Below are 112,958 nucleotides of genomic sequence, written 5' to 3'. Positions count from 1 at the left end.
GACGATTTATGGTCCTTTGCGCATTGGCAACGGCATTTGACGGAACGATGAGCTGTACGAGTTATATCACGACATTGACATAGTTCAGTGAATTAAGGGACAGTGGTTACGCTCCAGCTCTGAGAGTATTCAACGGAGTACACGCCGGGAGAATCAGAGAAAGAGGAAGATCTCCACTCCATTGGAAAGACCTGGTGGGGAAGGACCTGGCTACATTTGTAATCTTCAATTGGCGCCAAACAGAGAAAAGGAAGAATTACGGGCGCGCTGTTATAAACTCGACTATATCCGGTGCCTACGCTAATAAAGGAGAAAAAGAACGTACAATAACTACATACATTGTTCCTTAGGGCTCATGGGTTTAGTATTAGGTGCGCAACTAAGTTCCCTGTTTGTTCTTTTTTTTTAGTGAAAACGCAATTTTATGGTAAGGGAATGGTTACAAATGAATTATTCGAAGTATTGCTCATGGCTGGTCATAACTTGTTCCCACCTTCCTGAAAAACTCGAATACCATTACGGCACAATTGTTCATCTTGTGATGCTATCCAAGAATCCAGCCGTTTTTCGATGTCGTCTTGTGAGTGGAACTGTTTCTGAGCCAGACTATGTGCCATCGAAAGAAAAATATATAACATAAAGTATGCAATATCTGAGGAATACGGCAGCTGGGGTAGGGCCTCCCATTTAAGCGTTTCTAGGTAGATAAACGGGTTTGCCAATGTGAGACCGAGCATACTTATGCAGCAGAATCACTTTTTGGAGTATCTTCTTGTATTTAGTCCGCTTTACGCGCAGTGTTCGCTCAACGTCTCTTGATATCGAATCATAAGGAGCCTACGTTCCTTGTTTCTGAATAATTCCCAGCGCATGTAGTTGCTTTGAAATGGCTTATCCTGTGATTCCCAAAGCTAAAACTCTTCTTGCGTTTGATACATATCCTCATCCAGCCAAGGATCCTATACACCGTCTTCGAAGATTTTTAATCTTCATTTACGCGGACTGTCGTTAATATTGAAATCGTTGTCTTTGAAGCCACGAAACTAATCACGGTATGTTGTTGGAGCAATAGCTATGTGAAATTTTTGTAGTTTCCGGTGCACTTCAGCCGCCGATTTCTTTGACTGAAAGAAGAAAATCTACACTTTCCGTAAATAAGGATTATTTGGCAAAAATCGGACATATTGGCACAACTTTGTTATGTGTTTGGAAAAGGTGATCGGGAGGCCTATAAGCAACTGTCTGGTTGTGGTCGTCTGTCTGATATTTTTTTGATACAAACTTTACCTTCACTGTAAAAATTTCATTTAGCACACAGTCCTTGAGGTGTTCTACGTTTGTACCTGTCATTCGGGCGGATAGCCCAGCTCCGGTCCTTTAATATTTAGTTACTTTCTGGACTTGTACTTCGGCGTATACTTTCGTTTTTCTATAACATGCTTCCTTTTCCATTTCACCGATGATTCCAATTAGTGGATCCGCTGAAGACTAAAATGCAGTGAAAAGTTTTTGTTCTTGTTAAATATGTCAAGTTTGAAGTGATGAATGCACAGAGGAAAGCCGTGCTTGTTCGGAGATATCACTGACTAAAGAACTGTGTTTTTTGATATGGAGTGTTTAGATCTTAAAATTCAAGCTGAAGTGCTTTTGCTCATGAGAAACTAGGAGTATAGGTTAATGGTGCTCAATTACTTCAAGTCTGAGGGACCACGGACACTTGACATACTCTCTAAAAGCAAAATGATCTACATCTCTCCTCAGACACACTTTTATGTAAATTTTGCGAAATCTTTCTGCGTACTAATCAATAAGAGGTATTAAGGGGGTATTCTAGTCTAGAAGCATGAATTTCAGGTAATTTTTAAAGTGTCGTAAAAAAAGGCAATTAATATTTTTACTATCCATTTTTTATTAGTTATTTGTTAATTTTAGAAAAGTACAGATAAAAATTAAGAAGTAAATAAAGTAAAAAATTTCAAAAACTATGAGCTGACGAAGTGGGGGGTCTCTAAAAATTTCCACGTGACCAAACCCATGATTTCAACCCTCCTAGTTATCTGAAACCAAAAAAAAAAAGATTATTAATCTAGAATAATGTGGGAACAATTTTTTTTACAAAATGGCGACTGCCTGAAAAAAAAGTTTTTTTTTATCACTTTTTCTGACTATTTCGAATTTTTTAAAAATAATAAAAATAAAAATTTAGGGATGGGGCTAGTTCCAACCATAGACAAGCCTATAAAGAAGACTCTATAAAAATTTCAAGTAAATCGGTCCAGTAGAACCTGAGAAATCGTGGGTATCGTTCTGAAAAAGTCAGTTTTGAGAAAAACGCGTTTAAAGTTTAGGAGACAATTCTAGTGAACACGAACGCCACGTCACAAAATCGGCTGTATCTCCGAAAATAAGTCGAATTTTGAAAAATTGATCAATATAAATTTTATCAATTGAGAATATTGTAGCTTTGTATAATATATACATATGTATATTATATATTCATATATGTATCATATAAAAGTTTGTGTGAAGGTCTTGTTTTTTATTATAAAATAAATATTTATATTCCACAAACGTGCATAGAGAGACAAATCGTGAGGAGAATACGCAATAGCTGTGAGAATGTGATTTTGAGGAATGATGGTATCGGAAAATTGTGATTATATTTACACTTTGCTTAACAGTACATAATGATATCGTAACGTAATGTAATGATATCGTAACAATTCTGAGTGAATAACGGTATGGATAGCAGCTCAAGTGTAGACCAAGGTTATTTTACCCAGATACTTCATATCTATTTGATGATTCATTTTATACCCATTCGCCGATTAGATTAGGATTCTTCTAGGATTTTCAAAATACATGATTAAATTTGTAAAAAAAAGCAAATCTTCCTAATATGCTATTATAGCGTTAAATTCAGCCACGCTCAGGACGTAAAACAACTTTCAGTTCAGAACGCGATGGTGCGCGGTGACTATCGCAAGTATCCGTTTGAAATTTTAACTTTAATTCAGCGTTATATCTTATTTTTGGATTTTTTTTGTTATTGCAATTTGCTTTTTCTATAACTTTTACTAAAACATGTTTTATAGTGAAAACATTTGAAGAAAAATTGATATTCTGTCAATTACGCCAGCATATACTTTACTAAAAAATTCATTGTGAATTAAGGTTTCGTTTGCTTTTGTGCCAGATAACGCGAGTCCCTAGAAACATCTTCGCTCCACCAGGCACTTTTGAAAAAAAAAATATTTTAGGAATGGCCTCATAGCCGCTACGAAATCTCAGCAAATTTTTTTATGGAATACATGTTTAATCAAGCCTATAGGACCAAAAATCTAATTTTTCTTTTTTCCAAGAATAAACCACTAGAGTTGAGCCTTTTTGAAGGTTCTAGGCTGTCTAAACCTTAAAAATAAATTATCATTCTATAAGGTTTTTATTACAGCAATTAAAGAAATATATGTATTTATAAATAATTATCATAAATAAGTATATTTGAAAGTAATTACACCAATTGCACACTCATTAATTGGCGTGTGATTACTTCACGAATAGAAACAAGTGATTGATTTTGAATGGTATCTACAAACGTGTATATGTAGATTTTATAAATACTTTTGTATTCCTGAATATAGTACTTCAACAGATTATTGTTTGCTAAATAAGGCTGATTATGCAATTATCGCCTAGTTAGAATGATAATTATTGTAGTAATTGAAGACAATACAGAACGTACACTCAAGAAATGTCGAACAAAAAGCGTAAAAAATATAAAAATCATAAAAAAGAAATTTCAATAACAAAATACAATTTATAAATAGATATAGTTTTAAGAAAATACATGATTACACATATTATATGCGTTAAGAAGCTTAAATTGATCATTTCATTTCCAGACCAACACATTTCTTTATATGCTTATTCACTGGGCAGTATTCTCCATTGGTTAAGTTAATCCGTTAGTGTAAAAATCCATTCATAGACCAGTTTTATCCTTTGGAATACCAGATAGAGTCATTGCGTGCTCCATGAGGAGGTTGTTGCTGTTGTAACGGGTACCCAATCCGCGTTAGGATGGGTTTATGAGAAGGCTCTTTAGTTTGCACGCACTCGACTTGAATTTCAACAAGCTCGGTGGCCTCACTAACGACACCTCCTCCAGTGTTTCAGCAGGTTAAATTGTTATTGCCAATTGGGACACACATTTAAGTGAATTATATTAAATTGATGATGCACAGCTTTGACACGAATTGATATCTGTTCCAAATAAATATTGGTAATATAGTAACATGTATAAAATGTGTTCAATTCTATCTACTTTCAGATGTAACTCTAAGAACGCTATTCAGTGGGAGGAAGTCGATGAAGGTATAAATGGCTTCACTATGGAGCCATGCCGGTCAATGCGTGACTGAAGTTAGTAATCTGGTTGAGTACATCAAGAGATGACCTCTTAGTGCTCCTGGGAGGCGGCTTAAAGCTGACAACTGCAACACTATGTTTACGAACTACAGTGCTAAATAGTTGATGACCGGCCACCCGATTACCTAGCATATTGCCAACAATGCTTGTCCATCTGAGCTGCCGGCTAACGACTTGAGGATTTTGCTGCTGTTCTGTACTTTAGTCCGTCCCAATCATTTACGGGGTGAAGGAGCGCAGGCTATCAAGTTGACACTTTCCTTAGGAAGATTACATAGGTAAATAAATTTCAAAAGCTTTGTTGGCGTTTTTAATCTGAAATGACTTTCAGTAATTTCAATCTTGAAAATCTATCCAACTATGCTTGATACTTACTTGCTGAGGTGTAAGGAATTTAGCACCATTTGAATAATAATTAACGTCTGAGAACATATTTTATTCATTAAAATTTAGACTCTTCTTTGTATGTTAATAATATTTATCCACCGCTATAAACTAATATAACTATAAATTGAAACACAACAATTACATCTTTAAAACAAAAACTATTTTACAGTGAATCCGCTGTTTCTTATTTGTGTTTTTTCTCATAGCAGCTGTTGTTGTTTATGTATTTCATTACTGTTTCATTCCAATCAGCTGTCTGAAAATCCTGCAACTGCAAAATTCCTCAAAATATTACCACAGTTGCTTATTGCAAGCACCAATTACGTTTACTTTGCGAAAGTTATGTTAATACGAGGTAATTATAATTTTTATTATACTAGAATTTATAACTTAAATGTATTTTTGCTTTATATATACGCAGAATTAAAATTCTCATCCCTTTTTCCAACATTTTTTTATAGCTTCTAATGTTTATCAGCAAATTCTCGTCACATGGCATCACCACGAACCACCGGATCAAAGCGAAAGTTGTTTAAAAATACGAAAAGGTGTGCAACAATTATCAGATTACTCACTTAATATTTCTGTGTAATTTTGTGTAAATTTGCAAAATAATTTATCTAAAGCGTAGAGAAATGCCAACCAACTAGTTACTAAACGTTTAAACTTGCAGCTTTTGTTCGTATTAATAGCAAAATATTAATATGGACAAATCTATTTTGAATCAGTTCACATCCTATGTTGAGCAGCTACGCAATACGGAATGCAGGTGAGTTTCATGCAATAAAATGCACTTGCCAACAATTTAACCAGTTTAACATCATTTTAGTCAAAAAGAGAAGATTACGTACTTCCAACATATTTCCGAGTGCATTATGTCGCCGGGGTTGGCGGGCCACATAAACTATGCCACCCACATTAATACGGCGACTACCGTGTTGCTGCTGTTTTGTGAGGATCTGGATCCTGTGGTGCGCATGAATGCGGAGGAAAATCTGAATCGCATATTTCGTGCACTGGAAAAAACACGTGTCAGTCGCATACTAATGGATTTATACGGCGAAATAAAGCGCAATGGCAACCAACGGTTTGTGCATTTCTTATCACCATAAAATTAAATAAGCTTATTGGCGGTTTTGCTTCTTTACATTTCAGCTCGTTGCGCATCTGTTTGAACTTATTTGCTTACTATGCCCCGCAAATAAGAGAACGTAATATTAAATGGTATGCTGTACGTTTATTGCCCTGCTTACAAACCATCGCTCAACGTAAGGAGACGCAGCTTTGCGAGACGTTATGTGAATTTGTGAAAAATTTTGGAAAATATTTGCAAATGGGTTTGACGGACAGTGAATCCTGTAAACTGTTTGAGGTATGCCTAACTAAAACTTAAGTGGTGTATAGTAAAATTTCTATAGATTTGGATTTGTACTAAACTCTTCGCTGTCACATGCTAACATTGATCAAATTTGCAATTGTGGGATATCTAAAAATGCTTGATAGTTCAAAGTACTTTTGGAAAATTGGGAAATGCTGTCGAGTTGTTATTCTATTACCCGATAAAAATATGGTTTCACTCGGGTTACGTTGAATTTTTAAAAATAGGGTTACGTTAACTCAAATATCTTGAGCAGTCAGGCGTCAAGAGTCAAATACCATCTCCACGATAATAAAGAAAAAAACTGCTCTGTTGTGATCTGGCTGATGACTTGCAACGTTATTTTCACAAAATGTATACTCATACTCCGCTGCCTTTCACGATAGTACTTCAGACAGCAAATAAAACGCAAACAATTAGAAAAAAACTGAAAAATAAATCTCGCTATGTACATTTCCCTTAGTTACTATGGATGAGCGCGGCTGCTTTGGCGACATATTTTTTACCCTTTACACACGCGGTGCATCTTTTATAATTGCATTTGACTCCTCGCATTTTTTCCCACAGCTCTTTTCGAGTATTTCACTGTTTTATTTTTTTTTAAATGTTGTTTGTTTTTTGGTTGTTTTGTAGGCTTTCATGGCAAATATTGGCGTCGAGTGCGCGGTGAAACGTCGCTGCTCTGCGCAAAACTGCATCAGTCTAATTGAAAATTCGCGCAATAAGAGTTTGATGGCCAAACATGGACTAAGCAAGGCATTTGGTAAGTGTTAGTAGTACTCACACATACCCATACACACATACCCACACACACCCTGAGGTTTAAATAAAATGGGGAGGTGCTTGTTTTTAATGAAAACGTTCTAAGTGAAATAAATTATATTTGGGTGTTGGTGTTTCACTAATAGAGGTGAAACTAAAAAAAATATTTATACTTTCGAGTGTTCGAGTTGCCCAATTAAATAAAAGTCCGGCTCCGTTCCGGTTACACCGATCTAGCAAAGGGATGGTGCAACACGGTAGGGCTAAATATTAACCCGGCAAAAACTACCGTGATCGCTTTTACTAAGCGTATATCTCTTCCGGGTTTGAGGCCCCTAACAGTTGGAGGCAGGTAGGTGGATATGTCGAAAGAGGTCAAATTCTTTGGCCTCACTTTAGTCTCATCCTTACGGTGGAGTAGGTATTTGGACTTAGCGCTGAACAAAGCAACAAAAGCACTCATGATATGATGACGCATGGCCGGCAGATCCTGGGGATCCCAAGTATCATTAGATGGCTGTATACCATGATTGTAAAGCCAATTGTCACCTATGGAACGGTTGCCTAGGCCGCCAAGGCAGGGCACTCTTCGGTGGGCCGGAGACTATCAAAACTGTAAAGGCTTGCCTGTGCTTCAGGGGCAATGCGCACATGCCCCACGGTGGCACTGGAAGTTATATTGAAGCTCACACTGCTGAATCTGGTGATCAAACAGGTAGCAAAACATACCATGCTGCTAATGTCAGCTGAGGGTTGCGGAAGAGGGAAGCTAATGTCGTCTCAACAAATGAAAGCAATAGCGGAAAGCACACCGCTAGCCCTTCTCCCAAGGGACGGCGCTACGAAGAGGATCAATTTCATAAAGAACTTTAGAGTTGGTTTAGGCAACAAGACGGAGTGGAATGATTCCATGCTTGAAATGCTGCTGGAAGACAGTACCATCCAGTAGTACACTGATGGTTCAAAAACACCGGTACCGCGTACCAAGCTGTCCACACCGATGGGACGCTTCCCAAGTATCTTTCAGGCTGGTGTTTTTGCCATAAGTCAGTGTGTAGAAATTAACCTCCACCGCAACTATCGCAACCAGCGCATCGCCATTCTCAGCGATAGTCAAGCGGCACATGAGATCAAATCGCTTTTAGTAGAGGAATGCATAGAAAGGCTGAACCGCCTATCTTTGTGCAACCGGGTGCATCTAATCCGGGAAACGAGAGGGCCGACGAACTAGCCCACTCTGCGGCAGCTTCCAAAATGATGTGACCAGAACCATGCTTCTCGGTGGGATCCCGCACTCTTAAGGAGCTGCTCCGCACAAAAGAGAAAACGGAGAGAACAGCACTCTCAGCAGGCATGCGCCTTGCCAAGCTGCTTCTAGGGGGGTACAACCTCTCCTGTTTCAAAGAACTAATTAACCTCCCCCGTGACAAATTCCGCCTCCTCGTCGCGCTCTACACAGGGCACTGCAAGCTCAGAAAGTACTTGTACAACATGGGCATACTCCTGCGCTAACTGCCGGTTCTGCGACCTGGAACAGGAAACACCAGCACACCTAATTCTGGATTGTACAGCAATTTGCATCAAAAGGCTTAAGGCCCTGGGTTCCATATACCATATACAGCAAGCTCCTGGAACTATTCAGGCTGCTGGAACTTGGTGAATACATGTGATATAACAGAGGGCACAATAGACCCTAGGTCGCGGTGCAATACCTCACTAATAATATCTATCTACACCGACTCGACTGTAGTAGGAACGAAGTACTGATTCCGTTGTTGTTGTTTTAGCGGCAAAAAGCATGCCTGAAGTAAGTTGTAGAAATGCTGTGGAGCCGACTGTCATGAGAACGAATTATTGATTCTGAATTGACTGTCTGTCTTTTCGTCGTATTTCTCATTCTTATTCTTTCAAGCACGGGTCCAAGGCTTCTTTTTATCTATGACAGATATGCAGATGTGAAACTGCAGGTTTGTTAAAATGCCACCTAGTGGACAATGACGAACATGTGGATGCTCAAGCACCTAGGCTCGACGGGAGTAAAGTACTTCACCAAGGACTCAACTTGTTTGACACTGTCAATCAATGCTATTAGTAGATTTTGAAGAATCCACGCTTCCTCCAGGGCCGAAGGCATATACCATGAATTAACTGAGCGTTCGTCAATCATCCATTTTTCGAGGTCAAAGATTCTAAACTAATAATAACTAAACAGACGGGTAGCAGGGTGGGGTCCTCTTCGCACTACTGTTTACTTCTTAAATCTTGAAAGTCTCTGACCAAAAGGACCTGTTATACAGATAATTAATTGCATGCTATTGACGTCGGGTATTTCAATCGATTTTATTCTTCCACTTCACGTACGACAGCTATCATTACCAAAGTACAGAGCCTCAATAAGATCCCTTAGTAGTTAGCCGACAGCACCTGGGGCAAGGACAAAGAAACGTTGCTGGCCACGTTCAAGGCAATCAAAAGACACCACAGCTAGCTCAATTATGGTCGTCTGCTTGAAGTAGGACGCAGCTGAAGAAGATGCAGACATGTCAGCACACCGCATTCCGAATTGTTACGGGAAGTCTTTTGATGTCCCTTTAAACATCTATATAGCGAAGTCCGCATGTTTTCGGTAAGGGAACTTAACGAGCTCCAAAACAGTTTCTGTTGGGATATTTCCTAGGAATCGTCCTTGTAGCCATCTACTTGAAGCGGAATCGCCTCCTATGAACTTCAAGAGAACTTTCCTACAGTACGTCGACAAACTGCAGAACTGTCGTAATTACGAACGTAATTAACTACAGACGTGTACTGTATGCCATTCACAGAGTAAAACGGAGTCACTTTCATTGACTCTCACCTAGAGAATGTCGACCTTGAAGTCGTAACACCACCCATCGCAGATCGTAGAACTTTCCTACAGTACGTCGACGAACTGCAGAACTGTCGTAATTACGGACGTAATTAACTGCAGACTGTATGCATTTCACAGAGTAAAAAAGAGTCACTTTCATTGACCCTCACCTAGAGAATGTCGACCTTGAAGTCGTAACACCACCCATCGCAGATCGTAAACTCAAGTTGCCGTATGCAACCAAGATGACTCTTTCGTAACTTCGTTCTGAACAGTGTAGTAGATTAAACACTAACTTATCCAGAATGGACCCTTATATTTCAAACATATGTCGTGCTTAATAAAGAGTCAACTCATGGCACTAACTACCTCTTTGGTCCATCCTTAACATTTCTTTGGTCCGACCGATCCCATCAAAACAGCCGCTTTCCTGGACCTACTGCTAAGTGGCTGCTTGGGCACTTTTCTTCCGACAACTACAACAATATCAGACGAATAGCTCAAGTTTCTTGGTGAGAATTTATACTTTTCTAGATTAGATGTAAGAAACGAGTCTTTTTTGAACAATTCAGCTGCTATAACTGTTGCCTCCATTCCGTTTCTTTCTGCCATCGTTAGATGACGTCGATTTCAACATCTAAGCTCGATCATAAATAGTGTTTCAAAAATAGCTAAAAAGTTTCTAACAAATAAAAAATCATCTAAAAAGCTTTTATATTTGTTATTTGAATGAAAATCATAAATTGTGCGGAAATACATTACCTCCTCTTTCCGTTTACACCCTCAAATCGCGGCGCCACAAGTATCGTAATAGTGCCTTTAGAAGCAATGGTTTAATGGATAAATATTTATGCGCACACAATTTACTAATTACACAACAACACACCGTTAATAATACTAATTTTTCAATAAAAAAAATTTTTTTTTTAGTATTTTTTCAAAATGATTTTGATACAGTTTTTGCGATTTTAGGAAAAAAGGTCTTTATGAAAATATTTTGCGCATATTTTTGCATTTATTTATTTTTATTTCGAGTGACAAACGAATTTTTGAGCTACAAATATAATCCATTACTTAATGAAAATATGCGTTAAGCGCTGGCGCGCTCAAACACAAATGGAATTTTCGTTAATAAAAATAGCATTTAACACTTTGGGAAATCCGAAAAAATACCGTTAAATAATTTTGCTTAATTTTTTATCCACACAAGTATGTGTGATTGTCTGTGGACACTTCATGTGATTTTTTCTAACTTCCGCCGCATTAGTGTGAAAAGCACATGCATAATACAGTAGCGTGAAAAAATAAAAAACGCTTGCATTAAAATGCATAAATTAAGTGATTCTTATACGGTCAAACATATGTATGAAGTTATGTACAGCAATTATGATATTAAAAACCTATTAAGCGTTTCTTTATGCTTTCGCTTTTACATTTTTCTAACAAGCGCCAACAAAAACAGAGTGTCGATTTCGAAAAAGTAGTTTAAAAACAAATAAAACAAAAAACAAGAAAAAAACGTTAACTTCGGCTGCACCGAAACTATAATGCCCTTCACAGGTGCACTTCGTACAGCATGAAAGGGTTGTTTTGATTTTCATCGGTCGATTTGTATGACAGTTATGTACTTGTATATGCTATAATTGTCCGATCTGAATAATTTAATGAAATGGTTTGGATTTTGATCGTACAGTTTGTATGACATGGCATGTTGAAGAAGGAAGCGAGACGCATTTGCTAACAAAAAAAAAAAAAACAAAGAGAGACCGAAATGCGTTAGTATGAAGAGCTTGACAAGCTGGCCGACAGGAGTTTTACGAAAAGATGCACGGACTAACAGTGGCAGATCACCCCAGAGGTTATATAGTGATTGATGCCCAGAGCATACTGAAATTATAGAGGGAGCACTTTTTCAGCCTGCTGAATGGCACAGAAAGCATGACAAGAGGAGTTGGTGAACCCAATTCCTCAATCGATGACGATGAAGCATACGCGCCCTTGTTTGAAGAAACACAAAGCGGTGGTGGTCTATTGATTGCCGGCCGAGCTATTCAAATACGGCGGCGAAGAACTGATAAGAAACATGCAAGATCTTCTTTGTAGAATATGGTTGGACGAAAGTATGCCGGACGATTGAAATTTTAGTGCGCTCTGCCCAATCCACAAAGAGGGAAACCCCACAATCTGCGCCAACTACCGTGGGATAAGTCTCTTAAACATCGTATATAAGGTTCTATCGAGCGTAATGTGTGAAATATTTAAGTCCATTGTCAACAAACTGATTGGACCTTATCAGTGTGGGCTTTAGGCCTAGAAAATCAACAACAGAATAGATATTCACAATGCGCCAAATCTTGGAAAACACCCGAGAAAAGAAAATCGACACGCACCACCTCTTCGTCGATTTCAAAGCTGCACGACAGCACCAAAGGAAGCTGCGATGTCTGGATGCGATGTCTGAATGCGATGTCTGAATTTGGTATCCCCGAAAAACTAATACGGATGTGTAAATTGACGTTGCACAATACCAAAAGCTTCGTCAGGATCGGGAAAGACTTCTTCGAGCCGTTCGATACCAAACGAGGGTTCAGACAAGGCGACTCCCTATCGTGCGACTGCTGCTGGCATACGCTTTCTCCAGACTGGATAAGGAAAAGAAGAAAATGGGTCTGGTAGTGAACGAGGGCAAGACAACATATCTCCTGTCATCAAACGAACAGTCGTCCCGCGCCGCTGCTGACAGTCATAACTTCGAAGTCGTAGATAACTTCGTCCATCCTGGAACCAGCATTAACACTAACAGCAATGTTAGCCTTGAAATCCAACGCAGGATAACTTTTGCCAATAGATGCTACTTCGGACTGAGTAGGAAATTGAGAAGTACAGTCCTCTCTCGACGAACAAAAACCAAACTCTACAAGTCTTGCATCTTTATTCACAAAATAGCAGCATGTTCTGCAATAAAAATAAAAGAATTGGATGGTCGGAATCAGCAGAACTATGGACATAGTGATATCCTTAACCAACTCAATGTTAATAAATCAGACTACATTATCCCAATGCTGGATTTCCATAAACACTTCCAGGTGAGGATACACTCTAGACGAGAATGAAGAAGAGGCTCAATAGGGGAGGAAGAGACCATCTCATTCTATACCGACGGGTCCAAAATGAACTGGGGAGTAGGCAAGGGAATATTTTCCGATGATCTCTACATTTCTCTCTCAATCCGTCTACCGAATTCGGCTAGCATCTTCCAAACGGAAGTACTGGGCATAGAAAAGGCCTGCGAAGCTCTAAAGCAGCAATATTTATAGATAGCCAGGCGACGATTCTGGCTTTGTATTCGCCCATGACAAATTCCAGTTTAGTCCACAATTGCAAGAAAGCACTGAGCTCAATAAAAGACAAGCTCCACCTAGACTTGATCTGGGTTATCGGCTACAGGAACATTTTTGGCAACGAAAAAACAGACGAGTTGGTAACGGCAGGAGCTTTCCTTAACGAAGCCGAGGCAGAGCTAATACCAAGTCCGCTAGGATCTATCAAAAGAGAGATCAATAGACAATTTCAACAAGTTGCAAATAATAGATGGAAAAACATAACTAAATGTAATATAATTAAACAATTATGGCAAACATATGACAAGAAAAGAACTAACGACTTACTAAATTGGTCTAGGAAAATGTTTATATTATATTATAATATCTACAGAGTAACAGCTACCATAGCAGGACACAGGCCATTTGGAGAACATGAGTTCAAAATGGGTACGCCCTGCAAGAACATCTGTCGAGACTGCGAAATAACAGGGAACAAGGAAACAATTTTCTATTTTCTTTGTGAATGCCCAGCCCTATCACAGATCCGACACAGAACACTTGGAATCCATCAAGCACCAAACCTTGTATGGATGTCTACAAAAAGCATATCAGACATAAGTAGCTTCATCGAAACCTCAAAATGGTTTAAAGGAGAAGGTGAAACGTAATAGCAAATATAAAAGGTCTACGAATAGTGCATCAAAATGCCACAGCCAGCGCGAATTGAGTCCGAAAGACAACAGGGCTGCACTCCTACCTACAAGTCACTCATTATCCCCGTCCCGCTATGTGGTACATGGGCATGAACGATGACAAAATCTGATAAGACGACCACTCAAACTCTGAGAGTATTCGAAGCAGTCCCCGCCAGGGGAAGCAGAGAAAAAGGAAGAGCTTAACTCTGTTGGAAAGGATCTGACTACACTTGGAATCGCCAATTGGCGCCGATTCCTGCACATGAGCAGCTTCTTGGAGAGAAAAGGATCTTCGTAAAATTTCATATCTCAAAATTAATTTTCATTTCATAGGGTTTGCGGAATTTCCTTCGCTACACCGTGCAGGGCATAAAAATACAAATAAAAGCGAATATCTATTACTTGCTTCACACAAAAAAATCGTCGAAAAAAAGTTCCACGAAAAAAATTGCCAAAATTGTGCGCATTAAAAAAATCTGTGGGAAAAATCGCTGAAAATCTCTTTGGCGTCGCAACCACAAACTGAACATCGAAATCGCGCTTAATTTGCATTAATAATGCATAACGGGATTTAAGTAAATATGCGTGTGCACGCATGTGTGTTTAGTGCATAGCTTTGCAATTAACACAGTGATATTTGATATGTTACAACAACAAAACGAACAGCAGCAGCGTGAAGCTTGCAGCTATGCCTTGTTTGAATGTATGCATGCGTGCGTGTGTGTGTCGGCATAAAAAATTGAGTTAGGGTATTAAGGTTGCTAAAATACTGCACGGATATGCGATTTTTTCAACAAACACTGCGGCTTATTGCCCCTCAGTGCTTCCCACGCAACGCAGCACAACCCTTACCTGCGACGGCTCGCCTGGGGCATGCGCTGGCGCTGAGTTGGTGTGGCCAGCCTACGGAAAATCGCTATTAAAAATCAATCGCATTGCATTTCGGATGCACAACGGCCATTTGCGCTGGCAAACAATTGCAATTTAGCATGAAAAATGCATGCATTACACGGATTGTTGTTGGGTCGGTGTTGCCGCCGTTGTTGCATAGTTAACGGTGGTTACACATTTGTTGCAACATTAACAGGCGTAAAAATTTCAATAGACAACCGTTAGACAGACATTCGGCAAACCGATAACCACAAAACACACACACGCACACATACATTTAGACATGCAAATTCATTTGCCCCGGAAGCGCAGTGTAATTCTGCAACCTTTGGTCCAGGTGTGCTGGCATGCGGCCGCTTGCAAACAAATTTCCGTCTCTTCAATAATTAATTATTTTCACTCTTAGTTGCATTGTGTTGAGTTATTGATGGCCAGTATGTATGCATTCATTCTGAGTACAGTGTTACTTCGATAATTAATTCGGCCGACAAAAGTTGGGCTTGTGGTGCAAAAATCAAGTGTTTTGGCGGCCATAATTCGGGCCTCTTTGTACGAATAACTGCAACCAAATGACGCATAACACTCAAATAGTATCCTTGTTGACAGTTTGGCCGGTCGGTTCGGAGTGCACCACACGATAATCGAAGAAAAGTAACAATATAACCTTGATTTTTGACCTTTGATGTGGTGTTTTCGGCTTCGGCTCACCTTTGCCACGATATTCGGTCGAGCTTTTCACTTTTCTCAAGTCCAAATGATCTTTTAAAATGGACAGATGTCACTGACAGTCATACCAACCGAAAAAAAGTTGTTTGACGAATGGGTTATCGGCGACATTTAAATTAAAAAGTCTTACTATTTTTTGCCCACAGTAGTATTCTATAGTGTTCCAATGTCGGCGGTTCCGACAAATGCTCGGATACTTGAGGAGGAAATCACGTTTGCAAAATTTCAGATCAATATCATTAAAACGAAGGACTAGACAGACGGACATTGCCCAATCAACTCAGCTTCTCAATATAATGTATGTAAATACAAAACACAGCGTGAGCTATTTCGGGGTTCCCTACTTTTTCAAAAAAAAAAATGACAGAAACTTCAAAGTCTATGGTGAATATTTATTATCAATCGAAAGAACATTCTTTGGCACTTATTTTTTGAGAATTATCTCTTTCAAATGTTGGCCGTGGCTACGAGTAAGATGGCCTATCCGTCGAGTCCAATTTTCGTAAGTCTTTCCAAGTCGAAATGCCAAGCAATACTAAACAAATGTAACATGACAGCTGGACATGACATGACAAGGCTATTGAAAAAGTACCTCTCCTTCGATGACCTTTTACAAATAGTTTTTTGCAATATTTGTGTCTTTGATATCCAAGTACCATCTCGTATGAATGTTTATGCACTTCAAAGAGCATCAGTTTAAGCAACTAAAAACTTTGCCACTTTTTAAGTTCCTTTAAAAGGTGGTTTACTGTGTCTATGTATCTCAGTACTAATCGGATAGAGGCTGCTTACATTTTGCAAACAATTCTATAGAATTCAGTTCTCTGCACATTGATTTTTACATAAAACTCCAGTGAAATGTATCATCATTTCAATTTAAGTCATTTTCATTTTTGAAGATTCGGGTTTCTCTAAACATATACTTTTCTGAAAAAACTACGGCAACTCTGTCCATGAAATACCTGAACACAGTTGTTATTCTTTTTGTAACCTGTAATACGACATTTTTTTGCGCAGTCTGGTTAATCACTGCGAACTTGTTGGCGTCCGAGGGTTCTGTGCGAGTGTTATTGCCGTAACAGAAGACGCCAAGTGGGTTTCAGTTCTAACCAGTAAGTCCATAAACCTTCTAGTGGACAGCAAAGCGTCAATTAAGGCTATCAGTAGCGCCAATACTAAGTCTCAATGCAAACGGGCAATAACTATACTCTCAGCTGGTAACTCGGTTAAAATCATCTGGGTACCAAGTCATATAAGGATAAAAGGAAACTAAAAGCCAGACTAGGGAGTTGGCCTCATTGTGGCCATAACTGGGCGGTAGGGCGGCGGCGGATGCGTTGGGATGCCTGCCTTGGTTAGGTAGCTGTTGAAAGAAAGGCGGTGCGAGCTGGGGCATTACGTGTTGCAACTTTCAATCGTTTGAGACTTTTGAAGACTTCTACGTAAAACTTGGCGTTGACGGTTTGTCCAGGAGGAACAAATTCATGGTGGACGATGCCTTTGAGGTCAAAGAAGATAATGAGTAACCGTTTTCTCTTTGGATTTGGTCATTCATCAGCGACCTTTTCCCGGCCCTCCAAAAAGGGCTGGTGCCAACAAAACACACCACGCGTCTCGCTAAAGCAATATCTGGGTAAGCCTGTTTGATCATATCAAACGTCATTGTCGCAGATTTACCGAGTTTGACACAGAATTCAATCGCGTACCTCTGCTCTAAACACGTCGCGAGAAAATGTTTGTCCTAACTCCCCAGGTACTCGGAGATAACTGACCAGCCGCTCGTTCGTTAGCTAGGAACGCTCTCTACCGAATCCAGTCGGTGGGCGCACGCTCCGAAGTACAATCGCGAGGGGAGAAAATCAGTCTTATTACTTTTCGGACGAACCCTGTACTCGTTATAAGCCTCGACTTGAATGATGGCCTTCAGTGCCTTCAGCGAATTATGGTACTTGCGGTTTCAGTTAATTTTTGGAGTACCAGTCGCTAGATTGTCGGACAGTTTTGACGTCATATTCCTAAATCCACGTCTTGTCAGCAGTGGTGATGCCTTGCTGAATGTTGGGTCTCAGCTACGCAACTCTTTTGCGTCATCTTGTCGACGTTATTTTTGAAAAAGAATCAGTTTTGGTTTGAGTCTATAATTAATAAGCTTCATATCTAAAACATTAACTAAAATGTGTTGAATCGATTCGTAAGAGACGTTGAGATTCTCTGTTATCTCTCTGATGTCAACACGCTGATTTTCGAGCACTGTTTCTTTTATCTTTTTCAATTTTTATTTAACAGACGACTCACATAAGACAAGCTATCTATGCCTTTACGACCTGCAGTGAAGATATATATATGAAGTCGATAGACTGTCCAAAATTTTAACTAATCTCCCTCACTAGAAATACTACTGTGCCCAAAAAATAATGTGACATTGTATTTATTTTGAAAATTTTTTATTTATTCTTCCAATCAATTTCATCCCCTTCAAAGTAATCCCCTCCCGATGCGATGCACTTATGCCAACAGATTTTCCAATCTTCGAAACACTGGTTGTAGTCACTTTCCGGGATGGCCTTCAGTTCCGTCTTCGCTGCGGCTTGAATCTCCTCTATCGTATAAAAACGGTGTCCCCGGAGCGGTCTTTTGCGCTTGGTGAACAGCCAGAAGTCGCACGGTGCCAGATCAGGTGAATACGGTGATTGCGTAACGATATGGGTTGAGTTTTTGGCGAAATGATCACGAATTACGAGGGCAGTATGGGGTGGTGCATTGTCGTGGTGTAAAAACCAAGAATTGTGTTTCCACAATTCCGGCCTTTTTAGGCGGATAGCGTTACGCAAACGACGCACAACACCACGATAGTCGAAGAAAACAGTCAACATGACCTTGATTTTTGAGCGACTTTGGCGCGATTTTTTTGGTCTCGGCTCGTGGTTAGACGACTCGATATTCGCTCGATTGATCGGTTGTTTCGGGGTCGTAAGCATAGATCCAGGGCTCATCGTCAGTTATAATGCGTTTTATGACACCCTGGTAGTCGGAAAGCATCGTTTCATACGCTTCAACGCGACGCCTTTTTTCCAAAAAATTCAATGTTTTCGGTACCAGTCGAGGTTTGACACGCTTGAGGCCCAAAACATCCTTCAAAATGGTATTGGCTGAGCCTTTCGATATGCCAACTTCACCAGTAAGGTCTCTAATTGTTAATCGACGGTTTTTCAACACCAAATCTTTGATTTGTTGAACGTGAGCTTCGTCGGTTGAGGTTGAGGGTCGCCCTGGACGCTCTTCGTCTTCGACTCGTTCACGGCCGGCTTGGAACTCACTATAACACTTGTAAACATTTTTTTTAGACATAACCTCATCACCTAAGGCTTTCTGCACCATCCTCAATGTATCCGCAGCAGAAAATTGATTCCGTAAACAAAATTTAATGCAAATTCTTTGCTTAACAAATTTCGACATCGCAAAAAACGAAAAACTCACTTTTAGCAGCTCACAAAACGACACGTACGAGTATCTCAAACACTAATGAATATTTTGACATGAAATTTGACATAAATGTGAGTGACAGTACTACCAACCTAAAAAAAAAATAATTCTCCAAATCCTTCGACGCGCGCAGTTTAAATTGCAGTATATACTTATACGTTTTGCGTATGAATATCGGAAGTCTTTAACATTTTTTTCTCGCCTTGAAGAATGAAACATCATAGATCGCATTGGTGAGATTTTATAGCTAAAATTATATTTCCAGCAGTATTATGCTTTAAATTTCGCTGTCTGATGATCTGTCTGTCTCTGAGAATTTTTCTCTTTCCCTCGACGATTTAATGCCGGTTTTCTCATTTGCAAAAAAATATAAGAGCATTGCTTGAAAAAATAGCCACCGAGTTAGCAACAGGCGTCTTCAAAGTATTAACGTTCAAATCCGTTTTCGAGTCAATTTTTAAGTGAATAAAAGCTTTCACTGTCAGAATTACTTATTAGTAAATAAGTCATTGTATCAAACAGCCATATCGAAAGGTTCCTTGAACTTCAACAAAGAAAAAAGCTTTGATTGACCTTCATATAAAGCCAACACTAACTTTAAGAAGACACCACATTTTATTGTTGCTTGTGAACTCAGCCAACAACACACTCTCTAGCAACGAAAGCAACTGTAAAAGGGGAACTAATTGAGTAATGAAGTTACATGCGTACCGAGATATATCTTTCACATCTATATATACTATATACTTGCAATCATATGCCTATGCACTCTATGCAAAGACGGTGTCGATGTCAACCTCGTTTAAATTTCAAGGGAGAGTTTCCCAAGAAGGGAATGTGTGTTGCCAAACCCGCTACCCTCTAAGTTCCACGCGTTTGTTAGTGATACAAAGCATGAAAATAATACCATCGCCTTGGCACTCGAAGGCCTTCACAGCCAGTCTTTCATCGCCACTCACCACTCTCTGCAGCCTACACTGTGCTCGGCTGCATTGCCTCACCCGCATCGAGCTCATGTGCTGCGTATAAATATTACATTAAAACTTTTCTCAACAAGATAAATTTAATTGGCGGCAATTTGTTGCAAACATTTTCCGCTAACAACAAAAACAAGCACAGAAAAGCATGAACCTACTTTGCAAGCCTTACTCTCACTTATGCACATAACCCTCCGTGTCTCACTTTCGCCACTTCGCAATCTTGTCTATGAAATGCTATCTAGTTGCTTGCTTGCTTTTGTTGTTGTCAAAGCTTCAAATATGAAATACATATTTCTGCTCGCTTGCATAAAATACCGAAATATTCTTAACACTGTAAGTTGTTCAGCGCCTTGTAAGCGAGAGTGAACTCGACATGGCAAATGACAGAAACAACAACAAGAGCGTTGACATGCAGCGTTGCAAAATCAAAGCTTGACATAGCAACAATGGCAGTCTTGGCATTGCAACAGATTTTCTATCCAAATAAAAGGAAAGTTTGAAAGTCATCAACTCTCTTTCAAGAATTAGTTTATTTATACCGATGTACAAGAGAGAAATAAGGAAGGGCACATTTACATACATACGAGTTCATAACATAAAAGGTGATCCATTTCGAGGTTTCCTACTCTTTTAAAGAAAAAAACAGAAACTTTAAATTCAATGGGGAATGTTTATTATCATTCGAAAGAACATTCTTTGGCATTTATTTATTTTTTTAATTATCTCTTTGAAATGTTGGCATATGATCCTTCCGTTGAGTCCGTGTTTCGATGATTTGTTTGAACATTTCGACTGGTAACTGACGAATGACAAGCGTGATGTTTTGCTACAAGGCCTTTACATATTCCCACAGAAAAAAGTCTAACGGTGTGATATCACAAGACCTTGGTGGCCAATCGACCGGCCCAACACGTGAAATTATCTGCTCACCGAAGTGTTCTCTCAATAAATCGATTGATTGATGCGATGTGTTGGAAGGCGCATCGTTTTGTTGAAACCAAATGTCGCCAAGATCACGAGCTTCAACTTCAGTTGGTTATCATGGCATGATAACGCCATTGACGGATACGTTCTCACCGGTGGACCGATGATCACACCGACCCAAAAATCACACCAAACCGTGTTCTTTTCTGGATGAAATGATAGGTTTCTCTTCGTCCCAAATGAGCCAATTTTGCTTGTTTACAAAACTATTGAGCCAGAAATAGGCCTCATCGCTGAACAAAACATAATTCGACATCGTCGAATTTTCTTAGAACGTTTCAAGAGTCCATAAAGCGAAGCGATGTCGCTTGGGAAGGTCGAACGTCTTTAGTTCTTACACTTTTGTACGTTTTCAATTTAAGATCTCGACGTAAAATCGCCAAGTTGTTCCATACGTCAGTCCAAAGTGCTGCGAACGGCGCCAAATCGACTCTCCGCAATCTTCCTGTACAGTCTCAGCTACGGCCGCTCCGGCTTCTTTACTGCATGCTCAACATGCTTTATTCGATCGAATATTATTAAACCATTTCACATGCGTGCGAAATAAATTCTTTACAGAATGTGAATTTTCGTAAGAAAGTTGTACGATTTGTAAACGTTGTTCAGGCGTAAGCTTTCTATGATGAAATACATAACAAGATAGCTTGACACTCACGCATAATCTTTCAAAAAAAGACTATTGAATAAAGTACCTCTACTTGGATCATACATTAGCATATAGTATAAGGATGATGGGAAAAAGATGTAAATATTTGACATAACTCTCTTTTTTCCACAATATCCGTTTTATATTCCAATACATCTGTGTTAGATGCTATGCTGAGATTTTCCTCTGACCTTCCTCTGTACTACTTAAAGTTACCCAACAAATTTAGGGATCTGCTTGTATAAGCGTTAAAGTCGTCTCGAAATGAATAATTGAAGCTTTATAAGCAGATTCTTCCAGTAAGAAATAAGCTTGAAGTTTTGCCCCTAACCGCCTAGTTGTGACACTATTAGAAAAGGCTTTTTTTGGTATTGTTCTGAACAAAGATCGAACCCAGGTCCTACGTAATTATAATATTTTTAAGATTATGTTCCTAAATTCGTTTGCTTCAGTGGTGTTAATTTTTGTAGGCATGATCTCAAAATCCGAAGCTTTGCTACTCATTTGGCTTGTGGCTTCAAATTTTATGATTTTGTACACATATTCTTCAGGAACTCAGCAGTTTCTAATCCTTCTTATTGTAATTCATATTTTGTGCTATAGTCTGGACTTGCTGACTAATTAAAACAGCATCTGGCTCTTCGCGGAAATACACTTATACTCGTTTGGGAAGTAAAACTCTTACTGGCAATATTCTTTGGCGATCGTAACGCCGGAAATACTTCAATGATCAAAAATCTTTGCGGGATAAATTTAACTGCTTCTTCGAATGTTAGCAACAACAGATTTAAAAAAAGATCGAGTCTTCAGATATTCGTCTGAAAACTAGATTGAAATTGAACTAATCGTAGAGGTATTTGCAAAATTACGAAATATGTCTCCGTACCTTTGCTTCGAGACAAAATTTTAACCTAATTAATACATTAAAGCAAGCGAAAACGATGCTTATCGTCTTTTTTGACATCAAAGACATCGTGCACCATAAATTTTTTTCTTCTGCACATACCGTCAACCCCATGTTTTACGTGGAAGTCCTCAAGAAACACAAACGAAGTGTCAATCGGGTCCGGCAAGACATCGCAACCGATTGGAAGTTGCACCACGACAACGCCCCGGCTCACACCGCCTTTTTTGTGAACAGCTACCTAAGTAAGGCCGGCATCCCAACGCTTCCGCAGCCGCCCTTTGTTTTAGAGCGGACCACTATAGCATATAACTGCCATACAAACTAACCGATTAAAATCAAGGTTAAGATCTTTCTATACCCTTTTGTGTTACAAGAAATACTGTACATTCCTTAAAGGCATACGTAGGTTGCTATATATATTTCTGGCCTAATAATGTAAATAGGCATATTTATCAACGAAAATGTTTTTTTTTTTTTGGTTTTTTGTCGATTGCTGTTTTGTTTCGGGCTCATACGCATAGGTCCATGATTCGTCACCTGTGATGATCTTATAAACGTCTTTTGAAGCACCGCGATCGTATTTTTTCAGCATTTCTTTACACCAATCCACACGAGCCTTTTTTGAGCGATTGTCAAATTGTGCGGGATCCAACGAGAACAAACCTTTTTTACGGCCAGGTGTTCATGCAATATCGAATGTATGCTGGTGGGAGAAATGCATAGGCATGCCTCTATCTGAAGGCATGTTACATGACGGTCTTGAATTATCAGTTCACGTACGGCATCGATGTTTTCTGGCATAACGGCTGTTTTTGGACGACCTTCACGGAATTCGTCTTTGAGCGAGCGTCGGCCACGATTGAATTCGTTGTACCAGTTTTTCACAGTGCTATAGGATGGTGCTTCATAGACATACAAAGAGTTTAGTTCATCGATGCACTCTTGTCGTGATAATCCATGTCGAAAGTTGTGAAAAATGATCACACGAAAATGTTCCCGAGCTAATTCCATTTTTTGGCCGAGATGAATTTTTTAATTCCCTGTAAATAAAATAATTCACGATTAAATGACAAAACGTTCTGAGTGATGTTATGCTAAAAAATGTCAAACTTTCCAATGTAAATGTCAGATTGCACCTGGCAACACTTAGTTGCCCTAGGCCAGAATATATATAGCAGCCCTCGTAATAGCTTCAATGCAGCCGAAGTTAACGCCTCTTCCCGTTTTGACTTGATGTTTTTAATAAAATCATTTTCGTTTACACCTTATATGTACCGCTATCACATAAACCCCCTTTCCGATTTCAAGCATTCTTCATGCGAATTTTTAACCTTAAATGATAAATATTTGCACATGAAAATATCTTAATTTCCAACTCGTTTCCACTTTTCTCTTCTCCAACAGAATTTCTACTTGCCGACCAGCAACAACACAACGTGGTCGGTGTGCTCGGCTTCCTGCGCTTGCTGTTGCCATTAATCATACATGGATTCAGCTCTGATTGTCCGGACGATTGCGATGATGGCCACAGCACACAAGCACACGCCGGAGTCAATAAAGGCAGGGCAAACACAAGACCGACACCGACGAAGACAGGCGCAGGTGCAGGTGCAGGCGGTGCGCACACAACACAAGCCACTGCAACGACAACAACAACAACAACAACTGCAATGCCAATCAACACTGAGTGCAGGCAAATTATTGAAATTTTCGATTATTGTTTGCATTTGTTGAACATCAGCAGTGCTTCTCAGCATTCCATCATAAATGCCGCACTTGAGGTCATCAATGCTGTGCTGCAGGCACTCGAAGCTGCTGCTGCTGCTGGCAACAACAACGGCCACCAAGGCAACGGCAACAGCAACGGCAACAACAATGATATTTTAAAATGGTTGCAAGCAGCATTGTGTAATCAACAATTGCAACATGCCGAGTATCTGCGGCGAAGGAAATCATTAAAGAATCAAATATTCCAATTGAGAAATTACGAGGCGGCAGCCGCAGCAACGGTGGTGGTGTCGACACCTGCATGGCAGCAGCGGCGTGGCGTTGCAAGCGATTTTCATGAATTGACTGGAAAAGACGTTGAGTGCGAAGATGAAGGTGAAGGTAAGTCAAGTCAAGTCAAGTGCTGATGATGTTGATGCATTTGCTTTGCGCTGCTTTGATTGGTGGGTGGGTTGTTGCCCGGTTGGTGAGAGTGGTTGGTCTATTGGTGCTGGTTATATTGGTGTTGGGTGCTGGTGTGTTGTCACATGCAGCATATAAATTAGGAATGCAAAATATCGCAAATATACAATTGAGAGCAGCCACAATAATAACGGTAAAAACGCATATAAAAGCAATCATATGCAATGGTTTCTGTCGCGCGCCAGTTGATCAGCAGCAATTACTTCGACTTCGCCTCTGGCAGCAGCGTCCGTGGTGACACGTACTCGCAAATATCATTGCTGTTGTTGGCTTGATAGCCTTGCACCGCAATGAATTTGTGCCCTCGCGTCGCTGCTGTTGATTTGATGATGTTGACTCGCTGGTACTGCTGCTGCTGCTGCTAATAATGCAAATAACGGCAAATCTACTGTATTCTAATTCGTCTTTATTTACCTCTTCGCTTCTATCATCCACTTCAATCATCGCTTGCTTGCTCGTGTGCGCTCGCTTGCCAAGGACGAGTGGCTTGGTTCATGTTTGCTTTCGATGTGTGTTGCTATTGTTAACTGTAATTTTCATGCGTTTTCAAGCGTTTCTGGTTTTTTTTTGTGGGAAATCTTCCTCTTCTTTGTTTTTGTTGTTTATTTTCTATTTTTTGTTGTTGTTTGTTTATCATTTACTTGCTATTAATGAAATTATAAATAACGTGACATTAAAATGCAACCGTGCATACGACATGTGACATCTTCGTGTAGCTATCAGAACGAGAAAGAAGGAGCAAAGTAAGTAGCTATCAAGTGCTCTTATATACTAAGAGTAAAAATGAAGAGCTGCGACGGACAGCGTTCTATCTTTGAGGAAATTTAAGTGATCCCGAATTTTTGTAGAAGGAAAGTGAACTACGAGATCAGAAATCCCTCAAAAAGGAACGCAAAATAACAATAACAAAGGACTTGAGAGCACCACGTGCTCAGGTGATCGTGTGAGAAACCAGCCATTATATGAAAAGATAAAGATAGAGACCGTTGAGTCAAATGGTGCCATGTTAGGTATAAACTGCCAACCTTTAAATACATCGCCAGGCCTTATGCAAAATAAAGTACCTCTGCTTTGAGGAAAAACTTTAACGTATAATAAATCTAATAAAATCATACCTCGGTAATTAATTAATGAGTTACCAATTAATGAGAGTCTTAAGGTTCAAAGCAAGGAGAGTCTACGCGACGTCGAGCCAACTTCGTTATAAAAGTAATACTATAAATAATTCTTCCATGAAGAAAAAATAAAAAAAGATTCGACCAACACAGTATTTCCCATGTAGGTATGGCAAGGAGAAGGGATCTGTGCAACAGGCCGAAAATATGAACTTGCAACCATGTTTGTCGGTTACTAAAAATAATTATTTTTGAAGTCGGGTTTCATAGCAAAACATCTCAAATACAAGGTTAGGTATTCTTATATCGAAAAGTCCATCTCAATTTGCCCATGACAGTCTGATTTACTACTGTCGGCATAGTAGTGTGCAATAGTAAGACTCCTCACTTTAAATTTCGCGCGAAAACCCATTCGAAATATTTTTTTCTAGGTTGCTATGACTGTCAGTGACATCTGTGCCAAAAGTCACAACAAAATATTCATTAGTGTTTAGTAAACGCTTGTCTTTCTGAAGTGCCGAAAGTGCATTCGGCGATCTTTACTATGAGTGAAAATACTCAAGAAAGAAGTTCCATTAAATTTTGTGTGCGGAATCAAATTTCTGGTGCCGAAACGTTCAGAATTTTGGAAAAGGCCTACGGTGATAATTTATTGTCGCGAGCAAGTGTTTTTGATTTTTTGGTTGGAGCAGATTGTGGATCCAGAACGCGTTGACGACGAACCATGTCTAGAGCGGCAGAAAGAAATTGGTGCTTGAGAATCGAAGATTAACAGTCAGCGATCTTACTAGCATCGTTGGAATATCGGAAGGATCAGTGACATTTTGAAAGATCATTTGGGCCAAAGAAAAGTGAAAGCACGATGGCTTCGAACAAAGAGGCAACATTAAATTTTGTTTTCAAATTGGTAAAACTTTTACCCAAATATTTCAATTGATGAAACAAGTCTACGGCGATGATTGCCTATCCCGAAGCAGAGTGCACGAGTGGTTTCAACGTTTTCAAAGTGGTCGGGAGGACATAAATGACGGTGAACATGTGGGCCAATCAAAATCCGTGATCACCGGAAATTCTATCGAAACTGTGCGTGAGTTCATCAAAAATCAGCCGAAATCATCATTGAAATTCATGAAAATGGAGTTAAACATCGATTTATCGCATTTTGAGCGAACATTTGGGCTTACGAAAGGTGTGTGCACGGTTTATTCCGCACAAATTGACTGACGACCAAAAATTGCTCAGAATCCAACATTCGAAGGACGATTATTTGACCAAAAATCACATTTTAACCATTAGCAACTCCCCGTATTCACCTGATATGGCACCGTGCGACTTCTTCCATTTCGGAAAAATGCATTTGCCCATGAAAGGAAAGCGTTATGCAGACGTAGAGGCCATTCAGAAGGCCTGCACCGGCATACTGGCGGCCATACCGGCCAACGAGCTAAAACACTCATTCGACATGCTTTTGGACCATGCAAACAGCTGTATTGAAGCAGCAGGAGACTATTTTGAATAAAATAAATTGATTTTACCGAAAAAAATATTTGTTCTTTTTTTTAAAGTCCTGTTAATTTTGGAACGCATCTTGTACATAGATGATATTTTTGGAATTACTCCAAAATAATAGTAATTCGAAGGGTTTAAAAACAAAACCGAAAAACAACATCGGAATCCTGAAAGTGGATTGTTATCTCAGGATTTGTTTTCTTAGCAGCCATACAAGCTTATGTCGAGTGTGTCCATGAAAGAATTTAAAACTAAAAACTAAGAAAGAACTGAGCAATATCACCTTGTGATTAGTACAGAGCTTCGCTTCACGCAGTTTTCTTTTTTTCCGAAGCCGTATGAATATGTTACGACTCTTCCAACGATTGATAACATAAGCTTTATTGTAGCGCTCTTGAAAATAGACGACGAAGTGTTCAAATAGATTTTTAGCTCCTTGGTGTACAGGTTACAAAACCTGTTGTATAGATTGTTTGTGAAATATATTTTCGCGAAATATTTGCCATGCCAGTCTTGCTATTAACTATTCGGACCTCGTGAATTTCCACTAGATTTTTTATGAATGAATTATTTCCTGAAATGTCTTTTTTAGTTTTATTTTTGTTTTTCACTTGGTACTATTTTAAAATCGATAATCGTACTATAATACAGTGTCTTATATAAGATCTAGTAAAACGAAATCCATTATTTTTCGATTAGATGGCTTTAGCAATCTGTTTCTCGCGTTGCCTAAGTGCGATGGGGTTTTTATGATCCTGATACAGTCAATCATGCGCGTCGTTTCGTCGATTCCGTTCCGTTAATATTGAGGTCAATATCTTTGACTGCGCTCTGGAATACCAAGTGTCAAAAATATCCACAAAATAATGAAAATCGTCGAGCCCAATCGTTATGCATATCCACAAAATAATGAAAATCGTCGAGTCCAATCGTTATGCAAGCACTATTCCCATTGCCCAGGAGCTAAACGAAAACCCGTTTGAATACAAAACTATGCTCGATTTGTGGCTGCCTCAAAAACCTCTCATAAATCGAATCATCATCTTCGATTTACAACGAAATCGATCCAGTTTCCAGGTTACCAGTTTTGAGAAGTGGGTGACTTATGTATATACGGCAACGGTGAGCGGAGACGGCCATCATCGAATTGCGGCGAGTCGGCGTAAATGGTGCGCAAGCAAGAATCGGCAATTTATCGAACAAATCGGTTTCGCTAAATACAAACCTTCAACGTAATGCAAAAATAATGGATTTCCTTGTTCTGTAACTTATGTATATAAGACAGTCCTTTTTGACCCCGATTTATATCCGACATTCCAGTTGAAAGAGGTATAGTATTGCCTGTCATTTTGATGCTATTTTCCTCAACCCGCTGTTTGTGGAATTTCTGTATTGAAGTAAAGAGACCAATCTCATCTCCAAATTGCCAGTGCCATTAAAAATATTTACAGAACCCCCCCTCACTAATCGGAGCGTGATTTAGGTAGCAAGTTTTTTCCCCACTCAACTCGCATATTTACATATTCCCTCATGTGTGTGTCTGTTCTTTTCATCCTTTCAGTTGTATTGCGTCGAGCACCGAATATGCGCTTTACCGGGCGCAGCGTCAGTGAATGTGTTATTGACGAAGATGATGATGAGACGCATAGAACCGCATTGTCAACAGATTTAGTTGCCGTTGTGCATACTGATGTCGATGCTGATGCCGATGCCGATGCCGATGCCATTGGAAGAGCTATCTATGCCGATGGCGTTGTCGGTGTGCTTGTCGATGTGGATGACGATGACTTTACAACACTTTCGGAAATAAATGAACCACAACAGCTTAGGGCGTCGACGGCAGTTGCGATGGCGCCGCCATCCTATGCACTCACAACAACAATTGACGTTGATAATCTGATTGATGCAATTGACGCGACAACAACAACGGCAACGGAGGCCGCCACAAGCAGCAGCACCAGCACCAGCACCAGATGCGGCACCAGCAATCGCAATCGCACTGATATTGGCGCTGTGCAAACAAAAATGCAAGGCATGCAACCGCAAAACGAACATCAACAGCAGCAACAACAAGGGCACAATGAGCAGCAATCTCTTGAACGACAGGTAGAGCCGCAAAATTTGCTTACTGCTCCCTCGCAAATTGGTGCTGTCGGCTTCGCAGGTGTTGGCGTCGATGCGGGTGGTAGCGGCAGCGGCAGCGGTGATGACAAATCACAACATTTGAGTGACATCGACAATGAATCCTTCAATAGCATTGATTTTGAGGCGGAAATCACCATAGCGGGCATGACGACGGGCGGCGCGGCGGGCACCAGTGCGTTTGGTTCGCCCACAAAAAGCAATGCTGAGCTAACGACAACAACAACAAGCGGTATAAGCGGTGATACGGCGCCTGCTGGTGCGGCTGCAGCCGGCGACAACGCTGCCGGCAACAAATTGAGCAGCAGCGGTGACACAATTGGCTCGTTCTTCAACAATTTGATTTCGAATGCAGGTGAGCTATTTTTCTGTTGTTGTGATTGCGATTGCGATTTTTGTCTCCGTGGCGCAGCCAAAAGTAATGATGCTGCGGGCGTAAGTTGAAATGGCATAGTTGTAATTGTTGTTGTAGTTGTGCAGAATTTTCCATTTTGTATAATTTTTTTTTGGTTTCATGTTTATTTTTTCAAAGCCTTTTCAGTTCAATTCCGTTCGCAGCGCATGCCTTAATGTTTTTGTTGGCGTTGAAGGTTGTGTTGAAAATTTCTATTTATTTTTCTGTTAAAATTCAACTTTTGTATCTATTTGCTTTCATTCGTTGGGAGCTGTTTCTTAATTTTTTCTCCGCTTAGAAATGAAATGACGGGTTCCACGTGTGATATGTACGTACTCGTTGTATACAGCTCTTCTTTATTGGCGTAGACACCGCTTACACGGTTATAGCCGAGGATGGAGCCATGTGTAGAAGTTCACTCAAGTAAGGAAAGTTCTCTGAGCGCCATTCACTTCAGAGGGGCCAGCACGACTTTTTTACATATGATTCAAAGAGTCCACGACTTTCGGTGTTAGACCAAGTATCCTTTGGGTAGCCAAAAAACATCAGTTTGAAGGCGAGCTAAAGAGAGAAGGCGATGATTCCCTCTGCTTGGTCGTGCGCTGGGTTTGGGACCCGAAACGTAAAAAACACCTCAAATGAAAAGTTGTTTACCGCTAATTCTAGAAAGTTATTGAATACCCTTGCGAGATTCCCATTATGCTGGACCAGTTTCACTTTGATGATAAGAGGTTGAACTTCTTCAGAGTTTACAGCTAATCTTTTGTGAGTGAAGATTCCCGATATGATCCCAAGCTCATAAAATTCATCTGGTAGCCCTCTTTTATGCAATATATAACTCATAACTCAATCCGAATACGAATATTAAATAACACCCGATAAGGAAGCTTAAACCAATAAGTTTAACCAAAATAGTTTGTAATATGTTAAACTACGGCACTGTTTGCCGAGAATTGAACCAAATAAGCGAATCGCAGAAAATTCTCGAAATAAAAAAACGGAAATTTGTTGAGTTTCATCCATTGGATGTAATCTACAATCTTCTCACAATACCTCTCACTAGAAATGCCTTGGTGCTTAGCTAGTACACGATCATGCCCTTTAATATTTTTCATCTCTACGACGTAAATGCAAAAGGTTGTCCGTATGTCGAGATATAATGCGCTTATTTTTGAGCGGATCGTTGTGAGTAAACAATCACTCAAGTCTGCAGCGTAAATATATTTCAACAAGTATATTTGTATCAAGGATTTTGGGTTTACAATGGGTAAGCTTAACACAGAACCCAGACCGACTCTTTGTACAGTCTTTGCAGCTCATTCGAACTGATAAGTTTTATTATCTTCTTGGGTTTTTGTGTTTCTGAGTGCCTCAGCTTCAAAACCCATACCGTTTGTAGTGAGCAATGATGGTTGTGAAGAAAAATGATCATTTAACTTCTCGGTCAAAAGGTCAAACTTCAAAAAGGTCCAATAAAGGGTTAATAATTGATAAAGTCTCTCTAATATTAGGAATCATGCTAAAGTACCGACTGTTTTCAGTTTGTTCCAGTAGACTCGAACACTTATTTTGACTTTATATTCTCAAAGGATTGGCTATGTTTTGTTGCTGGTCACGTCATACCTACAGCTCCTTTGAAATGCCAGTTTTAGGTTGAGGTTAATACGTGCTGAATTTTACATCGTATAGGACGTAGTTCCGAGTTTCAAGAGCGACTTCATAACTAATTCTTATACTTCAGCTACTTTCTCGAACTGCGAAACTCCTAGATATCTAAACCGAGTTCTAGATTAGGTCGGACAACGGCAAAGGAGGTGCTCCGGCATCTTTCTCATGCCTACTTCCCAGCACTTTCTATATGTATCATCGTTAATAATTCTCATAAGGCTTGCAGGTGCTGCCAGTAAGATGTGACCTATGTGACCGTCGTGCAGACTTTTCAAGACTGTGAGTAAAAAGCTGGTTGTTTTTCTTCTTCCTATTTTCTGTACGGGCTCGCTGGCCTAGCGGGTGGCACTCATCGGCTATTTCGAGTCCAGGTATGCCCTTGTGGCCTGGTACGCACTATAGATATGCAGCCGTTTTCTGACAACCGCCAAATCCACTGCCTCTTTGATTGCAAGATCATTCTCTAATCAAAGATTTTCATCTGGTAGTTACTGTAGTATTCCGGCAGCTTGAAGGGTGGCCTGAGATCTTGATTCGCGCTGTAGATCTCGGCGCCCACTTCATCAGCCATTTTTGATTCTACCGTGTATATGTTGAATGTTCCGCTAGTAGCAGTAGTCCACCACCATTTAGTGTGACTTGAAAGCTTCCTTCCAGATAAAGCGTAAGGGTACGATGAGGATGTAGTCTCCAAATGAAAATGGAAAATAATTAGAATGCTCTCAATAATAATGTGAAAGAAGTTCACCTCAATCATGTTTTTAAACGTCCATGCCGATTTTATGGTTTTTGAAGACTTTCCGGTATCTTAGACTTACTCATCTGAGGTCTGACCACCCTTAGTTTTTAAAACTAGATCAGTAGAGACATGCCAATTACTTCTTTCCTGCAGATTAATACTAGCGATAATTGAATTTGAGACCTTGAAATTTACACTAGTTTCATTTACTTCGAATGTTAATGATTTTAAAGCGCAACGAACACCGTGCCACAAAACGCACAGCTGCCTCAAAAGTTTAACGCGCTTGCGGTGTATTTATGTACGCTTCCTGACAGATTAAGAGTCTGCACTTTGAGGCGTGTTGTGGCTTAACCAGCAAACACATAATAGACAAACAGTATTCCCAAAAATCTAAGCAAGCATTAAGCATCTTACAGACACCGCGAAGGATTAGAGAGCGCACGGGCGTGGCGCAAAAGCTCTAATTAAGCGCATGACGACGACGCGACGTGACAGCGCAGAGTGCAGCATGACTAAAGTGGCGCGATTCGTGTGTTGAGGTCTGACGGTATTTTGTCTTTTTACTTTTTTTGTTGTGGTAAAAGGAAAATCGGCGAATCCGCAGACCCACGCACCGCACATACATGTATTCGCACGCGCTTGCAAGGGATTTGTTTGGTGGCTTGAGCTAAGCTGCGTTTTGTAGGCGTGCGCTTACATTTGCCACAACCGCAATGTAACTTTAATACCGCCGATTGTTGGCTCTGCAGACAGATACGAGTGTACAGAGTCTCGCAGCAAAGGCGTGTATGCCTTCTAACGGTATAAAGCCTGGCAAAAAATACACTTGCCACTAACAAGCGGCATCACTTAGAGAACGCGTCGTTGCTTCGTCGCTGTTGCTCCGCAGCTGCATTACTTTAAAATACATTTTTTTCTTATTGCACCTTGTTTGTAAGTTGTTGCTGCTTGTTGTTAGTTTGTTTTTGTGTTGCAGCAGCACAAAGTAGTTGTAAGTAAGCAGCAAAATGGATAAGACAAATGGGTTACGTGATAAAATGTGGTTACTCAAATCGTATCAGTGCCTGGAAATAGTGTGTGTCTTGTGGTTTGTTGTTGTACAACAATTGTTTGCATGCTGCGTGGTTACGCCGACGCTTATTTGTTGTTGCATTTGTGTTTTTGTTGTATGTTGTATTTTTACATGTATGTATGTGCGCCTTTTTTGACTCGTCCTTAATTTTCATTCTGTTTGTGCAACAAAGTGATGCATGTGCTTTATATGGCCATACATGCAAGAATATTTATATGTGCATATGTATGTGTTTGTTTAAATTTATGTGTAACTATGTTTTTACTTTATTTACTTCACTCTTTTTATTACCGCTTTTATTTAGTCTGTGTGCTGCTTTATTGTTGTTGCCACTACTAGTGTTGCTTCCTTTGTGTGCGTGTTTTTGTTATTGTTTACATAAGTTGCAACTTCATTCCTCTCATATTAGTTTATTGGTATCTTTATCATTGTTTACCTTGCAACTGCCTTGACTCATACATCACTCGTGAAAAGTTTTGTTTCCGTTTCCCATACGTGTTGCCTCTTTCATACATATTGGGTAGTCGAAAAAATCTTTTTGTATTTTGTCAATAGATGTCGTTGCAGTCGTATATCTTCAGTGCTACCAATCACATTGTGTCATACCATATGATGTTGGAAAGGTAAGATTTTAAGCTTCATTTAGGCAAAATATTAAATTCGGGAAAGTTGAAAAAAGTTACAGCTGTACAAAAATGAGTGAAAATTATGAAGAAATTCGCTATATTTTGAAGATTTTGTAATAAAAAAGGAAGATTGCCACGCAAGCCACCAAAGAATCTTTTGAAATTTACGTAGACGATGCTGTATCAGTTCGTGTAGCAGAACAATGGTTCGCTCGTTTCGGTTGTGGAAATTTTGATGTGAAAGATGCACCTCGCTCTGTTCGACCTATCCTTGAAAAAGGCGATGAAATTATGGAAAAGGTTGACAAGGACCGTCATATAAGCAGCCAAGAGATCGCTAAAGAATTTAACATTCATCACCAAACATTTTTGAACCATTTAAAAAAGGCTGGCTACAAAAAGAAGCTCGATGTTTGGGTACCACATGAATTGTCTGTGAAAATTTAATGGGCCGAATTAACATCTGCGTTTCTTTGCGGAAAAGAAATGAAATCGAACCATTTCTGAAGCGAATGGTAACAGGAGATGAAAACTAGATCAAATACGACAATAATGTGCGAAAAGCACATGGTCCAAGCGTGGTGAAGCTCAACAAATGGTACCAAAGCCAGGATTGACGCTTCGAGAGGTTATGCTGAATGTTTGGTGCGATTGGAAAGGATACATCCACTATAAGCTTTTCCAGCCTAGCCGAACGATTGATTCTACATTTTACTGTCAACAGCTGATGAGATTGAAGCAAGCAATCGAAAAAAAAAAACGGCCAGAACTGATCAATAGAAACGGCTTCGTCTTCTATCAGGACAAGGCTAGACCACACACATATTTGATGACTCCGCAAAAACTGGGAGAGCTTGGCTGGGCAGTTTTGATGTATCCACCATATAGCACTGACCTTGCACCATCAGACTACTATTTGTTTCGGTCAATGCAGAACTCCCTTAATGGAGTAAAGTTGGCTTCAAGAGAAGCCTGTGAAAATTACTTGTCACAGTTTTTTTGCCGAGAAACCAGAAAAGTTTTACACTGATGAAGTTTTACACCAGCGGCAAAAAGTGGTGGACCAAAATGGTACATATTTGGTTCATTAAAGTTCACTATAAACTTAAAAAAAAAATAAGTTAAAGTTTGATTAGAAATACGAAAAGACTTTTTCGAATACCCAACAATAGGTTAGGTTTATGATTAGGTAAGGAATCAAAATTTAGGTGTTTGTTAGCACAAAATATATATGTATCAACGAAAATGAAAAATTGTTCTATCGTCAGTAAATATTTTTCCAAAAATATTGAGGCACTTAGTCGAGTTGAGCGTACTTGGCGCGGAGCCTGTTTCGTGGCCGGAGACCCCACAGTCGTGGGGACTCATAGTGATGGCTAAGACACTGTTAATAAATGTCTTTTATGTTTAGGCCAATTCGGCCTCACCTTACGAAAATTAATCTTTTTTCAAAATCATAAGTCGTCTTTAATAATGCAATATATGGCAATGCGCACAAGAAAGCTTTGTCGATTCGTCTAACTTGAAAATTTTTAAAGCAAGCCTTAAGTTGAAGGATCTATTTAGAATAATTCTTTTTTCGACAAATGGTCATTGTCGTCTTGTTCGATAACTTGTTGCCATTTTGAATGTAGTTTCACTCATATAAAATCTCGCCCTCATAGCGACTGGTACAGTGTGGGTCAATTAGGAGTTTCATAAGCTGCTTTTGAAGCAAATTTTTCACTTGAAAAATCATTCGACATGGACAGAAACGGACAGTAACCGTCTGGTGTCAAGTCCGGTTTATTAGCTCGGTGCATAAGAACCTCCTAATCAAGCTCTCGGGCCCTCTTCATCAACGCTGGTCGCTTCTGGTTTAGTGTTTCCTTCCAACGTCGCAATTGTTGAAAATACAGGTTCGAATTAGGAGTTTGGTGTAAACATTTTAGACCGCCAATCATGGCTTGGACACCATTTACACCACTCTTTATCAGCAGTAAGCATCCCCTTTAGAAAAGGATCCATTACGTTCTGATCCAGCAGGAACTTCAAGATGGAAATACGGTTCATGAGGTTCTTTTGAGTTAACTCGTACATCCAGCTTTTTTTTGTATCTAGCCTTACTAATTGGTTCCAAGTAGTTTTTCATACAATGCTAAGCTCCTGGGAAATCGGAATATTGCTTATGTTTTGGTCGACCTGGACGATTTATTTATTATATTTTATCGAGATTTTCGTCAACGGTCCTCCAGAGACTGCTGCATCCTTGAAAACAAAATTACCGGGAATCGACGGTGTCAAAGTTGCACGTGATTGGCTATTACAGTATCCGGACCAGAAACATTAGTCACATCTTCAGCCGACTGGCCGCGTTTCCGCTTTTATCGCAGAAAATAGAAACTGCAACATTTTGTGTATTTCTTCTTTGCTAGTGTCCATCTTCGACGCATGATCGAACAATATTAAGTCAAGCAATCACAAAGATGTCTTAGAAGAGTTTTTGGTATGAAATATTATCTTTCTAACGCCATTTGACGTAATCCGATGGCATTTGTACGAGGCGAGTTACAGAATACCAGAGCCACCTAATAGAAAAATAATGAATTCTTTTTCACTAGATCTTAAACATATCTTCGAAGATAATGATTTTGAACCATCACATAAGTACGAGACATGACGCTAAAATAGCGACAGCGAATTTAAAAAATTAACACTCAATTGAATTAATTCAGAAAACAGACTTTTACAACTTATAATCACCATATGGCTCTCTCTGTCGGTGTATTGGGGCAAATAAGTCATACAAGATCTATGAAATGCTATTCCACGCTTAAAAAGCGTTAATCGCGGGGTAAGTTCGCTTCAGAGAAAGTGAAACAGTCGATGTAATTCGATATTGATGCTTTCTGGTTCACTTTTGTCTGTCGAAAAATGTGAAAATTTTATTCTAAAAATATCTCCAGAGATGATGTCTCGTTATATTTTGGCCATTGAATGCAGTGTAGAGTTTGGAAAAAAATTTGAAAATATGTAGCGAATGATGTTTACTTTTAAAAATATCTCCAGACATTTTTCCTCGACGTTTCTTTCGGCTTCTCTAAGCAGAGGAACGGTTGCGCTTTATCACGTAATCCTCTACGCTTACGTCTTTTTTGATTTTAAAGAAGTATTGGCTTCATAAATGGCATTCCATTATAATGACATAGCAACTTTGATTAAGAATCTTTCATTGCAACTATTAACTGTCTTAACTTCAAAAAATCATTACACAATAATTTTAAAATATTGTAGAAAACTTTTATTTACCATTTCCTGTGTTCCTTCAAACTCTCAACTCAATGCATTGACACAGCTGTCATCTGGCCTTGTCATGTCCTTCCGTTAGCATCTCGCTAATTGCCAAATAACGACGTTCGTCGTTCGTAACTCTGCACTTGATGGGAAATAGATCTCAGCGCCGTTGGTTTGCTTTTAAAAGTTAGTTAAAAGTCAGCGAATTTGTCAATGCATAAGTGTGTCCAAAGTTATTCTAGTTAGATGTGTTAGCTGTGCATTTCCGCTCTTAACTACGCGCTTAACTTGCAACTTTTGCTGCCCATCAAAGTAACTGTTCTATTGTGCTGTTGTGCTGTTGTGCTTATTTTTTATTTTTTGCTTCTAACAAGTTTTCGAAAATCTTTTCGCCAGAAAAATAGTTTGAACTAACGAAATATCAAGTAAAAAAGTTGTGTGGAAGCATGTCTTCCGCCACTCTCCCTGTGTACTCTCTGCGGCGTGGTGAGAGAAGGGGTATAACCAATGTGGTACAGCGAGATTTTTAACACAACAACCAATGTGGCAAATACTTTTGAGTGTGTCGGTGGAGATACCCAATAGACAATATTTTTGGGCTTCTTTCAGTTTTATTTCTAGCGTCATCATACTTGTAGTACGTACTGTATCATGCTGTTTGGCTCCTCCATAGACCTGAAAACAACATTAATTGCTATTATTTCATTTTGTATTCCTTCCATACTGAAACTTTGGTTTGTTTCACTTTTCATTATGTTCCACTACTGCCATTCCAGTCTTATTTTGCATTAATTTGCTATCTTTAATCTCACATAGCTAAATTTTGTTATGTTCAGCTAAATCAGCTTGAAGCGTTATGTTCTATTCCATTTCGTTCCTTTGTGTTCTATTCCAATTCGTTCCTTTATATAAAAAAACCTAATATTTCTTTCCATATCTTTTCGATCAGTAATTATATCTACTTTTTGGTTCAAGTCCATTAACTCATTCCAATTGGTTCAATTCCATTTTGTTTCTTTAAAAAATTAACTATTATATGATCCTTTCAATTATTAACTACATACATACTTATGTTTTTTAATCAAATCTACTATTCTAATTTGTTCCTTTATGTTCTGTTCCATTTCGTACCTTTCGAAATAAACGAACTAATATATCTTTTATTTTTTATTCGACCATCATTTAAATGTTTTTTGATTCAAATTCATTCTACCATTCCATTTTGTTTCTATGTGTTCTATTCCGTTGCGTTCCTATACATATGTAAAAACGAAGCAATAAATCTTTTCTTATTTTTGCGATCACTCTTTGATCTATTTTTCATTCAAATCCATTCTCTAATTTCAACTTATTCCATTATCTTCTATTCCATTTCGTTCCTTTATATAAAAACGAATCAATAAATATTTTCATTTCATTTCGCTCACTATTTATATCTTTTTTTAATTCAAATCCATTCTCTAATTTAAACTTATCCCATTATGTTCTATTCCATTTCGTTCCTTTATATAAAAACTAACTAATAGATCTTTTCTTGTTTTTGCGATCACTGTTTGATCAATTTTTCATTCAAATTCATTCTCACTACAAATTGTTCGGACATGTTCTATTCCATTTCGTTCCTATATATAAAAGCTAACACATAAATCGTTTGTTTTCTTCTCGATTACTATTTGTCTATTTTCCTTTCAAATCAATTTAAATCCATTCATTCCAGTTTGTTCTATTCCATTCGTTCCTTCATATCAAAACGATCTAACTTGTTTCCCCCTCTTTTTTCGAATACTACACTCTATTTGCTTCCCATTTCCCCATTGCCATTTTTTCAAGTATCATTTATTATCGCTTACTGGGTACAATCACTAACATTCGCATCCGATATTTATCACATCTCGCTAGACCTTTAAGTGCATCCATCAGCATCCGCAATGTTGCAATATGTTTAGTGGTTGCATGCAACTTGGCCATTGGTCAAACCGCATAAACTTCGAAGCATGCAGCAACTCATTTATCGTGCCACAAATAACATGTATCTGGGCAATACACTACGGCCATGAATGTACCACACACATAACCTCACTTTTGGGTTGCAAGTATTTCACAGGATGCGCGAAATTACAAGTTTTAGTTAAGTGTGTACTCACTCGTTAATTTTCAACGCAAAACCACATTAAAACTTTTTCAAATTGGTTTTCCGAAAAATTCACGACTTTTGCCACATTCTCATCCTCTTTTTACTTTTATATCTACTATGTGTGCTTTTGGTCTGCTGCATCTTCCATTATTTGCTGCAAACACAAATCAAATAATTTGCTTCCCTCTCTATGATCTCATCCTTTTAGCTTCTGAATCGATGAGCAAACTGTTTCGGCCGTCTTCAGTCGTACGTGCCACACCCACAAAAAGCGTGCCGCCCACTGCAAGCGATAAAAGTGATGTCGTCTCCACCGCGTCGGCGGCGACCAGTACGGCACCAGCGGATAGCATTTCATTGATATCAACGGCAAGCAGTGGCAATAAAGCGCTGGATTCGGGTAACTCTGTGGCAGCTGATCCGCAATCCGACTCCGTGCACACATACACACACTCGATTGCCAGCTCCTCTTTGGGCATGCATGACGACACGGTGTCCACGGCATTGTTGGTGGATACAAGTTTGCAAAGCGTGAGCGAATATGACACGGAGCGGGCGCCTGCACAGGCTGAACCGATGGGCAGGGAGCGACGCGTGCCAAATGGTAAGTTTACTCTTTGTCTGGTTTCCCATTAAACAAAATCGCATATTTTTTTTTGTTTACTTACGCTGCTGTTTCCGCTTATTACTACATCTCTTCCAGCAAACCCTTTCTTGAGTGACAAAACTTCGATGGAACAGTCGGCTTTGGGTCAACAATCGCAGCTCACTTTAAAAATAGGGACACCCTTCGAGCAATCCATCGTACGCTACACGGCGCGCTTGATAGCCGCACGTTTCCTGCTTGCAGGACAAGCAGGCGTTCTGTTGCATGACACGCAAATACGTATCTCCATCAAGAGTCTTTCGCTGTCGGTGCTGGCGCATTGCGTACGCTTCGATCCAGAGGTGTTGCAACTACCCTTGGAGATAACCGCGCGTGAGTTGCTGGATATTAGCAAGCAGTCGCCCGCGCTTGGCGCATCGGCGGTTATACCATCCTCTTCCAAAAGCTCGAGCGCCAGCGGCAGTCCGCAAAGCGACGACAATGTCAGCGGCAGCAGCTCAAATTTGGGCAAAGACTATGAGCACTTGGATGCAGTGGACTTCATTAAAAGCAGCAGCACGCAACCCACAGTGGCAACAGCCGCTGCGACACTTAATGATTTGCCCGCTGAATTGCAGCTGCTCGAAATTAAGGACGATCATTTTGGCAAAAGCACCTGTGATTACTTACTGCATTCCACAACTGAGCTCAGTAAGAGTGCCGATCCGGTGCTGATGTCACAACAAATGCGCGGCACACCCGGCAAACCTGCCACGAAGCACATTCAACAGCCTTTATCGAAGTCGGAAATTATTGCAACGAAAACGTCGCAGAAGCAGCCACCGCAACGCTCTCCAAATCAGTCGCAGTCATCGCCTTATCGCGTCACCGAATCCATGGAGGATGCGCCACCACAAATGCTTCCGCCGCGTCCGCCTAAGCGCACGAAATCGCAGCGCAAATCGATTGCAGCCGCTACAACCACGGTCACAGCTCTGATGCAAATTGATGAGCATTTCAGTAGACGACCTGCACCGGACGCACCTTCACAACAACCGCAACAAGTGACCGATGCGCTGCTCTACTATAATCACAGCGATCCCATGTTGCGCGGTGGCGTACAGCAAATTATTGGTGGATTTTTCCAAGCGATGGGCGTGAAAGATTTAGGCGCTAGCTTACAGTTGAATGTGCAACATCTATTGGCGATGCTTGTGAAGGTGAGTGGACAATGAGAGAGTTTAAGCTTATCCTGTTAAAACAAGAAAGTCTCGTTTTTATTTACTAAATGATCCGATATAATGTGATCGCTCTGTAGACAGCTAACAGGTAGACCTTTCTCTGGTGCTCTGAAAACAGTATACGATGCCATGATATACCACCTTATCAAATTGGACCCAAACTAACAAAAAAAAAAAAACAATATTTTCACGTAATTTATTATAAATATTTATTATCGCCTTTAAAAGAGATTCTTTTTTGAGTCAATTTCAACGCTTTTCCAATTTTTCATACCCTTTTTATAAGCCTTGGCTGGGATAACCTTACAGTGGACTTTGGAGCTCCATTCGCCAGATTGTTGGAGAGTTTTTACGTCATATTCACAAAGCCACGTCACCAGTAACGGTGCGCATGATGAATGTAGAATGTCCTCAGCTACGTTGGCAAGTAGCATATCCGTCCGATATTGACTGTTCCGATAAATGAGCCGAGTCTTGTTGAAAAAAGGATGGTTATCGTTTGAATTAGAATGATTTCTGAATACTGGTTTCAAGAAGAAGGCACGACATTTCCAAAGTGAAGTAAACTATTAACTTAAAAAAGCAGCCCTGCCGAACATCAAACGGCCCCAGAGATCTCCGGCTTTGATCCGCTGTCTGACTTGTTTTTATCGGGCTTTTTAAAATTAAAGTTTCACGATAGCAGTTCTCATTCCTCTAATCTCGACGAAGTAATACTTCGTAGCCGACCTACAGTTAGATGCTGTCGAAGCTAAAACTTGTTACATAAACCAAAGTAAGGTTTACATAATGGCAATTTTACTTTTTCAATTTTACTCATCAGATGTTGTCATCGTACATGCCTATATACCACATAGCAGGACGGGAATAATAAGTGACTTATAGAGTTTGGTTTTTCTTCGACGAGAGAGGACTTTACTTCTCAATTGCCTACTTAGTTGTTGTTGGTGTTGATGCTGGTTCCAAGATAGACGAAGTTATCTGCGACTTCAAAGTAATGACTGTCAACAGTGACGTGGGAGCCTAATCGCGAATATGACTGTTTGTTTGATGACAGGAGATATTTCGTCTTGCCCTTGTTCACCATTAGACCCATTTGCTTCGCTGCCTTATACATTCTGGAGAAAGCAGAACTAACGGTGCGGGTGTTGAGGCCAAAGATATCAATATCATCGACGTACGTCAGCAGCTGTACACTCTTATAGAAAATCGTACATTCTCTGTTTTGTTCCGTAGCTCGTATTATTTTCTCCAGCAACAGATTGAAGAAGTCGCAAGATAGGGAGTCTCCTTGTCTTAAACCTCGTTTGGTATCGAACGGCTCGGGCCTTCCCGATCCTGATGGAGCTTTTAGTGTTGCTCAATGTTAGTTTACCCAGCCATATTAGTTTTGCGGGGATACCAAATTCAGACATCGCGGCATAAAGGCAGCTCCTTTTCGTGCTGTCAAAAGCAGCTTTGAAATCGACGAAGAGGTGGTGCGTGTCGATTCTCTTTTCACGGGTCTTTTCCAAGACTTGGCGCATGATGAATATCTGGTCAGATGCTGATTTGCCAGGCCTAAAGCCACACTGATAAGGTCCAATCAGTTTGTTGACGGTGGGCTTCAATCATCCACACAATACGCTCGATAGAACCTTATATGCGTTGTTGAGGAGACTTATCCCACGGTAGTTGGCGCAGATTGTGCGGTCTGCCTTTTTGTGGATTGGGCATAGCACACTTAAATTCCAATCGTTGGGCATGCTGTCGTCCCACCATATTTTACAAAGAAGCTGATGCATGTTCCTTATCAGTTCTACACCGTGTTTCGCGTTTGAATAGTTTGGCCGGTAGTCCATCGGCCCCCGCTTGTTGTTCTGCAGACGGGTAATTGCTATTCGAACTTCTTCATGGTCGGGCAATGGAACGTCTGCCCAATCGTCATCGATTGGAGAATCGGATTCGCCTTCTGGTGTTATATTTTCACTGCCATTCAGTAGGCGGGTGAAGTGTTCCCTCCACAATTTTAGAATACTCTGGGCATCAGTCGTTAGATCACCCTTGGGGGTTCTAGAAAAGTATGTTCCGTTCTTGAAACCTATCACGAAATTTAAGATAGATTATTATTCCAGGCGATGCTATAAAATCTGAAACATGTTCAGATCGGACCACTACAATATATAGCTGCCATACAAAACGACCGAACAAAATTGATTTCTTGGTGCAGTCGTAGGTAACTTTTTTTTGAAATATTCTGTAATAATGCTATTCAATGTTTTTAAGAATATAATTTCTGCTAATGTCCTTCAGAAGATGAATTCTACGAAAAAAACTCAATTTCCTTTGCTATCTCTGTGAGCTCTTCAATTATCTACAACTTATTGCGTACTCAGTATAGTAAAATGCAGGAAAAAAAACTAAACTGCCAGCTAAGTTGCTGAAAGTATTTCGTATTTGTTTGGATTTGCAAACATTTGAAAATGCTTATCCGCTTGAAGTTTTCGCTCGCCTGCCGGCAGCTGGCCTTTTCAATTTCCTTCGGGCTTGGCCCATTAGGAGCGCAGAGCGGCCGCATGCATGCATTGTGTGCTCTGCGCTAACAAGCCGAACAATAAAATATAGAAAAAAAAAAACGCAAATTCTTTTAATATCAGCCAAACAGCTTGTAGGCGCTAGCGGGCGGGCGGAAGCGTGGAACAATTTTTCGCAAACATTTTTTTTTTATTAATTTTTGTGCGCATTGGTTCTACACACACACACACACACATCTTTTAAAATATATAATTGCTGTTTATAACTCTATAACTGTATATATGTATGTTTGTATGCATGTGTTTTGGTTTGTTCGTTGCAGGGCCTGCAGGACGACATACACACGGTGGTCATACAGGCGTTGAATGCATTCGAGAAGATATTTCCGTATGTGGTGTCCAAATATTTGATATTGCCGGCAGCGCATCATCAGCACAAGCAACAAAAACTGCAACAACAACAAACACATACCGGCAGCGCTGAAAGTACGGCAGCTGAGGCAGCTGAAGCGGTTGATAAGAGTGGCCGGAAATGCCATGCTAATGCCGCTGGCCAAGTGCCACAACAGCAAGAACAACAACGCACTAACGATGCAACAAAATCTGGCTTCTACACACACGTTGACAGCAGCAGCAAATCGCCAGCAAATGCCACTGCTGCTAAGACATGTCCTCGAACGCTTTTCAACGATAATGATGCGCTTATAGCTGCACTTTTGAATGATTTTCAATTGCAATCGAAATCGAATCGTAACGGCAACAACAGCAACAACGACAACACCAACGACCAGCATACAAATGATACTGCCACTCAGCCGCAGACGGCAGCCGTGGCAGGCAGTAGCAGCAGCAGCAGCAATACAACTGATCCACTTGCACAGCCACTTCCGCTTCCGTTGGCCGCTTTGCGCATTTCACCGAAATTGCTGTTGAGCAAACTTCGTCTATGTCATTACAACAAATATTGGTTAGTTCAAAATAAATACGCCGAAGTTATTTCGAATTTAAATTATGCTGCCTTACATGCGGCATGCAACGATTGCCATGGCCACTGTTGTGGCACGGCGATTGGCTGTGCATGTGACATTGGCGGCGACGGCGGCGCTGAAGTGCTGGAAGACGTCGGCGCCTTTGCTGTCAGTGGCTGCTGTGACGTCTTCGTTGCTGATAACAATACCGTTAATGCCACATTGCCTGGCGGCGGTGGCGCTGCCACTGCGTATGCGTGTGGCGAGGATATGTCATACAAGGATTTGGACGATAGTGTCTGCATTTACGAGGTAAGCCAAATACGTCCCCTTTAGTCACTTAGCGTTGCAGTGTTGCGCATTTATTTCGAATTTAGTTTTATTGCGTTCTTAGTTGGCCACACACATACATATGTAAGCTATTATTTTTATTGTAGTTTTGCGTCCTTTGATTTTTTTGCTATGCTTTCCTTCTTATGTAAGCAGTTTCCTCGCCGCGAGCGACTCATACGGAGCCTTATAAAGCGTGGCAGGAAATAATGTTTGTATAAAATAGTTTTCGGATTCGAAAATGGATTCCTTAATCCACAATTTACATATGTAGTTACTACCAATTTCTCGAAAATCGAGTATAAGTCATCTAAGTAGGACAGAGTGTCATTTACCTGCGACCAATTAAGTTACAATTTTTATATTTCGTACAAGTGTCTATAATGAGGTGATAGCACCTCACGTTACGATCTGAAGCCGACCAAAATCCGGTAATAACGAGTTGGCTTTCAGTATAACGGTATTGGTTCGATGATAATTGGCTGAAACACAGTGTGGCCCAATAAAAACTACATTCATATTTGGTCGGGAAATATCTCCCTTCCGCCATTTTGTCTTTTGAATTTCGGGGCTATGTATAAAGCGCAACAGTGCTGGTATCTGGCAATACTATACATCTCTGAGAGGTCTTGACATAAACTACAAAACGCCGCTATACATGATCAGTTTGGATATTGCGTTTAACAGTTATTGACGTGTAAACATGTAGTTCACTAACACCGAAATTCGCGCTATTTTAGAGTTTTCCCTCGTTGAAGACAAATCCGCTAACGAAACGTTCCGTGAGATTAATGGTGTTTTAATGGATGATACAAACCATTTCAAACCATCTGCAGAAGGCTGGATACACAAAAAGGTGGATGATGGTCGCATGATTTGACGCAAAAAATCCTTCTGGACCGAATCAACGCCTGCGATATGCTGCTGAAACGAAACGAACTCGACCCATTTTTGAAGCGGATGGTGACTGGCGACGACAAATGTATCAAATACGACAAAATCAAGCGACAACGGTCGTGGTGGAAGGCCGGTGAATCGTCCCAAACAGTGGCAAAGCCGCAATTGACAGCCAGGAAGCTTTTGCTGTCTGTTTGGTGGGATTGAAAGGGGATCATCCACTAAGAGCTGTTCCCGCATGGCCAGACGCTTAATTCTACTATCTACTGCGAACAACTGGACCGCTTGCAGCAGGCGATCGACCAGAAGCGTCCAGAATTGGCAAACAGGAAGAGTGTAGTGTTCCAACGCCAGACCCCCTACTTCATTGATGACTTGTCAGAAGCTATGGGAGCTCGGAGGGGAGGTTTTATCGCATCCACCATATAGCCCGGACAAAGCGCCAAGTGTTTACCACCTGTTCCTATACATGGCGAACGCTCTTGTTGGTGTAGAGTTGAACTCAAAAGAGGCTTGTGAAAAGTGGCTGTCCGAGTTCTTCGCAAATAAGGAGGGGGGCGCTTCTACGAGGGGGGTATCATGAAGTTGCCGTCTAGATGGAAACAAATTATCGAACGAAACGGCTGCCGATCATTGTAACACTTTTTATAAAGCATTGAATAAAGACCAAAAAAGCGGAAGGGAGATATTTTCCAACCTATTTGAAGTGATGCTGCGCTTTCCTACACATCGAAGGTGTTTTTGACTATACGTCCCATGAAAGTGTGGCAAAAACACTAAAGCAAAGGAATGTGGCAGCACCAGTACGTAGATGGGTGGAGGTTGTCCTTTCCACTAGGATGGCACGACAAGGAGATGCACACACGGTAGAGTTCTATTCCCCTTATTATGGAGTCTAGTCGTAGATAATCAAAAGAGGGGTCTCTCATCCGAGGCTGTTTTCTTCTATTCATTGGTAGTGGTTTTTTACGTGGCGGGTCCCAAATCCAGCGCACAACACTGGGGAGGGGACGTTTCGCCTTCTTACCTTAGCTATGGCTACCCAGTGGATACTTGGTCTAAAATCGGAAGTCGTGAGCTGCTTGAGACCTATGTAAAATTCTGGCCACTTCCAAGTGAATGGCGCTCCTCACTTGCAAGAACTTCTACACATGACTCCATCCTCCACACTTGGAATCTCTAATTGGCGCCAAACAGCGAAAAGGGCTACGTTGCTGTAAACTCGGCTATAACCGCGTAAGTGGTGTCTACGCCAATAAAGAAGAAGAAGAAGTCAAAGATGATCTTCTTGAGCTGCTTACTAACAATGGAATCCGTTCTTAAGGATAAGCGGATAGCATTTTTGTGTTAGTATTTTTGAATTGTATTAGCAAATTCGAGAACACTATGTGATATCGCGCAAAGGGGACTCGGCCTGGCAAAGAGATGGTGCCAGGGTTGGGCTGAACGTCAACCCGACAAAAACAACCATTGTTCACGAAAAGAAGGTCCCTGCCGGCTTTTAGGAACTTATTCCTTAGCGGCAGAGAGCTAGAGATGACACATAATATCTGGGTCTTACTCTGGATTCAAATCTTCGGTGGACCTATACGTGGCCAAAGCTACAAAAACACTCATGGTGTGTAACCAACTTGCCGAGAAATTCTGGCGCTGCAAGCCAAGGATTATGAGATGAATGTACACTATGATGGTGATTGTTACATTTGGAGCGGTGGCTTGGGCTTCGAAAGAACTTCAACTATAGAAACTGCACGAACTTGTCTGTATGTGCGCATCGGGTACAATATGTATGTGCCCTACTACAACACTGAACTTCATTCTCAAACTCACACGACTTCACCTAGTAATCGATCTAACCGCTAAACATACAATGTTTCAAATGACGGTAGAAGAGTTTGGCAGAGAAAATGTAATCTCGTCCCAATAAATGAAGGCGCTAAGTAACTATTAACCAACAAGGTAAATTTCGCAAAGAAGTTTAAAGTTACCCTTGGCAGTGAGGGCAAAAAGACCGATTTCACGCTTTACCGACAGCTAAGAGGTATCACTATTAAGTGGTACACCTACGGCTCACGAACGTCAGAGGGAATTGGTATAGGAGTCGCAGCACCGCGCACCAAACTCTATACCTTTGAAACGTTTTCCGAGTATTTTTCAAGCACAGGCCATTGCAATAAGGAAGTCGGTATATAAAGCAACTAGCGCAGCGGGAGTATCACCATACTCAGCAATTGCCAAGCGACACTTAAAGCGATCTCCTCTGTCACAACGACTAACATATGCCCAGCACATTGCTAAATTCCAGTATACTACTGGGTGCTATTGAGGCGATGTGATCCCTATTCAGATACATGGATCCAAAGGCATTGATCCTGCATCCGCAGACTGATACTGATTTGATGAACTTTGAAATCTAGTGAGGCTGTAACCACCCATTGGTAACATTACCTGGCGCTTGCTTTGGATTTGCTGGCAATACTTCTCCGTGCCCCCACTTTCCTCCTTGCGGAGCAGCTCCTTTATGGTATTTATGTATCTAATGTTCGCTTTGGCCTGTACTAAATTGCTAAAGTTTATTCTTTAATATCTGGAAATATTACAGTTTGATTACAGTTTTCTCTAGTTTGATTGGCCTTCTATATTTATTAATGATAACACAAATATCGCAAAATCCCAAAAATCCCAAATCAATCTGGTTTGCTAACATTCATTATTTTTTAGGCTCGTGCTGGATTTCGATACAACAATCGATATTATTATATAAAGCGGCGTAGAGAAAGCACTATTGATTATAATTGAAATTTTTAATGGTAAATAGAGGAAATTTGAAATTTGATCAAATATCGAAAAGTAAATATCGAAAACCGCTGGCCTGATTATTAAAAATAATTGACGATAACTTTTGATATTTCATAAAGAAGCAATACTAATCCAATTAGCAATATGTTTAAATAAAATAAGTATTTTTTCCAAAATCGATTAAAAGTTATCGATTAAATATATCGATAAAACATATCGGTGAAATAAAAAAATTATAGTGTCCTTTTTATCATCTCCCTAATGTCCATCATTTGCGAAATAAATAGCATATCGATACATATTACCGATATAAAAATCGACTAACTGGCAGCTATTATATAATTCTTTGAAAGAAGCATCATAAACATCAATCATAAATTCTAAACATAATTCTTAGAGTTATTTGTACCGTTAAGCTTGTAAAACCTTGAATGAAACGTGGTAGACCCTATAAAGTATACACACATGTAAACGATTAACGTGACGAGCTAAGTCGATTTAGACTTGTCCGAGCATATGAGTCACTCAGTTTTCGAGATATTGATCTGAAATTTTGTACACGTCTATTATTTTATAAGAAACTGCTCATTTGTCGAAACCGCCAATATCGGATCACTATAACTTAGAGTTATCATACAAACTGGTGGATCGGAATTAAGTTCCTGTATGGAAAACTTTTAAATTTGTGAAGCAGCAACCGAAGTTAGCGCTTTTTTCTTGCTTAATTTCTTTTTATAAACCCATTGGGCACTCTTTTTCTATCTTCATGAAATATGTTCCGAAGTGTGTTGTTATTCAAAAAATGAGTTATGGTTTTCGAAAGAATTATGTAAATTAAAAAATAGAAAATCTCGTGCTTTTAAACTTAAAAAAAAACTGGTTTAGTTGCTGACTATTCAAAATATTCTAAATTGCGTCGACAATTTGCTGAACTTAACAAAATATGTTATAATAATTATATAAACAAAGTAAAAAATATTATTATACGTGTAATCCAAAATTGTTCTATAGTTTCATCAACTCCAAACGCAGGATTTCTAATTTTCCGTCCGCTAGTATGTCCAGTGACAATCACACCATTTCTAATATGTTCGCTGAATTCTTTAGGATCAATTATTCTCCAAAATCTCCAAAAAATGTTCCGTATCAGCACAAGTTATGTCCGATTTCTGTCATTAATGCACCCACCATTTCCGAAGCAGACGTCTTATATCAGTTAATTATGTTAGAACAATCATACAATTATGACCTATATATGATTCCCTCATGCTTACTTAAAGAATGTGCCAATTATATATACCAACCACTAACAAAACTATTTAATTCATCTCTTATGCAAGGCTTCTTTCCATCTATATGGAAAAAGTTTTTTATAATTCCTTTACATAAGAGTGGATTTAGGTCATCTATTGAAAACTATAGGGGAATAGCAAATTTGTCTGCAATGCCTAAACTTTTTGAAGCAATTATAACAGACGACATAACCTTCTGGATCTATCCACTAATTTCTTGTTCTCAGCACGGTTTTCGTAAAGGGAAATCTACAATAACTAATTTGCTTGAATTTGTATCACATGTATCAACGGGCTTTAGGGAGAATAAGAATACTGATGTTATACTCGTATAAGCAGATTTTAGTAAAGCTTTTGATGAAGTAAACCAAGAAAGAATTGAATTTAAATAAACTTGATCTTCTTGATTTTCAACCACTATTTCTAAAATGGTTTGCTTCTTATCTTAGTAATAGAATTCAACAAGTCATATTTAACGATACTTTTTCTGACATAATCAATGTTCCTTCAGGCGTTAATCAAGATAGCCACCTTGGCCCATTTCTATTCTTGTTATTTATTGACATATCATCTGTTGTTAAGTATTCAAGAGTTTTATTATATGCTGACGATGTAAAACTTTTTAAAACATATACTTCAAACAGTGAAAGATGCCAGTTGCAAACAGACTTAAACAACCTAGTTTCTTGGTGTTATAGAAATGCCATGCCATTGAACCTTAAAAAATGTAAAACGATGTACTTTTTACGTAGATCTGTAGACCCTACTTCATACTCAATTTTAACCTTCACGCATCTTCAACGGTTTTTAAAGCTAAAGCCGCTCTTAGTTTTGTTAAACGTTGGTCTAAAGAATTTAGACATCCGCTAACCACAAAAATTCTTTTTACATCTCTGGTCAGGCCTATATTAGAGTATGCTTCTGTGGTTTAGAACCCTAGTTACCAAGTCCATTCGGATAAGTTAGAGTCCGTTCAAAAACAATTTTTACTTTTTGCCTAAATCATTTGCATTGGGATTCCAGTTTAAATCTTCCCTCTTACACTAACCGTTCAAAACTTATAAATCTCCCGACACTCGCTAGTCGTGTGGAGATGCTTGGTATAATATTTCTTGTCAAACTCATGAATGGGTCAGTCTGTAGCCCATCTCTCTTATCTGATATTAATTTTAACGTTCCCGCTCGCTCTACCAGGCACTTTAGATCCTTACTTTTAAAATTTTCTAAAACAAAATTTGAGTTAAACGAACCATTCCGCCGTATATGTCATGATTTCAATTCTCATTCCAGCACATTTGATCTAACAGACTCACTCTTTACCATTAAAAAATTATTTTACCTACTCTTAACTAGTAACATTTAAAAATAATAAACTTTAATCTAATTCTTAATTTTGGCTGTTGAAATTTTTGTTTCTGTAGCTGAGCAGCTTATGTAAGATCGGAATGCTTAAAACTCTCTTGCCTTTTTATGACTCGGCTAATTCCGCTCGTTCGCGGATTGCGCCCCTCGCGTCGGTTGGACGGGAGGGTAATCGTTGGGTATAACTATTATTTCCGATTTTTTTTATTTCTCTCTAAATAAATTTTCGCTTTCTTAATTACAAATTAAACAACTTAGTGCTAATAAGCAATTATTTTCAGCAAAATTAGCTTCTATAAAGTGTTAGCCTTTTGTATTCATATTTTATACTCGTGAGAAAATTGCTGCTTGCCGACTTTTACACATTTCAAGAGAGGCAGCGCGTAGGCTTTCACTTCCGGCGCTTTCAACCGATTCACCTAGCAAGTCAGTTGCTGAATGCCAATTTCGCACCGTTACAATTGCACTACAATTTCGCGTTTGTTATTTTATTTCTCTCCTACTTCTTCTTATCCCCAATCAAGCCGCTTTCGCGAAAGCCATGCATATGTAATTTCCGCTGTCACTTAGCCGTTGCAATTTGTTGAAGGATAATACAATAATTTTTGCTTGATGACTACTCTCGAATTCTTAAAATAGACTTTTAAGCCTATATGCGCGACATGTATGAAAGCCGAGTGCGAACGGAATCCGAAAAAAGGGTGCCAAAGTGCAGGAGAAAATCGTTTATGCACTTTAAACTTTTTACGTGCGCACAAACGCCCAGCACGTTGACATGCATGTGCTTATCCTATCTACATATGTATGTGTGTGCGTGTGTGTATGTTCTCTGTTTTTGTGTGCGTTGCTCGCTTTGCGCTGGTTTCGTTTCCGTTTTCATTTTTGCGAAATTCTCTAAACGGAAATGTGTCACAAATTGCATGGAGCATAGTAATGATGTTACTCATACGCACCCGCGCACCAACTGAGCCCCCGCACAGTGAGTGTGTGGCGCTCATAACTACCGCCATGTGTGCCAGCGGCGGCAACGGCATTGTAGCTGTTCGACATTTGCATTTACGTGCTTGTGTGTGTGTGTGTCAAAGTGCATACAACTGCGTCTGTTATTAACGGGTTCTATGCTCCGCTACACGCGCGCTCTACCACGCCTTCACATACATAACGCGTGTATGTTTCATACTTTCATTTTTTTTTGCAGAATTTTCCATCACTCTGCCGCTTAGTCAATTTCTACAGCTTGAATCCTTAGGCTTAGGCGGCGTTTCACTCCCAGCGCCGCGTTTAAATTCGCTGCCTTCGTGCTCATATTAAACTTTGCACTCTGCTGCGCACTGTAACTACTGCTCAACATGTGCTTGTGTGTGTGCCAACATGACCGCCTGCATATTTGCCTTAGTTACTTCGCCTTTATTATTGCACATAATGGTCGAACAAATTTGGCTCATTTTGGGCCACTTTGTCTGCGCTTTGCCTCGTGAAGGCATCCTACCATATGTGTTCGGGTATATGTTTGTGCATATGTATGTGCCGATATTGATTAGAATTGTAAACTTCTTCTTTATGCATTTTTGGAAAACTTTTTATTGTAGAATTCTACTCGAACTTTTTCTTTTACTTGCCGCGCAAGAGAAATCACTTTTTGGCAAGCAATTTAGGTGCGGTTCTAGAACCTGAACCGTAGTCTAGTCATTAGATCTTATTTCTGCAAACATTAACAAATATGTGTGCTGACTAGACTGCTCTTTAGTAAAAAAAGACATAGTAGGTCCCTGAAGAACTTGTTCATAATCTTATGCATGGTCATTTAGATGTGTTTATTTGATAAATATACCGGATAGGCAACAATGTTCTATTATATTTCTGTTAATATTGAAAATAAAATCTTCCATTATCCGAAAATTTTGTTGATTGTAAAAATAAACATTTCAAACAAATAATATTTCTTTTTATGGAAACCTGTTTTATATATTGGGTCTATAAATATACCAGGTTGTTTAATAAGTTTGGTCGTTTGATAGGAAAAACACAATTTTTCAATATTCAAGATACACTTTATTATTCAGTATAATCTCCCTGCACATTAATGCACTTGCTCCAACGATCCTGCAATCTGTGGTTCTCATCTCTGAAGTGAGAATCCGCAAGGTTTGCAAAATACGCTTCAACAGCCGTTATGACCTCTTCATTTGATGAAAAGCGCTTGCCACGCATACATTTTTTGAGTTCTGGAAAGAAATGAAAGTTGCTGTGGGTCAAGTCTGGTGAATACGTTGGATGCTCCAACAATTCGAACTTTAATTCATGGTTTTTAGCCATTGTCAAAATGCTCTTGTGACACGGCGCATTGTCCTGATGAAAAAGGATTTTTTTCTTCTGTAAACCGGGTCTTTTTTCACGATTTTTTTCCTTTAACTCGTCCAAAAGGTTGCAATAATATTCAGAATTAACTGTTTTACCAGCTTGCAAGTAATCCACAAACAACATTCCTCCCGCATCCCAAAAAACTGTTGCCATAACTCGATTTCCGGATACGAACTCGTTTCGAAGCTGAACAACCAGGTACACACCACTCTTTAGCCTCTTGTTTTGATTCAGGATCATGGTGTTAGATCCAAGTCTCATCCATAGTGATGAATCGACGAACAAAATCCACTTTATCCTTTTTAAAAGGCTCCAAATGTTGCATTCGAATGTGGTTTTGCTCCATTGTTAGCGAATGCGGCACCCATTTTACACACAGCTTTCTAAAACCCGAAATTATACTTAAAATATGGCTCACAGTGCCTAATGAGCTGTGTAGAGCCTCTATTAAATCTCTCTCAGTCAATCGACGATCTTCCAAAACCATATCCTGCATTTTGGATTGATTTCTGGGTTTGATGCTATTTCTGGACGTCTTTCATGTGGATCGTCTTCAAGGCTTGTACGACCACGTTTAAATCCAGCTACCCATCTTTCTACTGTTCTAAAAGGTTGTAGGTTTGTTCACCTCATTATACACTTCTAACATTCGTTCGTGAATTTTTTTGGTGCTACACCTTCCAAAAATAAGAATGTTTTCACTGCACGATATTAATTTTTTTCCATTGTAAAAAATAAATGTCTTGTAAACAAAGAATAAATTGACAGATTGAAATGAAACTTCACTGACGTTCATATGAAGAGTTTACCAACAAAAAAAAAATTTTTTTTTGGCTAGTAGCAACGCCCTCCCTTATCGAACGAAAAAACTTATTGAACAACTTGGTATTCGCGGCTATAACCGTATAACCGGTGTCTATGCTTATAAAGAATATATTCGTTCGGGTTTTTTTTTCTAATTTGAAAGTTTTTTTAAGAAGAAATATGTTCTTCAATAATATTCAGCATATTCATTAGTATTATTCAAAATATTGCACATGCGAAATTATAACATGTTCCCGTCTCTCTTACAATTTGTGAATTCTAGCCCAAAAAACTGTCCTGGCGTGGCGACCAAGAATGAATCAATCAGTCATGTAAATTTTTGATACCGTCTTCTGATGTGAACTGTTTTCCAGTGAGGGCTGTTCTGCATCGACCGGAGCAAATGATAGTTAGAAGGCACAAGGTCCGGGTTATTGGGCGATTAAGGCAAAACTGCCAAGCCAAAATACTCCAAATACTTTTAACCAGCTTTACAATATGAAGCTGGCTGTTTTTCTGAGGAAAAATTATTGCCTTTTGTCTAGCCGTGAATTCCGGACAATTACTCGTTTCAATTTGGTGAATTATTGTAGCAAACGTTCGCCATTAATGGTTTCATCCAGTTTTAGAAGCTCATAATACAGCATATTCTTCTGCCAAATACACCGCATTTCCTTGCCGTCATACATATTCGGCTTTACCGTTGCTTCGTTTGATTGGTCATGTTTTACATATGACTTTTTTCGTTTCGGTTTGTCGTTTGGGACAACAATGGTTCACTTCGTTTTGCACCGTTTAGCTAACATTTCTGTTATGCTTGCTCTTCTTGTGCACAATCCGCATCGAATTTCTCTTCTTCCTCATCAAATTTTTTTTGTGTCTCCGGACGTTTTTCGTCTTTCAGCCAAAATCACCATTTTTAAATCGTGCAAATCACTTTTGGCACGTTTGCTCAGTTAGATCATGTTCACCAGAAACTCTCAACAAAATATGATGACTTTCGGCGGAGGGTTTCTTCATGAAGAAAACACTTTTTCAAATACACAGTTCGATATATTTGTGTGAAAAAACTAATATTGTTTACGTTTCCAATAGATTGCATATTCTGAAAAGTCGTACAAATCGATCGAGGTCCCCTACTTTTTTAAGAGAAAACACAGAAGCTTCAAACTTAATGTGGAATATTTGTTATCGTTTGAAAGAATATTCTTTGGCATTTATTTTTTGAAGATTATCTCTTTCAAATGTTGACTGCGGCTACCACTGAGCTGGTCTATCCGTTGAGTACAATTTCCGATGACTGGTACGATCATTTCGATTGTTAACCGGCGATTGACAGGCGTGATGTTTTGTTCCACGGCATGAATCGAACCGGGATTGTCCTCATAGACTTTAAACTTTACATATCCCCACAGGAAATAGTCTAACTGTGTGATATCACACAATCTTGGTGGCCAATTCAACAGCCCAAAACGTGAAATTATCTGCTCACCGAAGTGTTCTCTCAATAAATCCATCGATTGAGGCGATGTGTGGGAAGTGGCGCCGTCTTGTTGAAACCAAATGTCGCCGAGATCACGAGCTTCAATTTCTGGCATAAAATAGTTGGTTATCATGGCGCGATAACGGTCGCCATAGACGGTTGCGTTCCCATCGTCATCATTTTTGAAGAAATATGGACCGATGATTCCAACTGCCCACAAACCACGCCACTCCGTTGTTTTTTCTGCATGAAATGGCAGCTCTTGAAGGTTGCTCTTCGTCCCAAATGGTGCTAATTTTGCTTGTTTACATACCCACTGAGCCAGAAATAGGTCTCATCGCTGAACAAAAAGTATTTAAGGCATTTTTGAATAGGGTTCTGCTGCCTTTAAATTTCCGTTAACATATCAAGTGCAACAATACGAAATAGACTATTTAAAAGCGACTTATACGCATCTGTTTAGAGCTTCCCTTACAAACACATATACATATGCATATTTGGGTGTGTGTGCTTTTGCACTTAAATATGCTTCCGCAAGCTCGCAAGGCCTTTGCCATTTCTGCCGCTTGAACGGCAAGTTGCCTCTGCTCATAAGTTATCAGTTCACCTAAATAACGCCTTACATCCTCGCGCACACGTACACAAAACGGTTGTGTGTGTGTATGTGATTCGTCAACAAGGACATCGCACGCACGCAACGTATTCATGTCATTCGCAACCTGATTTTCGTGTGCATTCGCCTCGTTTTTGCCGCGTTTGTGCTTCATTTGAGCGCATTTTTGTGTTGCGGGCGGAGGAGTAGGGGGCGGGGGAGATGTTTTAGGTCGTTTTACTAAAAATTTTCATTTTGCGCATTTACTTGTTTTTCAATTTGCACACAACACACGCACGTGCATACATACATACACATATGCAATTTCATACTTGTATTTCCATATACATATGTATGTATTTATCCGTGGATGTATGCATGTATGTATGTATATTTGTTTGTGTGTGTGTGCGTACTGAACGTGTTCTCATTAAATGAAGTGACTTTCGCCTTCTACTTGGCCTTTTTCCTGATGCCTACACTGGCTTGAAAAAACAACGTTATAACAATGATGAATTTTCCACTCACAGACCTCCACGAGCTTCCGCGACCCCCACTCCTCATTTCTAAAAAGTTAATCTGCTGCCATTGTGTATTTCGTTTTCATATTGATTTCTTGCCGCGCTTCTGCTCTACTTATCTACTACATTATTTATCTACATACCGTTATTTGTTATTCTCATCACTTTTTCTCTCTTTCTTTCTCGTTTTACAGTCCCAATTTTTGGATGAACTTTTGCAATTGATCGGCAACGATGATTTCCGTGTCAGAGAAAACGCCGCGCTTTGCCTCTGCCGCTTCATCATGCGAAATGCAAAACACAAGCAACAACAACTATATTCCAACAACCCAACATGCAACTCGTCGAATAAAATTGAAAATTCGGGCGTTGCGCCTTTCGGTTTTGGTTTTGATGTTGCTGCTGGCAATGCCGCGGGCGCTGTGGCGTCTGGTGACGACAAATCGCTCTCGCCGGCCACCTATGAGACTAATTTCAATTTGCTGTGGGATTTTTTCGACTATCGCCTGTTTAGCGGTCTGCCATTGCCGTTACGTAATTTATTCAGAGCCACGTCAACGCCAACATTGCCGGCGACGACAACTGCCACAGAAGTCACAACAGCAGCGGCTGCGTTGTCGCTCCATAGTAACGGTGATTTTTACGGCGCGCTGCCACAACGCCATCGCGCGGAAGAGGAGAAATTGTTGGCCAAAGTTTTGTATCGCATGACAAATAAACTGATGGAGCTCGAGGATAAAAATGCACAGGTGAGTGAGTGTCTGCGTCAGGTGGCTGACGGTTGCCCAGTGGGAAATGCTTTTACGGGAAAGATTCTTCTGATTTTTAGAAAGAAAATTTTTTGCATTAGTTTTTTGCTGCTCGGAGAATTCTTAACAGTGTTCTTATTCATAATTCTCGAGGGTGGGTTAGATTGGAAACTCTGGTTTCAACACCTGACAGTTTTAACCTTTGATCCTTTAACCTTAGATTTAATGTTTCTATAAAAAATTTTAAGAAATATTTTTATAAATTATATATTGAAGCCATCATCAAAATCTTACCTAAGCTTTTCTAACTTTACTTCGAATACCGGTGGCCTCCTCCGAAATTTAACCTAATTTTTTCTTACTTTAATTCCGAAATCCGAAGGCCACCGGAATTGCTCAATTTCTCCCATTCGTTTGTCATACTGTGTTCAGAGAAGCCTTGTTACCTTAAATCAAGTTCTTGTTGCTCAAAGTTGCTGATATGGAACTAGGTCATTACGCCATTTCATAACGGCACGACGTTTGCCGTTTATTGCCAACGCAATGGTTCGGTTTGCGCGACATATCGCGCTCTGCGTCCAATATTCAGTTGATATACTCGCCCACCAAAGTCGGTAATTCGAGCATACCTTCATACCTCGTTTACTTTAGTGCATATTGTGCATCCTTAGAGATGCCGTACCGTGCGCACCGAAGACGTTATTAATGCTGTGAAGCAAGGTATCGATTAAGACCCGATTGAGGCCATCCGCCAACCGGACTTCTTCTTTTTCCATTTTATGGAAGATTTTGCGGAAAGATCTTGGTTTATAGACTTACAAAACCCATCTCGAACAGGAGCGGAAAATGAAGCCGTCACATCATCAAGAAATCACTATTGTGTGCGCTCTATAGGCAGAAGGAGTCATTGGTCCATATTTCTTCAAAAATGAACCCGACCAGAATGCTACAGTCAATGGAGAACGCCAAAGTGCCATGTTTAATGACTTTGTCGTGCCTGAATCGGAAGATTGGTTCCAACAAGACGGCGCTACATGCCATACAGTCAACGAAACAATAAATTGATTGAAGGAAACTTTTGGTAAGCATATTATCACGTCGTGGGTCTGCGGAGTGGTCTTCAAGATCGTGTGATATAATGCTGAACTATTTTTTGTGGCGTTATGTGAAATCGCTTATCTACGCAGATAAGCCCAAGATGATTGACGCCGTAGAAGAGAATATTCGGCGCGTTATTGCTAACACACCATCAATTGCTGCAAAAAGTGGTTGGAAATTGGGCATCTCGGCTAGAATTTATTCGAGCCAGCAGCGGAGGTCCCTTGCCCGAAAGCCCTTTTTGAAATTGCAAACTCTTATTTTTGTATTAAAGCTTTATCTAAAAAAACACCCTTTGTAATATTATAATACCGTTTTAAAAGGAGTAATGGATCCTTTTTCCTTTTCACTAACTTCAAAATATCCGCGAATAAAATTAACTTCCGTTCATAGTTAGTACACTTCGATCTGCATGAAGTTCTGTGCCCACATTTTTACTATAGATTTGCTAAATTTAACAGTATCTGTGTAACCGAATCAATTATGGTTCATGGAAGTCCGCTGGTTTAAAAAGCGGAGATAACCTAACGTCAGGTTTCTAAAGTTTACCCGAGAATATACATAAGTTGGCCACCAAAAACCTGCAATAATTTTATATCAGAAGTTCAAGAGCATTGTTTTCGTTGTGAGATCATTAGGTCAATATTACTGAGGTCACTGGTAATAGCACAGCTTTCCAATAGCTAGGAAACTTAATTGAAAAAATATGGATGGTTGACCTTGATAGCTAAAACACGTTCCCACCTTTTTGAGAATTTGTGGATTTCAATTGAAAACCTGCGCCAGTTTAGCGTCCAAGAATGAATGAATCCAGTGAGGGCGTTCTGCACCGACCGGCCCAAATGGTCTATAAAACAGATGACATAAAATTTTCAAATCGCTTTTCAAATAGTTATTAAGCAGTCTTCCAAACATGAGGCCGAACGTTATTGTCTTGCAATGAATTTGCTTCCTTGCTGTATCCAGCTGGGTTTAAGCCTTTTGAAATGGCTGCTTGAGTGACCCCTAAAGATTATGTGTCTACTTTATTTTAAAATGTTTTTGGCCGCTCAGGACATGCTTCGTCTTAAAATGTAATACAGTCCTCTAAACATTTTTCTTAAGCACTTTTTGGGATGGCCTGCAGCGCCGTCAGCGAATTTTGTTTTATCTCTTCGATCGACTGAGCGGTAATTTCAGTTTGGGTAACAAGAAAAATCGCACGTAGCTAAATCTGGTGCATACGGTGGTAAGTCGATGGCATTAATTGAGGTTTTGGCTTAAAATTCGGTCACAATCGTGGCTCGACACGATGGTGCAATATTATCGTGTAAAATCCACGAATTGTTCTACCACAATTCCGACCGTTTTCGACGGATGTTTTCAGGCAAACGCCTCAATGCGGCCAAATATAACTACTTATTGACCATTTGTCCCTCCGAAACAAATTCTTGATGCACCAAACTGCGCAAATCGAAAAAAATAGCCACTCAAACCAGTCGAACGGGCTCGCGAGAGATTTTGTGCTCACTTGCCATCTCTCTAACACTTGCCTGACGGTTTTCAAGCACCATATCCTTCGCTTTTTTTTTATTATTTTCATCAGTTGTAGAGGTCGAGGCATGTGTTCTACGATCTCTCGACCATCTTTGAAGGCCTTGTACCACTCGTAGGCTTATGTTTTTGATAAAACTGAATCACCGTAAGCCTTTTTCAACATTTTCAACGATTCCGCAAATGAAATTTGTTTAGAAATGCAAAATTTGAGACAAATTATTTGTTCGATATTTTTATCCATTGAAAAAATCTCAACGCACTACTCAGGTGCACCGACTAAAGCAGCTGCTTTAAACAAACTGGTTGATAGATCGCGCTCATATTTGGCATTAATGATACTCCAACCAACCTAGCAAACTATATTTTTTTGAAATATCATTTACCCGGGGAATTCAAATTACAATTTATAGACCCAATACAAAATTTCCACATGGGTTCCCTTTTGAAGGGCAATGTTTACATTTCCATCTACCTATAACATAGCTTCGAAGCCATCACTGAAAAAACTCCTAAAATGTAAATATTTAAAAATAGATGAGCGGAGAGCGCCAACATATTATTTTAAAGCACTACACATGGTTCGCATAACTGCTCACTTGATTTATTTTATGTAAAAAATGTTGGCATACGAGTAAAACGGCGCGAACACAACTAAATAATAAATAAATCTAACTTTTTGCGCCACTGAAATGTTTTGCATATTTTGAGGCTACAATTACTGCCGAATTGCTTGCAATTCACACAGTGATTTATCACTTGTCCATACACACTTGACCGCTTGTAAATAAAATAATGCAACTAAATAAATTCAACATAAAGTTTATAACTGTAAAAACACCTTGGTGTATAATAGAATGTAAAATTGCTTAAATTCCAAAAGCGCCAAAAGTTATGCAACGATTTTCGAAATAATTTGTTAAATTTCATTTAGTTCCGCGCGCACTCTCTGTCTATGTTATGCTATGCTGCTTGCGTCGTCTAAATATTTAATAGAATTTGCGAGTACCCTAAGCATTCCCATACGCATACTCATACTCATTCTCCTATTTGTAGTCACACTCCAATGCCCGCCGCTCAATTTCTCCAATTCTATATTTACTTACATGCAAACCAACGAATCGATCTGCACTTTGGCGCTCAACAGTTCGGCATAATTTACACATTGAAAATGTTGCTGCAAGATTTTAATTTCATTGATTACCAGCGTGCATGGACGGAATTTAATTTCATTGAAATCTGCCAGAGATTCTCCTACCACAATTATGCCACGGCCGTGGACTTGGCTTGCCAGAATGATTTGATTGATGTTACCGGCAAACTAATGGCAGGTAAGTGCTGCAATTTCACCAAAAACAAATATAAATACAAATACATACATATTTATTTATATATACATATACATGTATGTATATAGATAGATGCCTATGTATGCTAAGCAAACCCAAATGCGTGTTAGTGAAGATTAGTAACTGTCAGACGCAACTGCCAAGATTACGTTCTTGGCTGATGTGTGCGTGTGTGCGTGTATGTGTTTAGTCTAAATTTACATACACATACATAGTGTATGTAAGATGTTAGCTCTCGTATACATCTATTATGCATGCGAGATATGCTTAGGTTAATGCTTATAGCAGCAATATTTGGCAGCTGGCTTTCTTGCTGCCAACATCCTTCATTGATTTGCGTCAAAATGTACATACGTTAGCAATGGTTGCAAGCAGTCAATTTGTCAGGCTGTCAATGAGTAGGTCACCACGTGCAATCTTCAAACCCTGTCAAAAAAGGCGTTAAGTTCGATATAAGTTTCCGATTAGTCGCTGAGACGGATGCGACTAATGGCATGTTTGATCCCTTTATATGGATCTCTTTGTTTTACCGTACTCTAAGGAGAGACTACCACCACTTGTGCTTGCTATTCGTAGAATAGTTGAACATTTCTAGGGTACATTTTCTTTACGTGTTCAAGAACCGCCCGAAGCAATGAAAAAATTAGCAAGTGTTGCTGAAGACCACAATTTGACGATGCCCAAGTTGTTCTTAAGAATTGGGACTGTCTCAAGGCAGAACCTGGCGCATTTTGGGAAATAATTTCCGCTTGCATTTGTATAAAATTGTTCTCACTTCAGAACTGGAGCCAATGGACCACTCTAGACAACGTGAATTTGCTGATTTTGCCTTGGAACAACGTGAAAACGATAACAGTTTTTTTAAGAAAATCGCCTTCAATGAGGCAGACTTTCATTGGAGTGGTGCGGTAAATATACAAAACTGTCGATTCTGGTGCGAAGAACATTCACAAATTATTTACGAACAACCATTACATTCACCTAAATTCATAGTTCGGTGTGGTTTTTGGTCTGGTGGAATCATCAGTCCGTATTTCTTTCGTAATGAAACTGGTGACACCTTTACTGTGATTGGAGAGCGGTATAAAACGATAATAACCAACCTTTTATGGCCGCAATTGAAAGAAGTTGATCTTGACAACATGTGGTTTCCACAAGACGAGACTACGTGCCACACAGCACGTGCAACAACCGAATTAGAGAGGAAAGTTTGGAGATTCGTTTATTTCAAGGAATTGTGACATTGAATGACCACCAAGAAGTTGTGATTTAACACCATTAGACTACTTTTTGTGGTGTTATTTGAAGTCAATGGTCTTCAAATCAATAAACCAGACTCTTTTCAAAGTTTAGAAGTCCCTATTATGTGCTATTCATGACATGCAGCTTAATTTAATGGAAAAAGTACTCGACAATTGGGTTCATCGAATTCTTTCCTGCAAAAAAGGTTACAGCAAATTTCAAATTTAAGGGGGAATGCTTATTATCATACTAAAGAACATTCTTTGGCATTTATTCTTTGAAGTTTATCTCTATCAAATGTTGGACGCGGCTACGTGTCAGATGGTCCGTCTGTTGAGTCCAATTTTCGATGACTCATTCGAGCATTTAGTCTGTTAACTGCCGAATGACAGGCGTGGTGTTTTGCTCCAAGGCCTGAATCGAAGTGGGGTTATCCGTATAGACTTCAGACTTTACATAACTCCTCAGGTAAAAGTCAAACGATGATTCCACTGGCCTACAAAACATACCAAACAGTTGTTTTTTCAGTATGAAATGTCTGCTCTTGAATCTCTTCAGGTTGCTTTTCCTCCGATATGCGGCAATTTTGCTTGTTTACATACGAATTGAGCCAGAAAAGAGCTTCATCTCTGAACAAAATTTGGCTCGAAAACGTCGGATCTTTTTGGAACTATTCGAGAGTGCATAGAGCGAAGCGTTGTCCCTACGTAAGTCCGAGTTTTTGCGAACGACGCCGAATCGACTCTCCACAGTCTTTGTGTACACTCTCAGCAACGGCTGCTGTATTTTCTTCACTGCGTGTTGGATGTGGTCTATTCGGTCGAATATTATCCAATAATGAATGCTGGGTCTCAGGATCGGTGATGGTGTTTCGAATAATAAGTTTAGTAGGCCGATTATGTTGATCATAAATTGAACTTGAATTCTCGTAATAAAGTTGAACGTTTTGTAAACGTTGTCCAGACGTAAGTCTTTCCATGATGCAATATATAACAATATTGAACAAAAGTAACATGACAGCTTGACGCGACTTACCTGTGTTCTGTCAAAAAAAGGCTAATGCAAAAAGTACTTTCACTTAGATCACCATCTATGTTTTGAGAAGAAAGCAGGGCTTAAATATAGTGAGCAAAGTTGTGGCGAACTGGACGTCATGAAAGATGCCATGCAAAATCTATAACTTTGCTTCCGCCGTTTTCCAATAGATGTCTCTAAGGTCAAGCACTGGTCGATTAAATCGTTTTATATCGATCTTGGACATTTGTGTCAACACGAACTCAACAAAATATTTGTAGAGATCTGTTTGCATCCCAAACTTAGTCTCAACTGAAAATGTCACTTTTTGAGCCGAATTCTCGACATATGCGGGAAGTTTTGCTTTTCTTTTTTAATTCCAAGAAAAGTGCGGCTGAGGCTCATCGAATGCTTTCAGATACGTACGGTGAGGCTGTCCTAAGTGAAAGTACATGTCGCGAATGGTTTCAACGTTTTAAGAATGGTGATTATGAAGACCGGCATGGTGGGGGAAAGGAGGAAAGATGCTGAATTGAAAGCATTACTCGACCAAGATGCGTTTTAAACCCAAGAGGAATTGGCCGAATCGTTGCAAGTGACACAGCAAGCCGTATCAAAACGCCTCAAAGTCATGGGGATGATTCAGAAACAAGGAAACTGGGTTCCTTACGACTTGAAACCAAGGGATGTCGAACGGCGCTTCCTTGCATGTGAACAGCTGCTTCAAAGGCACAACCGAAAGAGATTTTTATATCGCATTGTAACTGGCGATGAAAAATGGGTCGACTACGATAATCCTAAGCGAAGAAAGTCATGGAGAAAGCCTGGACTTGCCTCCACGTCGACGGCAAAACCGAACATTCACGGCGCCAAGGTCATGCTCTGCATTTGGTTGGACCAGCTGAGGGTGATATATTATAAGCTGCTAAAGCTAAGTGAAACCATCACAGGAGATCGATACCGAACGCAATTGATGCGCTTGAGCCCAGCACTAAAAGAAAAACGGCCACAGTACGAGGAAAGACACGATAAAGTCTTTCTCCAGCATGACAATGCTCGGCCTCACATCGCAAAGGTGGTCAAAAAATATTTGGAGACACTGAAATGGGAGATCTTACCCCACCCGCCGTATTCTCCAGACGTTGCGCCATCTGACTACCACTTGTTCCGATCGATGGCACACGGTTAGCTAACGAGCACTTCAGTTCTTATGAAGAAGTCAAAAATTAGATTGATACTTGGATCAACTCGAAAGATGAGGAGATCTTTTGTCACGGAATACGCGTGCTGCCAGAAAGATGGTCAAAAGTAGAAGCTAGCGACGGCCAATATTTTGAATAACATTTTTATACTCTCGCAACAATGTTGCTAACGAGAGTATTATAGTTTTGTTCACATAACGGTTGTTTGTAAGTCCTAAAACTAAAAGAGTCAGATATAGGGTTATATATACCAAAGTGATCAGGGTGACGAGTAGAGTCGAAATCCGGATGTCTGTCTGTCCGTCTGTCCGTCCGTGCAAGCTGTAACTTGAGTAAAAATTGAGATATGATGAAACTCGTTACACGTATTCCTTTGCTCGATAAGAAGGTTAAGTTCGAAGATGGGCAAAATCGGCCCACTGCCACGCCCACAAAATGGCGGAAACCGAAAACCTATAAAGTGTCATAACTAAGCCATAAATAAAGATATTAAACTATGAAATTTGGCACAAAGGATCGCATTAGGGAGGGGCATATTTGGACGCAATTTTTGGAAAAGTGGGCGTGGCCCCGCCGCCCACTACTAATGTTTTTGTGCACATATCTCGGAAACTACTATAGCTATGTCAACCAAACTCTACACAGTCGTTTTCTTCAGGCATTTCCATATACAGTTCAAAAATGGAAGAAATCGGATAATAACCACGCCCACCTCCCATACAAAGGCTATGTTTGTACTAACAAAAAACGTCAGAAACACTAAATTTTACGGAAGAAATTGCAGAAGGAAGCTGCACCCAGGCTTCTTTTAAAAATTGAAAATGGGCGTGGCGCCGCCCACTTATGGACCAAGAACCATATCTCAGGAGCTACTCGACCGATTTCAATGAAATTCGGTATATAATATTTTCTTAACACCCTGATGACATGTGCACGAAATATGGGTGAAATCGGTTCACAACCCACGCCTTCAACTTCCAATATAAAGCTATTTTGAATTCCATCTGATGCCTTCTCTGTATAATACAGTATAAACATTAGGAACCAATGATGATAGCGGAATAAAACTTTACAAAAATACGGTATTTGAAAAATATGTAAATGACGTATAATGAAATCTCGATTATCACTTTACCATGCGAGAGTATAAAATGTTCGGTGACACCCGAACTTAGCCCTTCCTTACTTGTTGTAACCGGTTTTATACAATAAAGCCTTAAATTTACAAAAAAAAAAACGGCGGAAGAAAAGTTGTAGACCAATATTATTAATCGAATTAGATTTGAGCACACCATTCAGTTGGTCATAATTATTTAATAATTAATTTCTGGGAATATAGACATTTGTAATTTTAAAATTCGTTCATTTTATTTCACTAGTTTAGTGAATATTAAATATTATTTTAATTAAGAAATTTTTAAAAATCAAAAAAATTTAAAAAAAATCAGTTGGCCAAAATTGTATGAAGTCATTTAGAGAAAAAACGTTCAAAGCAAAGAGTCTCAGTTTTAATTAGCGTTACTAAAATAAATTGAAAACAATGAAAATGTAAAATATGAAAACCTTTATTGAAATTGATTATATTATAAGCACATTAAATATACATGTTCAAGTTCGAACAAATCATTTAACGTGAATTGCAAAGAAAAAGCAATTAAAGCCACCGTTAATGCATGTTTTATAAACAGATGTGCTGTTGCAATATTTTCACTTGCAGTGACCTGTAGTCAAATGGGATCAAGTCGCCCATTAATGGTTCCACGAAGTGAATTGATACGCTAAACGAATCGGTTTTTTATGTTTGTGTATAAGTTGGTGTATATGTATGTAGAACAATTTAATTGGTGATATATTACGCAAATGAAACGAAAATTAAATAAGTCCATACATAATTTTAAGTAAAGTGAGAGGCAAACGTATGCATATAATATAAAATAAAACAAGTAAGGAAGGGCTAAGTTCGGGTGTCACCGAACATTTTATACTCTCGCATGATAAAGTGATAATCGAGATTTCATTATCCGTCATTTACATATTTTTCAAATACCGTATTTGTGTAAAGTTTGATTCCGCTATCATCATTGGTTCCTAATGTATATATTATACAAAGAAGGCATCAGATGGAATTCAAAATAGCGTTATATTGGAAGAAGGCGTGGTTGTGAACCGATTTCACCCATATTTCGGACATGTCATTAGGGTGTTAAGAAAATATTATATACCGAATTTCATTGAAATCGGTCTAGTAGTTCCTGAGATATGGTTTTTGTCCGTAAGTGGGCGACGCCACGCCCATTTTCAATTTTTAAAAAGCCTGGGTGCAGCTTCCTTCTGCCATTTCTTCCGTAAAATTTAGTGTTTCTGACGTTTTTGTTAGTCGGTTAACGCACTTTTAGTGATTTTCAACATAACCTTTGTATGGGAGGTGGGCGTGGTTATTATCCGATTTCTTCCATTTTTGAACTGTATATGGAAATGCCTGAAGGAAACGACTCTATAGAGTTTGGTTGACATAGCTATAGTAGTTTCCGAGATATGTACAAAAAACTTAGTAGGGGCGGGGCCACGACCACTTTTCCAAAAAAATTACGTCCAAATATGCCCCTCCCTAATGCGATCCTTTGTGCCAAATTTCACTTTAATATCTTTATTTATGGCTTAGTTATGACACTTTATATGTTTTCGGTTTTCGCCATTTTGTGGGCGTGGCAGTGGGCCGATTTTTCCCATCTTCGAACTTAACCTTCTTATGGAGCCAAGAAATACGTGTATCAAGTTTCATCATGATATCTCAATTTTTTCTCAAGTTACAGCTTGCACGGACGGACGGACAGACAGACAGACATCCGGATTTCAACTCTACTCGTCACCCTGATCACTTTGGTATATATAATCCTATATCTGACTCTTTTAGTTTTAGGACTTACAAACAACCGTTATGTGAACAAAACTATAATACTCTCGTTAGCAACTTTGTTGCGAGAGTATAAAAAACAACGTTAACTTCGGCTGCATCATACCCTCCACAGGTGCTTTTCTGATAGCAACTTTATGTATATCTAAATCTGAAAACGTAATAATACTCAAATAATATTCCTTGTTGACAGTTTGGGCGATCGAAAACAATTCGGAGTGCACCACAACTCGATAAACGAGAAACTGTCAACTGTCAGCCTTGATTTTTGAACTGCTTTGTCGTTGTTTTTCGTGTAACCTTCGGCTTTGTTTCCGTGTCGTAAGCATAGATCCAAGACGTATCGTCAGCTCTATAATACGTTTCATGCCATTCTTCTAGAGCGGTAAGCATTTGTTCACAGACGTTAACGGCGACGCTGGTGTTCGAAAAAATTTATTGCTTTTGGTACCAATCGTGCTTTCACTTTTCTTACGTCCAATTTACCTTTCAAAATCGGTTTCACTGGTCCTTCCAAAATTCCAACGATGCCATTTCGTTTTCTGACTGTTAATCGTCGATTCTCAAGCACCGATTTCTTTATTTTATTGACGTGTTGATCATCAGTTGATGTTAAGGTTCGTGCTGGACGTGGTTAGACGTCAACGCGTTCTCGAACCTCTTTGAATAATTTGTACCAACCAAAAAATCAAAAACACTTGCTCGCGACAAAAAATTATCACCAAGGTTCTGAACGTTTCGGCACCAGAAATTTGATTCCGCACACAAAATTTAGTGGAACTTCTTTGTTGAGTAATTTTAGTCATCGTGAAAGTCGCCGAATGCACTTTATGTACTTCAGAAAGACACGCGCATACTAAATACTAATGATTACTTTAATGTGATATTTGACACAGATGTCACTGACAGTCATACCAACCTTGAAAAAAATATTTTAACGAGTGGACATCGTCTAGTTTCTCACATGTTCTTCTAAATATTAAAACTCAGATCCAAGCTTTGTGCGATTTATGCTTGGTCCCTCAAATATTACGAAAAAACTCAAGTGTCAAGGGAGGAATGCCACACAAGCCAGGAATGAAATTCGTAAAGTTTACGAAGACGATGCTGTATCAGCTCGTGTAGCACAAGAATGGTTCGCTCGCTACCATTCTGGAAATTTTGAAATTTCGATTAAGACTGATGGAATAATGTCTCGCGCGGAAAAATTACAAAAAGTGGTCGACGAAAATGATACATATTTGTTTATTTATGTCTTATTATAATTATAAAAAAGTAAGTTGAAGTTTGATTAGAAATACGAAACTACTTTTTTGACTGCCTAATATTTACAAATTGGAATGTACTTTAATAAGCGGCGATTCATTTCGAAAAAATGTGGATTCGCTTGATCTCGTAGTCGATCTCCGAAAGGACTCCGCAAAAAGTTGTCAAGCTGTGGGGAAGATTTTTCTGCCAAAAAAATAATGACATTGTATTTATTTTGAAAATTCTTTATTTATTCTTCCAAAGCAATTTCATCCCCTTCAAAGTAATCCCCTCGCGATGCATGTCACTTATGCCAACGGATTTTCCAATCTTCGAAACACTGGTTGCAGTCACTTTCCGGGATGGCCTTCAGTTCCGTGTTCGCTGGGGTTTGAATCTCCTCTATCGTATAAAAACGGTGTCCCCGGAGCGGTCTTTTGAGCTTGGTGAACAGCCAGAAGTCGCACGGCGCCAGATCAAGTGAGTACGGTGGTTGCGGAACGATATGGGTTGAGTTTTTAGCGAAATGATTACGAATTTCGAGGGCAGTATGGGATGGTGCATTATCGTGGTGTAAAAACCCAGAAATGTCTTTCCACAATTCCGGCCTTTTTAGGCGGATAGCGTTACACAAACGACGCATAACGTTCAAATAATATTCCTTGTTGACTGTGTGACCGGTTGGAAGGAATTCATAATGCACAACACCACGATAATCGAAGAAAACAGTCAACATGACCTTGATTTTTGAGCGACTTTGGCGCGATTTTTTTGGTCTCGGCTCGTGGTTAGACGTCTCGATATTCGCTCGATTGATCGGTTGTTTCGGGGTCGTAAGCATAGATCCAAGTCTCATCGCCAGTTATAATGCGTTTCATGACACCCTGGTAGTCGGAAAGCATCGTTTCACACACTTCAACGCGACGCCTTTTTTCCAAAAAATTCAATGTTTTCGGTACCAGTCGAGATTTGACGCGCTTGAGGCCCAAAACATCCTTCAAAATGGTATTGGCTGAGCCTTTCGATATGTCAACTTCATCAGCAAGGTCTCTAATTGTTAATCGACGGTTTTCAACACCAAATCTTTGATTTGTTGAACGTGAGCTTCGTCGGTTGAAGTTGAGGTTGATGGTCGCCTTGGTCGCTCTTCGTCTTCGACACGTTCACGGCCGGCTTGGAACTCACTATACCACTTGTACACATTTTTTTAGACATAGCCTCATCACCAAAGGCTTTCTGCACCATCCTCAACGTATCCGCAGCAGAAAATTGATTCCGTAAACAAAATTTAATGCAAATTCTTTGCTCAACAAATTTCGACATCGCAAAAACGAAAAACTCACTTTTAGCAGCTCACAAAACGACACGTATCTCAAACACTAATGAATATTTTGACATGAAATTTGACATAAATGTGACTGACAGTACTACCAACCTAAAAAAAAAAATAATTCTCCAAATCCTTCGACGCGCGCAGTTTAAATTCCAATGTCACATTATTTTTTGGACACAGTAGTATATAAAAAAAAAATTCAACAAAATTGTTACATCAATATATGAATACAGCCAAAGATCGAAGTGTAAGACAATATTTTAGGTTTTGACAAAATGGCGGTTTCCCAAAAACAGTTTTTTTTATGACAAAAAAGTTACACTTCAAGGGGCTATACCAGTGTGACGCATGAAAAATTAGGCGATTTTCGTGAATTTGTACTGGATTGAATGTTTCGACGTTCCATGGACGTAATAAAGTATATTTTTAGCTATATTCACATTTTTTTTTTACAAAAATATTGAAAAATGACGGAGTTATGTGCTGTCTGCGGAAGTGCCGAAAAAAAGTGCCTCAACAGCTGGCATGATTCCGGACGAATGAGTAGCTGAAACAAAAAAATTCAAAATGTTTATTAAACTTAAATATATTTTCTCTACAATGCACTATACCCAGTTTTAATTTGAAGTCGATCGGTCATCGCGATTTCACAGGATATTTTTGAATATATAAACTATCGAAAAAGCAAAACAAAAAAAAAATGTTTGAAAGTGTCACACTGGTATAGCCCCTTAAAGTGTTTTAAAAATCATATTGCATCGTTTATTACTTGAGAAATGTATCCTAGAAGGTTGTGTAGAAATTTCAAGTCGACTGGTCGACCAGCGACGGTGAAAAAAGCTTTTGAAGTTTTGAAAGCCGATTGCACTAAGTTCAACTGTTTGCCGGATTTTCGAAGAATATGAAGTGGATATAACCCCGCAAATGCCTCGCTATGAATGGTAATAATATTTTTGTTTAACACGAAAATGTAATTTTGATTATTTCTTATTCAAGAGGATAAAATGTTGGTTCACAAACTCCCGCAAATTGTGCGTGAATATAAACAAATTCGAAATTCTGCTAACTTTTAGCCTAATTTTCCGCATTTCACTGCATTTAAACGAACAAAGCGCCATCAAATATTTATATTTGGCTAATTAAATAAATATTTAATGGAAAAGCCAAAACAAATAATGGGCGTGCATTCGCTTTTAATGCGACCCAAGCAAACATAGAAAGCGGATACATACGAAAAAAAAAAAATAAATTAAAATTTTTACTAAGCCCTTTATTATGAAGTTTGGTTTTCGCATCCGAAATTCTCTATGTGTGCAGATTTTCAAGTGAAAATTCATAAGTGAGCTGAATAGGCGGCTAAGCACACGGGCAGGCTCGAACTGTGTACCAAATATAAAGTGGAGTTCGACTGTAAGCATAAAGAAAACAGTGATGTCCTAAATAACCGGAAGTAGGTGCATTGTACGGCAACACACACACTCACACACATATACATTTACATATGTATCACAATAAATGTCTATATGTAGTTGTTGTTGTATGTTTTTGCACTGGCCAATATTCGTTTAATTCACTGGCAATTGCTTTGCGTGTGGGGCCCTCATAGTACATTTGTCACTGCTGTTTACCACGCTACCAAGCGCTCGTTGTCTGGCCCCTCCTGCTCAGCAAACCCTCCGTTGGACCGCACATATGTCAGCTGGTAATGAAATAATAATAATTTATGCCGCTTTTATGAAGTTGCGAAAATTATATTTGAATTATTGCCACCCTGTGCACGGGATGTTTACACATACACGCACAAAAGAGCGAAATAATAAGCGAGGCTGTATGTGTATTTAGGGGTATATGGGTGCGTGGGCACAAAAGCGGGAAAGTGACTTAAAAATGCATAAATAAAAATTAAAATGCGAATGCCAGTGAAAATTCCTGCATTTTTTGTATGTATGCCAGTGTATATAATATATGTAAAAAAAAAAACAAGACACAAAAAGAGAAAATTCATAAATAACAAATCATTTATGTACATATATCTATTATATAATATTAATTTATAAATATTAAATTTATGCTTTTTACAAATACTTTACAGCCTTTTCATATTATAATTTAGCATATTTCCTAGTATTTTGATTATTTTTCGCCAATTATCGTTAAATGTATTAAATAACGGCATAAAAGAGAGGTTAGATTTTCAGCACGTTTCAATTTTTAGACGAAAAACTTTTATTAATTCATAAGTAAGATGTATTTAAAAACAGGGTTTCAAAATGCTTTTGAAGAGAAGAGCATGAGAGGAAGAGAATACAAGGTGCGTTCCAAAGTAAACAGGATTTTTTGAACCTAGCGCCCCCTGATGGCGCCATCTTTTTGTCGACTGGTGCGTTAGATTTCATAACATTTCATCGATTGAAAGTGAAGTTATTGCGTTTTCAGTGTCAGTATGTTTCTGTTGTCGGTGCGAAAATGAGCTTCGAACAAAGAGCCAACATTAAATTTTGTTTTCAAATTGGTAAAACCAAAACGTTTCAATTGATGAAACAAGTTTATGGCGATGATCGCCCAACCCGAAGTAGAGTGCTTGAGTGGTTTCAACGTTTTCAAAGTGGTCGTGAGAACATAAATGATGATCAACATGTGGGCCAATCAAAATCAGTGATCATCGAAAATTCCATCGAAACTGAGCGTGAATTCATCAAAACTCATCATTGAAATTCATGGAAATGGAATTGAACATCTCCAAAACATCGATTTATCACATTTTGACCGAACATTTTTGCTTACGAAAGGTGTGTGCACGGTTTGTTCCGCACAAATTGACAAAAATTGCTCAGAATCCAACATTCGAAGGACGATTATTTGACCAAAAATCACATTTTAACCATTAACCACGCCCCCGTATTCACCTGATATGGCACCGTGCGACTTCGTCCTTTTCGGTAAAATGCATTTGCCCATGAAAAAGAAAGCGTTATGCAGACGTAGAGGCCATTCAAAAGGCTTGCACCGGTATACTGGCGGCCATACCGGCCAGCGAGCTAAAACACTTGTTCGACATGCTTTTGGACCCTGCAAAAAGCTGTTTTGAAGCAGAGACAACTTTGTATAAAATAAATTGAGTTTGCCGAAAAAAACCATTTTCTTTTAAAGGCCTGTTAACTTTGGAAAGTAACTTGTAGTAATACGTTACATTGGGGCGAGTTAGTTGGAGTTGTTAAAGGGTTGATTGTGACTAATGATTATAATTAATTAAGAGAATTCGTTCTGGAAAGCTTAATTAATTGAAATATTATTTCACAATAAGTTCTAGAGCAATCATTAAATAACATTTGATGTTTCTCCAGCAACAATAACAAAACTAATTTCTTATAGAAGCTGCAGGGCAATTATTGAATCAAAGTTGTCAGGTTTGCAATCGAATTGGAACCTGCGAGTGGATATCCAGAACGAACAGTAAATCTATATATCGCTAGCGTGATGCTTTAAACCTGTATAATTTTCGACAATCACCAATAGTTACAAATACTTTCAAATGCTCATCAGTCCAAAAGCCAGTCTAAGCCACTAGTTGATCCATTAAATATTATTAGCTAACGGTTGCCGAATATATTTACCGAAAAACAAATAAACATTAAAACAAAGGCTTTAAATAAGCAATGTAATTGACAAAATACAACAGCAACACAGCAAATGCATCGTTTAAGTACCGCAAATGTTGAATAGTGAACAAATATGGAAATATGCTTAATTGAATAAAGCGATAAACATAAAATGTACATTAATGCTTTACCTTCCGTCAGACTGATGCAGAAACGCACGCACTCTCACACATACATACATATGTATGTTCATATGTGCATCGCGTTAATTAGATTGTTTCAGTTGTCGATTGCAATTTACTCATGCAAGTTAAGCTATTTTAGTATTACTGTTTGCGTTCAGTTCGATTACGAGCTGTTTTTTGTTAGACTAGTTTGTTGTTGTTTTTGTTAACTTTCATTTTTATAGCCCGGTAACATGTTAGTTTGGCTTTAGTTGTATTGTTCAAATAACGGTTGTTTGCAATATTAATATATCTATAGAGTTATATAATGGGTTGTCAAAAAAGTCTTGCGGTATTTTTATTGATTTTTTGTTTTTTTTTTTATTCAAATTGAAATGAATTTTTGATGACTCATGCCCAGCTCTTGACCGATGCTACGGCTGCTACTATGCCGGTCCCATTCGACCAATTCAGCGATTTTATCGCAATTTTCGACGACAGGCCTTCCGGAGCGTGGCGCATCTTCGACCACCTCAACACGAGAACGAAAACGTTGAAACCATCGTGGTGCGGTGGAAATGGAAACTGTATCGGGTCCATAAACTGCACACATTTTATTGGCGGCTTGAGATGCATTTTTGCCTTTACGTAGTAGTACTGTAAAATATACCGTATTTTCTCTTTATTTTGCTCCGTGAAATGAGCTTTCTAAAAAGGTATAGCATGACCCGATGCGACGAATAAAACTAGAACTATGCGCTTTCAGCGCCAACAACCTAATATATATTTCAAATGGATCGGGATGACGAGATGAGTTGAATTCGGATGTTCGGCGGCTGGTTGTTCGTTCGTCAGTTTATCCTTGCGTCTGTTTGTCCTTCCGTTTGTTTGTCTTTCCGTCTGTCCGACTTTCCATTTCTTAGTTTGATCTTTGTCCGGTTGTCCTGCTATCCGTTTGTGAGTCCGCCTGTTTGTCATTTGTCAGCCCGTCCGATCCACTATTTCTTCGTCTGTCTGATTGTCCATTTGTCCCACTGTTCGTCCGACCCTTTGCTAGTCCACCCGTCTGTCCGACCGACCGATTTAACTTCGTTCGTTTGTCAGTCCGTCGGTCCGTCTGACCCTCCATTTGTTCGTCTGTCTGATCGTCCATTTGTCCCGCCATTCGTCTTCCCGTTTATTAGTCCGCCCGTCTGTTCAACTGACCGTTTGTCCGTCCGTCCATTTTTTCATCTGTCTGACCGTTCGACTGCCCATTTTTTCTTTCGCCGTATCGTTTTTCAGTGTGACACTTCTCGAATGGTTGAAATCGGTCCTTTTCAAGCCTCAGATTATCAAGTCTTTGAATCACGAAAATATCGATTAATTTTGGAAACCTTCACACACCTAATCTAATTTTTTTTTGAAAATGCTGGTTGACATTATACTGTATATATCGGTGAAATCGGTCCATAAATTGCCCTAACCTTCATATGCCATAGTATACTGATTTTTGCGACTCCAAGTTCGCCATTCACTGGGAGGGAGTCGGTGGAGCTGTTAATGGCTCCACTGTGAATCGCATTCAGTGTCTGTCTGAAACTATTTGCGTCCATAATCTGGTCCGAGTATTGTTCTATGTAGTCGGCTTAATCAAGGAATGTTCTGCTGATATTCCTAGAAGGCTGCTCCGCTCCAAGCAGATCACTGCAAGAGCGATTTCTACGAAAGCATTCCAGCAGAAAAAGCTTGGAAAGGAGAGCATTGTATTCCTTAAAGGAAGCATGAAGGCCTGACTATCTCCTGTTATTGTACGGAGTGCAGTATTTTGCTACATTTTCTCGCCAGTCGTTCTTCCTTTTCACTGCTTGGCGCCAATTGGAGAATCTAAGTTTAGCCAGGTCCTTCTTCATCTGGTCTTTCCAACGGAGTGGAGGTCTTTCTCTTCCTCTGCTTCCCCCGGGGGTACTGCGTCGAATACTCTCAGAGCTGTAGTGTTTTCGTCCATTCGGATGCGGATGACATGTCCTAAATAGCGGCTACGAGTACTCCCCGAGCTGGAGTGGTTTCATCCATTCGGACGACATGTCCTAGCCAGCGCTGCCGTTGTCTTTTGATTAGCTGAACTATGTCAATGTGGTTATATATCTCGTACAGCTCATCGTTCCTTCGTCTGCGGTATTCGCCGTTGTTAATGCGCAAAGTACCACAAATCTTCTGAAGAACCTTTTTCTCGAAAGCTCGTAACGGTAAGAGTTATTTTTCGTTGGATTTCGATGCTGACGTTTTTGTTGGTGTTAATTCTAGTTTTATCTCTTACACATTGCAAAAGTAAATATTTTGACAGCGTTCGAAATGTGCTCTTCCTTACCTGCTACGATTGTGTATGCTTGTTTGTGCTGTTGCCAACTATTCTGATGTCTGAGGCCTGATCGCCTCAACGCTTGAATGCATTTCCAACTACAGCGCTCTCGATGTACTTACATGTGTATTGATGTCTGTATTTATAAGTACCAATAATGTAATGCATTGGTAAATATTATTCAATATTTTAGTTAATAATAGCTCATTTTTTTACAAGCGCCTCGCCTCGGGTTAATCGAATTCAATGGAACCGCAATAAAATCATCTGCTTTAACATTTCGATTTACGATTTGTCAATTGACATTTGCAATTAGCATCTACACACGCACAACTACACCCACACACACACACATATATATGTATATGGAATTGTTTTACATATGTAATGTATATATGTATGGCCGTTACATATGAATGTCCACCTGCTGCAGTTGCATTTAAATAATTACACACGCTCGCGATTTTTGTAATTTAATATAACCAATAATGCAAATATTTTATTTGCGGACATTTTAAAATTGTATGCAAAGCACACAGGTGATAAATAATTACCATGTTATTGTTTTTGTTTTTGCTATTCACCAAATAATTCAATAATTCCCAATTATTGTTGTTAATTTACGGTTATAGCGGAAAGCAGTTATTTATGCATCAAATCCTGCATAAAATGTTAACAGTTATAACGGCGAAAAATAGAAATAAATAAAATAAATTAAAATAATATATGTAGAATAAAATAAATGTGGTAAATATGCTAATACCGTTATTTTAATTTGATTTCATCGAGTTTTGTTAACCCTTTGAGGCGTTTATTAAATTGTGGAGCTATTTGATTTTGTTCGTCTAATTAGACTAGTAGATAAATTATAATAATAACAAATAAACAATATTATTCTTTACTGGCGTAGACACCGTTTAAGCGGTTAAAGCCTAGTTTACAACAGCGCGCCAGTCGTTTCTTCTTTTCGCTACGTGGCGCCAATTGGATATTCCAAGCGTAGCCAGGTCCTTCTCCACCTGGTCCTTCCAACGAAGTGGAGGTCTTACTCTTCCTCTGCTTCTCCCGGCGGTTACTGCGGTGAATACTTTCAGAGCTGGAGGGTTTTCATCCATTCGGACAATGTGACCTAGCCAGCGTAGCCCCTGTCTCTTAATGCGCTGAACTGTGTCAATGTCGTCATATAACTTGTACAGCTCATAGTTCCATCGAATGCTATATTCGCCGTTGCCAAACCGCAAACGACCATAAATCTTTCGCAGAACCTTTCTATCGAAAGCTCGTAACGTCGCCTCATCAGATGTTGTCATCGTCCATGCCTCTGCATCATATAGCAGGACGGGGATGATGAGTGATTTGAAGAGTTTAGTTTTTGTTTGTCGAGAGAGAACTTTACTTCTCAATTGCCCACTCAGTCCGAAGTAGCACGAAGAGTTATCCTGCGTTGGATTTCCAGGCAGACATTGACTCTACTACTTCGAAGTTAAGACTGTCAACAGTGATGTGAGAGCCAAGCCATGAGTATTCGATGACAGGAGATATTCTTGCCCTCATTCACAACCAGACCCATACGATTATCTTCCTTATCGAGTCTACAGAAAGCAGAACTGACGGCGCGGTTGCTGAGGCCAATGATATCAATCAGCGTACGCCATCAGCTGTACACTCTTGTAGAATATTGTACCTTCTCGATTAAGCTCTGCAGCTGGAATTTTTTCCTCAGGATTAGATTGAAGAAATCGCACCATTAGGAGTCGCCTTATCTGAAGCCTCGTTTGGTATCGAACGGCTCGAAAATGTTTTTTCCGATCAAGTAGCTGGAAGTTCTCTGAGCTCCATTCACTTGGGAGTGGGCAGAAATGTTTTTTTTATATATGGTTGAAGCAGCTCACAACTTCCGGTCTTATACCAAGTATGTCTGATTATCTCTGGGTAGCCAAAACAAAATCCGTTTAAAGGCGAGCTAAAGTGAGAAGGCGAAACATCCCCTCGCCTAAGTTGTGCGCTTGGTTTGGGACCTGGCAAGTAAAAAAACTACAAATGAAAACTATAAACATTATTAGTGTCATAATAACAGATCAATTGAAAAGTCCTCGGCCTGTCATAGTAGTATAAGTTCCTTATGCAATTATTATTAGGTGATTACTGATTATACCGACTCCCCAACTTTCGTGCGAACTTGCCTCAGTTTCAGCGATCAGCTTTGCATTCGACGACAATTTATTCCAAGCGGAATTTTTTTGAGACTTGAAAGCAGGAAATATTCGCTAGGAGCCAGATCTGGAGAATACGGTGAATGCGGATGTAATTCGAAGCTCATTTCATGGATTTTCGGAAATTATTTTGTTGACTTTTTGGTGTTTTCGTCGATAACCGTGGCTTAAGAGCGTCCACTGCGTTCACCGTCCTCGTTGCTTATTTCGCCTTTCGGTAGACTTTTGCACAGTTTCGATTTTGCATTCATAAATCCACGTCTTGTCATCAGTAATAATGCTCTTGATGATAGCAGGCTCTTCAGCTGCGTTGTCAAGGATCTCATTTGCGACCTCTACTCGACGTCGTTTTTGCAAAAGATTCAGCTATTTTGGTACGAGTCTAGCGTAGACACGCTTCATACTCAAAACATTAACCAATATGGGTTTAGTCGATCCACAAGAGGTTATTAAATACTCAGGTGGCTCTCTGATCCAATACGACGATTTGCAAGCGTGGCTTCTTTAATTTTTCCGATTTTGTCGTCATTTAGGGGGTATTCTGGTCTAGAAGCATGAATTTCAGGTAATTTTCAAAGTGTCGTAAAAAAAGGCAATTAATATTTTTACTATCCATTTTTATACCCTGAACAGGGTATATTAAGTTTGTCACGAAGTTTGTAACACCCAGAAGGAATCGTCGGAGACCCTATAAAGTATATATATAAATGATCAGTATGTCGAGCTGAGTCGATTTGGCCATGTCCGTCTGTCTGTCTGTCTGTATATATATGTATGTACGAACTAGTCCCTCAGTTTTTAAGATATCGTTTTGAAACTTTGCAAACGCCATTTTCTCTTCAAGAAGCTGCTCATTTGTCGGAACGGCCGATATCGGACCACTATAACATATAGCTGCCATAAAACTGAACGATCGGAATTAAGTTCTAGTATGGAAAACTTTCACATTTGACAAGATATATTCACGACATTTGGTATATGTTATTTTCCAAAGCAACAATGTAATCTCCGAAGAAATTGATCAGATCGGTTAACTATACCATATAGCTTCCATACAAACTGAACACATAGTTACTAACAGAAATGCACCTCTGAAGGGTATTTAGCTTCGGTGTAACCGAAGGTAACGTTTTTTTCTTGTTTTATTAGTTATTTGTTAATTTTAGAAGAGTACAGAAAAAAATTAAAAACTAAAAAAAGTAAAAAATTTCAAAAATTATGAGCTGACGAAGTGGGGGGTCTCTAAAAATTTCGACGTGACCATACCCATGATTTCAACCCTCCTAGTTATCTGAAACCAAAAAAAAAAGATTATTAATCTAGAATAATGTCGCAATGGCCGGAACTACTGAAAAGTGGGAAAAAATTTTTTTCATAAAATGACGACTGCCTGAAAAAAAAGTTTTTTTGGATCACTTTTTCTGACAATTTCGAATTTTTTAAAAATAATAAAAATAAAAATTTGGGGATGGGGCTAGTTCCAACCATAGACAAGCCTATAAAGAAGACTCTATAAAAATTTCAAGTAAATCGGTCCAGTAGAACCTGAGAAATCGTGGGTATCGTTCCGAATAAGTCAGTTTTGAGAAAAACGCGTTTAAAGTTTCGCATAATGTCTTGAGAATGGGTCAGAAAAATGCTTATATCTCCGAAAATAATTTAAATTTTTGAAAAATCCTCTTGTACACATATTCTTGAATAGTTAAACTTTGAAAATATAAACAAAAATTTAGATTTTTTTAAATTTCTAGACCAGAATACCCCCTTAAGAAAATGTACGACTAGAATAAGGAAATTTTTCATTGACTGCACGACTTTTACTGAATGCTTTGGATGGCAATTCAAATACTTCATGATTTTCAACGATTCCGATTCTATTGGAACCACAAAGTTTCAAGCAAACTTGTTATTCAATATTTTTTCATTGGCTTAAATAGAGATTGAGATGGGTTCAAGTGGTTTTTTATAGCATTCCTTTCAAATTCAGTGTGAGTTTTCTCAACAACACAAAGGACTTGCCATGTTCCAAGTGCTCAGGAGTCATAAATACAAAGAGTATTTGGCTGGAAGTTTGTTGGATAATATATTCTTCAAATCGTCACCCGAAATGCAAAATAACGTAACATCACTTTTCGTAGGTTTACAGGAAAAGCAAAAAACCGTATAAAAAGAAAACCACTTAAGATATTGAAACAAAATTTTCAAATCTGAATTAACATGAACCTATAAGTATATTTTAGAAAAAAAATAATGGAAAAATTAAGCAAATTTTATAGTAGGTGTCTTACGTTATTTTGAATTTTCATTTCTGAAACAAAATAACGTATGATCAATCTAAATTTGTATAAAAATTAAAAAAATTAATATTAATACTTTTTTTTAATTTTAAATCAAAACAGTTGCAATTTTTTCATATTTCATGTTATTTTTATTATTAATATGTACATAGGTACTAGAAAAAATTTAAATATTGCAAGCTAAAAAATGAGGATAATGTTTAATTATTATTTATTAAATAACTAATTATTAAAAAGGTATATTATCATAAAAGTAATAACAGTCTGCTGGAATTAAAGCTTCTAGGTCCTGCAGATGTTGACATTTCTTCTTAGTTATTGTTAAACTTTGCAAAAGAATAGGCTGCTGAATTCCTAGAAAAGCACGGGTTTGATCACTTGGATCATGGAATCGCTAAACCGAACTCTGGCGGCTCCTTCTCTACCCATATACCGAAGGAGTTGTGGGTGGGAAGAAGCCGTTGGAGAAAAGGGACAGTGTCCCAGTAGATTTACTACTCCGGAGGGCAGCCACATTGTCATTGTCACTCCGGAGGGCAGTCTCCTTCAGAGGAGTGACCATCGACTCAGATAGCAGAGCGGCGATTCCAGCCTTGAACTCATTAACAATGAGAGAATTCAGAGCTGATAGAAGACCTAACCTCGCTATCAATAGCATCGAGGGCCTTTGTGATAAGAATGATATGAGTGCCAGACCACAGCGGAATCGCAGGAAACATGAGCTAGCAAGAAGAGGCACCCTAGAACCGCTATCGGTAGAATGGGAGCGGATCTGTGCTCCCGTATCCTATTCTATTACTGCTGGGCCACAATTTTTACACACGCTGTTGAAAAGTCTTTTGTCTCAAGATCGTTCGCATGAGATCTACTGATCTCTTTGCCCTCAGTAAGGCAGCCTTTCCCTAGTTTTGGGGCTTGTAACACGCCATTGCCCTATTGGCTTCCACGTGATAAGGCTGGGAATTCTACCAGACGTCATCTGCAAAAGCTGTATGGAAGAAGATTAGGTGGAAACAACTCAACACTTCCTTCTTGGCAGCTTCACTTAATCACTTGGGGGCGCATACCTTCAGACATCCCACCGAACTGGCGGGAAGCGTTTTGTTAATTTATAAGTTCGAACACAGGAGTTCTTATTTTCTATGGCCTCACAAAGGACTACATATACATACATATGTACATAGTAGTCCACGTTCGATCAACAACGTAGCCTAAACTAACCAAAGCACATTGAACTTAATCACTAAAAATAAACATAAACAATAAATGAAGGCTAACTTCGATATAAAAAAAAACACTGTTATTTTTACATACTTGAGTGATGATACGTTATTTTGTTTAACGAAATCAAGCAATTGATGATACGTTTTTTTGAGTTTTTAATATAGCTTGGGTATTTTTGACCGCAGAAGCTTAAAATTTGCGACACATATGTAATAAGATGTGGTGAATCGTAATCAGTAAAAAACTCATTTTTGAATTTTTTGATGATACGTTATTTTGCATTTCAGGTGACGAAATGCTTCTTTCCACTTAACCATATTGCAGTTACTTTTCTCAGAATAAATATTCATCTCCATCTTTTACTTTCCTTTTACTTCCAGGCTACATGCTGGCCTCCACGTTAACCGTCGATCAACCGGAACGCTCCCTGCAATTACAATTGGATCAACTGTTGGTGCATGTCATGAAGATACTCAACATCTACTATCATTTGATTACGCAACAGAAGCCCCAACTATTTGTGAAAGTGCAGAAAAGCGATCTGTTCGCCAATGCGAAGGAATTGGCGCTGGTGCAGAGCGTCGGATATTTCGGCAGCGATTACATTTATATAAAACTTTACAACATTTTAAGAAGTGCTAATGACAGCTACAAGGTAAGCGTAATTGCGTCGCATGCCACACACACACACACACAGATTGAGATAGAGACAATACAAAAGAGTGCGGAGAATAAGAATACAATCTGTATTCGGTGCGTCTGTTATTTTGCGGATTTTCCGACAGCCATGTGATATTGTGATGTTGTATGTGTGTATGTGAGCTTGTATATATAATACCATTGTCTTCACGTAGCACGAAAGCTTCACATCAAATCCCCACTGTTTTCTGCGAGTTTCGAGTCCAAATGCATTTGCCGAGCGTATTTTAATATTGTGTGCTTGTGTGTGAGTGTCTGCAGTTGCTCTCTTCTATATACATATGTATGTATGCGTTCGTAGTTGCACATATCCCTCAGTTTGGTCGGCCAGCTTTAGTTGCTGGTTGACGCGCATTAGTGACTTCACTCTTGAACATTACGTAAATTGTAAAAGTTCCTCGTGGCTTCTCGCTATGTTGGCGCGCTCCTTATTCTCTGGTTTGCTGCGTAAACTTGTCTGACCCCCGTCAGTTTGTTTCGGTCTTTCGCGAATTTAAATTTCGATTGTGAACTCAAAGCGACTTTATCTCTAGCTACACATTTAATGTGTGAATCTGTGATTATTTGTATGTATGTGTGTGTATGTGTGTGAATGTATGTTTGTGTGGTCATGTTTGTAGTAAATGTGCTCTCTGTTTTGGTATGTAAATACTATCCCGTGGGGCTTTTTGGGTATTGCTTACAGCCACATGCAGTTGGCCATGTTCCGCGCTTACTAACGAGGGCAGTTGAATATATCAGTGGGCTAAGTTAAAGTGAGTTTAAGTTAAAAGATCTATTCAAAAACTGATCCTAGTTGGATTGCTGAGAACTCCGGTCCATTGTAATACCTAAATACTCGTACTCCTAAGCATTTGTGAAAAATACTATCAAAAATCGACAAAGCGATTTTAGCCTGAACAACAAAGCAGCGAAGGACGATGTATTATCGGCCGAACTATTCAAACGCGAAACACTCTTCGCCGTGTTCCTCCTGCTAAGGAGCATGTATCAGCTTCTTTGTAAAATATGATCGGACGAAAGCATGCCCAACGATTGGAATTTAAGTGTGCTGTGCTCAATCCACAAAAAGGGAAATCCCACAATCTGCGCCAACTGCCGTGGGATAAGTCTCCTCAACATCGCATAATATCTATCGAGCGTATTGTGTGAAGGATTAAAGCCCACCGTTAACAAACTGATTGAACGTTATCAGTGTGGCTTTTGGCATGGAAAATCAACAACCGACCAGATATTCACCATGCGCCAAATCTTGGAAAATACCCGTGAGAAGAGAATCGACACACAGCACCTCTTCGTCGATTTCAAAGCTGCTTTTGACAGCACGAAAAGAAGCTGCCTTTATGCCGCGATGTCTGAATTTGGTATCCGCGTAAAACTAATACGGCTGTGTAAACTGACATTGAGCAACACGAAAAGCTCCATCAGGATCGGGAAGGACCTCTCCGAGCCGTTCGATACCAAACCAGGTTTCAGACAAGGCGACTCTCTATCGTGCGACTTCTTCAATCTGCTGCTGGAGAAAATAATTCGAGCTGCAGAACTTAATCGGCGAATGCTGGTGATATTCATATCGCGCTGTTAGTTCTGCTTTCTTCAGAAGGATAAGGCAGCAAAGCAAATGGGTCTGGTGGTGAACGAGGGCAAGACGAAATACCTCCTGTCATCGAGCAAGCAGTCGTTGCACTGCCGACTAAGTTCCCACATCACTGTTGACAGTCATAACTTCGAAGTAGTAGATAATTTCGTCTATTTTGGAACCAGCATTAACAGCAAAAACAATGTCAGCCTCGAAATCCAACGCAGAATAACTCTTGCCAACAGGTGCTACTTCGGACTAGGCAATTGAGAAGCAAAGTCCGCTCTCGACGAACAAAAACCAAACTCTACAAATCACTCATCATCCCCATCCAGCTATATGATGCAGAGGCTTGGAGGATGACAACATTTGATGAGTCGACGTTACGATTTTTCGAGAGAAAGTTTCTGCGAAAGATTTGTAGTCCTTTGCGCGTTGGCCACTGCGAATATAGCATTCGATAGAAAGATGAGCTGTATGAGATATACGACATTATTGACATTGTACAGCGATTTAAGAGATAGAGGCTGCGCTTGCTATGTCATGTCGTACGTATGGACGAAAACACTGCAGCTGCACTGAAGCAGAGGAAGAGGAAGACCTCCACTCCGTTGGAAGGACCAGATGGAGAAGTACCTGGCTAACACTTGGAATCTCTAATTGGCGCCAAGCAGCGTACAGCAAGAACGACCGGCGCGCTGTTGTAAACTCGGTTATAACCGCGTAAGAGGTGTCTACGCCAATAGAGAAGAAGAATGATATCGCTTTCCGTTAATCTTTTTGGTGACTTATCAACACTTTCTCTGCTCCAAATACTTATGGTTCTAGTCGATAACTGAAGATTTTGGAAGGGGAATCTATTGCTACAGCTATGTCACTGCGTTACTTCACGAGCCACCCGCGTAACTGCTTTTGTTGTAATTCTATTGTGCAACCGCACGAATGCCGAATGTGTAGTGTGCGAGATTTTGTGGCTTTTTGCGTGGGTTGCGAGGATTTTTAGTATCTGATACTTGTGGTTTAAAAAGTTGCAAACTAGCAGAAATCATAAAAACAAGCAAGCCAGCCGTGGGGAGTGAAGCATCATGGCTCCGAAGTACGCGCGCTAAGTGAAGCTGGGTAAAACATATGCACCTATATACATATGTATGCACGATGCACACATACAGACATAGCCACATACATATGCGCGCGGGTTGATACTTGCAAAGTGGTAATTTGTGCAGCATTTAAAGTTACAATGGGTGTAACGACTGCCAAAATAGCTAACTTCAACTGACGGACGCACTGACTGAGTGCCTCAGCTGCCTGCCGTTCGTCGTTGTGCTTCATAATGCGTTGCTTTTGTTGTTCCATTTGTCTGGCTGCAGTTTCGTTTTAAAGCTTTTGTGGTAATGTAATTTGTGTGACGGTTTATTTCTGGTTTACGCTTGGACGTGTTGCCCAAGCATGGTCCAGATAGCAGCACAGATACGCTTAAGGGCTTCAGTACAAAACTAAGAGAATGCACCGAGCAGCGACGTCATCACACTAGAAATGGTGTATAAAGTTGACAATCGGCGGGTGGGAGTTCTTAGTGTGAACGATGTATGCTCTTTTATTATTAGATCAGTGTGTTTGTGAGTTGTGTGTCGATCGAGTTTTTGTGGTCCTCTAAAATTGGAAGCAAACTGTAGATTTATTACTTTCAAAGAATGTTAGTTTATCGAAATGAGATAATATTACTACAGCGAACTAAAGTTGACAGCAGATGTGCATGGGCTGAAAAGTTCTATCTCGACATTTTTTGATCTCGACGTCTAAACCTCCGATAATTTATTGTTCTGATTTGAAAATAGTTCTATGTTAGCTGAATAAAACTGAAATTCTCTCATTCTTCGACTGCATCCCTGAAATCCTAGATCACAGCGTCGCATAGTCTACTCCTAAAAGCTTTTTCTCTGCTTATTTACCGAAGAGGGATATGTGGATTGATTGAAATCGATGGAAAAGAGGCGCAGTGAGATTATTCACGACTGGTTGGAAATTTAGTAGAAACGTTCGAGGGGATTTTTTCTGTTTGGAGCTCTCCGTCAAGCATAGTTTTAGGCTACCGTTACACTGTAGCGTATTTAAAGCCGTGGTAGTCATTAAGTTGGCTCCGAAGAGAAGTCTTTTTTTTCAGAAAGCCAGCTGAACAACTTTGGGGCAAGTTGATAGCACTTTGTCAACTTTTGATAGTATTTTTGATTAATGTTTAGGATTATTTACGTATCAATGGGTCTGCGTTCTCAGCTGTACAAGTGGTATTTATGTTTGGCTTGACCTTTTAAGCTAATCCAATCGATCTGAAGAAATATTTGCTCAAATTGTTGCCTTCTCGGTCGCTTTGGACGACTTTAATGGGAAAGCAATCACTGTCGATTGTACTTAGGCATTAACGATGTATCAAATTCAGATAAGTTGTTGTTGATGTCATTCAACGGTAGACCCAGGCAACGTGCAGTTTCGACGGGGTCGTACCAAAGGGAGAATAATGTCAGATGAGTAGGAAGAAGGGTATCAGATGAGTGGTGTTAGCAGGGTATGCAAAGAGGTGGGCAGTAAGGTGGAGTGATAATGTATGGAGAAAAAATTTTTTTGAAATCGTCTCGTTTATTTCCCCCCCAAACTGCACTCGATGCTTCTGTTACCAACTTGATGCAGCGCTCCACAGCTTGGATGTAGCTTAGAAAATATTGTGTAATATTCTGACATGTACCAAGACCGTTTTTGACAATGTCTTTCAAGGTTTCATCAGACATATTTAAAGTTAGAGGTGGCTCAGTTATATCACAGTCTTGCTACAATGTTATCTTTGGCATCGAAGTTGAATGCAGGTACTTTAAACGTTCAAAGTCTTCGAGAATTCCCTGTTCTTGCTTTTACAATTCTTATATATGCAAGATCTTTTATAATCTCTCTGTCATCATCAAACATGGCAATGAGAAGACTTTGGTGACCAAATCCATTTCGTTGGATTACTTTGTCAACGATTGCTTTCATTTCGAAGTTCAAATAACGACTTAAGTTAAAGGCTTGTTATATGTTTTTGGCTCCGTTAATGCATGAAGAATTACGTTCTATTGTAAACCACATTGGTCCATAAACTTTCATAACATACTTGGCTAATACAACTAGCTTTTCTTCTGGGTCACTTTTAGTGGCATGCAATCTAGAAATTAGACTAGCTGTTGTTAACCATCTAGAATGGTTAAGGGATTCCATATTAGCTAAATCAGAAGAAAATATACCAGTATAGCAGTCGTTATGTTGTATAAATGCCTTTGGTCAGTACTAAGCTCTTCCCTAGTTATTTCAAGAAATATTGTAGGTATAACAGCAATTTCGACTACCGGCACAGTTTGACAAGTTTGTAATTGAGATCCGATGGCGTCTGAAAAGTATTTACGTTCTATAGTTGTTCCGTCTAAATGTAATACAAGATGATGTAGTGGTAATTCATTTGAATGCAATTGACAGATAATCCCCTGTAATGGTCTGTTGAATTCTTCCTCCATCAGATGAATAACACCTCCTTTGAAACCTGTATTCACTACAGTTCCATCGCACCCAACAACAGCTAATTCACTCACATTTACCGACTTAGATTTCAGATAAAATAATATAGTGTCTTTAATATTTTTAGCAGTCCCCATGAGCTAGCGTCACTCTCGTTTCACGGCAACTCGAGCTCTACGTCTGCAATGGATGGTGGTTTGACTACATTCACTGAGAGGGGTTCGGTAGGTGAAAGTTTTAATGGCTCTACTGTATATGGCGGTCAGTGCTTGTCGAAAGTTAGTTGTGTCCGAAGTCTGGTTCGCGTATAGCGTTGATGTCGTCAACGTAGTTGAGGAATGATCTCTTAATGCTCGTAGGAGGCGGTGCTGCTTCAAGCAGGAATGATTTATGCGAAAGCACCCCAGTAGGAAGCGAAGAAAGTCGAGGAGATAGCCGTTTACTTTTGAGCACATGCCAACGATTCCATTGCCCGAGGTCATTATCGTGCAATCATCAGCGTATGATATGATAGAAATTCCCTCTGGTGGTTCCGGGAGTTTCGAGATGTAAAAGTTAAACCATAACGGGGAGAGAATACCACGCTGCGGAACCCCTTGTTTAATTCTTCTCAGTTTTGAGTTTTTACCTCGAAATAGTACGGATGATGGACCACCGCTCAGGCAGTTCATAGACCACCTCTTCAGTGGTGGATGCTGTAATGATGATATATTGGGGTGTGACATGAATTGGTATGATATGACGATGTGATATTAACTGAAACGGTGTGATCTGGTGTTTGATGTGAATGAGTTGTTACGTTTGCAAGGAGATGTCTGTAATTTTGTGTGATGCTGATCTGATATAGAGATATGCTGTTATGTGATATGGTAGAGTGTAATGTGAGGGATAAGTGACACGGAGAGATAATGCTTAGTTGATGTAGTATTTTGTGATAAAAAGTGATTTGGTACGATGTGTTGTTCGGTAATATGACATACTTTTCTCTTCATTATTTTCAAAATAATAATGGGTTGTCAAAAAAGTCTTGCGGTATTTTTATTGATTTTTTTTTTTTTATTGAAATTGAAATGAATTTTTGATGACTCATGCCCAGCTCTTGACCGATGCTACGGCTGCTATTATGCCGGTCTCTTTCGACCAATTCAGCGATTTTATCGCAATTTTCGACGACAGGCCTTCCGTAGCGTGGCGTATCTTCGACCACCTCTACACCAGAACGAAAACGTTGAAACCATCGTTGTGCGGTGGAAATGGAAACTGTATGGGGTCCATAAACTGCACAAATTTTATTGGCGGCTTGAGATGCATTTTTGCCTTTAACGTCGTAGTACTGTAAAATATGCCGTATTTTCTCTTTATTTTGCTTCATGTTTGCGACGCTATAACTCACGAACGACTTAAAAGAAACGACAATCATTCAAACACGTGTTAGCGCGTGAAATGAGCTTTCCAAAAAGGTATAGCATGACCCGATGCTACGGATAAAACTAGAGCTACGCGCTTTCAGCGCCAACTAGCGAAAATACCGCAGGACTTTTTTGACAACCTATTATTATAAAATAGAGCGGTGCAATTTCTATTTTGGTCTTAAGGTTTAAATTAAAACTCAATTTTGTGCAAAATCTGAGAGTCTTCCGCTGCTTAAAATATACTTGTATTCGTAATTAATTGCACTTAATGCCACGCGTTAGTTTTAAGGAAATTTCGCCAGGCTTTGCTTTACTACACCAACACCTACACACATACACATACACATACATTTGAAACCACTTGTACCCACACATATACTTCGAAACACTGTTCTAACGTCTATTTCTCTATTCTCTTCCGCCACCTATCCAGATAACGATAAATCAAGAATCCGGCAGGTTATTAATTTCGCTACTCCGGACGTGCCTCAACACTTTGGGCTTGTGCATTGAATTGCGCGCCCACACCGCACCAACACCAACACCCGCCGGCACGCCCACCGGCCATACGCCCAGCCATGGGCGGCAGCGCGGCCACAGCCCCGGCAGCAGTGGCGCGGATACTGCGTCCAACACTGGAGCTGGCGGCGGCGGCAGCAGCAGTGCTACGGCAGTCTTCCCAACCAACGCCACTCTAAAATTAATTGAAGAAATTCTCCAGTATTTGAGCAAACTCGTAAATTATGCGCCCGGCGAGTGCATCGCATGTCTGCGGCAACTGTTGAAATATTTATTTGGCCAAAATTATGGCAACCAGCAGCGAGACTATTATGCCACATTCATAAGGCCGTATTTTGTGGTGCGCAGCAAAGGACAACAGCTGCAACTACACCTACAGCAACAGCAACAGCAGCAGCGGAGTCCGCAGAAACAACAAAAGTGGCCAACACACAACAAACAACAACAGCAACACGCTCAGCAGGGAAGTAGCCGTAGAGGAAGCAACAGCAGTAAGTTCACGCAAGCCAGTGGCGATCACCAGCAGGCAATGACTATGTTGCATGCCATAAATTCCGCTGCTGCAACAACTTTGGCTTCCACCGCCACAGCTGGAGGAGTTCTGAGATCAATGGCAACAACAAGTGATGACTCAACAAGCGCGCTGAAGGGCGCAGCTGGCATTGGTTTGTCGACCCCGACAATGACTACGTCAACTGTCAGACATAATGAGCCAAATGTAATTGGTGCACAAGCAAAAGCGACTTATGCCAACCGTGGTCAGGCGCTCATTGACTCCGGTCATGCCAGTGGCGTTGTGAGTGTTGCAGCTGTTGCAGCTGGTGGCAACGACCACAATCAACCGCACTTGTCGGCTACGGAGTATTATCGTTTGATGGGCGAATTATTTGCGAGCGGCCTAAATTTGCAAGCTGCCAAGTCGGAGCGTGCCGGCGACTGTGTAAAGCATATTAAACTATTTGAGCCGCTGGTAATCTATTGTCTCATGGTGAGTACAGTAATAGTACGCTCTCGCTTAATGATGCATGCCTCCAAACATACATACATCTAATGCATAAGTGTGCGTGTATACGTTAATTTCTGGTAGCGATGTGCCTATTGGACCTACTGACTGACTGCATGTGCACTTTTCAAACTGTTTGTGTGCCATTTATAGAATATACGCCACATTAATTTGGCTTCTGAGGTCCGATTTTTTAAATCAAGTATTTCAGTTAGGTCTAAAATAATTGAATTTCACACTCACTGTGGTGAATTCGGTGGGGGATCTTAAGTTTTGTTTTTTGCGACTATGAAGACCACATCCGAAGCGTTTATTTAGACAATTATATACTGTTGTTTACCAATCCAAACAGGGTTAGACTTTCGAAATGACAGCCCTCGGCGGCATAAGGTCCGGGTCAATTCGGGTATCGTAGAACCGGAAAGTGAACTCCTATCTCCTAGAACTTTCTCTCTTCTTCAGTGCAAAAACTTAGAAACTTTATTTTATTTATTTACAAACTGGACGAAACAAAGACTGAACCTCAACTTTTCCGTCGATGATATTGAAATTGTGAGGATAAGTGACCTTAAAATTTTAAGTGCACCATTCGAAAGTTTGTCCGCCTTCACTCTGCACATAACCGCGATAGTTAAAATAGCACTGAGCCGCAAAAAGATCTTTAAGTCCCTAGCCGGCAGCACTTTGCGCAAGGACAAAAAGACGTTGTTAGTAACATAGAAGGCAAGCGATCGACCGACCATAACTACGCCGCTCCAACATGGTTGCTTGGATGCAGTAGGTCCCAGATGAAGAAGATACAGACTTTTCAGAAGACCGCGCTTCGTATGCCTTCTACTGAGTGTCTTCATAGTGAGGCCCGCATCTTCGCTGTAATGGAATGTCATGCTTCACAACTCTCCAAGTAATTTCTACTCATTCCTTTAACATGTCGACGAACCAAAACAATATACCGACCAATTTTCAGATGTGATCAATTTTCGACACATACTGGACGCAATTTGCAGTGGAGCTATCAACAAATTCATTGACTTTCTCCCAGTGAATGCCGTACTTGGAGCCCAAACAGCACTCATAGCAAAAGAAGAGCGCGAGTTGTCGCGTGAAATAAGATTGGCTCTAGCGCAGCTTCGTTCAGGGTATTGCAGCAGGTTACACTCATATGGATCCAGAATCCACTCTGACGTACATATAAAACCTATGTCCTGAATGCAAAGAGGACCCGCATGACACTAATCATTTCTTTGCATGCTCATTGAAACCAAAGCATCTGCCCTTTCCCTAAAGTCCGAATCCGTCGAAATAGCTCGTTTCCTGGCCCTACCCTTAAGTGACTCCGATTACAGTTAACTTATTGCTTTCCCCCAAACAGGGTGTGGTCAATCAACATAAAGTGATCTTTATTTTTTCCGTTAAAACTTTCAAGGAGCTAGCGACCCCAGATGTGAGCTGTGTCTCACTGCTATTTCATCATCGTTCTGACCTCAGGTTATTCTATTTAACTTCGCTTTGGAACAGTCAAAGACTTTTGGTGCTAAACATACACTGGGTACCCAGCCTTAAAGGTAAAAAAATAAATAAAGGGCTGGGACAAGTTGGCATACTGTGATTCGGCGGGAAACGCAGTTCCAATAAGTTCATAAAACTGTTCACTTACTTCGAGGGATGTTATAGGAAGATCTTTGGTCCTGTAAGAATACCAGCTCAGAGCATACCGCTTTTTCAATGTCTAGCCTTTAACTGGTTGAAACAGGATACATTTCGCGGTTCCCAACGTAGTTCAAGAGCTCAAGAGAAGTAAACATTCTTCAGAATGTCTGTCGTTTGGTCGTCTCGTATCGACACCTCTTCCAGTGTTTTATTCTGTGGGGACCTCAAATATTTGAAGCGTTGTCTTGCAAATGCGAGGCACAAAAAATGCACTAGAGATCTTCCTAGGTTTCCTTGATGTCTTGCTCATGACAATTTCTGCAGTCATCTCCATCTGTCAGACGCATTGTGGGTGTATTTGCCGCCATCCGACTGTGATTAGCGAGTATTCCAATCATGTTGATACCATCTCTTCTATCAGTGTGGTGCAGTATCTAGTGAACAGGAACTTTGTGAATTTTTGATCTAACGCGCTTTGCACATTACTTCTGCAGTTTTGCATCCTGATAGATCATTCCATTGAATTATAAAGTTGCTTGTCATGCTCTTGTTCAGATTGCCGTAAAGGCGATACCTGGGCTTATCAATGTCGGTCACGTTATGGGATGACAGCCGTACACCATGGTCGTCATCAAAAGGGGGGTCTCTCATCCGAGGCAGTTGGTAATCTTTCATTGGGGGCGGCGCTTTTTTACTTGGCGGGTTCCAAACCCAGCGCACAACCTTATGTAGGGGATACTTCGCCTTCTCACTTTAGCTCGCCTTCGAACGAATGTTCTTAGGCTACCCAGAGGATACTTGGTCAAAGACCGGAAGTTGTGAGCTGCTTGAGCCATATGTAAAAGAATCGTTTCTGGCCACTCCCAAGTGAATGGCGATCAGAGAACTTTCCTCACTTGCGTGAACTTCTACACATGACTCCATCCTCCACGTACACCACTCTTGGTAATTTCGAAGTCGCTTGTTTTTGATTTCACTCTCTACTGCAGCCGCGCTTCTCAGGACACTTTTGGCCAATATGCGATACGAGGTTACTGCCTTGATTGCTGTTTGGTCGTCTACGTACATAGATGTTGGCTCTGAGTAGCCTGCTGATGCAGTAGTGGCTGGCTCTGCTGCTCCAATAGCAAAGATTTCTGCTTTTAAAATACTGCAGTTGTTCGGCAACTCAAAATACTGCCTTATGGCTAACCAATCCGTATAGATGTTTAAGATAGATTAAGTGTTGCACGCGGTCTCTTTCTAAGTTCTCCTTGAACCTTCTTTCCCAGTTGAAAAGTGGGATCATATACTCGTTGCTTGCCGAACCGCCATTATCCACAGAGCTCAGCAGACCCTAAATCCGACAACAATAAAACTCTTCTAGCTTCTTTGGCCTTGGTCTCCAGAGATTTCCTCTACTACCTCTCACAAGTAACTTGATCTCACCATTGATATGTGACGGCTTTGTGTGTAAAGAATTAAAACATCTCTGTATTGAAAATATCAAAGCAACTTGTAACAGATTACCGATGCCTCTAAGTGCCGAAACGTAGTTTGCAACTCCAGCGCTTAAAGTGGGACCTATAGCTTACAATCACACCCGAAGTACTCTCTTATGCCTGCACTAGTTTCCACCCCCCACTTACAGTGGTTGTAGGCATCTAGCTTCAACCTCCTTATCTACGGTAATAAATTAGAGCGCTCACGGCAAGCCTTCGGTATTAGGTGAGTGTGAATAGCCTCTCCTCTTCGAGTTCATCACTTCGAGTGCATCACTACCTAAACCTCCTCCACTTGAGCTACAGTACTACTCATTTGCTGTGTGCGGCACACAAGTTGCAACATTGACTTGGCCAGACGGCCATTAATATAATCAAAAAGGCCACAAGAACTGCTAGCTGTGTTTTGGTGCCTGTGTGGCAACGGCGAGTTGGTGAGTTGGTGAGTTGATTGAAATGATCCCTCAACAGATTTGCCGCACAGCTTTCAGTGTAAACATTTATTATTTACACACTGCTAACTACTACCTAATATATTGATTTATGCACGCACACATACATACATACATATACACACACACACTAACACTCGCACACAAACAGACCTACACACTACTAAACTCTAAACACTAAACACTAAACGCAGACAAGTACTAGGAAAATGAATGAATAAAATTGCATTTGTAAATTCTCGCATATTTTCAGCTTTTCCTCAAATCGAATGCCCGTGTCCAGGCGCCCATATTGGAGTTGTTGTCACAGTTGCTGGAACTCAATGTCACTTACAGTGTGTTGGACTCGAAAAATGTAATATTTGATCAGATTTTAAACAATTTGGATTTAATTGAAAAATGGCATCGTCAGGTGAGTGTTGAATGCTGATTGCTGAATGTTGCAAGTTGCATGTTGATTTGTTGCTGTGGCATGCCTCAAATGTATCTACATATATACTCCATAGTTGTTGCCTATTTATATAATACATATATTTGCCTATGTGTGAGTGTATGTGTGTATATGTATATGTGAGTGATGAGCTCTGCTGGTGAGTCGTGGGCGAGGGGAGCGCAGGAAACAGGAAGCGTTGCCGGAAACAATGAAAATTCGCCTGTTTGCTGGCTGTCTGCTGCGCTGCGCTGGTGTGACCCTGGCTGTGGTTGTGGTTGCTGTTCGAAAACACCAAAACACCGTGCACCTAAACGTTGTTGTGCGTGTGTGTTGGTTGGTGTGTGTGTGTGTGCGTTTGCTGTTGTTGCGGCTGAAGCTGCAGGATTATTTTCGTTTTCAATTCGAAAATAAAATGTTATCTTTGGCCGGTGCGGATGCATTTGAAATTCAAATATCACTCAAATATCGGTGCGAATTGATGTGCGCGTGTGTGTGTGTAGCTGCAATACTAGGCGCATACAAACATATTCAGTTGCGGCAGTTGGCTGGCAAAGTGAGCCTAAAACATTTTAAAGGATTTTCTATGTAAATTAGACTCGCCAGTTTGTCGAGTTAAGCTCACGCACACAGCCATACACACATTCATACGGACATATACATATGCATGTATGTATGTTGATAAAATTTAAAGCCTAGAAGAAATTTGTCATTCAAATTGGAATTAAGTGATTAAATATTAATTGCTAACAATAAATGATGAACGAGTGTTTGATGTTCGAGTGAAGTTTTACTACTTTGAACAAAAAAAGTAAAATTTTGTTCATAATTTTAAAATTATTAATTTAATCTTCTAAATCTACTCGTATGTCGTCCGAGTCCGATACTTGAACCAATGTGTTTTCCAATCCTCGAAACAGCTGTTAAAGTCAATTTTCGGAATAGCCTACTTAGAGTTTCATGTTTAATGCCTTAAATTGACTCAAAACGATTTCCCTGAAACGATTGCTCGAGTTTGCTGAAGATCCAGAAGTCACACGGAGCTTAATCAGGCGAATTCGGTGGTTGCGGCATGATAATGGCTGAAAATTTGGCGAAAATCTCACGAAGAATCAGTGCGGTATGCGACGTTGCATTATCGTGGTACAAAAACCAAGAATTTTCGACCCATAATTGCGGCCTCCTTTTACGTATAGCTTCGCACAAACGTCGCATAAGACTCAAATAATATTCCTTGTTGACAGTTTGGCTGGTCGGATGGGATTCGAAGTGCACCAAACCTAGATAATCGATTTCTGAACTGATTTGACGTGTTTTTTTCGGCTTCGGACACCTTTGCCACTATATTCGGCCGATTGATCGTCTGTTTCGGGGTCTACAGGGTTTGTCCGGAAAGTTAAAGGATTGTGTCGATTAAAAAAAAAAAAAATGATTGAACCAATCGTTACAATTCTTTAAAAACTTTCAAAATAGGCTACTTCTGCGTCGATGCAGCGCTGCCAGCGCGATTTCCAAGCATTGAAGGCGTCATGAAAGGTATTCTCCGGAATAGCCTTCAGAGCCGAGTTGCATGCTGCTTGGATCCATTTTGTCGTCTCAAAATGATTGTCTTTGATCGGCCTTTTCGGCCTTGGGATGCCGGCCTTGGTTAGGTAGCTGTTCACAAGAAAGGCGACGTGAGCCGGGCGTTGTCGTGGTGTAACATCCAATTGGCTGGGCACACCTTACGCATGTTCAAGTGCTCTGTCACAATGTCATGAACTATAGATTTTGATGAATTTAATATCTGAATAATTAAACGAATATTTAGTCGACAGTCTGAGTACAAAATTGTGCTCAAACGGGTCCTATTGTCGGTTTTTATCGAAGTCGCAGGTCTCCCACCGCGGTCTTCATCACAGACACCTTCCCGGCCTTCCAAAAAGGCCTGGTGCCTCCGAAACAAACCATTTCCTGCCAAAGCAACATCTTGGTAAGCCTGCTTGATCGTATCACACGTCTCTGTCGCAGATTTACCGAGTTTCATACAGAATTTAATCGCGTACGTTTGCTCTAACGAACACTGCATTTTCGTCTTGCACCACTCACAGAAACACGTCGCTTGTCCTGACTGTCCAAGTGCTCGGAGACAACTGACCAGCCGATCGTTCGTTAGCTACAATCTACTCTACCGAATCCAGTCGGTGCGCGCACGCTCCGAAGTACAGTCGTGGGGGAAGAAAATCAGTCCTATTAATTTCCGGACAAACCCTGTATATCTTAATATACGTTTTTAAAGAAGTTCAGTTTTTTTGGCAGAAAATCATCTGCTATGTGCTAATCCTCTACGACTAAGCTCTTAGTTCGAGCTTTACTTTTCAAAATTGGACAGTATGAAGAAAAAATCGCGCAGAAAGTGTGTTCCATTATGCCATGGCCACACACATCGATGGTGACTCGCCAGAAAACTGAATGAACTTGATTGCGAGATTTGTAAACATCCTTATCATAATTTAGACAAGGCAACAAAAGATTACTGTTTATGCTAGTCAAAATTTGCTTAAGGAGAAGCATGTAAACCTCGACTGCTTTTGGTCGCTTGAAATCACCAATCAATGTCTCGTTGTTGAATCGTCCGAAAATATTCCCAAAATAATTTTATGTAATTTAGTATAATATAGATTTGGGTTCTATGATAGGATAGGAATACAAGTACTTGTATGTGTAGAGCTCTTTTATCAAAAGCCGGGGTGCGGAACTTTAATCCGCTAAACCTAACCTACTCCCAACTCTAGGCTTTCCCGCGGAACCGTCAGATTAAGAATTACTTCTGTCGGAATGAGAATACATTTAAGCCTCCTCTATGGCACGAACTGACGGACGCCTAATCTGCTCTATATAGTATGTCTCAGTTTTATCATGATTGAGGCTGCCGCTTCGCTGACAGCTTTCTAGTTCTCAGTAGTCTCACACATTCGTTAAATTTTCCACCGTAAAACTACCACTGAGTGTAGTTTTAAGTTTTTCCCTTTGTACTTAAAGAGCGAAGGCAATAAAAGAATACATGCTCAAAGTCTTCAAAATGATGTCGTGCTGGAATCTGTATGGATAGCTTCTAAAGCACCCATATTCACTTAGTATTTGGGTTAGGTGAAAAACCCGGTCCTAATGTCGTCTGCCTATCCACGTATGAATGTCCGCTATCAGTCTGTGGATCCACTGTCCTTTGAGTGAGGTTGCCATATTGTTAAGCTTTTGACTCTCTTCTCTTTTGGCTCCTATAGACCGCACAGATAACTTGTCAATGAGCATCAGACTGACTATTATTTCAGCAGCGTCACTTAGTATTGTTCGGAAAGCACTGATAACGCTTAGTGCCGACTATCCTTTAAAAAAGTAGTCTTTATCAATAAAATTAACTAATTAAGTAAAATTTTGGCATAACCACAAATAAACACTTCCAAAACTCTATTTCCATTTCTACCGCTATTACAGAAATGGCCCGGTCATCATTCCGCCAATGATTAAATTCCTCATACAGTTGACACACAAAAGCGATCGCAAACTTATAACCATACCGAAAATCATCAGCATCACCAACAACTTACTGGCCAACAATGCAGTGCTCGACTGCGCTGTGCTCGCGCTCAAATCGCTCTCCTACGAGATCTTCTTCATGCCGCCCGTCGGTATCAGTGCCGCACTCAACACGTTAGCCGACTATCGGGCACCCTTTCAAAGTCCGGTTACACGTTCGCCGGTACAACAACGTCGGCATGCTGCTGAGGAGTCGGCCGCCGCTGCTGCCGCGGCTGAAGCGCTTTTGGCGAATAGTCGAGAGTTGGATACACAGAAGGAGGTGGTGTTGGGCATGTTGGAGAAATTCGTGGATGCCACTGAGTTGCAGCATGTTGTAGCTTTGTTGTTGTTACGCGAACGTTGTGCCCAGCAAATGGACGGTGGCGCTTTTGCGCGACGCATGGAAGGTGGTGATGCCTCTGCGGTGGAGCGGCAGAAAAGTAGTTGCATTTTGGAATCAACGCGGTTGCAAGATCCCGGCGTGGTTTATGCTCTGATTTGTCGCGCCATGTGTGATGGACGTTTGGGCGTGCACAACTGGCGAGACTTTTACACACTGGAGTCGTGTTTCAAGAACTATAGCAAATATGTGCTTGCGGATAGCAAGAATTTTCTGGCTTTGTTGCAACTATTATTAAGTGAGGTGAGTAGAGGATTTCATAATTCTATATTTTAATAGTGGTTGGTGTGAAAATTATATTTTCATATGAAAAATTGAGGTGTCCAATCAGTAAATGTTAATGTAGCTTGAGATGCTCGGAGATTCCTCGTCTATGTGTCGGTTCTGTAATTGAAACTTTAAGCCATCAATTATCATTTTCTATATCTCTCTCTGGATATACCCTATAGAGGCCCTATGTACCATAATTTTATCGAATTGTCTCTACAATGTCATCCTGGGAGGGGTAAGGATTTAGATAAAGTAGGAAAGACCTTTATCTCTGGCGGTGCCACGCCTTTTTTACATTTTTTTAGTTGGCTTCCATGAAATCCTTCCATATCATCTTAGATTTAATACCGACCTTCTCATATTGCCACGTGTACTAAGTTTCTTTAAGTTATCTTAATATTTACTCAAGAAGAAATTCAACTCGTCTCGTCATCCTGATCATTTATATATACTTATATAATTATATTGGGTTTCCAATAGGGATAATATGATTTCTAAGATTTCCTCATCCGAATGGTGCGGTAAATAAACCAAAATGTCCATTCTAATGCGAAGAAAACCCACAAGTTATTCATGAACAACCATTACATTCACCTAAATTGATAGTTTCGTGTGTTTTTGGTGTGGTGAAATCATCGGTCCGTACGTGTTTCAAAATGAAGCTGGTGACACCGTTACTGTCATTGAAGACCGATTTAGATCGTTGAAAAACAACCTTTTATGGTCGCAATTGGAAGAAGTTGATCTTGACAACATGTGGTTTCAACAAGATGGGGCTACGTGCCACACAGCACGTGCAACAACCCAATTAGAGAGAAAAGTTTGGAGATTCAATTATTTCAAGAAATTGTGACATTAATTGGCCTCTAAGAAGTTGTGATTTAATACCGTTAGACTACTTTTTGTGGAGTTATTTGAAGTCATTGGTCTTTAGCAATAAACCAGAGTCAGTTCAAGCAACAAGTCAATATTGGGCGTGCTATTCATGTGATACGACTTGATTTTATGTCTGAGGAGAAATCATATCACTCTCCCAATTATTTAATTGCTGAGATTCCCGCTTGCAGTGTCTTTTTGCTGAAATCTTTAAGACTCTAACCTTAAAGCAAACTTAATAACATTATAGGGGTATCACAGGACACTTATGCTTCAGACAGAAAATTGAAAAACTGGATTTGGCTGAATGCAGAGCATGTGCGGAGGATGATAAGACGCTAGAACAGATTTCTACCGGATAAGACGGGATATCTTCCGCGGTTCCCAACTTCAGAGATATTGGGCAGCTGTGGTGGAAAAAATCAAGCTTTTTTACGAATCAGTCTTCATTTTGTTAGCATTTTTATACCCTGAACAGGGTATATTAAGTTTGTCACGAAGTTTGTAACACCCAGAAAGAAGCGCCGGAGACCTTATAAAGTACATATACATATATATAAATTATCAGTATTTTGAGCTGAGTCCATTTAACCAAGTCCGTCTGTCTGTCCGTCCGTCTGTATATATACGAACTAGTCCCTCAGTCAGAAATTTGGCAAACGTCAATTTCTCTTCAAGAAGCTGCTCATTTGTCGGAACCGCCGATATCGGACCACTATAACATATAGCTGCCATATAAACTAAACGATCGGAATCAAGTTCTTGTATGGAAAACTTTCACATTTGACAATGTATCTTCACCAAATTCGGTATAGATTATTTTCTAAGGCAACAATGTAATCTCCGAAGAAATTGTTCAGATCGGATTACTATAGCATATAGCTACCATACAAACTGAACGATCGGAATCAAGTTCTTGTATGGAAAACTTTCACATTTGACAATGTATCTTCACCAAATTTGGTATAGATTATTTTCTAAGGCAACAATGTAATCTCCGAAAAAATTGTTCAGATCGGATTACTATAGCATATAGCTACCATACAAACTGAACGATCGGAATCAAGTTCTTGTATGGAAAACTTTCACATTTGACAATGTATCATCACCACATTTGGTATAGATTATTTTCTAAGGTAACAATGTAATCTCCGAAAAAATTGATCAGATCGGATTACTATAGCATATAGCTACCATACAAACTAAACGATCGGAATCAAGTTCTTGTATGGAAAACTTTCACATTTGACAATGTATCTTCACCAAATTTGGTATAGATTATTTTCTAAGGCAACAATGTAATCTCCGAAAAAATTGTTCAGATCGGATTACTATAGCATATAGCTACCATACAAACTGAACGATCGGAATCAAGTTCTTGTATGGAAAACTTTCACATTTGACAATGTATCTTCACCAAATTTGGTATAGATTATTTTCTAAGGCAACAATGTAATCTCCGAAGAAATTGGCCAGATCGGTTAACTATAGTATATAGCTACCATACAAACTGAACACAAAGTTACTAAAAGAAATGCACCTGTGACGGGTATATTAGCTTCGGTGCAGCCGAAGTTAACGTTTTTTCTTGTTTTATTTTTTTCGGTCAACAACTTTTGATAATCACTGTGAAAAGCTACGGCAATTTGGTGTATTACACATTCATAGCGATCCCCACGAGAAATCCGCTCTATTAGTAGTATTTCAGCCGACGTGTATATTTATTAACTTCACAACTCTTTTTAAAGCTGCGCAAAGCTATCGATTTGGTGGTAAAAGCGCATACAAAAAATGATAACAGAAAACTATTTTAATACAGCTTCCCGGTGGTGTTCCATAGTCGCCAGTGCGGCTCGTTGATGCCAAAGACTGAACTCACTGATTTCACGATTTTACGAGCTTTTGCTATGTTGCATGCTAAATATTGAACATTAGTTGTTTTTGTTGCACTTACTGGTGTTGTCGTTGGTGCACGCAGCAAGCGCTAAGCCCCAGCATAAGTCACAAACGAGCGCGCGAGCAAACAATCTCGCTAATGGAAAACCGCTGGTCATGATGGCGTTGTTGGTGGCGCGGACGGAGTGAAGCTGCTAGTGGCCGAACACACACGTTTATGTGTTTAAAAGCATACAGATAAACACATCCGTTCTAGATTTAGTGGAAAAGTAGGAAAAATTGTTAACTAAATACATATGTACATATAAGTCCATGTTCTCACACACACACCCATCCACAAAAGAAATGCATCGACCATATTTTCATTGCCGAATCTGTGGAATCACTACAACGATTTGTGGCTGTAGACTAAATGAAAATTTCGCGCCGACGAGATTTCTTTACTACAGTTACAACAAAAAATATGAGAAATTTCATCCATAAATTTCCACCAGACACATACATATAATCGGTTCGTTAGCTTTTAAGAAGCTTCTCCGCGGGTGGACAATAAAAGCAATCACAGATCAATAATCGGAAGATATCAAACAATGATCATAAAAGCTTTATAGACCGATTGAGGGTAATCGATTGTAAAGGGTGCTCCTTTTCTAGGTTTCTACTTTTTTAAAGAAAAAGCACAGAAATTACAAATTTAATGGGGAATGTACTTACTATGCTTCGAAAGAACATTCTTTGACATTTATTTTTTCAAGACTATCTCTTTCAAATGTTGATGACTCGTTCGAGCATTTTGACTGGTAACTGGCGCATGACACGCCTGATGTTTTGCTCTAAGGTCCGAATCGAAGTAGGATTATCCGCATAGACTTTAGACTTTACATATATCCACAGGAAAAAGTCTAACGATGTGCTATCACACGATCTTCGTGGCCAATCGACTGAGGAACCATGAAATTATCTGTTCACCGAAGTGTTCTATCAATAAATTCATTGTTTGATGCAATGTGTAGGAAGTGACGCCGTTTTGTTGAAAAAAAAGGTCGCCTAGATCACCTGCTTGAAATTCAGGCTCCGGTTATCGAAGGTGCAACGACTTGCATGCAACTGTATGTCGGTTGCCATGCAGCACTTGAAGTCATGCTTGAATTCACACCTCTTCACCTTCAAATGACAGCAAAAGGGTCTGGCAGAGATAAGGTAATCTCATCCCAGCGTATGAAGGATTTTAGCGGTGTAATAGCATTAATTCTTCTCCCAAGGGACAGCATTACCAAAAGGGTAAACCTCACCAAAAAGTTCAAGTTTACCGTTAGTAGTAAAACTGAATGAAATGATTTCTTTCTCGAGCTACTGCTTAGGTGTAGCACAATTAAGTCCACCGATGGCTCGAAAACGTCGGAGGGAATTGGTGTTGGAGTCGCAGGACCATGCACCAAACTCTCCATGCCGAGTGGAAGTTTTCCGAGCATATTTCAAATAGAAGTCCTTGCCATAAGTAGGTGTGTAGAGATAAATCTCGAACGCAGCACTTTTGCAACGAACTTAAAAGTATGTTTAGCGACAGTCAAGCGGCACTTAAAGCAAGCTCTGCCTACGAGATCAAATCGCAACTGTTGCAGGATGCAGAGGACGACTGAATAGTCTGAACGTAACCAAGTGCACTTTACCTGAGTGCCCGATAAAAAAAAATATATCCGGGAATAAATTGGCTGATGAGCTCGCCCATTCCGCAGCATCCACTAACCCCTCATCGCGGTGGGTCCTCATAACATAAGGGAGCTGTTCAGCAACTCCAAGTTATGCGGCATGCCAAGCCGCTAATGGGTGGTTACAACCTCAGCTGGTTTAAATATGTAAACAACCTCTCTATGCACAAACTCAGGCAACTTGTTGCATTCTACACTGGCCACTGTAAGTTTAAGAAGAACTTACATAACGTGAAACTAGCTTCTTGTGCTAATTTTCCGGTTCTGCGACAGGGAGTCTGAAACTCCAGAACACCTGCTAATTGACTAATAAAGGCCCTTGGATCCATATTTCTAAATATGGATCAGGTCGTCTCATTAGCACCTAACCGCATATTGGAACTCATCGATATACTGAGGCTAAGTGGGTGGTTGTAATTTATGAGGTGGTATAATAGACCTTAGATCGCGGTGCAATCCTCATCTATTTATTTTATCTTATCTAATATATAGACTCAGTTTCTAATTTTGTTCCAATGGAAGTTTTTCAGGCCAAAGTTCTATGAAAAGCTGTCCTTGTATATTATTAGTTTAGGACAGGAGTGACCAGAATACCCCAGAGCCACACGACAACAACGTCACTAAGTTAGGTTAGATTAGGTTAGATGGGTGATCAAAGATCATACGTAGACTAATAATGTAGTCCTTTGTGATGCCATTGAATAAGAACTCCCGTGTTCGGACTTACAGATTGGCGAAGCGCTTTGTAGCCAATACATAATTACACAGACGCTTAACTTCAACACCCGCCAGTTCGGTGGGATGACCGAAGGTATGCGCCCCCAAATGTCTAAGTCTTGACCTCTCAATGAGGTAATGAGAGGTTAGCCTTATTGAGGGCAAAGAGATCACTAGATCTCCTGCGATCTATCTTAGGCCAAAAGGCTTTTGCAACCGCACTAGTACCCATGCTGGCCCAGCGTTGGACAAACATCCGAGTGGCCCAGCTATCTAATATGTAGTAGAACACAAGAGAATACAGGAGCACCGATCCGTTCCCATTCTACCGATAATGATTTTAGGGTGCCCTTCTTTGCTAACTCATCAGCTTTGCAGTTACCTGTAATTCCGCTGTGGCCCGGCACCCATACCAGTCTAATCACAAAAACTCTAGCTGCTAGAGATAGCGACGTTAGACATTCTTCGACCAACCCTGAACGCATTGTGAATGAGTTCAAGGCTAGTATTGCCGCTCTTCTATCTGAGTGAATGGTCACTTCTCTGAAGGTGGGTGCACTCCGTAGCAGCAAATCTGCTGCTACCTTGATAGCTGCGACCTCAGCCTGGAATACACTGCAGTAGTCGGGAAGCCTGAAACAGGAATTTATGGAGAGCTCCCGACAGTATATCCCTCCACCGACCTTCCCCCCCAAGCTTTGACCCATCCGTGAAGAAGCTTGCTGGCCCTCTCCTCCAACGTCCTCTTCCCAGCCATATCTCCCTCGTCGGTATATGGACAGAGGAGTCGCCAGAGTTCGATATGGCGACTCCATAATCCAGATGATCCGGTATGCACTCAAAGTTTGTGAGGATATTCGAATGTCCAGATACGCGTTCCTTTAAGATTCCAGATTCTCTGAGTCTAATAGCCACCTTCGCGGCTATGCACCTACCGGCAATGTCCACCGGCGTTATGTTCAAAATTGCATTAAGTGCCATGGTTGGGGTGGATCTTAATGCACCGCACATGCTAATTAGCGCAGCCCGTTGAACGCTTTCGAGTTTCTTGGCCAGTGTGGTCTTCCCTAAAGTCCTCCACCACATAAAGACACCATAGCACAAGATGGGCTTGACTATGGTGTCATAGAGCCAGAGGACCACTTTCGGTGAGAGGCCCCATCTTTTGCCAATAGCTCCTCTACAGCATTATAAGGAATATGTGCCTTTTTTGCTCTCTCCTCGAGAGAAATTACAAAAAAACACTAGGACTCAAAACTATATTTTCTACTGCACTAACAACAAAGGAATGACAAGGACAGCAGCAATGATGGATTTATATTTCGATAGTTTCGAGTGAGCCACAGGAAGCCAGATACCGATAGCGCAAATCATTTGCTTTCGGTGATAATTTTGGAAATTTTTCTTAAAAAAGTATCGAACCGGTCTTCTATCAGAGCGCCTGTTGTTTAACTGGCTGCACAATGAAGTCACAATGCGAAAGTATGAAAGATACATAGTTCACCTTAATCGATTTTCAATTAATATATCTAAAAAGAAAGCTTAAAATAACAATAACCAACATTTCAAACCACTTTTGTATATATGTATAAGTATTTGTGAGTGTGTGTGTAAACACGACAGCAATTTAATTTAATAACGCAACAGGACAAGGGCAACAGACAAAACGATTTATGGATCACAGCGACCTTCCCCAATAGCGCCGACATGCAACAGCAAACATTACAGAAACAAAATGACAACAAAATTGTGCAACAGCTTTCTCATGTCTTTCGCTCGATGTGACAGTTGCTTTTAAAAGCAACGAAATGAAGAATCACGTTAAAGGATTTTTTAAATACACAAAAACCGAAGGCAACAAAATAAACAACAAACAAAAAAGCAACAACACCATAGAAGCGAAATTCATTCATATTGCCAAAGGATTAAGCGAAGAATACGAGGATACGCTTTTGTGCGAGTCTGCAATTTCGCTTTGCCGCTGCGCTCCCCATTGCTTTTGTGCCGCCAAATTTCCGCAAAATAAATCAAAAACATTTACGCCACTTGACGTCGCGTTCAAAGCGAGCGTAAAGTGAAAATCCAAATACAACAACAGCAAATATGCGGAGTGCAATAACGCAAAGCGAAGGGTATTCAGAAAGAATACTAACCCCCACCCCACCCGAAAAAAGAAGAAGAAACGCACTCTCAAACACACACACATACACGTGCATGCAGAATAAAAGAAGTCTCCGAACAAAGGTGAAAAGCGCAAAAGTGCTCGGCCGACAATGGCTTAATGCCTCAGCTGCTGCTTTCAATGCGAAGGTGCGCTTAAATGCGTGCATATGTGTGCATATATCCACACATACACACACTGAAAACCATGTGCAACAACCCATCTGTTGACAATATTTGCAACAAGCAGGGAAAGTGGTTGTAACCTAGTCTTTTCTTCCATTACTTGGCGCCTAGTCAAAGCATTATACGGGATTTGTCCGGAAAGTAATAGGACTGAGTCGATTTAAAATAAAAATGATTAAAGTAATCGTGACAATTCTTTAAATACTTGCAAAATAGGCTTCCTCTGCGTCGATGCAGCGCGGCCAGCGCGTTTTCCAAGCATTGAAGGCGTCACGGAAGGCATTCTCCGGAATTGCCTTGAGAGCCGAGGTGCATACAGCTTGTATCCCCTCTGTCGTCTTAAAATGCTTGCCTTTCATCGGCTTTTTCAGACAAACAAAAACAAAACAAAAAAGTCCGCGCGCCACATCTGGACTGTGGGGCAGCTGCAGAAGCGTTGGGATGCCAAACTTGGTTAAGTTAGCTGTTCACAAGAAAAGCGGTGTGAGCCGGGGCGTTGTCGTGGTGTAGTTTCCAATCGACTGCGAAGTCTTGTCGGACCGGATTGAGCCTTCGTTTGAGTCTCTTGAGGACTTCCACGTAAAACTTGGCGTTGACGGTTTGGAAGGAAGAAATTCATGCTGGACGATGCCTTTGTTGTCAAAAAAGACAATGAATATCGTTTTCACTTTTTATTTGCTCATTAATCCGGTATTCATCAGTGGACTCTTCTCGGCGCTCCAAAAAGGTATTGCGTCATTGAAAATCACGCTTTTAAAAAACCCTCTTAGATACGCGATTTCCTCTCGGCTCTTGACCGTCCTCGTAATCTGTCACATGAAAAGCGAATTAGAAACACTCCAAGTCCATATGGTATGAAGTAGTTTGAAGGTATAATTGGAAGAAAGACTATCGCTGAATGCCTATTGAACGCCATTTGTCACTTGAAATGGTATTTACTAATTATATTTTTATAACCAATTATGCTCTGTTAACCTCGGCTAATTTAAATTTCTTGTTACCTCGCATATATTTATTTGGTAAAGATTCACTCTTCCTGCTGCTAATTTTGTTCCTCACATGTCTCAAATCGTATGAAAAATGTGCTTTTGAGTAATAAATGTACGCCAGCGCCACCTAGCGGGTTTAAGTACTTTCTTTGACATTATCACTTTATTTGGAATTTAAATAGATGAAACCTTATATAAATATTTCTATTTACCAGTTTATTTACTGTTAGAAGCATTTACTTTCCATTACCAATAGATATTTCGAATGTCAGCGAAATCGAAAGAAAGAATCGAATTTGTAAATTTTTTTTTTGATTGCAATACCAAGAAACAAAAAATTAAAAATCCGAATTTCAAGACGTTTTGTAGAACTACAGTTTTATAACAGATTTATATACGAAAAACGCTATCTTTAATGTTTGAAAAATGAAAAATTTCTTCCAATTGTTTTGCGTGCATTTTGGTGGTCAAAGAGATTAATGAGAATGAGAAATGCCTACGGCCTCAACCCCCGTTATGAAATTGCTTTTAAGGCATCTAGTTAACACCACTATTTTCAATGTAACTCTGTTTTTAGAGTTATGCGATTCACGGTTGGTATTTTATTGGGCCTACATTTAGGCCAATATTGTTTCGGCGGACAAGAAGTTACATAGCGAACTGAGCAACCTCTGTTGGTATTTAGAAATTATCTATAAAACTTATGAAATCCATGGATACAATTCTCATTTACAAAGTGACCCCTACGGAAAGACTACCACTCAAAATTTTGGACCACAGCGTTTCTTTAGTGCGAAGACAGTTTCATTCACCGCAATGTTACTCTATATACATATATACATACATATACATATGTATAGGTGTACAAATGCACCAAATGTATTCCGGTATATATATGAATATTTAGTCGACGCAAAAGGTGTGGTGCTGCGTTCTAGTGCATGCACTTTTAAATCATACACTCCAGCTGCTAGCGAGTCCTGTGCGGCAGGATGTATGCTGCTATGCGCGTGTGGCAAAAACTAGCGAAAAGAAATAGTGAATGAACTTCAAGTTCAATATGAAATCAATGCGAGTCTGGCGGAATTGAGTGTGTTTGTGTGGCACTTGTGCGGTGTTGCATACTTTTAGGCGTGCAGAAAGGCGTGAAAATCGAATTGTCTGTGGGGAACAGTGGGCTGCAGGGGCCTCAAATAATGCAAAATTTTGTTATTCACTAAATCATTTTTATATAATTATGTGTATTATTTTAAGAAAATTTAGTTTCAAAATACAATGGAAACTGTATTTTTGAACAACCGATATTAAAGGATTTAAGACTTTTCATATATAACATATATATAAGCTATGCTTTCACTTCAATTTATCTTCTACAAAAAAAAAAAAAATTAAATAATTTCGCATGAGTTTCATTTCCATTTTTGTTACCCAAACGAGCACTTTGTGCTCACAGTGCAACGGTAATGATTGTAGAAAGCTTCGTGTGAACGGAAGTTAAAGACAACAAAAGTTAGAAATTTCAAGTGAATAACATACAATGGAATATGAGTTCACCGGCAATGAGGCAACCTTACATGCGCTTACCTCACCTCATCTCATCGCACCTCACCTGTCGTGCGCTTACAACCCGAGGCGAGTTTCAAAGTCTTAGCAGTTAGCTTGTACGGGTGTAATGTATGTAGGTGCACTTGGAGATTTAACGAGCTCGATAAGATTTGAAAAAATCTAGTATGAATAAATATTAAGTCTGCAGATATGCACTCATAGCGGCTGTGGCAAAATAAAATCAAAGAGTAAAGACATGCAAAGCCGAAAAAGCATGTTGAAATATGTACGTAGGCTGGCTTTCTATTTTGGAGCTTTGAAACTTTATGTGTCTGTCGGAGAGGAGTTCTGGATAGGACAGCTGCATTATTGAATGCACTTCACTTCGCTTTGCTGATTTCATTTTGCATAAATTGAGCATAATTCGAATTTAAGACACTTCCAATGTCTGAAGTCATCAATAAATTAAATTTGTATTATTATTAGTTTTTTTTTTTAAAGATGATATTAAATTGTGTAGACTTCTAGTTTCGAGTATCAGCTTTCAGTTATTCAATAGTTTCTTTCTTTTTGTGGTAAAAATATACTTGTATATATCGAGTACCGGTCAAAGTTTACAATAATATTATGAAAAATAGTTCTATCTCTCAGGAGTTATGCTGGATGGCCAAGATCATGTGCAAAGAAAAGGACACTTGCTTTTTACTCACAAAGTTTCGAAAGAACTGTAAGACGGCTGTTGGCCCAATGACAGGTTATAACTTACTGACGTCACAAGCTTTTGGCATTAGTAACGATGGCACATGCAGATATTACAGGGAAGTAGGCATGAGTGAGGCGCTGGAACACTTGCTCTGCTCCTTTTAGACCTTATCTAGAACTTGGGTTAGATATCTAGAAGCTCAGATTAGATATCTAGAAGCTCAGATTAGATATCTAGAAGCTTCGCATTTGAAGGGACTAGAAGGAGTATCAAAATTAGATATCATGTCTTTATTAAACTTCGCAAAAAGCGTTGACGTCCTACAGCTCGATTAAACTTAACTCCTCCATCTGACATTACTAAGGATCAGTCGAGCTATGTATAGTGTGACAGCCGGCCTGCATGTCCTAACCTAACTTAAGGGATTAACGAAATATCTGCTATGGGTAACTCATTATCTTAACCGACTATTACGGCTCGTATACGTTTCAAAACAGCTCCAACCAGAATAAGTAATCTGTGTTTTTCTTCAGCAGCAAAATCCAGCGCACCTAAAGGAAATAGAGCATACGGAGAATCGCACGTAGATCTATGAAAAGCACAAATTTCTACCAGATGTATTTCTTGCAAAAAAATCTTGGCTTTGACACAAAATTATGGGCTCATTCCAGTTAGATTAAATACCTATTTCTAAAATCACACCGTCCAAGTTCAACTATTTACTCAGCAATTAAATTCTAAAGCAATCAGGCTGACCAATTTTGTGTTCCAGTGACCATCTTTGATAGCCCATACACCCTTTACTTGAATTTTAAAATCAAAAACTTTGTTTTGCTTGCGATGGACATCCACTACCAGTCATCTCAATGCTCAGTCCGTCAGTGAGCTTATTAACTTCGGTGGACGTTCAAGTTTCAGGGCCGGTCTGATTAGTAGCCATATGTCAGTTAAGTTCTAGTTAACGAAAAAGATTCTTTACCCAAAAAAGTAGTCTTGTTTAAGTTAATTAAAACTTATCTGATAGCTGGCTACTAACCGGACATTGAGAAACGGCCCTAAAGGTTCCGACACGCGGTGATTTAATATCTTTATATAATTTTCAATTCTGCATAAGTATTCGGTATTTTATCTACAAATCTGACAAGTTCTGAGGAGTGACTGTAAATATATCATATAGATCAGAAGCGAAATTTAAGAACATCCGAATGCTAATTTATAGGGTAGATCCTTGATCACATTTTGTATAATCGGTGTAATGCCCGAAGTTGTTGTGTAATGATAATTTTAAGTAGTAGGTGGCAATGTTTGTTCTGCAGTTTAAGGCATTTCGTGAGTATAATGATTTTGGAGGACGAAAACTAGTCAAAGTTGCAGGGAGAAAGCTGAGATGAAGCATCTTCGTTATTATATTTTCTACGAACGCGGCGAGTTGGTCTCTTTGATCCATACTTAAAAATTCTGGGCATCACAACGGACAGACGTCTCTAGCTGTCCAAAGAAATCAACCTATTTACCTATGCAGACCATCCACTAAGTATTTCTTTATTTGCCCAGATGTTAAATTTATCGAAATCTGTGGCTCATGGCATTGTGACGGAGCTCTTGGACATGCGTAAAGAGTACCGGCTCACACCGCCTTTCTTGTGAACAGTTACCTAACCAAGGCCGGGATCCCATTACTTCCGCAGCCGCCCTACAGCCCAGATGTGGCCCGATGAAAGGCAAGCATTTTAAGACGACAGAGGAGATTAAAGCAGCATGCACCTTGGCTTTCAGACCTATTACTTTCCGGACTAAATATATTAGTTGCCAAATATAATTGTTGAAGGGTACGAGGCATGTAGGAAGTAATATCGCGGCCCTCTGATTTAGTTTACAAACTAGAATTCGAGTTCTAATCAAACAAAGTCGAAATTGGTTTTTTTTCAATTTAAACATTGTTATAAGTTAGTTGTACCTATTGCCTAACCGATTCTTAAGAGACCTAAGGTCATAAAGAGCGTATAGATATCTATATCAACCATAATAAACTGATGGTGAATTATTTCTATTGTCTGAAGTAGTAAGAAGAGTCTGCCATATTTAGGAGATTCCTTAAAATAGCATTAACAATTCAAGGATAAATAGAACAGTTAATAAATTTAAAACTAACCTTTGAACCAAATGAATTGGAAATGAGTCATATTTGTCCGGTGTTTTCATCCAAGTCGGTACATGATCTTGAATCACGTCTCATGAAGTTCGGGCACCCGTACTTCTTCTTTCATCTTTACCGGCGTAGACACCGCTTACGCGATTATAGCCAAGTTAACAACAGCGCGCCAGTCGTTTCTTCTTTTCATTATTTGGCGTCAACTCGAGTTACCAAGTGCAGCCGGGTCCTTCTCCATTTGATCTCTCCAATGGAGTGGAGGCCTTCCTCTTCCTCTGCCTCTCCCGGCGGCTGGACTGTTTTCGTTTTCGTCCGCTCGGATGACATTACCTAACCAGCGCAGTCGCTGTCTCGTGATACTCTGAACTATGTCAATGTCGTCGTATATCACGTACAGAGCTCATCGTTCCATTGACTGCGGCACTCGCCGTAGCCAATGCGCAACGGACCGTAAATCTTT

General features: G+C 39.8%; 1 protein-coding gene and 1 long non-coding RNA gene across 3 annotated transcripts; one reads left to right on the top strand and one right to left on the bottom strand.

Annotated features, from left to right (window-relative positions):
* Nucleotides 1–3,471: 3,471 nt before the first annotated feature.
* On the bottom strand, nt 3,472–5,009 carry LOC120772366. Its single transcript, XR_005705056.1, has 3 exons — nt 4,804–5,009; nt 4,325–4,743; nt 3,472–4,263 (listed from the first exon to the last, which is right to left on the bottom strand). It is a non-coding gene; the product is annotated as an uncharacterized LOC120772366 (long non-coding RNA).
* A 368-nt stretch (nt 5,010–5,377) lies between these two features.
* LOC120772331 lies at nt 5,378–98,931 on the top strand. Of its 2 annotated transcripts, XM_040100877.1 has the most exons (15): nt 5,378–5,584; nt 5,645–5,902; nt 5,971–6,187; nt 6,827–6,956; nt 23,843–24,547; nt 28,814–29,749; nt 39,512–39,907; nt 40,007–41,109; nt 43,967–44,923; nt 57,247–57,801; nt 61,580–61,763; nt 82,953–83,227; nt 90,236–91,309; nt 95,161–95,319; nt 98,812–98,931. In XM_040100877.1, the coding sequence occupies exons 1-15, from the start codon at nt 5,520–5,522 to the stop codon at nt 98,842–98,844; spliced, it is 7,047 nt and encodes a 2,348-aa protein (XP_039956811.1). In that variant the 5' UTR covers nt 5,378–5,519; the 3' UTR covers nt 98,845–98,931. The 2 variants fall into 2 exon arrangements, with proteins under 2 accessions (XP_039956811.1, XP_039956819.1); XM_040100885.1 differs by lacking the exon at nt 28,814–29,749.
* The last annotated feature ends 14,027 nt before the right edge of the window (nt 98,932–112,958 follow it).

The sequence above is a fragment of the Bactrocera tryoni genome, chromosome 1 (genome assembly GCF_016617805.1).
Source record: "Bactrocera tryoni isolate S06 chromosome 1, CSIRO_BtryS06_freeze2, whole genome shotgun sequence".
Taxonomy (NCBI): Eukaryota; Metazoa; Arthropoda; class Insecta; order Diptera; family Tephritidae; genus Bactrocera; species Bactrocera tryoni.
The sequence above is the reverse complement of the archived record's forward strand: the minus strand, read 5'-3'. Positions and strand labels throughout refer to the sequence as shown.

Excerpts from the sequence above, each read along its gene's own strand:
- LOC120772331 (XM_040100877.1), top strand. The coding sequence starts at position 5,520 with ATGGACAAATCTATTTTGAATCAGTTCACATCCTATGTTGAGCAGCTA. Across the intron at positions 61,764-82,952 it reads TACCGGCAAACTAATGGCAG|GCTACATGCTGGCCTCCACG; the intron begins GTAAGTGCTGCA and ends TTTTACTTCCAG. Across the intron at positions 95,320-98,811 it reads TTGAAAAATGGCATCGTCAG|AAATGGCCCGGTCATCATTC; the intron begins GTGAGTGTTGAA and ends CCGCTATTACAG.